We start from the raw sequence: 118,015 nt of genomic DNA on the forward strand, positions 1-118,015 counted from the left end.
CAGACACAAACACACACCTGCAATTTTTGTTGAAGTTCATAAGTTTTTTATTTTGAAAAATGTTCTTTTGCTTGATTAGTAAATTTTTTGTTATTTTTTATGAATTATTGTCAGTTTGATCTTTAAAATACAAAAGTTAAAATATGAAATGATTGATTTGATCAGTTATTCAGTACTCCAGTAGACTTTTTACTACTGTTTTACTCTTACTTCAGTAATTTCTTGGATGGCTACTTTTTACTTCTACTTGAGTAAAAATATGTTGAAGTAGTGCTACTCTTACTTGAGTATAGTTTTCTGCTTAGAAGCGGCTTTAATCGTGAGAGTATTTATTGTGAATGGACGGCGCGCGTTCCCGCTGTGGAACAATCATGTGACTGCGCGCCCCCGCGGCGGCAGCGGGCGGAGCCTTCATGAGGCAACATTGTCTCGGTAAAAAGCACTTATACAGCGTGGCACTATTTTCTTCTGTTCGCAAAAACTAACCAAAAACCTCCGTTTTCAGCAGAGAAGAGTTTGATCTTTTTGGACTAAGCAACCCCAGAAGGAACTCTTATGTGATCTACCCGAGGATTTGCGGGGTAACTTCAGTAAAAAAGTGACATTTTGGTTGATTTCTCGACGCGAGCGGGTCCAGCTTGACGCTGATAAGAGAGGCTCGACTCCAGCCCAACCGTCCTGACATGGACACAGCGATCATACCTGAAAAGAAAAGGTAATGTCTCGGCTAGCTGATGCTGCCTTCTTTGGTTAGTCTGGTTTTTAGGGCACTTTGAGAGCTTTAGAGTTTTGTTTTGATTTCGTTTTATTGCCAGGCGTGACATTACGGCCTTAATTTCAAGGTTAAGAGCTAGTTTCCTCTCTTCATTCGTCTCGGTGCTCTGCTAGCGCGACTAGCATTTTAGCATGCGGCTAACAGCGGCTTTTCACAATTAAAAACTATATTTTAAACAAGTTACCATTAACAAATATTAATTTCAGATTCTTAATTGCTTATTCAGTTTATCCCGTTTACCTATGTGTCTGATTTAAGGCTTTAGTCACCTTTTTCTGCTTTCTGCGTATTATTGCGCTAGCCTTGATGCAACAAGAGCTTTATTTACATTTGTTTGACGGTATTCAGCCAAGAACTCATCTGTGCAGATGTTTGAATTAATGTGGCGGCTTTGACAGCGTTCACTGAACAGCTGTGTTTAGTTTCTGCTGAAATATTAACAGTTTTAAGTTTAGGTGTGATCAAAAAAGTAGTTTAAAAGCGGATTTTTGTTTGTTTTAGCCACTGAAAATAGCCAGAAGTTAATTCTGTTAGTAGGATTACATCTGCTCACCAGTAAAAGGTAGAAACAACTTATTTACGGCTGCTGACGTTGTGCCAAAGGCCAAGATGTTGACCACAGGTGCTTAGCGGATGAAGCTTCCCGAAATAGGTGAATGAGTTTCAGCTTAATACAGCAGTTTAAGGCCAGATTCAGACAAGGGGTTTTTCACATCAAATCCCCAAGAGGTTAACTACTAGTAACTGCTTATAAACGAGTTTTAGACTGAACTTAACGCATTTGTCTATGCATTCAACATTTCTATGTAGCTTATGTATAGAGACATTTCTTTAAGGTGTAAATTTAAAGAAACCAATCAATTAGCTAGAGATTCAACACAAAAACATACATTTTTTCTGTGCATATTAATTAAATGCATCCAAAGTAATCCATTTTAATGCACCAATCCCCAGCATGTAATTTAAAATACTTTTTTTGAGTTTAGTTCAGGTAAAAGGTTTATTTATTATTATTATTATTATTATTATTATTATTATTATTATTATGTTGTTCATAAATGGGTGACAATCCTTATCTATTAAGGAACCCTTATAATTTGATGATAAAGTACGTATTTTAAATCAACATTACCATGAAAATCCTGGTTGTTGCATTTCTGATTTAAAAAAAAAAAGTGTGAGATATTAGGAAAAAGCACAAAAGATCAAGGTTTCCCCCAGAACACTAAACTAAGCCCGGTGGTTGGGGCGTTTTGCAATCATTCATCCAGCAACCCACTGTTATAATTATGTGCTATTGGCAGATTGAACACCAACTATAAAGTCTTAAAAATGCAAACATTAAAAAAAAAACTTAAATAATCAATGCTAAGCTAAGCCTGGTGGGTAAACAATAAAAGCCTGGTGGCCTGCCAGGCTTATAAAACACTGGAGAAACCTTGAAAGATGTATTTGTCGATACAAATTTGTCACAAATTACAATAATCATTTCAAAAAGGAGAAAAGAACCCCAGATCTTATATTTACTGATCACAAACCAGCTAAGCTTTCTTACGCTTTAAATACTGGTTGTTGTTGCATTAATTATAGTTTTAGGTGGACACTGACTAACAAAATCCTTTGGCTTTGCATTTGCTTGACTTTTGTTGTTGATTTGAATATTCAAACTATTTGGACATTTTGCTGGGACATGATTCCAAGGCAACACTGAAAAACAAAGTTCGTAAATCAGAAAAATCTTTGACAGTTTTGTTTGAATTGATTCGTCTCACTTGACAGAATCCGGCCATCTTTAATACAATGCTGGAAACATAAATGGTCCAATCCCAACTCTAAAGACGGGTAGTTGTTTCCTCAAAATATTAGCCAGGCCTGGCTGCCTGCATCAGATGTAACTTGAGCTGAGCTGTGTTGGTTTTATACATTTTTTTCAATGAATATTGACTGTAGAATGGGGAAACCTGTTTATTCATGCTGAAACTATAAAGTCATGGGAGAGGTGTTAAGTTTAACATACTGTTTTCAAATCTGTATCCTGCTACATATTCTCAGTTCTAGCTTGTTTGTACAGTAATCATGGGAGGATGTTTGGGTTAAATGTGTGGACAAAAACAGAAGAAACTTCCTTTAATTGGATTTTCAGAGAGCCATCAGTAAAAGAAGCAAACCGAGGGCCACAATAATATTTTTGCACCTTTAGTTGTAACCAATTAAGTTGTAAAAATGTGCACAATAATTCAATTTAGTCCAATTAAAAACATCATCTTGAGAGAAAAAGTCATTTAAATTTAATCACACAAACATTTCAGATAGTTATGAAACAGTGAGTCAGGGTCAGTCGATTCAAATTAGTTTCAAAAGTTTTCTAAGGGAACCCATAAGATTGACTTGCAGCATTTATTGCACAATCTAACATTTTTAATATAAATTTGCTTAATGGAAACATGCCAATTTTGAAAAAACAAATTTTTTGATAAAAATTCTTGGTGTTTAGTCTTTTCTGGCTGTATTTTGCAAAACTACGATGGAAACACTTTTTTTTTTTACATTACACAAGTCGCATGAATCAACAACAGGATGTTTCCACTGATTGAAACCACGAAGATGAAGAAGACAGGAAGTGGTTGGAGGAGGATTGGTGCATCTTTAATGACTTACTGTGTGAACAAACTTTGTCACGTTTGATTTCTAATTGTCTTTCTTAATTAATGGAAGCAACACAATTGCAAAAAAATTTTTTTCCATCATTAGCGAACTCTTGACAAAGTTTTGCGCACATTTGTAAAGGAAACACAGCTACTGGAAAGGAAGATCTTCCATTTAACAGGAAGAAACCTCCAGCAGAACCAGAACCAGGCGACCTGGCACAAAAGAGAAGCAGTAGAACAGATCCTTTCTATGTTTCTATGTTGGTTAAAAGTACAAATTTTAAAACAGAAGAGTGAGAACGTTAAGTTGTTGGCAGGATTAGTCGATAGTAAATTTAGCTAGGCGTTAAATTAGCCAAAAAATGGCGATAAACGATAATATTGCTGCTTTGAGGCTATTTAAAAATATTGATTATGCAAATTGACCCGTCAAAGAGCAAAATATTTTAATTTTGTAGAGAACGTTGAACATTGGAACTGGAAGATGTATATATTCTTTTCTTTTCTTAAACTATATTTAATTTTAAAGAAAATAAATCATTTCAATTAAATCCAAAATAATCTACATTTCTGTAAACAGAATTACCTTTAAAAAATGAATAATGAGACTGGTAATTATTAAGTTAATTTTAATTTATCATGTGATTAATTGCTTATTGCAACAGGCTTGAGCATTATTAATGCCGGACCATTAGAGAACTGAGAGAAAACAAAGTGCAATGAAAGCAAATATCTCAAATTGGAGAGCAGTAAAAGAAGAAAGTCTGAAAACTAAAAGATAAGAACAGATGGAGAGGAAACCAGTTAAAAAGATTCCCACATAGAGAAAAAGTTACAGATTGGCCTGCAGATCATTTCCTTTCCATCCCAAGCTGTTGCCTGATGGGTTTTTATTTTGTCAACTTGCCGCTCTCTGAACCTGAAACGCGATCGTCTGTTTGGGTCAACGTCCACTTTGATTACAATTAATACGTGTTGGGTTTTGGGCCGCTGCTGCAGGCTGGTTTGCTGCAGTTTCAGCTGGTTTCTGAGAGGTGTCTTGGTAAGACTCATCTCATCCCTTAATCACAGGGACTTGACGTCAATAGGAGTGGCCAAGTGTGTGGTGGCTCAATGGCTGGCAATTAGCAGCTTGCTCAGAGGCTTTCAGGCAGCAGGCGGGTTACGACACGATCAAGAAACCCGGTTCTTGTGGGCGCAGAGCAGATGTGTTTTGGTTTGTGGCTGATTTGATGAATGTGTGCACATGACCTACTTTTGTTCAACACGTTAGAGCTAAGTATGGGACGCGTTAATGAGATTTTAGAGAATATAAACATACATTTTGATGAAAAACAAATAACCAATTTGGGCGTCTTCAGTTCCCATTTCAGTAACAGACATTAAAGTAGAAAGCTGCTAGTTTTGCACCTTGTTGATCTGTGATAAATTTAGCTCAGAGTGTCTCAAACAATGCTAGGAAGGATGCATGGTGAAACGATGTTTGACGTCCAGTAGGGATGATATTAAATGTAACTCCGTCTTTCCTTCCTCACATTGATGACTTTAGAGTCTGTTGAACAAAATCTATGCACACATTAATCTATTTTTCCAGTTCAAGCGTCACTTCTGTTATGCATTGCATCTCTTATCTGTGCCTAACTCTTTAGTGACTGTACAGATTGATCTATTTATTAATGAACAGCAGAGTTGACTAAATGTCTAAGAAGTTGCTACGATATGTAACTGATTTTGCTGGCTGATAAATTGTCTCAGAAGTTATTGCGATAAATAATATTATTGTTTTGAGACCATTTTCAACTAATATAATGGTTCAATTCAACTCTGGAACTGGAAGGTATTTTAAATATCCAGAATAAATAACCAAAACGACAAATAACATTAATTATGATGTATCTGTAAACAAATTATCCTTCAAAAGAAAAGCTAGTCGAGACCAGACTGAAGACTTTTGTTATCTAGTTTTTGGTACAAAGAGAGAGAATAAATCAAGCAAATGGAAATTATTGTGCTTATTTTAATTTATTGTGCGATTAATAGATTTATTACTAATTTCCAGATTATAGTGAAACTTCATTTGTTCCCTCAGTCGAGTTTTAATTTGGTTAAAAATGAAAGTTTTTTTTTTTTCGATGGTAACACTTTGGGAACTGAAAGGATTTCTGTTTGTACATTACGACGGTTTAACTGAAAGCTTGTGATCTCGACTTGCTGAGTGATTCATAATTCAGATTACTGTTGGCGTTTGTCAGTTGGATTAAGCTGTCCTTAAATCCCAGCTTGTGGTTTTTTGGATGTAGCAGCAGCAGCTGTATTGTTCAGAAGGATAAACAGATGCTTAATTTTAAGTCTGGATGTTTTACATCAGGAAGGATTCGACTCCTTAATCACACACAAGTAGATATTTTACACCAATATGTGTCAGAAATTATCATGAATGGTAATTTTTACTGCATTTTCTATGTGCACGGCCATATAGGACACAAAAACCAACCATAAAAATAGCAGAATTGTTTTCACTATGATTTTGAAGACTTTTTTTAGAAATAGTTTTTAATTTTCTTGCTGCATCTATGGCATGTTTCTGAGTTTAGAGGCAACATGATGCAAGGAAAGAGAAGCTGGTACATTTTCAAAAAAGCAGAACTAAAAACTAGTTTGAAATTGAAGTCAAGTGCTACTCGTATCAACATTTGACATTTTTGAACATAAAAAACCCATTAATTACTATCTTTAAAGTAACTTTTACTCGTTTTGCAAATTGCAGCGATGAGGTTTATGGCAGATTTGATCTCGTTTTGATCTGTAAGAGAGAAGAACATCAACCTATTTTATTTGTTCTTTCTTTTAGCTTCCCTTTTGGGGGTGGTCATTAATTATTTATATTAGGAAGAGAGGTGATGTCGCACAGTGTGTGTAGGAAAGCAGTCGGCGTGAAGCTTTCACTGTTGGGTAAATATTTTAATTGTAAACAACCTTAGCCACTGTGAATCTTTAGCAAAGTTAAATATGGACCTTACCTTTAAGATCTTCAAAAATCTGCCAGCATTTCCAAACATTTGGTTTGAAAAACTAAAACTAGAGAAACTGCAGCCTTCCTGTTGTCTAGTGAAAGTCCTGCTCTCTCTCCTAGCTTGACACGTCTAAATACCTTGTGGTAAAAACACTTCTTGTAAGCCATTTTATTCTAAATCCAGTTAAAAATACTCTTTTAGATGCAAATGTTACATGTCCCTTCTAATAGACTTAGACTTATAGTTTTTGATAAATATCCGAAATTACAACATTCCTTTTTTAAGGTTTTTGAATAAAGTTAAACATTTTCAGAAAGAGGATGGATACATTTTCTACATAATGGTGGTGAATTATTAAAAAAAAAAAAAGTGGATTTGAAAACGTTTTACTGGTGCTTTTTGTATAATAATGTTGAAGTGGAAATTCAACATTATTATTGAAAAACTGCTAAAACCCACATATCTATTTTTTTTTAAAATGTATTGGTTCTTTATTCTTTTATTAACGGACTAAATAAAATAACTGACATTATTAAAAGTCATTGTGAGAGCTCCAAAGTGCTGCAAATCAATTCTGCTGAATTAATATACCAAACGACTTACTGGCTGCGTTTCCATTACAAATCTGCGTAGAACTTTGTTGTTACTCCGCTACAGTTCAAAAAACACAGTTTTGCAATTGTGTTGTTTCCATTAAATTAGAAACTCAATTAAACTCACTTGTGAATAAGTTTAAGTAATAAGTCATTAAAAAACATGCAGGGTCATCTTCTTTATATTTACTGCCGTCTTTGTCTTTTCCCGCAGTAGCAACATCTGGTTTGATCACATGACTCATGATGCGAAAGAAGTGTTTTCATTACAGTTTTGCGAAATACATCAATTTCAAAACGATAAAAAACCCACTTCATCCTATCACCAAAACTTTATATAAAAAACAAGAGTTTTTTTTCGAAATTGCCTTGTTTCTATAAGGCGAATTTATGTTTGAAATGTCAAATTGTGCAATTTTAAGGCTAATGCAAATGGAGCTACTGATAGAGAAAGTAGAGAGCTTTCACTGTTCTTCCCTCAGCAAAGCCATCCACACTGAAGAGTGTTGTTCCCTCAGCCAGGCAGTTCTTTGTTATCAAGGTTTCCCCCCAGAAAACTTACTAAGCCTGGTGGTTGGGCCGTCATTCATCCAACAGCCCACCGTGTTTTTGAGTTTAAAAATGTTTAAAGTTGACAGGAAGTTTGGAAATATTACTTGATAATTATGTGTTATTGGAAGACCAACTATAACGTCTAAAAACTGCAAACATTTTTTAAAAACTTAAAAAAAGAAGCAATGCTTAGCCTGGTTGGGGGCTCAAGTAAAGCCTGATTGCCCGCCAGGCTGGGGGAAACCCTGCAGTTATGCTCTGTTGGTTTCAGATTTATTATTTGAGTATAATAAATCTGATACGAGTATTTTTCAAATTTTGAATTAAATCTCAACCAAACTCTTATAATTTCTATAAGTTTGTTTGGCGTAAATGGCAACCATGTTTCCTGGAAAAGCTAATCTGATCTACCTGATAGTTACACCACAGAAAAACCCATTGTCTGTGTCCTTGTCTGCTCCCTTGTGGGTGCAACAGTGTTTCTACACTTTGGGTTATATAATGGGACGACTCTTATCACTGTAAGCAGGATGGAGCGATAGGGAGAGCAGTTCTCCTCTGAAGCAGGTCAGCACAGAGTAACTGAATACACAAACACTGGAAACAACAGTCAAGGTGATTCTCATGGGGGGGGGTGTGTATTTTTTATTTATTTTCCCCCTCCCGCAGCTTTTGATCCACTTGGTCACATCTGCGAGTTCAAACTTTGTTTACATTTCAACCCTCCTTGATAAATAAAGTATTTGCTGACGCAGGTTGGATTGCAAACCAAAAAATGTGAAGTGGAGAGCCGCTGGCTGAGGTCGACTGGATTATTACTGTTGTGTAACAACGGGCTTCTACGCTGGCTTTCAGAAATAGCTTCTTGTCTTTACTGCATCCGACTGCTATCTTATTAAAAGCGTTACGTTTGAAAGTCTGCAAGGTGGAAAAACCTGATCTGGAGTCCTTTTGGTGCTTTGACCTCACAGGAATCAAGTCACCTGGTGTTGCTATAAGTAGATTTATAGGTTAGTGGAATGTTTCAGGTTATTTAATAACGTCTCTGTCTCTGAAATATTTTAATTTGAACCCCTGCCAGCAGTTATCAGCTGTTATTGTGAGGCCAAAGTTCTTGAGGATGTTTAGAGGTCGACTATTAGGCTGAGACAGCAGCTTCACAAAATGGCCTCCCGGGTCTGCCACCAGCTCACAGTGTAATCTGAGGTTGCAGTGGAATATGAATGTGTTTTTATGAGAGTGCAGGTTGGAGGTGAGGGGGAAAAATACAGGGCTTAAGTAGGGATGGAACGATTGACCTGATTAATCATGATGAATTGGTTATTGATTATATATTACCTGGACAATTATAAACAAAACAATGTTTTTACAAAATAAAGAAGTCTGATTTCTGTAGGAAAGGAAGCTGCAAATCATTGTAGCTCTGAAATACAATCTGCAATAGGGCTGAAACGATTAATCGGATTAACTGTGATTAATCGATTATTGAAATAATTGTCAACTAATTTTGTAATTGATTAATCATTAACTGGAGCACACAGACTCAAAAAAAAGACAGCTTGCTAAAAGATAAACGGTATATAAACATAAATATATATATTCCATGTAGGATACGAGTCTTGGTCTGTAAATATGTTTTAGCATCTTGAATGCAAAATATATTTTTTCTTCATATAGTTTTGACTTAATTACTGCTCTGAGTGTTGTTCTGTCAGCAATTGGCCTTTTTTTCAGTCTGTATACTCCAGTTAACTAATCGATTACTAAATTAGTTGATGATTATTTCAATAATCGATTAAGCACAATTAATCTGATTAATTGTTTTAGCCCTACTGCAGATTTAACTTTTTTTACATTCTTCCTGGAAATATGTTGCACCCAGAACTCCTCAAGTAGCATAGTTTCAGCTTGATTTACATTTTTTAAAAGTACCTTTTGCTACCCAATTATTAATAATCACCAGATTAGCTATACACTGTATTGATGTTCAGTCAAACGTAATGAATATTTATTAGCTGCAGATGCTACAAATGTCTTAGCATACGCAAAAAGAATGCTGTCATTGCATTTTCTTCAATAAAATGTTCATTTTATTGTATAAAAATGAATGGAATAATTTGTTTACTTGGATATTTTAATGTATTTCTACTATTGTATAAAAAGGCTAAAGTGCCTAACTGAATTTCTATTTAATTAATCACCAGAACAGTCGATTAATCGACAGTCTAATCGATTATTCGATCACTAAAATAATAGTTGCAGCCCTAGTTTTAAATGATTGTTGACAGTCGAAGCTGTGAAAGTGCGTTCTCGTTGTGTAGCATCTGCCAGATGTTTGGCAGCAGCTGATCTGCGACTTCCTGAGAAGCAAAGCCGCAGACCTGAAAATCTTTTAATCTCAGCAGACCAATTATCTGCAGAGCAGTTAGAACATCACACGTGTGTAATGGAAAGTTTCACTTTTAAACCTGAAGTCTCCTGTTGCTCTGCTAATTTTAATCAGCTGCTCCAGTTTCAGAATAACAATAACGCCCTTGGTCAGAGCTGCTGGTGCACACCGGATCGATTATAATTGGATGTGCGTTTGGTTGCAGAGAGCTTTTTAAACTGTTGTACTTCTGGTTTTGGTGCAGCTCCAGTGTCGTCTAAATGGGGTTTCCGAAGTGCTGTAAAATCTCAGGATCAAAAGGAAAGAATCAAAGCTTTTCAGAATCAAAAGAAAAGAATCAAAGCTTTTCGTCTTGAGCTGCAAAGTTTTTATCTGGAGATCTTGTTTTTTGGGGTCATTGATGCTGCAGAATGTGATTAATCTGTCAGAACTTTGCAGGTTTCTGTCTTCTCCGTTTCTTCCTGGAAATGTTACAACGATTGGTGTTGCGCTTCTCCTTTTGGTAAATCACATCTGTGGGTTGATGATGTTTCTGAAGATGCTGTTGTAGCTGTTTGCTAGAGATGCAAATTTGGATTCCAATTTTTTTATTTAGGGTCACTATTTGATTCAGAAACCAATTTTTCAATTAAATCGGTCTAAAGATTGTTTAAATTATGTGACTAATGAGGAAAATACATTCAAGACAATTCTACAAGGTTCCACACATACTATAATTGTCCCAGAAGTTATTGTGGTAAACGATAATATTGTAATTTTGAGACATTTTAACTAATATAATGGTAACGGCATAATAATGCAAGAACACATTCTCAAAGAATAAACTTTAAACTCTAATGAACATTTTAACACTGGAACTGGAAGACATTTTAAATATCTAAAATATATAAAACAGAACAAATAAATAAATAATAAAGTGCCTGTAAACAAAATTCATTAAAAAAAGATTAGTAGAGATCAAAGCACCAGATTGTCAGTAAAGTTTATTTATAAAACGCTTTTCACAGACATAAAATCATAAAGCTCTGTACAATAAAGATCAACCTTAAAGTATTTGAAGCATAAAAAACATAAAAACAATAAAATCCTGACATAACAGCCTGGAAAGTAACTGTTTTCATTTACTGAAGACTTTTATCATCCAGTTTTTGGTAGAAAGAGAGAAAAATAATACATTATGCAAATGGAAATTATTGAGCTCATTTTAATTGATTTATTTTCCATTCTGCATCTAATTCTGTCAATTTATATTTAAACAAAATAGGTTTGTGTATTAGGTTAGCTTAGCTGCCTGGCTTTTTCTTGAATAGCAAAATATCAAATAATTATCTGAGATATGAACAGCAGGTGAGTGGATGCATAATGCCATCTTCAATATACTAAACATTTTCTGAAATTGTTCTTTGAGCATTTTGAATCGAGTAGGAAATGCGATTCTCTGTAGAGTCGATTATTTTCTGCGTCTTTCCAAACTCGTTGAGGAACCCAGAACGTGTTTTTGTGACTGATCCACGGCCTTTTTCCACGCAGGGTGAGTTCGGAGCGCAGGAAGGAGAAATCGAGGGACGCGGCGCGATGCCGTCGCGGGAAGGAGTCGGAGGTTTTCTACGAGTTGTCCAAGCAGCTGCCCATCCCCCACAGCACCAGCTCCAACCTGGACAAGGCCTCCGTCATGAGGCTGACCATCAGCTACCTGCGCATGCAGAAGCTGCTCTGCATCGGTCAGTAGCCGCTGGCGAAGCGCCAACGCATCAGAGCGAAACATTCGGCTCAGCGGCTGTGATTACAAACACAGAATCTGCATTTCTTTTCTTACTCATCCATATTAACCTGTAGAGCAGATGGTAGCAGACTCCATGGTTCAGTCAACAGCTGGGGTCAAAGGTGATGTGGCTGATGTCGCCATGTCATGATGGAGTTAAACGTATTTTTTTATGATAAAACGATTTTCTATGACTGAATGTTGCTGCTGTCAAAGGTCCAGAAATAATCTTCTTCTTGGCACCAAAGACATGAAGAAATGTGATTATTTTTGACTAAACTGGACACAGTAAATCCACTTAATCATATTTTTTACTTTTATTCATAGTTTTTGTGCTCTCATAAAGAGAAAATATTTTTAAAAATCAGTTTTTAGGTCAGAAAATTAAATGAGAAAGCAAATAAATTGTTTTGATGCATGCTAGATAATTAAGATTTTTTTAATTTTTATTAATATTCTAATCAGAATTTGTTTAGCTGTTATGGTTTCTAACCACAAAGCTGCAGAAGCAGAGCGGATGTTTTCCATATTTTTCCTGATGGTTTTCTCAAGATAAAAGTTTTTCTCAAAATTAACTCAATTTGGAGATTCTTTAGAGCCCAAAACAAAAATTTATAAATAAATTCAGTTAACTGCAAAGTAATCTCAGTATAAGCCCTGATCACATAGAGCAGGGGTGTCCAAAGTGCGGCCCGTGGGCCGTTTGTGGCCGTTGAAATGATTCTGATCGGCCCTCCGACCACAAAGTAAAAATCTGTCCAACAACTCAAGACCATAAAAATTTTAAAATTGTTTTTTCTTTTAATAAGAAAGATCTTCCAGTCCAAGATCTTTTTTTATGGTTTTGATCTTTAAGGATTTATAGATTTAATTAAAATTTTGTGTATAATCAAGAAGGTAAAACTAGAAAAAGAAAAATCACAGTAAACTAATTCAAGTTGGCCAACATTGACACACTAATTACACGTTTAAATGTAAATAACCAAGAAAATCAACTCAAATATCTTCATTCTGCAGATAAATCAGTCTGTTATTTCTGCGCCGTGTGAGTAAATGTTTCAGTTTCTGGTTACGGTTGCATAATCTAATTTTTTTTAATTTTGCCTCCTTATCTCTTCCAGATGAGCCAGTGGCAGAGGAGACAACAGAGCTGGACATCCAGCTAAACGGCTCCTACCTGAAGGCCTTAGACGGCTTCCTGGTGGTTCTGTCTGAAGACGGAGACATGATCTACATCTCAGAAAACGTCAACAAGTGCCTCGGCCTGGCACAGGTCGGTCCGTTTCACGTGACTTTATGTTGAAATCTGGTAAATAAATGGAGACCAAATGATTTATGTTTTCCAACCGAACACTTCAAGGTCATAAACACTGCAAAAACACAAAATCCTACCAAGTATTTTTGGTCTAGTTTCTAGTGCAAGTATCTTAGGAAGCATGAAATAAGACCTAACCTGCTTATACATAACTTTTCAGCAAGACATTGAAGCTTTATTTTAATAAAATAATTCCTTTTATATTGATTAAATAAAGTCCTAGTTCCACTGGCAGATTATTTTGCATATAACATGGGTAAAATATCTTGTAATAAGTGAAACAATGGAACCAGCACTTTTTCATTAATATTAAGGAATTATTCATTTGAAACAAGCCAGTATTTCTGGCTTACATACTTCAAGTGTACTGAGATATTTGCACTACAAACTAGACCAAAGTTACTTGGTAAGACTTTGCGTTTTCGCAGTGCAAGACCTCATTATCTATTTTTACTTAGCAATTACTAAAATCCTAACAGTAATTTGACTTTTACTACATGTAGTAAGGATGCATATTCTTAAAACAAACTCTGAAAAGTTGCTTGTAGGTCAGTTTTGTCTTATTTCAGGTGCACTAAAAATTAGACCAAATATTTGGTAAGATTTTGTGTTTTTGCAGTGCAGGTGAAATAACTCGTTCATGTCTGCCTGAAATGTTGCAGTTCGACCTGATTGGACACAGCGTGTTTGACTTCACGCATCCCTGCGACCAGGAGGAGCTGAGAGAGATGCTGGTCTACAGAAGCGGTGAGCAAGTCTCTCTTCAAAAAACGGAGCTGGATTGACTTGAAACCTGTTTTATTTTTAAATGTAATGAATTACACCTTTATTTGGTAACTCTGCACCAGTACAGCTCAATTAAATGCACCAATAACCTCAAAAAAATCTATTTTACTTTGTTCAGTCAGTGGAATTAGTTGTATAAAAGCCATTTTAAAGTAAATAAACTGAAACTGACAAAACAAAACGTAAAAATAAACCAACAAACATTATTTCAAATGGTTAAAAAAAGTGAAATTAGAAATAATGAATCAGAGCATGAAACATAGAACTAGACTGAATAGATCTCCCCTTAGGGATCAAACTTATAGATTTTAGATCTGTGCATCTCTAGTTTCACGTCTCATTTAAATCTGACTGAGTTGTAGCTGCAACTCCACTTCCTTTTTCTGTTTTTTTTTTCTTTTTTTAGTCTCGCCACAGAGCAAAACCTTTAAACTTTTATGTCTTCTCTTTATGCAAACGAGATCAGCAGGTTGCAGTTGTAAAGAAAACCCATAAAACCGTTGGTAGTTGGAGATAAAAACCCTCGTTGCTCTTTTACGACTCTTAACCGACTCCATTTCTTTTCTTTTTTTGTGCCACAGGCTCCAAGAAAGTCAAGGAACCGAGTACAGAGCGCAGCTTCTTTCTGCGGATGAAATGCACGCTGACGAGCCGGGGGCGCACCGTCAACGTGAAGTCCGCCACGTGGAAGGTAAAGGGAAATATCTGCAGAGAAGCATTAAAGATTTAAGCAGTCTGTCTCCTGCTGCAGGTTGATTAGATTTTGAAAAGGAGGATTTTAATAAAGCTTCAGGTTGAAGTGGTAACTCGGTTATGCTCTCAAAAATCACATTAAGCTTTCAGAAAGTGCTTTGAAGCTTTTCTGTTTCACTGCAGCTGTCATGGCTGCAAAACTGGAGCTGCATAACAACCAGAGGTGGGTAGAGTTCCCAAAAATTACCCAAGAAAGAGAAAATACTTCAAAATATCTTTACTAAAGTAAAAGCAAAAAGTAGCTGTTCAAGAAATTACTTAAAAATAAAAAGTATTCTGTAAAAAGTCTACTCAAGTACTGAGTAACTGATCAAATTATCAATCATTTCATGTTTAAAAATTACCCAAATATAAAGTTTGGTGGAAATTTTGGTATTTTAAATATCAAAATGACAATAATTTATATAAATAACAAAAAATCAGGCTAGAGAAAGTTTTTCCAAATCAGATTCTTTTAATTAAAAACTGCAGGTGTGTGTCTGGGTCTGGTGGGTTTTTGGTTAAAACATGTTTGTTCTTCATTCAGTGGGTAGAAAATCCAGAAATTTTACTAAAGTAAAAAGTACAATGGAGTAAAAGTAATTGTTTTCCAAAACATTCAAGTAGTTGTAACTAAATGTAGTTAATTCCTACACAAAACCTGATGATATGAAACTGTTTCAGTTTGGTGAATATGAATTATGTTTTATAAAACTTCCTGCAGATCGAGCTGCTCCTCTGGGTGTTTGTAGGATTAAACTGTTTTTTTTTTAAATTGGAAATCAAAAGATGATTAGTGAGATATTTTTGAGCCAAACGAAGCTAAAATTATGTCAAGTTTTGGGTGGAACATGTTTACATTTTTTTGTCTTAAGTAAAAAAAATCTTTTATACAGTTTTGACTTACTGACTTCTCTGGGTGTGATGTTGTTTCAGCAAATTACAGTTTTACTAGTCTGCATGCTGCAGTTTAGCAATTAATCGATTACTAAATTAGTCATTTCAATAATTGATTAATCAGATTAATCGTTTCAGTCCTAATCGAAACTTTTTCAAAAATATCTTTAAGTTCTTCCAGACTTTTGACCACTTTGAAAGTCGTCCTAGCCCGGCTCATTTATCCTCCATGTTAGTTTTGAAGCTGTTTGAGGAGAAATCTGACTTTCCTGTGGTTTTCTGCAGGTGCTGCATTGTTCGGGTCACGTGCGCGTTCACAGCAGCGAGCAGAGCGCCGACGGCCACAAGGAGCCGCCGGTGCCATACCTGGTTCTGATCTGCGACCCGATCCCTCACCCCTCCAACATCGAGGTTCCTCTGGACACCAAGACCTTCCTCAGCCGCCACACGATGGACATGAAGTTCACATACTGCGACGAGAGGTCAGGACTGTTTTTGTCATGGTCCAGTAGCGACATCTGTTGCCCAGCGGCGGTACTGCAACACATGGTTTGTTTCCAGGATCACTGAGCTGATGGGTTACGATCCAGAGGACCTGCTGAACCGTTCTGTGTACGAGTACTACCACGCTCTGGACTCAGACTATCTCACCAAGACTCACCATCACTGTAAGCTCAACAAAAACATCCACTTCTTATCAGCTCTTTAATTTATTGTTATTTATTTGATTTTTACTATTAGAGCCATACTCAGAGAAAATTAAAAAATACAGGAATAATGATTATGACCTTGTTTGTGCCCCAGGATTTGATGTTTATGATAATTTATAATCTGAATCTTGTTTTCTGTTGTTAGTGTTTGCGAAGGGCCAGGTCACCACAGGTCAGTACCGGATGCTGGCGAAAAGAGGCGGCTTTGTGTGGGTCGAAACTCAGGCCACTGTCATCTACAACAACAAGAACTCGCAGCCTCAGTGCGTCGTCTGCGTCAACTTTGTGCTCAGGTACCTGAAACGCTTCAAAACTGGCAGATTTTAATTTGAAAAACGCAACTAGAGATGAAGCTCAGTTTGGTTTGATCGTTCTGTCCTGCAGCGGGATCCAGGAGGAGAAACTGATCCTGTCTCTGGAGCAGACACAGGAGATGAAGCCGGTGAAGAAAGAGGAGGAGGAGCAGCAGCAGCAGGATGAAGTCCAGGCTGAAGTGAAGAAGAGCGAGGCTGTCCAAGCGGACGATGAGGAAGAGGAGGAGGAGACCCCGGAGCAGAAGCTGCACCTAAACTTCCAGGATCTGGTGATTAAGCAGCAGGAGCAGGATTGTCTGTACAACCTGCTGAAGGGGCATCCAGACGCCCTGATGCTGCTGGCGCCGGCAGCCGGGGACACCATCATCTCCCTGGACTTCAGCCGCCCCGGTGCGTAGTCACATTTACTGCTCAAACGATTAATTGCTATTAATTGGTTATTGGAAAAAAAATAAATAAATCAACTACTTTAGCAGTCAATCGTTAACTGGAGCATACAGACTAAAAAAAACAGGTAATCTGCTGAAAAAACAAAGTAATTGTCTGAAATTGAGTGCATCTATTAATGTATTTCTAACACTGTATAAAAAGACTTAAGTGGTTAAATGAAAATCTGCAGAATTTATCCAATTAATCGCCTTAATAATCAATTACTAAAGTAATCGTTTTTCGCATTTTAGCACATCTGACTGTTTACAATCCGGTTAGTTAAAACGATCTGATTGTTTTCAGGCACAGAGTCAGAGACTCACCTGCTGAAGGACGTCCCTCTCTACAACGACGTGATGCTGCCCTCTTCAGGTGGTAAGCTGCCACTGCCTCTGTCTCCTCTGGCGCCCACCGAGCCGCTGGAGCCCGCCAGCAGCTCCGCTGAGGAGGAGGCAAAACCTAACAGCTTTGCTCCAGCGCTGCCCTCTAAACCCCCCAACAAACCCTCAGAAGTACGACTGACTTCTTAAAGTTCTTCCTGAGCCTCATGTTGAACAGGAACTGACCTGCAGCCGTTTCTGTTTAGGTTGACAATCCTCTGGGCTTCTCTTTCCCCATGGACACAGAAATGAACTCAGACTTTAAACTGGACCTGGTGGAGAAGCTGTTTGCCATCGACCCAGAACCCAAAACTCCCTTCAACACGGAGGTAAAGATCAGGAGATTCTGTGGTTTTCTGTTCCTTATCTCAGGTGGAAATGAGAAATTATAAACAATATGTGTAGGCTGAAACGATTAATCGTGATTAATCGATTACTGAAATAATTGTCAACTAATTTAGTAATCAACTGCAGTATACAGACTAAAACTATTGAGAAATAACCTGGTTACTGCAGTAATTAGGCCAAAATTAGAATAAATAAATAAAATTTTGATTTAAGATTTAAAAAAAACAATGATCAAGGAATGCTATGTTGTTGCATTTTAGGCAATAAATGACAATTTTATTATTTAAAAAGGAATTTGTTTTTTGTGTATTTTTATGTATACTATATAAATGAAAAATGTACAGAATACCAATTTATTTATCCGATTAATCATCAGAATAATCGATAGATCAATCCATGGGGGCTGAAAGTGTGGCAAGTGGGCCATTTGTGGCCCTTGAAATTACTTTGATCAGGTCCCAACCAAAATGAAAATGTTGTTCATTATTGGACATCTAAAACTAAAAAACGGGGGGAAAATCTAAGCTGCTGCATTTTTTATTTAGTGAATTTTGTAGTTTTAATTTGCCGGTTTTGGCTGCAGGAGCAAAACGTTCCTGGATTAATCGATAATAAAAATAACCTTTAGCTGCATGAACATGAATTTCCTCCCCCTCCAGGCGATGGAGGACTCTGAGCTGGAGATGTTCGCTCCGTACATCTCCATGGACGACGACTTCCAGCTGCCCTGCCTCGGCCCTGACGAGCCTCTGTCTTGTGGACCAGTCAAAGCCCTGGAGAGCTGCCCGGTCCTCGTCACGCCGGAGCTCCACAGCCATCCCAGCTCTCCGTTCAGCGCGCCAGAGAGTCGCACGGCTTCTCCGGCTCCACCAGAACCCGTCGGCACGCCCCCTCCTGCCACTGTGGCGGCAATCAGGTTACTACTTTTCTTTTCTAGATGAACTTTTAGGGCGGTTGATTCCCATCCAGTCTGGAAAAGCTTCACTTTCTGGTGGGTCTTTATTTCTAAATTGTGTTCCCAGTTCCCAGTCTGTTCAGAAATAGACATCTATAAATTCATATATTTATTGATTAATCTATTTTTAATGTCGATTAATTGACTAACGATTAATCAAATTTTTATTTTTTGAAAATTTAATTATTAGGTTTCCATAGTTCAGAGTGATGTCGCCCAAGGCGGCCATCTTGTTTTACAACTTCTGTCTATTTGAACTTTCAATTCCGGTCAATTTTACGACTAATTTTAATGGTCAAACTTAAAGTCATAATATTACAATACAGACACAGTAATACGAGAATAGTCACATGACCGTACAGTTGAAATAATACAAGAATAAAAGTCTTAGTAGTCCCAGAATAAAGTCATGATATTAGGAGAATAGTAGTAATTTTAAGAGGACTTCAATTCTGGGAAACGTAGTCTTAAAACCAGAGCTCTGAGACGGCAGTCAGTCACCATGGTAACGGCTGATGTTGTTGAACTTCAGGGTGGCACAGCCGGAGAAAGAGGTTCCTCTCAGAAATCTGGCTGCTCTGAACGTCCAGCGGAAAAGAAAGCTGAGTGAACTGAAGGAGATCATGGAACAGGTTGGTCAGGGAGTCGATTTAACGAGCTTCATTTTTACAGGATGGTGTTTAAACTTTTAACGTTTGTCGTCTTCAGGGATCTTTGACCCAAGAGCAACCTGAGAAGGGCAAAAAGCTGAAGGCGACAGAGCTGGGAGCAACCAGGACCATTCTTCTACTGCCTTCAGGTGAACAACATGGAAACCGTAGGGCTGAAACGATTAATCGTAATGAATCGACGACTGAAATGATTGTCAAATGATTTAATAATCGATTAATCGTTAACTGGAGTATAAAGACTCAAAAAGGCCATTTGATGAATGAACAAAACGTCAGTAGCAGTAATTAAACCAAAACATTTACACATTTTGCATTTAAGACGTTTGTCTGAAAATGTTTCACCAAACACTCGTTTTAATTTCACCTGATCCGATTTCACTCACCTGTTGCATTTAAGCCCTAAAATGTATATATTTTTTTTTTAAATGAATTGAATTATTTATTTGTCTTTTAATTTGCGATGCACCGATCCGATATAAATGTCCGTATTGGTCATGATATTGCAGAAAATTCTAGATCAGGTATAAGTGACAATGTTCTCGATGCATAAAGGGAGATCTACTCAGTCTATTTCTATGTGGTGCTCTAAACAATGTTATACTTTATCACTTATTTCAAATTATAATTCCTAGCTATATTTTCTGAACCATTTGGAAGAAAGTTTGTTGCAGTTTAGTTTTACATTTGCCCAGTCGATTGTTTTTGTCAGTTTATCATTTATTTATTTTATATTAGCTGTTAATCTCCCAATTGCACCGACTGAACAAATTAAAGCTGTTTTTATGTCTTTGACCAAACTTGAGAAGCTATTGGTGTATTTAACTGTACTGGTGCAGAGTTGTCAAATAAGTTTGTAATTCAGTACATTTATGTCTGACTAAAAATAAAACAAGTAAATTCAGCAAAGTTTTTAGGTAGCCGCTGATGCTAAACCTCAGATATCGGTATCGGAAGTGAAAAAAGTGGATTGGTGCATCTCTACTTTCAACAATTTTAAAATATTTTGTAAAAAGGCTTAAGTGATGAAAGAAAAATTTGTGGAATGTGCCAATTTTTTAACCCAATTAAACGTCAGATTAATAGATCACCAGAATAGTCGATTGTCAAAAGTGTAGATTAATTGTCAATTTAGTCAATTAATTGTCAGAACAGTTTATTAATAGTGAGAACAGTCAAACATCAAATGAATCGTCAGAGTAGTCGATTAATCGTCAAAGTAGTTGATTAATCGTCAGAGTAATCGATTAATCGTCAGAGTAGTTGTTAGCTGTTGCTAACGGGACTCTCTACGGTCCAGATCTGGCCAGCCGGCTGCTGGGCACCACCTCGGACGGCGGCGGCTCCCTCCTCTCGCTGCCGCAGCTCACCAGCTACGACTGCGAGGTGAACGCCCCCTTGCAGGGCCGCCAGTACCTGCTGCAGGGGGAGGAGCTTCTACGCGCTCTGGACCACGTCATCTGAGTCAGGACTTCACTTCTGGACTAGACTGGACACTACAATTATGCCCTCACATTGTGACTCTTCTTTTTGCCCTTTGACCCCCACTGCCATTTATTTATGCATCTGTTGGAGTTTGACGTTAGTCCGGCTGCTGTTTGTGCACCTTATGTGATATTTGCAGCATTCCACGGCGACAGCAGCGTCTTGGTTTCAGTTCGAGGGATTGTCAGATGTCAACTCGTTCTCATTTCTTCCTCCTCTCCTCTTCCTCCTCCTCCTCCGGGGAGTCTCTCCACACATGGCGCCTTCACCGATGACCCCTCTCCAGCGGGTCACCACAGAGCCTGGCGTTACTGCCAGCAGTGTATTGTAAGCTTCAGTCGCACAACTTATATTTTCTTAAAGAAAAAAATATTACCAGCAATATATATTAAGCCTTTTTAAAGTAGATGTAGATCTAATGGACATGTTTTTTTTCTTCCCATACTTGTTGTAGTACCAAACTGACGTCTTTAGTCCTAAAGTCTGCACTGCAAAAACACAAAATCAAAGTATTTTTCTTCTCATTTTCAGTGTAAACATCTTAATATCGTCTTATTTCAAGTGTACTGACTTGCGAGTAAATGTTCAGCAAGATATAGGAAATTGTTTTAATTTAATCCCTTTATATTGATAAAAATGACTGGTTTCATTGGTAGATTTTCACTTATTACAAGACATTTTCTCCATGTTATAATATTATGTAGTAGACTTAAAACAAGCTTTCATCTTGCTGAAAAGTTACTTGTAAGTTAGTTTTCTTAATTTAAGCATACTAAGATATTTGCAGAAAATACTTATAGTTTTTGCAGTGTGATCGTATCTTTCTGAACCTTAACTGGTTTGAATGTTCTCTCCATTTTAATAGCCGTCTGTGAGCTAATTACATTTAACTGTGTAGCAGTCCAGTACATGTCACTTTATTACTTTACTGTAAGCGTGTGTGTGTGTGTTGCTGTACATATGACAGGGAAACTTCAATTTTACTCACTTTTTTCACTTATTTCCCTCATGCAGGATTGGGATTATTTTTCTCTTCTACATGAACAGACTTCATGTTTTATTGCCGAGTCTGAGGAACTCAAAGCAGTTCGAATAGGTGCGATTTTTCCTATTTTTCTTTCCTTGTGTAATCGTTGTCGTCATAGCAACAGTTGTGACCAGACGGGCTTATTTGCTCTGTTAAATGGTAGTTTAAATACCATTCTTCCTTGCCATAGTGTTGAGTCTCTCATGCTTTGTTTTTGCTGTTTAACAATAAATGGCTTTAATAAAAAAAAACTAATTGTTTTCAGTCTTTTATTTTAAAAACTGCTCATGATTTCCTGCGCAGTTTGCTTGTTGTACAAATATTGAAATCAGCAGGAAAACCCAGAAATATTTGACATCCGTTTGGGAAATTAACAGTAAAGCTGCAAATATGTCCACACGTCAACTTTCATTCTATCTGAATAAAGATGTTCACATTACTGCATAAAGTTTCACAGTTTTCTCCATGGCAACGTTTGGCCACCAGCGTGCGTCAGCCATCGTCACTCGATGTATTCGGGTGTCACTTGGAGTTTATAGAGCTCGCTTCCTCTCTGCACCACCATGTTGATGGTGTCGCTGCTCCTGACGGCCCTGTAGATCTCCTCAGAGGTGTTCACCAGGACCCCGTTGATCTCCAACACAACGTCTCCTGGCAGCATCCCAGCTCTGAAATAATGCAGCAGAAACACCTTTATTTATTACACACTTACAACTTTATCTTGGTTTCATTATGTAGAAAACATGTTGGAGATTTTCCTCATCATCTGAGGAAGAAGTAAAGCATATTTTGAGTTCTGGTTTGATTTATTCAAACTCTTTGTATTGCTTTACAGATTTATGATCTCGGATGCTCAGAAAATAAAATTATGAATGACTTTATTCTGGTATTATGGCTTATTTTTTCTTCGTATGGCCCCAATAATCTGTATTGGTCACACTTTTTATTCTAATTTAAAAATTAATCTGAATAAATACCAATTCATGTTAAATCAGAACATAAACAAAAATGTTAACATTTTACGCACAAAATTATTAGATAATGAGATTTTTTTTCTGCTCAGCTCAGCCTATTTTGAGCTGTTTTAGGGTTTCTGTCACTTTAAATCCAAATAAGCTGCTGCTGGCCACACCCCCAACTCAACGTTTACACTCCCATGTGAAAATGGCTGCCAACAGATGCGCAGTTAGACAACCGTACATCTTCGACCCTGAATCAGACCCACAGCAGAAGGAGTGGAGCCTCCTGCCCAGCTAACAGAAACGCAGCTAGTACTTTCTAAATTATAAGTCAACAAAACTGACTAGTTGCGCTCTGAACCCTCAGAAAAACGAAGTCCTCATAGACAAAATATTTACTCGTGTAGTAGAGACATAGTAGGGGAGTATTTTCTTCTTGAAAAATATTAAAGCATTCTTGGCTGTTGAACTTCAATAAAATTGTTTATTCTTTGAAGTTATGTTGCTCAAATTTCAAAAGGTTTGATTTTCTGTAAATTTTTAGTTTTTGTCCGTTTCAATTATATTTAGTGACTACTGTGAGTTTTTTGGTAGCTAACAGAAGTGTACCGTCAATTGAACAGCTACCCATCCATTCTAAAGGCTGTGATTTTAAATAACTTATGGGCATTGGCATGTTTTAGAAAGTCAAAATTAAAACCAAAAGTACCATAAATATAAGGGACGGTTGGGGGAACTAGCTGCATTACAATCAAGGATAGCAAAAAAGCTAGCTGGCTGGCTAGCAAGGGTACATTAGCAGCTAATTAGCATAGCATCACCTACCTTATGAAGATATGTGTGCTACTCAAACTTTGCCTGACATAATAGTCCAGCCACAACAAAATGAAGACCTGTGATTAACGTATCTAAGGTCAACTTATCTTTTAAGGCCTTAATTTTAGATACACAAATTTAAGACTTAAAGGACACACTGCTGTAAAATATACAGCCTTAATATAGCAATCTTATGCGATGATATTCAACCCCAGTCAGAGAGGAGGTTTACCTGCTGGCTGGTGAGCTGGGGATGACTTTGTGGATCAGAATGCCATGGTTGACGTTAGGAAAAGACGAGTCTCTCATCTTCAGCTCCGCTATAATTCTGGAAACAGAAAATAAGCTTTAGACAAGTTTAGGTCTCCATCACTGCAGGATGTTAATGATGCTTTTACCTTGGTGTTAGCGTTAGCATCATGACACCGATGTACCGAGGTTTCACACTCAAGTCACCAACGTTAGAGGCTGAAATACGAGGAAGGGAGTCAGTAAACAGCTGGATGTTGTTGTACTGTTTTTACAGAAACATTGTTTTAGTATCGTATTCTTACTTTTTCTTTTTGCTGCTTGACTCAGAAAAAGTTTCACCCGATCAGACGGGATGGCGAATGAGATTCCGGCAGTGACCTTCATGGTGTTTATGCCGATTACTTCCCCATCCTGAAGAAAATGCACAAAGATTAGAAAATCTTAGTCTGACCCTTATATTTTGTTGTAGAGTTGACCTGAATTAAAAGTCCAAATAAATAGAAGCTGAAACCTGCTGGAGATTCTCTACTGACTTCATAAAACTGCATATATTTATTATTTATCTGTTAGTATTTTGTTGTTCCGTTGCACAGATGGGTGGATGTTAATGGAGATTAGATGTGGTTTCCTCATAACTGAGAAACCAGCTGAGTGTGACAAATACTTAAACAGAAACTGTGACTCACCAGATTAATCAGAGGTCCTCCAGAATTTCCAAACTAAAATAAACACAAACAAAAGAAATGGGTCAGATGTGACATGAAGAATCCACCGAACAGAAAAAACCCAAATCAAATCAGAAACTATTAACATGTGGAAGATGAATAATACAAAACAGTTTTAAACTTCTGCTTATTAAAGCTGGTACAAACATAGAAAAAGCTGCCATTTCCTACGAGTTCAACAACATCAAAGGAACAAAATGGTGAAGCAGTGAAATACGACGGTGTATTAGGGCAAGGTAATTGGAAAAAAAAATCTAAAAAAATGGAAAATATGCTAGAAAAAAACTGCTTTGAAATTTACTTCAGAAAATTTCTACATAAAAGAAGAACGTCTTTTATGTCAGATTTATTTGTTAGAAATACATCTCAGAAAATTGGGGGGGAAATCCAGAATTTATTTTCTTTTTGAAACTAAATTCTCTTGTTTTTCTAGAAATTTTCTGAGATTAATCTCAAAATGTAGTTTTTTTTAGTGAATTTTCAACTTTTTAATCTCAGAAATGTTCTTGTTTTTTTCCAAGAAAATTTCTTAGATTATTCTAAAAATGTCATGTTTTTTCTAGAAAATTTTCTACTTTTCCAACTCAGAAATTTCCTTGTCTTTTCTAGAAAATTTGTAAGATTAATCTCAGAATTTCTTAATTTTTTTGAGAAAATTTTTCAATATTTTTTAATAAAATTTTCAGCTTTTCTAGCTCAGAAATGTCTTTGTATTTTTTTAAAGAAAATTTCTAAACTTAATCTCAGAATGTCTGAATTTTTTCTAGAACTTTTCAAGCTCATAAATCTTGTTTGTTCCATAAAAATTCTAAGATTAATCTCAAGATTTCTGAGTTTTTCCTACAAAATGTCAGTTTTTTGGTGGAAATTTACCCTCCCTTTTCTTACTTTTTCTATCTACGGCCCTGACGCGGCGCTGCAGCAAAATGGCTGATCAAACATCTAAATGAAGAGCATAAATACTGAAACCACTCACGTCGATGGTTGCGTCCGTCTGTATGTAATCCATGTTGGAGTTGGACAGGCCCAGCTCCTTGCTTCCTCTCTGCGCCGAGCTGACGATCCCCGACGTGATCGTGTTCCTGAGAGAAAACGGACTCCCCATGGCAACCACGAACTCTCCTTGACGAACCTCCGATGACTGACCCAGTTTGAGCGTGGGGAAAGGTTTCTGCTCACAAGAGTGGAAAAAAATACACAAAAGAGGCGAAGAAAAGCTTTAGTAACGTTTCTCTACCATTGACTTTAATTATTTCTCTTTAGAAAGTAAAAGAACTCCAATATTTTGTTGATAATCTCTCTGATTAGATAAATATTATATTTTAATTATCTGTTAGTGACATGACCAGGATTCTTATTCAGGATTAGTGATCATCTTATGGCTTATTGCTGCCAATAAATAAAAATGTAATAAGTATATAATAAGAATTTTAATTTCTAATCCAGATTATCATATAACAATCTGCTAATCTGATATTACCAGATTAATCTGGCAATAATCTTATCCTGACCCCCTCCTGTGTTTAAAACTTACAAATATACAAAATACCATGTTGAGATAACAGAGTTAAATTTAAGTGTTCAATATTATTTTCTTTGGAACTGAAATGATTAAATCAATTAATCGTGATTAATCAATCATTGAAATAATTGTAAAATAAATTAGTAATCAATCATTAACTAAAGTATACAGACTGTAAAAAAATATATTTTCGCTATCCTGCTACAAATGAACGCTATTTAATGAATTTATAGTTTTTGATTTACAAAAAGTAATTCAAAAATACTTTATTGATCCCAAAGGGGAATTCAATTAAATTAAATCGAATTATTTGCATCTTTTAATATATTTACTAAATACCGTGTAAACAGAAGGCTTCAGTGGTTTGATTATTTTTTTTTAAATCTGATTAATCATTATTAAATAATCATTAATGGAAGTTTGCAAGAGAAAAATCAAAGCTAAATGACTGTTGTTAGCGCTGCACTGCACCTATTTTCACTCCTTCCTTACAGTTGAAGTGATTTTAATGGTGGCGATGTCTGCGCCGGGATCGACGTCCTGCACCGTGGCGTTGTACGTGTCGCCGTTGGTTAGCTTCACTCTGACGCCTCTCTTGTTGGCCACGACGTGAGCGTTGGTGACGATCAGACCGTCACTGCTGATGATGAAACCCGAGCCGTTCGACACCGGGACTTCTCTTCCTGAAAACGGATGTCTGAAAAAAAAAAAACAAAACACAGAAGCTGCTTTCAGCTCATATTGAAAGAAAATGATTTGGAAACATTTTGTTTTGCCTGATTTTATTTTTTTTCTCACTTATATTAATTATTGTCATTCTGGTCTTTTAAAATACAAAAACCTAGACATAAATTCACATTTTGTTCCAATTTATTATGTAATTTTTAGATATTAGATGATTTATAATTTTATCAGTTACTCAGTCCCAATACTTTTGCCAAAGTATTGGTACCAAAAGTCTACCAAAGTTTTTAACTTTTACCAAAGTATTTGGTAAAAAGTCTTGGTCGACTTTTTACCTTTTACTCTTACTTGAGTAATTTCTTGGATGGCAACTTTTTACTTTTAATTGAGTAAAATATGTTGAAGTAGTGCTACTCTTACTTGAGTACAGTTTTTGGGTACTCTGCCCACCTCTGTAAATATATGTTTGAATATATTGTGTCTTTTCCTCTTGTCAGTCACATAATTTAATTAGAATCACTGGGCAGTTGAATAGGAAGAATCGTATCTAAATCGAATCGCGACCCTTAAAATCGGATTATTCAGGCCCACTCACCTGCCCACGATCTCGATGTACACCACAGCTGGAGTGGATTTTTCCACCACATCAGCTATGAAGTTGTATCTGAAGCGGGGGCTGTCGGGTCTAAACGGGGAGGCGCACTGAACAGAGGGCAGAAAAAGTCTTAAAAAGCTGCTGGATCCTGGAGATCCCTCTGAATCCACCTGATCCTCCGTTAAGCGGTCCAGGAGCGCCGCTCCGCAAAGCCCCAGCCCCACAGAGAGAGACCTGAGCCGGGCAGAGCTGCCTGACCGACCGCCTCCTTCCTTCCAGGCTGGATCTCTGTGGTCCAGGCTGCTGCGTCCATCCGATCCTCGGCTTTTAAACCGTGGGGTTGTCTCTGGTTCTTTTCCGATCAGCACAGATGGAAGACAAGATAGTGTCCTCTGTCCCACAGTGTCCAGTCCACGGCCGTGGATCCTAATAACAGCTGACAGAAACCTGCCAGTTGCTGCCATGTTGCATCACTCGGTCACAGCTCAGCACTTTCTACAACTAAGCACACTTTCTGTCCTAAAACAAAAAGTTATTCAGGACAAATGAAAAGATCCGCGTCACCAGTGGTGACAGGAATAACTTAAAAAAATACTTTTCCTTGAAATCCGCCCCAACTCTGAATGACTCTCAGCGACTCACGACTAGGATACCTTACCCCGGATATGAAAGGCTTTTCTTCGTGTTGTCGAATAAATGTGGCTGCGCGTTTTACTGCCCTCTGCAGGAATAAACAAACAACTGCATTTTATCTCTATTTTACAAACTTTATTCAGAATAATTATGTTTGAACTAAGTACACTAAAAACACATTTCTTGTAAACATCTTTTCTAAATTAAATCTGAATTAAATTATATAGTCTTTCATTTAAGAAAAAAGTATGAGTATGGGGTAGAGACGTTTTGTTGTAATGCTGCGTTCATCTTACGTCGGAATTCGTGAAGAAGTCGGAATTTTAAGATTGCTACACATTTTGCAGTACCTCTTACAAACGTATTCTTAAGCGTTACTTTCATGGGTAAACACCAATTTTAGTTTGTTGAGTTTAGAGTTGGAGGCGCTACCTGTAACATTGGTTTTAGATGGACTTTTACATGTGTGCCTTGTAAAATAGACAGAATCTCTGTGGTCCAGGGTGCTGCGTCCATCCGATCCTCGGCTTTTAAGCCGTGGGCTTGGATAGACCACTTGGATGGACTACGGTTGATGCTACTAAAGCGTGAAATCGGTCTTATAAGTTGTAACTGGTTGCACGAATCGCTCCCAGTTTCCCAAATGGCGCTACAATTGATTTTTCCATCTCGAAAAATCGGAATTTCCCAGTTCCGAGTAGAACAGGAACGCAGCATTACAATGCGTCACCGGAACTTTGTCAAAGGGGGTGGGGCTAATGTTTTTTGAAAATTGCGGATAGCGGGCTAACTGTAAGTTAATGTATCTGATTTTGTACAATAATCTAATAGATTAATCCCACAGGATTATGGCGTCGTGTCATGTATTGCAACGCAAAGATCCCTGCTTTCAGTCTCCCGCGAAGATTTTTGCGAAGCTGAAATCTAAAGTTCAGAAAGAGGCGGAGGGCGACAAGGAGCTGATGCGGAAGGTTAGAGAGCAATATGGACATGGAGTCAAAGCAGCAGGTGTCAGCAGGGCCGATGGACCGGGATTTAATCGGGACTCCGCGGGGTTCTGCTGGTCCGAAAAGATGAAGGAGAACAACAGGTTTGCGTCCTGTCAAATTCCAGCGCAGGCGGTAACCCTGTCGCCGATCTCCAGCCCGGAGGAAACCGTCGACTATCCGATTAGCCGCGTCCCTCTGCACCAAGTATCCCCACTTAAAGACAGATTTCGTGGGTTCACACGGAGGAACAGAGTCCTAATGGAGTCCACATCTGTGTCCCAACTCCCGTCTGGGGTCTTCAGCGATCAGAGCCCAGATGGTTTCAGTAGAATCCAACCCGCAGAGATTTGCGGGAGGAGCGCGTTCAGTAAGGAAGCTCTTTCTCTCAATCCCAAATCTCCATGCTGCGTCTTTTCCCCCATAAAGAACAGGCTGAGGAAGAGGAAATTGGATCTGAATGACACCCAGAATCCCTCCAGAACCACCGAGGACTCAGGTCCACCGCAAGCCAGGAGAAGACCTGCTGCCTTTGGGGACAGCGTTGAGAGCAACCCCCGAAGACCGGTTTGGGGTAATCTTAAAAGATTCCCAGAACCAAAAGAATCAGGATCCAATGGACTCAAACGTGAGTTATTCCCCACGCCTGTCACAGTAACACATTTTGCTCGACAATAAATTGTCCCAGAAGTTATTGGAATAAACGATAATGTTGTTGTATTGGTACTACTACCAAACTATAACTATATAACTATAACTTAATGATAAAGGCATAAAAATGCAAGAACACATTCTCAAAGATCAATAAACTTTAATTTTTAACGCACATTTAACACTGGAACTGTAATACTGTAATTTAAATAACCAAAATATATAAACAAAACAACTAATAAAATTAATTATGAAGTCTCTATAAACAATATAGTCTTTCAACAAAAGGAGTTAGTTGAGATTGAAGCACCACACTGAAGACTTTTATAGTCCAGTTTTTGATAGAGAGAAAAATGATAAATTATGCAAATGGAAATTATTGAGCTTGTTTTATCATGTGATTAATTGATTTATTGCTTATTGGGACCAGCCTATTAATCGCATCATAAATTAAAATATGCTCACTAATTTCCATTCTGATAATTAATGTTTTTTGAAGAGCAGTTCTGTTTACAGAGACTTCATAATCCATTTTATTTATTGTTTTGGTGGTGTGTGGTTTTTATTTTCGTTTTATTATTGGATACAGGCCCCACAATGTCTCTCGCCAAGTTATTTGCTCTGATGAAGGAAAGGGAAAAGTTTGTTTGTTGTGTTTTATTTAAAATATCTTCCAGTTTTAAGTGTTACTTAAACAGAAGTACACCTTTTTGGTTTTTGCAGAGTGAACTTGCATTCTTATGCTATATTATTACTAATATATTACTTGAAAATGGTCTTAAATATCAAAAATAAATTTAAAAAACAACTAATAAAATCAATTATGAAGTCCCTGTAAACAAAAGAGGCCAAGTTCAGGCCAGAGTGAAGACGTTTATCATCCAGACTTTGGTAGAAAGAGAGAAAAGAACAAAAGCTTGAGATTATTTTAATTTGTCATTTGACTAATTGACTTATTGCATAATAACACTATATTTTCTGCTTGTTATTATTTCTTGGATGAAAACAAATAATGTTGTTGTTCTTTGTTTTGAACAGGGCCAGCTGTTATTCTGGATACAGGCCCCACAATGTCTCCCGCCAAGTTATTTGCTCTGATGAAGGAAAGGGAAAGTAAACGGGAACATCAGCAGATTGAAACCTGCAGCAGAAGGGAGCTCTTTGCAGGGAACCAGAGTACGTACGAGTCCTGAGGCACAGCCATAACCTACCACAGACTATCAATGAAACTTAATTTATATCAATAATTTAATTTAAAAATTATTTATAGGTTCAACTAATTATTATTTTTCAAATTTATTATTCTGATGGTTAATCGGATAGGAAATTGGCACTTTTTACAGATTTTTCATTAACCACTTCAGTCTATTTTATCCAATCATAGAAATACATTAAAATATGTAAATAAACAATTAATTCCCTTTTTAAAATAAGAAATTAACATTGCCTAAAATGCAATAATATAGCATTCCATTTGTAAATCTGAACCAGGTGAACCAAAAACTATATCACTTGAGGAGTTTTTGGTAAAACATATTTACACAGTATTTATAGTTTTTGTACAGTTTGTGCTTAATTACTGCTCTCAGTGTGTTTATCTTTAAGTCTGTATGCTCCAGTTAATGATTAATCTATTACAAAATTAGTTAATCATTAGATAATCGACTGATCACAATTAATCCAATTATTCGTTTCTGCTCTGGTTTTAATTAACATTCTTGTTTTCTGCATAAACCATAATCATCAAAATTACACTTAAAATGCAGCAATCTGTGTGGAGTGAATCCATACAATATGTAAAATTCACTTTGAGTTATTGAAAATAAATAAAAGATTATTTTCCCCTTATGACATTTTCTTCTGTTAGGAAACTTGCAGGAGTTTAGCGACTCTGACGTCTCATCAACTCATCACATGGAGCACGTGCAGGACGTTCCCTCAGTGAATACTGCTGTGAACCAGAACCGAGCGGAGACACCAGAGAGTCGGTCAGAAACCTCGCAGGACACTCCGATCCCTGCTTCGCCCTCCCCTACCGTTTTACTGGAGGACCCGCTGGTGCTCAACACGCCACAGATCTCCATACCGAAGAAAGACGAGGCGGTGTTCAGACGCAACGTTTGGCCCAAGCAGAAGAAATTCCCATTCGTAAGTAGAAGCAGAAGACAAACTAATGTTCAATAACTGAAGGAGAGGATGTCATAGAAAAACAGATTCCTCCGTCAGAGGCTCCTGTAAAAACGCTGTAATACAGACTGCTACAGGAGCTCCTTCTTGCCATCAGCATCCTCAACAAGTCTTTGAAGAAGCTTGAATTAATGAGTTACAACTAGGCCTGTAACAATAAGCAATAAATCAATTAATCGCATGAAACTCAGTAACTTTCATTTCTTGATTTATCGATTTTCTCTTTTCTCTCTCGTTCTACGATAACTTATCATCAGTTTGGTGCTTTGGTCTCAACTATCCCTTTTTTTAAGACAGTTTTGTTTACAGAAACTTCACCATTTATTTTATTTGTTGCTTGTGTTGTTTTATTTATTTTGAACATTTCAAATGACCTCCAGCTCTAGTGTTAAATGTTCATTAGAATTTAAAGTTCATTGATCTTTGAGAATGTGTTATTGCAATCTTATGCCATTATTACTATTATACCACTTGAAAATGTTCTCAGAACAACATTATTATCATTTATTTCAATAAGTTCTGTGACAATTTATCGTCCAGCAAAATATGTTATTGTGACCTGGTTACAACAACATTTGGTTTCCCTTTGGGATCAATGACGCATTGTTTAATAAAAATTTAATAAAATGGGAACTAAAAGTGGCAAAAACTCAAAGGCTCATAAAAGGGTGAGAAATTTTAAAAAGAAACTAGACAAAGTAATTTGACAACATCAAGGAAATAAAAAGAAGAGAAACTAGTAAAACAAAACAAATAGCAATTGCAGTAAAGTAGAGTAAAAAACAAAACCTTGGCAAATAAAAACATGAAGGAAATAAAAAGAAGGACAAGTAACTTTGGGGAAAAAAGTAAAGCATGAATTGAAAGTAGAAAAACAGAAGAAATTAAAAGAAAAACTGTAGAAAAAAGGAAAAACTTGACCTAGAAACGAAAACTTAATAATTTGTTACTCAGACTTATTTCATTTTTATTCATGCTACAAAACTTTGTCATCATTTGGGTTTAAGGAAAACATGGCAACACAGCATCACAGTTACTGCAGATACACACGTTCAATGCTCTATTCTTCCAAATATTATATCAAATCAGTTCTTTGTGATTCGGTTCATCACGTAGCTCCTGTCATCATCAGATGTGTATTTTATTTTTCTTTACAGGAGAGCGTGATTCACCTCAGGAAGTGGTTCCTGAGAAGGAATCGTCAGGGTTTGTTTGTGGACGGGATTCACGTGTAAGTGTCCGTCGCTCACAATAGGGCTGGGCGATACGGCTTAAAAATAAAATCTCCTATTTTTTTCTGACAAAATATTTTGAAAAAATTGATTTTATTTCACTCATCCCTTCTGTGAGGTGTACAATGGCGTGTTAAGGCCAGGCTACGAGGATTTTTGTTTAATTATGAGAATAACTTCATAATATTGGGAAAATAAAGATGCAATTTTGCCATTAAAAAGCTTGGACAGAGTGAGCAGCTCAGTTTGTGTTCTTATTCTTCATAATAGATATGTTTATTTGCACCATCATTTTAAGATCCTGCTGCTGGTGATATTTTGATGCTGATGTGTTAAAAGATTTAGTATTTTCTTATCTGTTAAACTTGCAAAACCCACAAGATCCTCAGCATTCCTCATTTTTATCTTTTGCTATTTTTTGTGTTGAAGTATTTGTAAAATTATGACTTTATTCTGGTAAAATTATGACTTTATTCTGGTAAAATTATGACTTTATTCTGGTAAAATTATGACTTTATTCTGGTAAAATTATGACTTTATTCTGGTAAAATTATGACTTTATTCTCATACCATTTCAATTCTTTTGTCATATGACTTTATTCTTGTAATATTGTGATTTTAATCTCAGAGTAAAAAAATAAAATCGTATTTCCCTTGTATTTCGTTGTAGCGTTGACCTCAATTCAAAGTCTAAATAAATAGAAGCTGTAAAACAAGATGGCCGCCCTGTGCGTGCTGACATTACGCTGTACTATGGAAACCCAATGAGTGCATTGATGGGGGAAAAAAATTGGGATTTTCTCAAAGTTTAACCTTCAAAACCAAAAATTAGATAAATCGATAAAGTTGCTTCATCGCCCAGCCTTGTTTCGTACCTTAGCGGTGAGATTTTAGAGTGAACGCTTCCATTTTGTTTCTCTTTTCCTCCCAGAGAGGAGAACATTCAGTGGAACAGCAACGTCATCACCGAGCGGATCTCCAGATCGGTGCTGAAGACCGTCTCCGGCAGGGTGTACATCCTGATGGGACCGATGAACATCAAACTCGCCTCTGGTAGGAATTAACACCAAATCGTAATGGCCGCTTTAATTGTCTTTTAGAAAAGAAAGTGAGTTTCTCTTGATTCTCTCTCTTCGTTCCCTCAGATTTTCCAAAGAAGTTCTTGAAGAAGTTTGTGAATGGCTTCCCTTCAAACTGGAAGGCAATTTATGAGACGTTTCTGTCGGAGTCGAAAGAGTAAGAGGCTTGACAATATGGCTAAAAAAAGTATCACAGCATAAAAGTTTCATATCAGTCGATATTTATAGTTATTGATTCGTTTTTTTGGTTTAGATATCTGATATACTGCCAAACTGGTGGTGTGACCTTTCCAGTTTTTCCATTTTAAGTGAAATTCTGGGTTTTTGAAGATTTAATTTTTGAAACATCTGGATTTTTTTCCCACCAATGGGTTTCCATAGAGTGATGTCAGCATGGCTGGGCGACCATCTTGTTTGACAAGCTGTTTTACTGCTTCTATTTATTTGAACTTTGAATTCAAGACCACTGTACAACAAAATAAGCTACGATCTTGTGAAGTTATAATTTGGTTTCGATTATAGAGATAATACTTGTAATTTATTTTTTTATTTTTTCTGCTGATATTATAACTTTATTCTTGTATTTAAATAAAAATAAATAAATAAAATTTCTTTTATCCTGGCCCTGATACTTTAGACATCTCACAGAAGGGATGGTTGAAACAAAAGTCACTTCTTGGAAATATTTACTGTTAATTATCTTTTAGAAAAGAAAGTGAGCAAAAACAAAATTGATTAAATTTGGATCTGGTATGAAAAAATCAGATTTTATTTTTGAGCCATATCGCTCAGCCCTGACCCGTCAATCACGTTTTAGAGGAAAAACATCTCCTGACATTTATACCCATGCAGCATTTTCATATCAATTTCCTTATTTTTATGAGTAAATATTATCTTGTTTCTGCAGGCAGGCAGAGAAGAAGAACAAGGATGCCGCCATTTTGGCTAAGAATGAATCCCAGCTCCCTTCCAGGCCTGTGAGGCAGCAGAAAATAAAATCTGTAAAAACACGTAAGAACAACATGAACAGATGGGCTGCTGGGCGTTAACTTAGATCTGTTTCTGAGTTTTTATTTTCCAATTCCAGCCGAGTCGCTTCCTTCTGCCTCCTCCCTCAACGTGTCGCGAAGCGGCCGGGTCATCAAGCCGCCTCTGGAGTACTGGAAAGGAGGGAGAGTAATCCTGGACGCTCAGATGAACGTTACCATCCACGAGGGTTACGAGGCAACCAGCCCTGTAAGCACACATCACAATGACCAATCACTGATAATCAATCAATCGTTCAGTCTGTTTTTTGTTATTTCTACGTCCTGAAGGATCTGAAAGGCCTGATAAAGGGTTAAAATATACGGAGAACCAATGCTGATATCCAGCGACTAAATGATTTATCGGATTATCGTAATTATTCAATTATTGAAATAATCATCAACTAATTTAATAATTGATTAATCTTTATCAAGAGTATACAAACTGAAAAAAGGCAATTTGCTTAAAAAGTAACACTCAGAGCAGTAATTAAGCCAAAACATTACAAAAAATATATACATTTTGCATTTAAACTAATAAAATACAAATTATGCCCTACTCAAAACTCGTCAAGTGGCAGTTTTAGCTTCACCCAATTCAAATTCTGTTAAAAATGATTATATTTGGCACCATTTGATCAATTATTAATCGTTAATCCAAAAAATAATTGACAGATCAGCCCTACTAATGTTAAGTTGAGCAGAAAGGGCTGAACTTTTCACAAGCTGCAGATGCATCCTTTGCTACAAATCATACTAAAGGAAAGGTAAATTATTGAATTTTAAACAATAAAATGTTAATTTTCTTTTTTAAATAATTTTTTTGTTTATTTTAATCTTTTAATGCATTTCTGAGGTATAAAAATGGCTTAAGTGGCTAAACAAAAAATCTTTAGTATGTGCCAATTTGGTAACACTTTATTTGAAGTGGGGTGAATAAGACTGTCATGACACTGTCATAAACATGACATAACACCTGTCATGAACATGAATAAGCCTTCATGAATATTTATGACTGTTGATTTGGTAAATTATGACCCTTTTAATACAAAGTTGACATTATTCAAAATGTCTTTGTTATGACAACTTGACATTAACCAAGAAATCATTACTGTTCAAACTTTACCTTTAATAACATAAAGTTACCTCATTTTTAAAGTGCAATCAGTAATACTTTTATAAAAAATATTATATCAGTAATGACTTCTTGGTTAATGTCAAGTTGTCATAACAAAGACATTTTGAATAATGTCAACTTTGTATTAAAAGTGTCATAATTTACCGAATGACGCTTTATGACAACAGTCATAAATATTCATGAAGGCTTATTCATGTTCATGACAGGTGTTATGACATGTTTATGACAGTGTCATGACAGTCTTATTCACCCCCCTTCAAATAAAGTGTTACCGCCAATTTATTTGCTGAATTAATTGCCAGAATAATATATTACTAATTGTTAGTTGCAGCCCTAAAAAATGTAAACTCTAACATGTCTGAATTAAAGCAATTTTGGAAAGAAGAGTTGGCCATTATTTCCTTACATAATAACATAACATAGGAGATGTTAAAGCTCCCCTATATGGCTTTTTTTTTAAAATCTGATTAATCAAAAACTAAAATAATTGCTAGTTGCATTCCTGTCCAGTTTCTAAGTTGTTAATATTCTTGTTCTCACAGGATATTTTAACGAGCAAGCCCAAGAAGCCGGTGCAAGTCCTCTTCCCCTGCAGTGACGGTACATCGGTCAGCGGAGGAAAACATTTGGCGCTGAATTGTGCAAAGACTCATCACAAATGTCTCCTTTGCTTCCAGGTTTGAAGCGACATAAATCGAGCCAAGACGAGAGCTGCTCTGTACCAGCGAGACGGTTAAAGGCGGACATGAAGCTGCACAGAGCTGAGACTAACCGGGACCAGACCGCTGATTCATCTAACGAGATGATTAGCAATCCAAAAGCCGTTTCTGGCAGAACGAGGTGCAACCGGCAGCGTCCAGGTGCAGAGAAAAGGTCGTGTTCGGATGCCGGTCCACAGAAACGACGTGGACCTGAGAGGTCATCAAAGAGACAGACACAGAACGCCACCAGGCCGCCAACGAGAACATCAGAAACCGTCACAGATCCTCATGAGTCTCCTCCAGTTCGCAATAAGGCATCAAATCGACTGTCGTGCGATTACGAGTTGCCGAGCACCAGAAGGAGACGAGGGCGCGGTGCGAAAGCTTTGACGAGTTCTGGTAAATCAGAGCCGGATGATGAGGTTTCATCCAGCCAGTCCCCAGAAGCTCCAAAGGAGAAAAAGAAAAGCAGAGCAGGGGGAAAGAGGAAAGAGGTGCAGGAGAAGAAGAAAGAGAGCAGGAGTAGGAAGGCGCAGCCACCAGCGACGGCGACGAAGCCCGGCAGGAAACGGCAACAAAGCAAAGGCAGCGCCGTTGTTCCGCACGAGAAAGACGGAGACGAGTGGACGGAGGACGAGATCCTGAAACTGCAGGAGTACGTAGAATATTCCCAAAACACGCAAAGAATGAGATGAAGCTCTGAGGGAAAAAGGAAATCACTTTTTCCCTCACCAGATATTGATCCCTGAAATACGGCTGCAACTAACATTTATTTTAGTTATCGATTATTCTATTGATTATTTTGACGATAAATCAATAGGACCAAAAAAAGGAACATTCTGAGGATTTTTTAATAACCTCTTATCAGAAATTAATTAAAAGATGAAAGTAAATAAAAAATGAAATTCATTTTTTGAATAAAAAAATAAACATATTCCTGCCTAAAATTCAATAATATAGCATTCCTTTAGAGTTTGCTTAATCATTTGTAGCAAAGGATAAATCTGCAACAACAACAAAAAAATACTTCCATCATCAACATGTGAAAAGTTCAGCCTTTTCTGTTTGACTTAACATTAATACACCGAAGAATTGATTTAGTAATTGGATTCAAAAGGTGATTAATATGAGAATTTAAATTTTTTTAACAGGAATCGAACCAGTGAAGCTAAAACTGTCACTTGAGGATTTCTGGGTCGAAATATTTGCAAAAAAAATTATTTTTCATCTTAAATATAAAGTTTATAGATATTTTTTTGTCAGTTTTGGCTTAATTACTGCTCAGAATATAAAGTTTTTTCAGCAAATGGCCTTTTTAAGAGTTTAAAAAATCAATCGGTCAATCAAAGAAGCTAAATAATTAGCAGTGATTGCTTAAGATTTGTTCATAGATGCTACTGTGTTCAGTTTCTGCTTGTAGGTCTGTGTGATAATCGATGTTTGTGTTTTTTTCCAGGGCGGTGACCTGCTATCCCAGACACGTAGTGGGTTACTGGGCGAAGGTAGCGAGGATGGTGGGGACACGTTCAGCTGAAGAGTGCTACAAGCAGCACACCTCCCAAGGAAACACCCAGAGTCCCAAGAAAAGCACCAAGAACTGCAAAAAGGTGAAGGAAGTGGCGGCAAAACCTGCAGGTAAATATGGATGCTTTGCAGTAGGAACGACCGCTATGAATTTGACTAACAATCTGGAATAACTAATAACTAGATCTGCACAATATATAATTCTGTACAATATTACAATGATTAAGGACTGCATGGGGGTCATGTTTTATACATATATACCAATAACTAATTGGATTAATCACAATTAATCAATTATTCAAATAATTCTCAGCTAATTTAGTAATTGATTGTTAGCTGGAGTAAAGAGTCAGGAAAAAAAAAATTTTTTGCTTTAGAAAAATAAACATATTCGGAGCAGTAATTAAGCCAAAACTGTACAAAATATGTAAATACATGTTGTACTTAAGATAAAAACACCATTGTCTGTAAATATGTTCCACCCAGAACTAATTAAGTGGTGCAGTTGTAGCTTCACCCAGTTGAAATTCACTATAAGAATATTACGATGTTGCATTTTAGGCAATAAAATGTTTTTTTTAATATATATATATTTATATTTGCATCTTTTAATGAATTTCTAATATTTGTATTAATAGGCCATAAGTGGTTAAATAAAAAAATCTGCAAAATATCAGCTTAATCATCAGAATAATCGACTAAATAATCGTTAGTTGCAGCACACGGCTGCCTGGATGCTATATTTGTAAGGGTCACTGAAGAAGGTCAAGAGTCGGGAAAATGTAGGTTTTTGAGTGTGATGAAGGTGTCTGAATTTCTGAGGTATTCCTGTGGTGTTTCAGCGGGCTGTGAATCTGTGTCCTCTTCCAGAGATTCCTGTGATATCTGCCCGAGTCGGAACGCTTAAAAGGATGAAGCAGGTGCGGCAGTTCTTGGAGAATCTGCCCAGAGACGACGTGGACGATGCTTTCAGCTCGGCATACATGCAGAATAAACGCATGGAGGTGCGTTTTCATCGCTTAATCGGCTGATTCGGGCGATTTTATCTCCATCCATCCATTATCTTATGGTCGGGAGGGGTGCTGGTGCCTATCGTAACGGGGGAGAGCCGCGGTACACTCTAGTTCGCCGGTCCATCGCAGAAATCTTACATTCGTGTCTCTAAAATTAAGCCGTTGAAATGTCCTAAATTTAAATACATTACTTACAGTTCTTAAATTTTGCCGTGGCGGAACTATTTAATCTAGTAAAGTTTATGTTTTTATTTTCCTTACGAAATCGTCAGGCAACAGTTTAAGCCGCACACTAACGTCTTCATTACGTTCTTTTTTTAAAACTACGAACTTTATTAACAACAATGCCAGTGACAATTTCAGAGAATACAAAACAAAATCAGCATAAGCACAATCATACCTCCTTATACTTGCAATATTTTACATATGTCGGACAAAAGAACGAGATTATTGTGTTCTGTGACCGCTAACTAGCTGCTAATATACCCTTGCTAGCTAGCCAGCTAGCTAGCTTGAAGACGTTTGTCTTCGCCACTGAATCATTTCTCTTTTAAAATTCTTAAATTTGAGTTGGTGCAACCTGCAGAAACCCTGCACGAAGCATTGTGAGCGGACTTGTCCTCCTTTCTCTGTGTCGATGCTCAGATCCCCTCCTTGTGTTCGAGTGAAGATCACGATTTTGCGATATCAGACCTGGAGCCTCAGACGCCAATGTCGTCGTGTTTCCCTGAGGCGAAGACGCCTCAGTGTTTGCACATAACTCCTGGCATGCTCGGCTCTCCAAACACGTAAGGCCTCTGCATCTGCTTTCTAACATGAAACGCATGGAAAGTACACACAAACGAGCATCTCACGTTTTATTTTTTCACTTCTAAAGGAAAAATGATGACAAGTACGTCTTCCAGCTACAGAAGAGGATGAAGAAGAATCAGTTTAATGTCCGCAAAACCTCGTCTTCTAAAACGGTACAGACTTCTAGTGAATTAAAGGTTTTCTTTCAGAGATTTACGGGATATAAAAATCACACCTTTACCTCCTATTTTTATCTTTCAGAGGTTCTCGCCCACACCTTCCGCTAAGCGAACTGTACAAAGATGCGCTAACACAGGTAGGCGTACCTCGCTTAAACCTGTAGAAACTAATTTAAAAAAATGCTTTTATAAGTAATTTCCATACATTTTTCACCTTTACTGCCTCATATGCCTCAAGCAAAGCAGCAATAAACTAACAATTATTTTAGATATTGATTATTCTAATAATTTATTTTGTAACTAAGAAAATGAAAATTTTCTTGCCTAAAATGCAACAACATTGCATTTCTGTAGTGATTTTGAACCAGGTGAGGCTGAAACTATGCCACATGAGGAGTTTTGGCTAAAACATATTTACAGGCAAAATATTTTTTATCTTAAAAACAAAAGTTTCTATATTTTAAACAGCTTTGGTTTAATCATTGCTCTAAATATGTTGGGGATTTTTTAGCAACTGACTGTTTTTGAGTCTGTATTTTCCATTTAACAATTAATCAATGACTAAATTAGTTGGCAATTACTTAAATATTTGATTAGTCAGATTAATCGTTTCTGCCCACGTACATATATAGGTAAATGGCACGTTTTAGATGTTCCCCTGATTTCAGTTCAGTGTATTAATAAAGAAACATTTTAACACAAGTCATACAGCTTAAAGGCAAGGCCACAAAATACTGAGGAAATGTATGTACACTTATATGATATCAATAAATACATTTCTTTCTCTTATTCTTCTGGCATTTAGCAAATAGAAATTATTTTAGTAATTCTAACTGACCTGAAATAAGAAAATATTTGTCTGATAACTTTATGTGGTACACATAGACGTCTGTAAACATTAAAGGTGGAAAAAGGTTTGGACATTATTTATAATCGGTTCATTTTTTTTAACCTCAAACATCTGGCTTTATTTTGTTTTATTTTACATGAAACAAACTCCAGTTTATTTGCCTTAAATCTGTGATGTCTCTGTCCAGGAAAGGACACGTTTTTTGTGTTTGAGATGTTCCCCGAAGACGATGGCGAAATTTCCGAAAGCGATGATGAGGAAGACTTTTACTTCTCAGACAAGTGATCTGGACTCATGGAATAAATGTACAAATATCTCAGGATTTTTAGTTGAAATTCTTTTCAGGAAACTCAGAAAATCACAGTGAAGGAGTAATGTTTAACCTTCTGAGATTTTTCTTAGGAAATGCAGGAAGTTGGACATTTAAACACACTTCTGTTGCTGGTTATGATCTGAAAAGTGATCCTCTGGGCTTCCTGTGGACTTCTGTAAATATGTTATTTCTTTAAAATCCTTCAAATAACCAGTTGTAATTATCTTTTTGAATAAACATTTTTCTATTCTTTCAGTTTTTGTTGATTTGTAATTAAATAAACTTGAAGGCAAAATACATCAATATGCTAAATTGTGTATTTTGGACTAAAATCTTTGAAATAAACTAAATATTTATGAGTAAAAAAAACTCAAATGATCAGATGATACAAATATTCTTGTTTAGGTATTTTTGTGAAGCTGCATCTGTCAGTATAAAGATCTTGGTTGATGATTTTTACTTGCATTTAATCTGAAATTAATCTAAGTTGACTATTGGTTTCTAAAATATAGCCCCTATTTATAATAATGTGTGAAATCCAGTTTTAAAATCTTTAAGCAAAGCACTGAACTAAAGCAAATTTATCATATTAAGTTTCTTCCTGTTTTTATCTAACGTAAAACACTTTTTCTTACCTTCATTGTGTAACAAAAATGCTGTATACATAAAGACTGGCTCATCTAACTTACAACCACTGAGTTAGGTCAGGGATCTATAACCTTAATAGCCTAATTCAACTAAAAGAAACCCCATAAAACTCATTTAGAGCCACAAATAAATATATCTGGTATAAATATTTATGTTTAGAAAATGTATCTTAAAATAAAGCTTAAAATTTTCACATTTTAAGCCACAAGATAAAATTATGTTATTTATGGAAAATTTTGTAAAAAAAAAAAAAAAGAAGAAAAAAAATATATCAGCAAATGCTAATTCATGAAAAAAAATTGTTTAAAATATAATTAATTGATATTTTATTACATAGCAACTTTCAAATGTAAAATAAAATCGTTTTATGTTATCTTTCATCGGGAATGCAAACGATAGGAAAAAAAAAATATTTCGGTGTTTAGAAAGAAAAAACGTCAGCAGTCACGTGAAACCGCGTCACATGACACTCCTCTGTATAGCCGCTCATTAAAGAGGACACAAGCTGACTTTAAACAGCAGGAGCAGTCAAGGACACCATGAACACAATGTAAGTGCTCGAAACTTCTGACTTTTTAAAAATACATTTCATAATTTAACTACAGTCGGAGGGATTCGGTGAAACTGAGGCGCGATTGTTTGTTTTTATTTTTGTAACGTGACCCAGATTGAACGCTGCCGCCGCAGGTCAGAGCTGAAATGTGTCTCTAGTAGAAGATGAAATGTTTATAATCAGAGTTTCTATAAATTAAAAATTCCTGTTAGAAACAGATATTAAAGGACAGCAGCAGATATAAAAGACTGTCTGACAAACACAAGCTGCTTTCAGCATGTTCAAACTTCCGGGTGTAATTATAATGAAAAGCTCCATTTAATTTTGTTTTTCTCCAACAGATTACTCTTCTTCGTGCCTCTGTTGTTCAGCTCGTTGGTCTCCAGCGGGTTCCTCGAATATGACCAAAATGTCATGTAAGGAAACTGTTATCCCATCACTTTCTAGTTTTATTACTTAAAACTGTAATAATAATGATTTTAGGTCAGCTAGGGTTTATTTGTATTTGAAGAATATGGAAGAAATGTAGTCTAAGAGCCAGACTTTTTTAAATGGGTTACATTTGTAATACTGAATATTGACACTTTGCAGTTGTACAACTTTATTTATTAATATTATTTTTTACTTTAAATTCGCCAGCAAAACTTTCACCTGCATAATTTGGTCGACCAGGCCAAAGCAATCGACACTAGATTGAGTGGCGCTGTGGCTTTTAGCCAATCAAATCACGCTCCTTTGATCACATGACAAGCAGTTGGAAGGTTTCGACAGATGATTACCACATTTGTTTCTGATGCAAAGGAGAAAAAACTAAAATATTCAATGTCTAAAAAAATCTGATTTTACTGAAACTATATTTCTTCCATGAAAGGAATTCTCTACATTTGCAATTGCTTTCTTTTTAATTAAAAATTACATCTTGGTAACAATATCTTTGAAAAGAAGTCTGTTCTCATGTATTGTTTCATTTCCTATAGTCTTTAAAATGTATTTCTGTGTCTATTAAAGCAGGGTTAGCAGGTCTGCTGTTTTTATTAAAGTTTTATCCTCTCAGCTCATTAATGTGGCATTTTTTTGGGAATAAACAATTTTATAGTGATCGTAAAACTCCAGAAACTGGATTTAATGCTTACCGTTCAAGAACAAGTGTTGAATTTTTTACTATTTTTGACATTTTTAAAACGTTACCATATCCTTTATAGATCCAGCTGGTTGCATTGGTGCTAAAATCTCACTTTCAGGAAAAAACTTGTTGAGCTAAGCACTTAAAGTTTCAGCACAACATATACTGATAATGTTTTTATTCTATTGGCAGGTTTTCTTTTTCACTTATAACAAGACATTTTTCCCACGGTTTAAGTGAAATAATCTGCCAGTGGAACAACAAATTATTGACTTAAAACAAGTTCTTATATCTTGTTGAAAAGTTGCTTGTTAGTTTTTTTCCTTATTTGAAGGGAACTAAGATATTTGCGCTAGAAACTAGACAAGATTTTGTGTTTTTGCAGTGTAGTTTCTTCTGTGACTCTGTTTTTTGTGTTTTTATGATGTAAAGCACTTTCAACTCCCTTGTTGCTGAAATGTGCTATAAAAATAAACTTGATTTAAATTACCATTCAGGAAAATCAAAATATGGTTCTGTCTTGTCAAAATGCATTTCTATACCTGGAATAGTCAGCAAACGCTGATTATATGTTAAAATGGCTTGCCATAAATGGCCAAAGCAAAGATATCAACATATTTATTAATGTCAGATAGTAAATCCTAATTTTAATTATTTTTTTAGACTCCCACAGGAGTGGTCCCAAGCAGGTCGGGTGGATCCTTCAGAGCAGCTGGAGTTGACCTTTGCCCTGAAGCAGCAGAACGTCGACCTGCTGGAGGAAACTCTCAGACGGGTGTCGGACCCTGACTCGCCTCATTACGGTAGGCAGTGAGGTTTTTAAACAAACGTAGGATCTGATTCTGTCACTAAGTGAGAGAGAAATGATCTGTCCTCTGCAGGAAAACACCTGAGTCTGCAGGAAGTTTCCTCTCTGGTTCGTCCGTCTGCGCTGACCCAGAAGCTGGTGCACCGCTGGCTGCAGACTCACGGGATTTCAAACTGTCGGACGGTTCACACTCAGGACTTTTTACAGTGCATCACGACTGCAGAGTAAGCACATCTGCTCTCAGCTGCTTTACTTTACTTTATTCACTCACTTGGGAGGCGACACAGATACCGTATTTTCCGCACTATAAGGCGCACCGGATTATAAGGCGCACCTTCAATGAATGGCCTATTTTAGGACTTTTTTCATACATTAGACGCACCGCATTATAAGGCGCATAGAATAGACGCTTCATACTCTATTATTACACATCCACATTAATAAAGAAATGGTCCCCGAGTACTTTATATAGTAGGCTGGCCCAGCCGTTGTTTCACTCACGGTGTTGGTGTTGCGATATTATGCCCAACTGCTTTCTGGGTAACACAGACCAACCGACACGCTGCCGCTGCAGTCTCTGTCTCTCTTCCCCTGCCCCTCCCCCCCTTTAAATGTATTATCAAACTTTATTAACAAACCAGTGTTCTGACAACTATCCCAGCATGCACCGCGCACTACTTCTTCTACGGGGGAAAAAGAAGTAGGCGGCTGCTTACCGTAGTGGACCAACTACGTAAGCAGCTTACTGCATGTCTGTGTAAACATGACGTCTTTCATTTCGATCTGAGTTAATTAGCGTAGCATTTCTGCCGGATTTTCACAACATATCAGCCACGACAATGGACAGGGGAACCAACAAGTTCATGTCATCTTTTTTGGACGACATCAAGGTGTTTGAGCCACTGGATGCCTCCAACATTGTGCGCGTCACAGCTAAAAGCTACCGATAGATGAGGAAAACAGCAGATCCTCACACCCTCAGCATAAATATAGCTGTGGACAAGATCACTGATGCCTATTGTTCTTGCAAGGCTGGGTAAGTCGGCATTCATGGTTTTGATGGTCCACAATGTACATTAGCATATGTTTACTACTGTAGCTTGTGTTTGTGAGACGGTCACGCACGTGGTAGCTGCACTGTGACCTAAAATGGGCATTAGCCAATGAAACGCGGCCCCTGTGGTAAGGTCCGTTGCTAGACCTGTTGTGGCTCAATATTGGTCCATATATAAGGCGCACCGGATTATAAGGCGTACTGTCGGCTTTTGAGGAAATTGAAGGTTTTTAGGTGCGTCTTATAGTGCGGAAAATACGGTACTCTTGCTGGGGTTTTGCAACTTCTGTGAAAAGGTTCTGCTTTCACCATGTGAGGAAGTTCCTGTTTTTGCAGTGAAAATGGTGAAACTGTGAGCTGCAATCTGCAGAGATTAGAGCTGTTTGAGTCTATTAAAATGGCAGCTTTTCACAAAACACTAAAAACACAAAATCTTTTTGTGGTCTAGATTCCAGTGCAAATATTTTGGCACGAGACAAATCTAACTTAAAAGTAACTTTTAGCAAGACAATTTTTGCACAGTTTTGACATAATTACTGCTCTGAATATGTTGTTCTTTCACCAAATGGCCCTTTACGGCAATTAATCAGTTTCTAAATTAGTTAATGATTATTTCAATAATCAATCGTTTCACCCCTGGTTTGGTTGATTCAATTATTTAAAACTACTCTTTGTATTTATTCAGGGTATCTTTTTATTGTTTTAAACCTGGTTTCTTAATCTGAAACTCTAGAGTGTCAAAAAATAAAGAATATTTTCTTTGCTGCACACCTGTTCATTTTGATTACGGCAGTGAGTTCAACAGGATTTCTTTTTTCTATTAAGGGTTGCAGAGGCTCTTCTTCCAGGAAGTAGATTTCACCGTTACGTCAGAAACGGTCACTCCATTGTGAGATCTTCCAGTCCGTATTCAGTCCACAATGAGGTTCACCAACATCTGGATTTTGGTGAGATTTTGCTCGTTTCTAAACTGATCAGCTGTCATGTTTTCAGGTCCGGATCGGTTCTAATATCTTGTTTTGCTCTTTTGTAGTCGGAGGCCTTCATCGTGTCCCACCTAGAGAAAAAGACGCCAACAGAAAGGGGCCGCGTTCCAAGGCGGGGGCTCACCTCGGCGTGACGCCAGCCGTCCTGAGAACTCGCTACAACCTGACGGCGACTGACGTGGGATCAGCTGAGAACAACAGCCAGGCCGTCGCTCAGGTCAGGATTTATTTATTAAGCCTTTCTCACTTTCTTTCTATTTTACTTCATTTTTCTTCTTTTCCTCATTGGTGGAAACGGACACAATCAACATCCTTTAGCCACAACAGATAAATCCACAGAAGAAAATTGGAAAAGCAAAAAGATCAACAACTGTTTCATGTTGTCTCATCTTGTGTTTTTCAATTTTTAAAATTTTTTTTTAAATGTACATAATTTTCTAGTAAATAATCAGAAATAACATGTAACAATGTTTAACCCAGCACCTGGATTTTCTACTGAATGAAAAACAAACATTTAAACCAAAGACTCACCAGACTTACCCCTGCAGTTTCTGTGAAAGTTTCATTGTTTTTATTGAAAGAAACTGATTTGGAAAAATGTTATTTTGCCTGTTTTGTTTTTGTTTTTGTTTGTTTTTGTTACTTATATGAATTATTGTCATTTTGGTCCTTTAAATTTTTAAATATTGAATGAATGATAAATTGATTGGTTACTGGAGTAGACTTTTTACCTAATACTTTTTTACTCTTTGAGTAATTTCTTGGCTACTTTTTCCTTTTATTTGAATAAAAATAATAGGAAAAAGCCAGTAGACATTACAGCTGTCTTTCTCAAACTGTTGTCCCCTGGCGCCCCCTGTTGGTCCGCAAGGTACTGCATGTAAACGACCGTTTATTTGCCGTGACGTCAGCTCAAAGTGCGAAGCTACAGCTAGCTTTCGAAGGATTGTGGTTAAAAATAATAATGGATAAGAGGCTTAAAACCGGGTCATTAAAAAGAAAAACTAATGTTTTTCTGTCCTCCTCTTCAGTTTCTGGAGCAGTACTACCACCCAGCTGACCTGGCCGAGTTCATGCAGATGTTCGGTGGGACCTTCCAGCATCGCTCCGAGGTGGATCGGGTCGTCGGCACCCAGGGAGGAGGGAAAGCCGGCCTAGAGGCCAGCCTGGACGTGGAGTACATCATGAGCACCGGGGCAAACATCTCCACATGGGTCTTCACCAATCCAGGTCTGCTAGGACACAAAAAGAAATTAAAATCTGCTCAGATTATTCATTTAAAATGCCTCCATTTTGTTTTACAAAGCTGTAATAAAACAGTCTCTGTATTTTACAGTAAATGCAAAAGTATTGTCAGCTTCTGGAGAACAATAAATGATATTTTGAAGGGAATTTAACTCTTGTGACTAAAAATGAAGATACAAAAATACAAAAGAACATAAATTAATATATGCAGTTTAAAATGAATCGAAATTCATCCCAAACTGCTCAACCTGGCCAAATTTGATACAAATTGCTTCAAAACAATTCAGATTATGCAAAAATCAGAATCAAAAGATAAATTAAAAAAATGTTGGGAGAATCAATTTGTTGTTCAACAATACTTGAATATTTTTTTTGAAAATGGTATATTCTGTTTATTCATCAATCAATGTATAAATAATCCTTTGTTAATTTTACATATAAAAATTAGCCGAAATATGAAACAACTAAAACTACCGCTATACCTGATAAAAATTAAGCAAAACAATATTTGACTAATAAAAACTAGCACTCTAAAACTAAATTGGACAAAGAGCAACAAAATAAAACTAAACTACTATCACCCTGATATAAACCCAGACATTTGTAGCTTAAATGAAACATTTTTAAAAACTGAAAACATGGCAGTTAAAAGCAAATTCAGCTTTACAAGTGAAACCAATCGAGAAACAAACGTCTCTGCATCTGGGTTCGAGTATTACTGCCTCCCCCCAAAGCCTCTATTTAGATTAAGACACAGCGTAGGGTTAGAAGTAGGAGTAATTTCTGATGATTCTTAAAAGTTTTAATTTCTATATTTTTATTAAAATGCTGTATGTCTTTTTCCCCTGCTAAAGCTTGCTAATAAAATACTAAAGTCTAATTTGAAGTTGTGGACAGTTAAATTAATTGAGTCATCTAGATTTAATTTCTCTGGTCAATGTAAAATTAATGCTTATGGTCCAAGTAACTTATGGTGGCTTCGTACGTTCTTTAGTTCAGATAAATAATGCCCCTGGGACTTATTCCTAGTCACTAAAATTATCCAAGTCGGTTACCAAGTGCACGTTAATAATTAGGAGATGAGCTACCGTGAACAGGTGTGGTTCATGAGTTCGGACATCGGCGGGGCTACTCCGATGTCTGGGCTATGAACTGAAGCGGGGCATAACGTCTGGATGAAGGTAGTTAGAACTTGGACGAATCATCTCCGCTCCCAGCTTAAATAAAAGTTCTCTAAATTCTTATCTGCGGTAATACCCGAGAATTGGAGTCTTTTCGGACCCGTGAGACGGAGAGCTGGTCAGTAGTCAGTCTGCTGGAGTGGGGAGGAGTTAAGGGCGTGGCTGAGTACTGAGAATTAACACATCCAAACTCTAAGTTTGTTCTGTAATTATGTCCGCTCCCGCTTCCTGTCCAGGTCGACATGAGACCCAGGAACCTTTCCTCCAGTGGATGGTCCTGCTCAGCAACATGTCTGACCTTCCCTGGGTTCACACCATCAGCTACGGCGATGACGAGGACAGCCTGTCTGCCGCCTACATGACGCGCATCAACACGGAGTTCATGAAGGCCGGGGTCAGAGGTCTTTCTCTGCTCTTCGCCTCGGGTCAGTCGATGCTTACAGATGTTCAACAATGCTCGCAAAACTGTAAAAACACAAAATATTACCAAGATACTTCTAATGCAAATAACTTGGTACACTTGAATTAGATCAAACTAATTTACAAATATCTTTTCAGCAAAATAGTTTCTTAATATTGATGAAAAAGTTCTAGTTCCTCTGGTTATTTCCCTAATAACATGGGGAAATGTGAAATAATCTGCCAATGGAACAAGAACTTTTCCATAGTTATGAACGGTATATCGGCACTAACATCGGTATTGGACAATATTTGTCACTTTGTAACACATCGGTATCGATCCGATGAATAAAACCGGGCCGATATGAACAACTGATATTTATTTTTAACTTGTTGCAGTCTGTTTCTGGTCTTTTTTTTCTCCAAAGGTGTCAAAACGGTAGTGAAATGCATAAAATATCAGTTATTGGCCATAACAGCAACATCTGATATTAATATCGGCCCAAAGTTTCATATCGGTTCATCCCTTCTTTTCATCAATATTAAGAAATTATTAACTTTAAACAAGCGCATATTTCTTGCTACAAAGTTTTTCGTCAGTTTTGTTTTAAATTAGAATATTGGTTATTGGCCGATACTTAATGTGAAGCTGATATTATCTACTTCAGCGAAGGTCTAAAAATCATCCACTATCCTTTTCTGCTCTGCTGTCAGAGAAGCTTGACTGACGGACCGGCCCACCAGATCATCTCTGCACATTTCCAATTACCAATAATCACCTCAGTGTTGCCAACTCAGCCACTTTCTTGCTATGTTTAGTGACATTTCAGATAAAAAATAGTGTTATAGGTCAACATTGGAATCGGCAGGTCAGGCTTTTTAAAGATTGATAATTGGCAATCGGACAGAAATCTGAAATCAGTGCATCCCTAGTACTAAAAGATATTTTCTCTAGAAACTAAACCAAAAATATTTGGTAATATTTTGTGTTTTTACAGTGAAAAAGTTGACCCGCACCATCAGCACAGCATGACCTTTGGTCAGCTTTGGGTTGTAATAAGGTCGACAATCATGTGAGGACTGATGCGTGTGACCTTTAGTTGTGAAATTACCACAACTTCCTGTTAAAAATTATTCAGAAAACCTCAGTGAGGAACAAAAACTTCCATTCATCAGGATCACAGAGAGACTTTGGATGAGTTCAGCTTGTTTTGTCTCCTTATCTGAACCTGGTGTTGTGTTCAGGCGACAGCGGCGCTGGATGCAGACATCTAGGGAAGGAAAACACATTCAGGCCCAGTTTTCCTGCCTCCAGGTAGGACTCCCAGTCCTCACATCAAACCTTTATGCTGAAGCATTCAAATATCTGTTCATTTATTTATTCATGCTACAACCAGAAATATTTTACTATCTGATGAACTAACAGAAGATAAGAGTTTATTTATGAAATAAAAATAAACTAATATGTCCAATTTATAACAGAGTGGACGTTTGAAAACAAATACTCAAACTTTGAATATGTCACAGAGGAAACCTAGTGATTAATCAATTTATTGAAATAATCATCAAGTGGTTTAATAATTGTCTAACTGGAGTATACAGGGTCAACACAGGCTAATTGCTGAGAGAACAACATTCTCAGAGGAGCAAATGTCCAAAACACGTCTATATTTTCCATTTCAGATTAAAAAGAAACATATTTCGCTTTAATATGTTCTTTAATTAATTGGATAAAATATTTTTTGGCACTTTGCAGATTTTTAATTTAAGCACTTAATCCTTTTTTACATATTAAAAAATGCAAATAAACAAATTATTCAATTAATTTTTTAAAGTAAGAAAATAATTTTTTCCCCCCTAAAATATAACAACATACCATTTCATTTGGACACACTTGATCATGTGTTGCAAAGGATGCATTTGAAGCCTCAGAAAAAGCTCCAAATGCATGGGGAAAAATACTTAAAGGTTTCATTTGATCCTAAATGTATATATTTTTGTACAATTTTAATTAAAGCTCTGGATATTTTGTTCCTTCAGAAATTGTCGTCTTTTGAGTCTATTTTCTCCAGTTGACAATAAATCGATGACTAAATTATTTGATGTTTTTTTTTTAAATAATCGAATCATCACAATAAATCTGATTAATCGTTTTGGCCTTGCAGTAAATATAGTCAGAGCTACAATGGAGAGGTTTAAACCAAATTATAGTCCATGGTTCAAATGGCCCAGTCAAAGTCAGCGCCTCATTCTAATTAAAGCTATTCAAGAAAAAAATAAATGAAACGCATCCAGATGTTTAAACCTGGAACTGCCTTTTAGATTTCTGTTTCTACAAAAAAATAAAACCATCTATAACTTTTCTTTCACTTCACAATTGTGACATAAATTCCCAATAAGTGTCAAAGCATTAAAACCTTCAGGGACTCTGAGTGTTTATGTAAGGAGGGTAATTAAATGTTTATTAATTGCTGTGACGGTTTCTAAGTGGTTCTGTATTTCTCAGCCCCTATGTGACCACAGTCGGAGGAACTTCCTTTAAAAACCCGTTCAAAGTAACTTATGAAGTCACAGATTACATCAGTGGAGGAGGATTCAGCAACGTCTTCAAGATGCCCGAGTACCAGGTCCAGAAATGCTTTGTGTTACCTGACCAATTATTTTTAAAAGTGTAACTAATAGCTTCTGTTTTTCGTTGTGTTTAGGTGAGCGCGGTGGAGGGTTACCTGAAGAGCGTGAAGGCGACTCTTCCTCCTCAGTCGTACTTCAACACGAGCGGCAGGGCCTACCCGGACATGGCCGCCCTGTCTGATAACTACTGGGTGGTCAGCAACAGAGTACCCATCCCCTGGGTGTCCGGAACCTCGGTAACCAAAACCACCCATTAATAAAGTGCCACATTAAAATTACTCCCAGTCCACTAACAGAAAAACATGATAGAAAAATATATAAACATGGGAATTAAGTGTTTCAAATATTTTTATTTTCTGCAACCTAAGAGGTTGGCCCTACAGCCCTAATGTTTTATTATACCTTATAAATATATTTAAATAAAATCTTCTGATTATTCAGTCAGTATTTAATACAGCTCACAAAATTATAAGACATAATTTTATAAATTATGTCTTAGAATTTAATTATTTCATAATTGTATTTAATTTTAAAATATTCTATAATTTATAATACAATTTTATTTCAAAATATTCTAAATATATTTTATTTATAAAATGTTCTATAATATTTTAGAAAAATATAATACAATATGTTAAAATTTATATTTGGTATATAAAATGTATTATGTCAAATATAATGTATATTATATATACTGTTTAATAAAATATATTTATAGTAATGTGTAAAAATATTTTATTATAAGTAAAATATTATTTGATGCTTCTTTTTTTTTAAATCAACATTTTCCCTGAAAAATGTTGTTCATCTTTTCATGTTGATCATCATGAAAAGATAATCAACCGCTGTGATACAAGAGAAAATGGCCGCTTATCAGTTAATCATTAATCAATTGATGAGATCAACAACTTTAGATTAATTTATTAATCTAAACCAAACATTATCAAAGTTTCTGCTAAACAAAGATTCATAGAAAGTTTTGAAGTTTAGAACTTTTTCATATCCAGCTCACAGTTTTAGCATTTTTAAAGTGTTTGCAGCTTCACTTGTCTCTCGGTTATTCTGAGCTTTTGCTCCTGTCAGGCATCGACTCCTGTGGTCGGAGGCATGCTGTCCCTCATCAACGGCCAGCGTCTGTCCAGGGGCCTGCCTGCGCTCGGCTTCCTCAACCCGCGCCTCTACAAGCTGAAAGGACCCGGCCTGTTTGACGTGAGTGAAGCCCGTCAGTCACAACAAATCCAGTTCCAAGATTCTAACTCCCTCCATTTATTCTTGTTTCAAGTTTCCAGGTCATCATAATATTAGACTATCTTGTCTTAAATCACACATTAGTAGTAATTAGTAATTAACTACATTTTTGGAAGAATAGATTCAATTTAATTTGAAAAACACATGCCTGATCTGAAAATAATTTTCAATAGTACCTGTCTGACAACATGAAGGAGGCTAAAATATGGTGGTGAAAACTGTGGACCGTTGAGAACCTTCCTAGAAACTAACTTGATTTCAAGAGTTCATCCAAAATAAAATCTAAGTCAGGGGAAGTTCAAACGTTTTGACACACGGGACTAAAATAAATTAAATCATAATAAGAGAGAGAGGGCCAGGCAAAAAACTCCCCACAGAATACTGACTGTTTTAGTCTACTCAATCATAAACTAAGTTGCAATACTTTAATTACATGATTTTTGTTGATGTTTGAAAGATTATTGTAGATCCAAAATGGTTTTACTGGTGTACCTCACTATTAGTGAATTTTTAAAGGTCTTGACTGACTTGGTTGACCACGTGTGAAATGACCAGTTATTAGGTTACGGGGCATTTACTTGTTTTTTATTCGTTTTTCCTCCTTAATGATAGAAATTATGACTTTAAAACAGTTTTTTGTATTTACACAGGTTATATTTTATATTAAAATTGTTTTATCTTTAAGGAGCCACGTTGTTTTTCTCAGTATTATACACCAAAGTAGGTAGGCAAACAGTTGATCAACTTATAATTGTCAATTAATAGTTTTTTAACGTAAAAGTTGTTCCAATTATTAACTAATGTCGGCTTCGACCTAAGTTTAGTGTTGTAGTTTGGCCGCCGTCCAGCAGAGGGCGCCGCTGGTCATCCTTAAGCTGAGCCGCTGATGTAGGAACAAAGATGGCGGCCATAATAGAACGGTAAAGAGGAACGGTCCAAACTGAGTCCGATGCACTTTATGCGATTCTGTTTTTAAATGTAGTTTAACTTTATTAGCGCTGCGTCAGTTTCTCATTCTGAATGGCTGCTAAGGTAAGGATAAAATGGCAGAAAAGCGGAAAAAATTGAACATGATTGAAAAAACATGACTGATTTTAACGGCTGTCGTCGTGAGTTACTGCGCTTCATTTAGCGGAGTTTTAACCGCAGGCAGCACTGCTGTGTGATTCTCTGTTGATGAGGGAGTAAGTGTTTCACATATTTTAATCTTTTATTTTTCTACTCAGCAACATACAGGTTCATGTTTTGTTATATTTTATAAATGTCTAGGTTTAATAATGGGAGAAAACTACATTTTTCTGTTTGTCAGTATTTAATACAGCTGACACAAAATAATGTTAAAATTTAATGTTTTTCCTTTTTAATCTAGCATATTATGACAAATATAGCAGTCTTGATGCAAGAAAAAACTCAAGTTTTTAAGAAAATGTCCATTTATCTGTTAACTTTAGTCTGTTCTAATCAGTAACTTTCATCTCCAGGCTAAAGTGAATGTCATGTTTCTCTGCAGGTGACTGAAGGGTGTCACCTGGGCTGCCTGGACGAGAAGGTTCAGGGGCAGGGCTTCTGCGCCGCCCCGTCGTGGGACCCTGTCACTGGCTGGGGCACGCCAAACTACCCCGCACTGCTGGCTGCCCTGCTGTCCCAGTGAACAGAACCAACCGGCCAGAGCTGGGAAAGGAACTGCTACACCCGGATCAACCCGACAGTCAGGTTCTTGGTGCCAAAGGCGGGACAGTAGAGAGGCCATACTTTGGATTATTGCTGCTGATTTTTCCATTTTTAATGAATCATCATTCAAATTTCCTATCAATCTGGGTTAAAATCACTTTCTTCCATTTAGTGTTGGATCCGCCAGGGAATCATTTATAAAGCTTTACCACTGTTGCTTTTTATTTGCAATTAATGCATTTTTACTAGACAGTATTTTCTCAAATTTGGGGCAAACATGCAGCTTTTATTTTCAGGGATCTTTTACATTTTGTGCAGAAATATAGTTTATTTCTAGATAAACTCATAAGGGTCAGAAAAATGCACTGGACAAATATATCGGATCAAAGTGGGGTACTTATTTTAACTTCCTTTGATTCTAACAAATGCATGCAGTTTGTCCTTCATATCACTGAGATAAAACAGGAACACTACTTGTGGCTTAACAGGTTATTCAATTTGATTCTGCTGTCTACGAGATCTTAAAAATGCACAGTCATGTGTGGGTTTGACAATGACTTAGCAGTTTTACCCACAATGCACTCTTTGCAAAATCACAAATCAAATATGTGGAGTTTTATTTCCTATAAATTAAAATAAAAATGTGGAGGATTTTTGAGTTGTATTGTGTAGGAAAAACATCCAGAAGAGAAAATTAAAGATTTTGATACTTTAATCAGAAATGTTTGTCGTTTTTGAAATGTATGTTGTAGTTTTGATGTTTAACTGTCCAAAAAGACTAGCAAACTTGCAAAATGAAATTATCAGCAATAAAAAACATTTTTTTAAAAAGGGGAAAATATGAATGCACCTCAATAAATATTAACTGAATTTCGGTAATTCAATTCAAAAAGTTAATCTCGTAAATTGCAATGAATTATAATGTAGAAAAGAAAGTTAAAATGAGCTCAATTTCCATTCAGATTTTTTTGTTTAGAGAGTTTATAATCCATTTTATTTACAATTTTGTGCAGATTTTGTTTTTGTCATAGTTTTAGTTGCTTGGGTTTTATTGATTTTTTTATTTTGGATTTTTAAAATATCTTCCAGTGTAAAGTGTCTTTTACAATATTAAAGGTTTTATCTTTTAGGGCAAACTTGTATTATACCATTATCAATATATAACTTGAAAATTCTTAAAATATTCTTGAAATAATTTATTGAACAATTAATCATCCAGTAAATGTTAAAATTCTCATTTTCTGAGGAAAATCCGCTTTGCAATATTAGCTTTAAGTCACAATCTTTTAAATGAAACTTTAAATCTTTGGGGTTTTTTTTGTTTTTTTTTGCATATTTTAATCTGTAGATTTGAAACAACTCAGCTGTGATGAAACTTGATTTCTTGTGCAAATTCTCTCAACCCATTCGGTATCGAGTTGCTCTCAGCGTCTCGTTTCTCCAAACAAAACAAACCACAATTATTCGCAGCAGCGCCATGATGTCATGATGTAGTTAAATATCCCTGTTTAAACACTAACCTGCCCTTTTAAAGAACCCTTTCAGCCAATGATTGATTTTTAACGTTGTTCATTAATGTCATGCATGGATATGAAGCGTTTTTGAATCGCTGTTAACTTCCTGGACGTTTTTTCAACCCGACTGGTTTAATTATTCACCAGCTCAGTGAGAATTTGACCTCTGACAGCACAAATCACACGCTCTGTATCAGTGATGCAATTGGGAGAAACAATTTAATCAATGATATCTACTGAAAAAAAGAATAAAATAAAATCACATGGTTATCTACATGTGTTGTAGAAAACGAAAAGCTACAAACCTCCTGAGAAATGGAGCCGTGAAGGAGAACAAAGGGAAACGAACTTTGAAACCTTGCAGGAAGGTCTATAGGACCGTCTTAAATACATACAGACCACAAAGCTTACATCAAACAGTGTACAATATGCACACTTAGGGGGGAGGTACAAAACTGAGAAGCTGGTGAAGATTAATGCAAATTTCACAACTATTTGTGTAAAGGTATAAATAACAGTTTTCCAGGTGCAGATCCATGAATTAACATCTTCATGAGAAGAAACTCTAAAATATTCCATCCGGGTAGAGGCCAGCTTTGTTGGACCTCCGTTTATTATCAAAAGTTTCACAAAAAAGGGCTTTTTTTTTTTTCTTTTGTTTGTTTTTTTCTATCTGCAGTACAAAGAGAGTCGTCTCACAGAAAAAGCAGTCCAAGCAACATTAGGTCAGTTCACTCAGAAGCAGACGGCGGTCCTCCGGTTCTCCTGCCGCTTCTGGTCGTTCAAGGTTGATGTCTTACTGGTTGTTTTTGGCTTTGGCGTGTGTGAGGATGTGAGACTTCAGGTTGGTTGACTGGGCAAATTTTTTGTTGCAGCCGTCGAAGGGGCAGACGTACGGGCGGTCTCCAGTGTGAATCCGCACATGAGTGCGGAGGTTAAAGTCCAGAGAGAAGCGCTTGCCGCATCCCTCAAACGTGCACTGCAAGGAGAAGAGTGTAAACGTTTCTATTCACGTGTTCCCAAAACATGTTTTATTTAAAGTTTAGAAAGTAAAGGAACTTACTTGGAAAGGTTTCTCTCCTGTGTGGACCAACTGATGTCTCTTCAGTTTTGAACTCTCCACAAACGCCTTGCCACATTCTGCGCAGACGTGCACGCGAGGCCCGTGGGTGTGCAAATGCTTCCTCATCGCCGAGTTGTCCCTGAACATCTTGGTGCATCCCTAAAACAAAAACGAGGAGGATAATTCCCAAAAAAACAAGACGCAGAACTCCAGGGACTGCTGCTTGTGAATCCAACCTGAGAAACTTGGACTACACTGCAAAAACACAAAAGGATTCAGACTAATTTCTAGTGCAAGTATCTTAGTTTTCTTTATGTGCAGGTAACTTTTTGAAAAAATAGCTCGTTTTAAGTCAATAACTCCTTAATATTGATTTAAAAATTCTAGATCCACTGGCAGGTTTTCACTTTTAAAATGGGGAAAATATGTTGTTGAAATAATCTGCCAGTGGAACTAGTTTTGTTTTCATTAACATTAAATAATTATTCACTTAAAATCTACTTTATCTTGTTGGAAAGTTAGTTTGTCTTGCATATTATCTGATGCAAAATAAAACTTTTGCATCAGACACTTAACAAAAATATCTTGTTTTTGCAGTTTACTGAATTTAAAATCTGACTCACTTTATGCGGACAGGCTATTGTCCTGGGTGCATCGTCTTCTTTTACTTTTCTTGGTTTCATTCTGCAACACGAAAAAGGTCACAATTAGAGTAGAACTGATCCCCAAGGGGAAATGTATTTGTTAATAAGGGTGTTAAATACAAACATAGCCATAAGCAATGTAAAACTTATACAGAATATACACATAAGTGTGATATTTTAAGTAGTTAAAATATGACTAAATCTAAGGGAAATAATAATGCACATAGAAATAAAAAGCAAAACCGCAGAGGGCTGAAGGCGTTGCTTTCACCATGTGTGCCTCGCATCACTTTTTTGTGAGTTTTCCACCAACATTTTGTTGATTTACTTTTTTTTTTTTTTTTTGGATGGGTTCTTACCTTGCAAACTCTGCCAGCTGCTTGGGGTCTGACAGGTCGATGCCCGGGATGCCTCCTGGGGGGAGCTTCTTCCCCGTCATATATTCAGAATAATCCGGAGGAGAGTTCTCCCCTGCGATCTGCTCCTCGTGAACAATGTCCTTCTTGTCATCTGAGCAAGAACGGGACAGAAAGAAACTGAAAATCAATCATCTGTTGCTTCTTAAGTAGGCACTGAGTAAATACTGCAGAGGTTACAAAATTCAAATTCAACTTTAGCCATTTGTATTCAAATTGTAAAGTTATTTAAATACAACATACAGCTATTTCTTTTTGCAAAGAAAGATTAGTTTCCACTTTTGATCACAAAACAAGCTTTTGTTTGTGATTAAAAGGCCAGATTCATGTCATATTGGTGCACAAATACATTTTAAATCCTGCAAGGATGATTATTAGGGAACTTTGCAATGTGGAAGTTGAGTAAAACTCCATTGCACAACTTTTTTAGCAACAAGAAATACCTCAACCGTTTTAGCTGTAACTTGTAGCATTAATGTCAAATATAGATTTTAATATTCTAAATGAATTATATATATATATATATTTTAAAATACTGATTTTTATCTGCATTACTTAGGTTATTTCCATATCTGCACCACCTTGTTTGTCGTTATATTTAAATTTATTATAGACGTGAAAAGTTGACCCTAAAAACATGACACTTTCCCACAAAGGTCAAAGATTACGCTAATCACGTTGTTTTATCCATTGTAAACGCGTATTTTAATGTTTTTGGCTATTAGATGCCGAAATTTATCCGTTTTTGTTTAAATGTATTTTTTCGTTTGATATTGAACCTTTAAATTTGAGATAAAAGCCTCAGAACTGTAAAGTCCGAGGCGTCCCTGAAGGCATCTCCGGCTGCCGCTAACTGAACTGCGCCACAGCGGCCCAGCGGAGCTAGCAGCTACCGCTCCCCCTGTCGCCGCCATCTTCGTCGGCCAAATAAACGCCATTTTTTCGGGCCGCCATACTTTCTGGACCGGGGAAATATGGCGGCGCCCATTGACACATAAAACATGGCTTCCCATAAAAACAAACACTTTTCAGAGGAATTTTAACTCGCTTTGAACCGTCGAAAAGAGTAAGACTTTAGCGAAGCACAAGGCCCCAGCTGGGCCCACTCACACAGAGAACAAAGCGACATCAGCAGCTTGCAGGAACTCACCTGAAGCCCACATAGTAACAGAAAACTCCCCCTCCAAAGTCTTTATCTGGACCTGCTTCTGCTCCCACTTTCGGCCCATCTCTCCACCGCTCATGTAGCTCTTTTTGCCCGCTTTCTTCCCGCTTCCACTCTTCTTAACCCGGCCTCCGGACGTGCTTCTCCCGGCTACAGTAACGAGAGTGTGCTCGATGTAGTCCTCCTCAACAGCGGGCACTGGGATCAGGATCTGGTCCTCGTACCCGTCCTCCGTGTGCAGTTCCGAGTCCTCCTCTCCGACCACCTCCTCTCGGGTTTGCACCAGGATCACCTCCTGGTGCGAGTGGAGGTGGTGCGGATCATCCAGCGGCTGTAAGGCGATCATCGGCTGCTGTTCGCCGTCCTCCCCGACAACTGTCGTCTCGATGGTTTCCACCTCGATTTCATGCAGTTCTACTATTTCTGCTGGCATCTCCGACCCGTCCGTTTCGATGTACAGGGTGTCCCCTGACGCCATGATAATCCTGATTCCTTCTGCGTGTTTATCTGTAAATAATATTATTTCGATCACCTCCCCCCCTGTGCTCGCAGCTCTCTTCCTCCCACTCCAACAACTCTCTCCACTACTGTAATCTCGTCGCCACAGTGCTCTAGTTTTGAAGTCTCGCGTGATTTGGATCAATAGCGGATTCTCTATGGAGTGCATTTTAGAATGGATTTTAATAACTTTTAAGACCATTCTGCGTATTTATTGATTGGATAAAACAGAAACCTAATTTTCGTTTTAATATGCAAAACGTATTTTGCATATTAAAATATAAATTAAATGCTGTATTCCAGAGGTAATAAAAGTGAGAAGTAACTATGCAAGAAGTTCCTCAAGTAAAATTTTTTGGTCTTTTAAAGACTAAATTTATAGAAATATTACAAAATTAAATTTTATTTAGTTTAAGTACAGCTACTCTTACTTTAGTACAACTTCCACCTCAACTTATTTCACTGAATAAAAAACAAGGATGTTTTAAACAAAATTGTACCAGATACAAACATTTCTCATCTATATTTAAGTGGAGATACATTAAAAGTATATATTATCACTTGAATTTATACTCGGATTTATACTGAATTATTTATTTATTTATTTTATTTTATTACAAATTAACTTGAACAATTACTCAGTACTTGATGAGTAATTTGACTAAATACATTTTAGTGTACCTCCAGTAATATGGAGAGCCACTTCAGCCAAAATAAATAATTGGCTTCTTTACTGTTATTTTTATTTATTTATTATTAATATTTGGGCAATCTCATTTTACTTTCTCTTAAGTAAAATGACATTTTTTTCTACCAACCTCTGGTAAAACTGTGACTCAAACCGGGGCCTTTACATTTGAGACATTATCTTCTGACTGTAGGGGGCGCTGTTTCTCCTGTAGACCTGAATTGCGCCGTTGAAACATCCATATTTAGTAAATGTTTAATCAAATACTGAGCTACTGACTGTAATGTCTAGTTTAATATTTAAGATTATGTCTTTTGAAAACCGAACAGATAAAGTTATGTGCAAAAAAATGTAAAAGTAATGGGTTCATTCAGTGAAGTTACTAAAAAAAAAAAAGTAAAACTACTCTCAAAAGTATTTTTTTTCCCAAAAAGGTACCCATCTCTGGCCACGTATAAGCTTGAACAAATTAGTTAATTTGTTTGTTAATTTATAAAGTCAGGTTATCCAGTCAGGTTATTAAACAGCGTTAATGAAATAAAATATTAAAACTTATGAAAAGATCACTGAACACTAACTGTATTCCTCAAAGTATAAACTTTTTAAAATAACACACACACACACATCTATATAATTGAATCAGTAATATTTTTTTTATTTTTACCGCAAACATTTCTGATATATTAAATCAATGTTCTCTATTTATTTTTGATCAGTCCTGGACTTCTCATTTTACCTCTTGGAGCTGATTATCTCCTCCCGCCGCCGGTTGGGAGGAGATAATCAGCTCCTCGTTCATCCGCGCTGTACCGTTTATTACCGAGTGGAAAACACCCACAGGAAGGTTACACTCAATGTGAGCAGGTGCACAGGTAAGTGTGTTTCTTCCACGCCCTCTACCGGAGTGCGGAAGGGAGGCGGTTGAGATCACACCTTAACTTCAGAACGGGTCAGCTCCTTTTTATACCACCGGAGTGCCAAACGGCTACAGGTGTTGAAAAGTGGAGTGGAGGCGGTGGAAAATGTGTCTAAGAAACAGTGAGTAATCCTTTGTTTCTTGTCAGACTATCAGTCGATCTTTAAGATGCAACCAAAGAATAAATAATTTGAGTTACTACAAAAAAATGAATGAAAATATTTTGAAATGACCTTGAAATTAATTAGATTTAAAATGAATGTACACTGCAAAAACAATCTTACCAAGAATTTTTGTATAGCTTAAGTGCAAATATTACACTAACTTACTTACAAGTTACTTTTCAGCAAGATATATAGGAACTTCTTTTGAAGTCAATAATTTCTTGATGTTGATTAAAAAAAATTCTAGATTCACTGGCAGATTATTTTGTTTATAAAAAGGAGAAATGTCTTTTTGCCAGTGAAACTATTACTGTCTCATCAATAATAAGGAATAAATTACTTAAAATAATGTTATTTAGCTTGCTGAAGAGTTAGTTTGGAGCTACAAGATTTTTGCACAAAAATACTTGTTAAAATTGTGTGTTTTTCATTAGAGATGGCATTTTACACTGCAAAAAGTTTTTTTGTTTATCTATTAAACTAATTAGTTTTTTCTTTTATTTCATAGATGTGAACTTTCCTCCGTTTAATAAATGAATGAAAGACAAAAATGAAGAAAAATTGATAAAAACTTCTCAATCCATAAAGGCGCCAAAGGCATATTTCTATAGATTTTGACCGTTGGTTAGATGTACAAAAACAAACACAAAACTTTTTAACTCGCAGTAAAATGTATTGATAATAAACATCAGAAATGAGCTTCTATTTACTCTTTACAAGTGTGCCACCTCCTCCCGTCGCGCCGGCGTCCTAATGAGGCGGAGCCCTTCGCAACCTGCTCTTGTGGGTGTGCCCCGATACTGGCAGAGTTTTGATGACACACTGAACTCAGCAACGCCAGATTCCTCACACCGGGAGAGGAGAGCGACCAGAGCCATGGGGAAGACAGGTGGCAGAGACGACTTTGAGTGGGTCTACACCGACCAGCCGCACACCGCCCGCAGGAAGGAAATCCTGGGTGAGATCACAAACTTTTCACTCATTTTCATTCCTTAGCTGACTCCTGGGTTCATATTGTATTAAAGTTTACCCTGCTTATAAAAACACATCCGGTTAAACCTGTTTACTAGCTGTTGCTTAACGGACCAGTTACCCTCAACGGATGCGTAAAAATGATGTAACCACACAGATTAAATATTTTGAGTAAAAAAAATGATTTAAATGTGTTTGAATTACTTTGAATTTGATTAGTTTTACCTTGTAGTTAGTGTTTTATGTATTTATTTACGAAATTGAGTAAAATTGTTGTGCTTTCTTTATAAAAGTAACTTTCCTGCTCTTAAATATTCAATTTGGAACAAAAATAAAATAAAATAAAGGGTAAAAACTCCCCAGCCTATAAGCCCTTTATGGCACAAGGCTTATTTGTAGGCTTGGTCTGCGGTTAGATGTACAAATACAAACACACACAAAGTTTACAGCTAGCAGTAAAATAAGAATTCAGGAACTAATGAAATGTATTAATCATAATAAAAAAAAGTAGAAACGACCAGTTTATGCTCTGTAGCTTCACCTTTTAAAGGTTTCTGAGAAACAATTTCACATGAGATGCTGCTCCACATTTTTGATCCGCCGCAAAAAATAAATATAATATGCCACAGGGGCGCCACAATATGGCAGAATAATTATTTCTAGTCGGCATTTTCTGTGTTTAATAGCTTTTTGCATGTTGAAATCCCTGGTGGAGAACCTATAATATTTAAATATTATAATATTTAAATATTTAATTGAAGAAGAAAAAACGGTAAACAAAAAGACTCTCCACTCCATACACCATCTACAACTGAAGGCTTATTTGTAGGCTTGGCCTGTGGTTAGAGATACAAAGAAAAACTTTATAACTATCAGTAAAATGAGAATTCAGGAACAATCACAAGAACTCATAAGATTTATTACTGCAGTAGAATAACCAGTTTATTCTCTGCTGGCTCATGTGCTTCACTATTTAAACGGGTTTTTTCTGTTGTTCACATGAAATGCTAATTCAGATGTTGAATATGGTGCATTAAGAGGGCGCTGTGCTAGAGGGGGCGCCAAAATATGATGGAATAATTATTTTTAGTTGCCATTTTTTAAATTTAACAGCTCCGTGCAAAAAGTCTGTCTCCATTATATGTGATGCATAGGGGCGCCATGCTAGTAGGGGCGCCAAAATATGGCGGAGTAATTATGTCTAATTGGCTGTTTGTGCATTGAGAGCCTGTAATATGTTAAATTATTGTGTACAAATAGAAACACAAGCACACAAAACCTTTGTAGCTATCAGAATTCAGGAACAATCACAAGAACTAATAAAATGTATTAATGCTGTAGAAATAGCCAGTTTATGCTCCGTAGACTCATGTGTTTACAGAATTGTCTTTAGTTTCACATGAAGCTGCAAATGTTTAATCTGGAGCAAAAAGTGGGTATGCATTATATGGGTGCCGCGCTCGAGGGGGCGCCAATATAAGGTGGAATAATTGATTTTAGTTGACATTTTTTATATTTAGCAGCTGTTTGTGCATTGAAAACCTCCCCAGTGAGCTCATATAACGTGTCTGTACTACATAAAGTACTAAATTCTCTTAAATGAACAACTTTAAGTTAAACCGTCTCCTGGTTTTCTCTTGCTGCAGCATTTCCAGCTGTTCATGTTTTAAATTCAGCCTCTGCTCACTTTCCTCTCCAACTGAAAGTTGGAAGTGTTGCTACTCAGTAATGAAAGGAATGGTGTAATTCAGGCTTTGGCACTTTTTGTTTTTCAGGGGTTTTTTTTTTCTGTCTTGTAAATTTTCTGCCCTTTGCTGATGCTGCGTGCGGGTTGCGGCGCCCGGGGCTTCTTGGCACATTATCGTCTCATGATGACGCAGCGTGAGGCTTTTAGTGGGAGTGGAGGGAGTAAATCCTTACACTCCTATTCCTACACGATTTAGACGCCATTTATTTATCTTTACAAACGGATCTAAAATATGATATTTAGCGCCGCGTTTGATTCGCGTATCAATAATTAAAAGCGCAGGTTAACAACCTGTTGACGTATATTTGATCCTGGTTTTGTTCAGCTGTTGCTTGGTCGCTCTGCTGTGAAATTAGCACCTCCAAGGTGTTTACTTGTCTCTTTGCCATGAATTATTAAAGATGTTTAGTTGTAATTATGACATCTAATCCCCAACCGCGTGTGGCGAGGAGTTTTCTCATTCTTCCTTTTGCGTGGAAGATAATGTGCCGCACATGAACAGAGCTCCCATTTATCTCAACTCACACGGAAACCTTTTTATCTTCATGCTCGCTCAAAGGACATCTGACTATCCAATGAGGTCACAAAATAAGTTACTGTCACTCTGTTTACTAAATGTCGTCAGAAAATGACGCTTTTCACAGTTTTCCAGTTTAAAGCTTGAAGCTTTAAAGAATCATCTTAAATATTAAAGTACATTATTTTTCTCTGATATGGTGAAGTAGAAATCCGATAATAACCTCACTGTGTGTGTGTGTGTGTGCGTGTGTGTGTGTGTGTGTGTGTGTGTGTGTGTATGTGTATGTGTGTGTGTGTGTGGTGTGTGTGTGTGTGTGCGCGCAAAGCCATTAGGCCGTTTAAACAGCCTTTTATGGCGGCTGGTTATTCATTTATCTTTATTCCTCGCTGATGTCAACACTTTTAAAAATGACTCTAAACTGAATCTAAATGTCACATGTCTGATAAAAACTCCCGTCATGCAACAGATTGTGTTCATTTATCGTTTTCTATGAATCATCCGGGAGTTTTTACTTGGACTCCAACTAAGGATTACTTAATCTGTCGATTATTTTGACGATTAACTGATTAATCAGATTCTTAAAAAAATGGCACAGTCTGCAGATTTTTCATTTAAAGCTTTTTATACAATATTAGAACTACATTAAAACAAATTTATTTCGTTTTTGAATAAGAAAATAAACATGTTTTAGTTAAAAATTTAACAATATAGCGTCTGCTTGATCATTTATAGCAAAGGACGCATCTGCAGCTAAAAACATCAAAATATGAAACGCTCAATCCTTTCTGCTTGACTTAAAATCAATAGAGTGACTAATAAATACAACACAACAAAAGGTGCTAAATAGATTTCTTTCTAATAATTTGAACCAAGGGAAGCTAAAACTATCCCACTCGAGTTTTGAGTAAAACATATTTACAAACTTTTTCTTAAATTCATCTTAACTGTTTATATTTTCTGTATGATTTTTGCATAATTATTGCTCTGAATGTGTTGCTCACAGTAAAAATGCCAGTGTTGAATTAACACCCAAAAGTGTCTGTGTCCAAGTCAGCAAGTGTTAAAGTAACACTTTTGAAAGTGTTAAAAGATTGACACCCATTTTTTTGCTAAATTAACATTGGTCTATAATACTGAAATGGGTTTAAGAAAAGTTAAACTTTCCATTTCTGTGTATTGCTTTGAATATTTTCCACTGGATTTGATTGATATTGGCACCTTGTGGGTCAATTATTTACTTTTTTAACACCATATTATGTTTTATGATCAACACTACACTGGTGTTACTTTTAATATATTTTAACACCAGCACCGTTGTAATGTTAATGTGACACTCTGTATTGTTGAATTTAACACCAGCTGTCTTGGACACATGTAGACACTTTTGGGTGTTAATTCAACACTGGCATTTTTACTGTGTTCTTTCAGCAAATGGCCTTTTTTGATTCAGTACATTCTGCTTAATCGATTACTAAATTCATTGACTACTATTTCAGTAATCGATTAATCATGATTTATCCAATTAATCACGATTAATCGTTTCAGCCCTACCTTTTATGTATTTAATATTAACTGAAAACAGAGGGTTTGGTCCACAGCAGTAGGAGAATGTAGAGAAAGAATTGAAAACAAACCCTTTATTTACCAGTTTAACCTGCTTAGAGTCGTCAAACTGGGAAACGATAAACAAATCAGGAGCCTTAATTTGCATGGCGGCCCCCGTCATGTGAAGGCTTTCCCTGACTCCACTGCGCCACACTTCTGACTGTTGTTGTAGTTCCGTCAGGGTGTGGTCAGTCAGTACAACAGATCCAAACTTGTTTGCCCCAACGAGCGGATTATATTCCATGAAGCAATCCCATTTATTCCTTTTGTCAGTGGATTTTCCTAACGGCTACAGTTTAACTATGTTATGTCCTTCAGCAAAACAACACCTCTGCCAATTAAGCAGAGTTTTGTCAGCAGGATTTTCCCAGGAGAAGGCTGGGCACCTTGCAATATGGGCTGCTTTTGAAATTGACTTAATTAATCCCAGAGCTGCAGCGATGACCAACAAATTATTTTCTTTGCATCAGGAATTTATACCTTTTGGATTTCTTCTGTTTTTCTGTAAATGCTTATCCACATCACTATTTCAGCTGTTTATCAGTGAGATATTTTCACATAATTTGAACCGAGTGAAGCTAAAACTATGCCACTTGAGTTTTGTACATATTGTACATATTTTTGTACAGCTTTGGCTTAATTATTGCTCTGAATATGTTGTTGTTTCAGCAAATCGCCTTGCTTTGGGTCTATGTCCTCCAGTTAATGATTAATCAATTACTAAATTAGTTGACAATTATTTCAAAAATTGATTAATTGCGATGGATCGGATTAATCATGATGGAATCAATTATTTCATCAGCTAAATTGATTAACTCATTAATATTTAGACATCAAGAGGTGCTGAACAACAGATAATTTGAAACAAATGAAGCTACTTATACGCTTCAGTTTTGGATAGAACATATTTACAGAAAAAGATTTTTATTTAACATTAAATGAGAAATGTATATATTTCTGTAAAGTTTTAACTTAATTACTGCTCTCAATATGTTGTTCTTTCAAACAAATTGCCTTTTTTTTGAGTTTTCAACGATTATAATCCATTAATTAATGTTCAGTTAAAGCTTATTTGAACAATTGATTAATCATGATTAATTCGATTAATCATTTGAGCGGTAGTCCTTACTCTTCCTTTCTGTGTTTCTCTTCTCAGCCAAATATCCAGAAATCAAGACCCTGATGGGTCCGGACCCCCAGCTGAAGTGGGTTGTGTCCGGCTTGGTTCTGATCCAACTCGTCGCCTGCTACCTGGTCCACGACCTCTCCTGGAAGTGGGTCTTCTTCTGGGCCTACGGCTTCGGCGGCTGCATCAACCACTCGCTGACTCTGGCCATTCATGACATTTCTCACAACGTGGCTTTCGGGAACAAGCTTGCGAAGTGGAACCGCTGGTTCGCCATGTGGGCCAACCTGCCCATCGGGCTTCCCTACTCCGCCTCCTTCAAGAAGTACCACATCGACCACCACCGGTACCTGGGCGGCGACCAGCTGGATGTGGACATCCCAACAGACTGGGAGGGATGGTTCTTCTGCACGCCGGCTAGGAAGGTCCTCTGGCTCTTTCTGCAGCCGTTTTTCTACGCCTTGAGGCCGCTGGTGGTCAACCCCAAACCGGTGGGTCCGATGGAGATCCAGAACACGGTGGTGCAGCTCCTAGTAGACGCCATCATCTTCTACTTCTGGGGGCTAAAGCCGATTGTTTACCTCATTGCTGGATCCATTTTGTGCCTGGGGATCCATCCGTTCTCTGGACACTTCATAGCGGAGCATTACATGTTTCTGAAGGGACATGAGACGTATTCGTACTACGGGCCGCTGAACTTCCTCACCTTCAATGTTGGATACCACATGGAGCACCATGACTTCCCCAGCATACCTGGCAGTAAACTACCTCAGGTGAGTCTTTGGCTAATCATCCTTAATACCACAGCAGCTGAACTTTGGACTCCACTCATATTTTCCAACGCAGATATTAACTGACTTGTAGCGAGGGAGCACAATGTGACGTTTTATGAGTCGCAAATATTGTCTTAACTTTTCTCTGCAACTTCTACACTGCAAAAACACAAAATCTCACCAAGTATTTTTGGTCTAGATTTTGGTGCAAATATCTCAGTACACTTCAAATAATTAAAACTGACCTACAGTAACTTTTAAGTAAGATACAGGAGCCTGTTTTAAGTAAATAACTCCTCAATATGAACAGTACTAAATCCACTTACAACAACACATTTCCCTTGTGTTATAAGTGAAATAATCAGCCAGTGGAACTAGAACTGGGTTGCTAGGCGACCGGCTGGGCTTGGCTGTGGTTGCTAGGTAACGGCACAGCCCTTCACTTTGAAACAAGTGTAATATTCTACCAGTGGAACCAGGATTAATATAGACTTTTTCATCAATATTAAGGAATAATTTACTTAAAATAAGCTTCTATATCTTGTTACTTATAAGTTATGTTTGTCTTATTTCAAGTGTACTAAGATATTTGCACTAAAAAGTAAATTAAAAAGTACTGGGCAATACTTTATTCAAAATGTTTTCCTCTTCCAGTGTTAAATGTTGGACAGAAATTATATTTTATTTGTCTTTGAGAGGTTTGACTTGCATTATTATTCCTTTGCAATTATATTACTTGAAAATGTTAAAACTATATTATTGTTTATCACAATAACGTCTGGGGTAATTTCTCATCAACTTCAGTGTTTCAGATACTTTGATTAGGACATTCTGAAACCTTATTTTTTGGATCATTGTTCTGCTGGAGAATCAAACTTAACTGGATGAAAGAGATTCAGCTTCTGGGTTTACAGGTCCTTAAAATCCTTGAAGATTTCTGTACAATGTCCTTGAAAGTATTTGATTTTCAAACTGCACAGTTTTGTAATAAAAATAAATCTAATGTTTGATTAAAAGCTTAAATTTGGAAAATTCTATTTACAATTTTACATATTTAAAAATAAATATTTTTGTTACATTTTGAAGTTAATCAGACTAAAATTTATTTTTTTAGGTCAGTTAGAATAACCAAAACTATTTCTATTTGTTAAAGGCCAGGAAACTTAGCATTATTATTATTATTAACAGTAAAAAAATGAGAAGATAAAGTCATGAACTGAGACTGTCTTAAGTTTATGTTATTTTTTATCTCCAAAGTGTTAGAAAACTTATCTTGAAAATGCTTGAATTTTAAAGCGGGAAAAGTGAACAAACCCTGAATTTGAAATGGTCAAATGTGAACTTTTCCCCCTTTTAAGACGTAAATCATCATGTGAAAACATTGTTTCATTTGCTCAGGTTCTCTAAAATTAATCTGATGTTCAGAAGCATCAGCTTTAACTAACACCTACAGTTAAAATGTTGGAGTTTTGATGTTTTTCTAAGCTGTTCTCCTTGTTTTTGCAGGTGAAAAAGATCGCAGCGGAGTATTACGACTCGCTGCCGCAGCACACCTCCTGGTTCCAGGTGCTGTGGGACTTTGTGTTCGACGAAAACATCGGCCCTTACGCCAGAATCAAACGGGAGTACAAGCTAAGCAAGCTGGAATAGATTACTAGTGATATTTATACAGAAAAGTTAAATAAAACTGTTAAACTGCTACTTACACTGCAAAAACACAAAATCCTACAGCACATTTTAGTCCAGTTTCTAATGCAAATGTCTCAGTTCACTTGAAATAAGATAAAACTAACTTACAAGTAAATGTTCAGCAAGAACATTTAAGTTAATTATTTCTTAATATTGATGAATCCACTGGCAGATTCTTTTACTTATAAGATGAGAAAATGTCTCATCAGTTAAATAATCTGCCAGTGAAACGTATTCATCAGAATTAAGGAATTATTCACATCCTGCTAAAAAGCTACCAAAATACTTGGTAGTATTTTGTGTTTTTGCAGTGTAGTTGAACTTTTTGATGCAGTCGCTGAAAGAGAAACGTTTTTACTCCTGCTGTTTTGTAAAAGTTGATTTGTTTATAGTCGTCGTGTCTCAGATGAAGGTCACACACATTGTCAGAGTTTCTCCTGAACGATCAGATTATTGATCCCTCAACATTGGAGCAGATTATTGCTGTTGGGCAGAACGGAGCTGAAGAGGAACGCAGCGTTGATACTTTGAGTAAGAGGAGCTTTTCTTCAGTGACGCTTTGTTTTGCTATAAATCATAAAAATCTGACTGGAGCCACAAAACCAAACATGAAAAAACATTAATCCATCAGGATTACAGTTTTGTGGTTGTATTTTTATTTTTCATAAAGTATTCCATCTGTTTTTTATCCAAGAGTCTAGATATTGTTTTATTAATATTAATTAATGTGTTTGTGATGCTGTGTTATTGTTTTTTGACTGATTTGTGAAACGATGAATCTCGTTTCTGTCATCTGAAATCTCAACATGTAAAAATGTAGATCAGGAAATGCCGTGAAAAGTAAATTGATATTTTGGAATAAAAGTTTTGTCCCTCATTTTAATGTTTCTGTTCCTGTCCACTCACAGAGCGAAGCTTCGTTTTTATTTTCTAATTCATGGTTTTATTCTTCAGGATCGAGTTTCTTTGACTCATATCGAGCGAGTTTTCACGTTTCTGATCATCTTTTTATTGATTTTTTATATTGAATTCTGATTACAGCTTTTAAAACCGAGGTCTGCAGTTCTACACTGCAAAAACACAAAACCTTAGAAAGTATTTTTGTCTTGTTTCCAGTGAAAATATCTCAGTTCACAAAACTAACTTTGAAGAAACTTTTCAGGAAAATACAGCAGCTAAAAACATTTTAATCTTCCAATGTAACAAGAACTTTTTCATCAATATTAAGGAATTATTTACTTAAGATCATTGTAACTTACTTTTATTTCAAATGTAAGATATTTGGAACACAAAAACATTTGGTATGATTTTGTGTTTTTGCAGTGCATAATTGAAATCCACTCATTGTGGCTAAATAATAAAATATATAGTAATAATGCACTGCAAAAACAATCTAACCAAGTCTAGTTTCTAGTGCAAATAATGTATTGCACTGAGAACAAGGCAAAACTAATTTACAAGTAACTTTTCAGCAAGATGTATCGCTGTTTTTAAAGTCATAATTACTTGATAATGATTAAAAAAGTTTTTTCACTTACAACATGGGAAAAATGTCTAAGTTAAATATAAGAAGAAATTTTGAAAGTGGAACTTAAAAAAAACATAAAGGACAAATTTCTTGCTGAAAAGTAAATTAGTTTTGTCTTAAAGTGTACTGATAGTTACAGAAGAAATAGATTTTTTTTCAGTGTACTTATGTGTAATTATTTACATATATATGTGTGTGTGTGTGTGAAAGTGTATTGAAAATACACAAACTGACTGAGATTTAGTTTGAATTGGAATAAATTTACTTCCAGCTTTTAAATTCGAGCGCGGACAGAAACGTTAAACCTCCGTTTCACTCGGCTGCAGATAAAAACGCTTCGTTTTCACCCACATCATCACAGTCAACATCTGATCTACAGCAAAACGGGGAACCTTTGCAGAAACAAACGTACCACCATTTATATAGATTTTAATTAAGTTTGGAACCAAATAGAAAACAAATATAGACGGAGGGAGGTTCATGCATACTGGGAGGTTCACAAAGCGAAGGATGACCAGTAGAGAAAACCCCGTTCCACACGGAGGAGGAGAAACACGACGGCACATTTACACCATCAGGCTGCTTCGTTTCCTCAGCCGTACTGGAGCCGCCCACTGCAAAACATCAACCTTACCAAGGATTTTTATACTGCAAATACATTACACTTTAAGAGAAGTGACTTTATACTGGTAGATTATTTGAAAAAATGTTTTGTTATAAGTGAAATTATCTGCCAGTGGAACCAGAACTTTTTCATCAATATTAAGGAATTCATTAGTTAAAACAAGCTGCTATATCTTCATGAAAAGTTACTTGTAAGTTATTTTAATTATATTTTAAGCTTACTAAGATATTTGCACTAGAAACTAGACAAAAATACTTGGTAAGATTTTGTGTTTTTGCAGTGTAAGCAGGCTGCACTTCTAAATGTTCTGAGATTAGAGGTAATTTTCATCTATGGAGAGAAAAGATTAGACGTACGACAGCAGTATGAGCAAAGTTATAAAAACACTTTTTGTTTTATATACGCCGTTTAAGGGCGAGCGTGTCTGCATCTGCAGCTTCGCCCGTTTTGTGCTTGTTCTCATGAAATGTTCAGGGAGAAAAACGAACCGAAAGGGACCATAGAAAATATAAAAGCAGACAGAAATGGTGTGCAAGATTCCTTTGTCCTTCTCTAATACCAAGTAATACTCATTGTCATCGACAGCATCATCATTATCACCAGTTTTAAATAATAAAACAGTAAAAACTTAGAAAACAAAAATATTTTCTTCATAAGACTCAACAGAGACAAAAAAGCTGCAACACTGGGCTGACTGAGTCTAGGTGCACAGAGAGGACCACAACACCGAACTCAGTACAAACGTCTCTTCTAGTCCAAGTTTCCTCCTTTCCTTAAATTAATCACAACATTTCCGTCTTCCCCGTTTCCTTTTTGCTGTCCAGCAGACTTAAATGTTGCCGCAACGTCTCTGCAACAGAAACATTGAGAGAACATTCCCCGGTCCTCGTGTCTGTGCATCTGCGCGTCCGTCCTCCGTCTGCCGCGTCTTCGTCCGCCTGGCGGGACGGGATTAGGATGTACTGATTCTGCCGATTTCATGTCTGATGGCTGCAAGAAACCAAGCGGAGAGAAACTGAAGCAGCTGCTCTGACTGTCAGGTTGGACGAGTTAGAGAGAAATCAAGCTGCAGCGTTGGAGACGGTACACTGCAAAAACAGAAAGTCTTACCAGGTAATTTTAGTCTAGTTTCTAATGCAACTAGCCTAGTGTACTTGAAATAGGACAAAACTACCCAAAAATGCAGAAATTTTTAGATTTATTTAAGAAATTTCCTAGAAAAAAAAAACTCAGAAATTTTGAGATTAATTCTTGAAATTTTCAAAAAACAAATTTTAATTTCTGAGTTTGAAAAGTTGAAAATTTGCTAGAAAAAACCCTTCACATTTGACATTAGTACCAGAAATTTTCTACAAAAAAACATGAACATTTCTGAGTTTTAAAAACTGAAAATGGTAAAAAAAAAAAAAAATCCCTTAAATGTTTAAGTTAATATCACAAATTTTCACTAAATAAATTCGGAAATATCAGTTTGAAAAGTTTAAAATTTTCTATAAAAATATCCCTATAAAAAAATCTTCACCTTTCTTGGTGAAAATTTACTCCTTTTTTCTATTTATAATGGCCCTAACACACTGCCTTACAAAACTAACTTTAAAGTAACTTTTCATGAAGATACAGAAGCTTGCTGTAAGTAAATACTTTCTTAATATTGATAAAAACGTACCAGTTGAGCTGATTATTTTACTTATGGCAAAACATTTTTCATAAGTGAAATAATCTGCTGGTGTAACTTGTTCTTTTTAAAATTATTTTTACCAATATTAAGGATTTTTTCTTTTTTTAAAACAAGCTCCTATGTCTTGAAAAGTTACTTTAAAGTTAGTTTCGTCTTAGTTCAAGTGTAGTAAGATAATTGGACTAAAATCGTAGATCCTTGGTAAGAGTTTGTGTTTTTGCAGTGTAAAGATTTTCGCGGTCTGTGCAGAAGACGGCGTTGCTTACCGGTAATGATTTCATCTTTCACCTTGTGTAGCTCGCGCACAACTTCATCCAAAATTTCCTACAAACAAACAAAAAATCCACGTGTGAGCTTATTTTCCACATCCCCCAGTAAACCCAGTTGGTTCTGATCGGATCACCTGTTTCATCCTGTCGAATTCTGTGTCCGCTTCACTGGTGCTGCCAATGGGTCTCACTCTGAAACACAAACCGACACCAGGCAGAATTTACTCTCCGCCGCTCGTTAGCTGGTTTCATTTTCAGGATTAATTTGCTCACCTGGACACCAGCGAGGATTTCTCTGCAGAGTTGGACCGCTCCCACGGCTTCTTCAGAGCATCTGTGGAAATACGCAAAAACTAAGTTAGCATCGGAACAATTACTGACTGTAAAATATATATACTTTGTTTTTAAAAGGTTTAAAACTGCATGGAGAACAGTAATATGGTGAGGACATAAAAAACAACTTTATTTCAAAGCTAATATTCTCTCTTCTTTATTATTAGTTCTAAACATTCAAGAAATTATTTATTATAAGCATATATATTACACTTTAAGGGTAAAAACAGTTTTATGTTTGTATGCAGGTGTGTGCACTGCAAAAACAGAAAATCTTATCAAGTGTTTTTGGTTAATTTTAATGTAAATATTTTAGTTCACTTTAAACATGATAAAACTTTTTAGCAAGAAATAGGAGATCATTTAAAGTAAATAATTCCTTAATATTGATGAAAAATAACTAGATTATTTTCACTTGTAGCAAGGCATTTTCCCCACATTGTAAGTGAAATAATCTGCCAGAGGAACCAGTTCTTTTCCATCAACATTAAGGAATTATTGACTCAAAACAAGCTAGATATTTAGATAGCTAGTTATTTGCACTATATAAATCAGAAATACTTGGGATACATTTGTGTTTTTGCAGTGCGTGTATATGAAAACTCACACAGAAGTGCACAGTTGGTGAAAGCATGTAAATAATAATCAGGGATGAAGGCATTCCCCGCTGAGGTCGGTTCTGAACGACTCGGCTCTGGTTTTGTTGGCTGTGCCATGAAAGCAGAGGAAACCAGTGCATGCTGGGAAAGAACACAACCAACCATGGTACCAGTCCATTTAATCTGGTTCCAGTTACCGTTTTTTATTATTTCACATTATCCACTTCAGGCTTCATAGAAAACACTAATCAAGCCTGGCTAAGCTAACGTGAGCGACACTTACTTTTAATTTTATGACCAATTTGATGTAATCAGAACCTTTCTAATCATGTTTCTTGTTAAATCCACCAGTTTGTTTATTTGAGATTAAATCATCTGAGGAATTAATCCAACATCTGGAAAATGTTTTCTTTGTAATCTTGAGCTCAAAATACAGAAGGCATTGGATATTCATAACCCAGTTAGGCTGGATGCTGAGCGTTATCCGTACCTGTGGAGTTCTGCTGACCCGGCCCTCGACCACCTGAATCATCCTGTAAAAAATAAATATGTGATTCTAATAAAATATTGTTTTTCTAAGAAGAAGATGACAGCAGTTCTGATATTTTGATCTCTTAGTTCACCAAATAATTGAATATTTCATCTAAATTGTTCACATGCAGAAACAAGAGTCTGACATGGCACAGAAACAACTTTTAGCCACTGGAAAATTAAAGATGGTGACTGTTTTTCAAGATGGCCACCATGATCGTCATACTGGTATTGACAATACTTATTACAAATGAATACTTTTGTTGTCAAATCATACATAACTGGACCCATAGTAATCATATTTACTGATATTTTTTTATTTTTCAAAATGGCCACCATGATTTTCACTGAAAATTATTCCTTGAAGTAAAATTGCCAATTAGGTGAATGTTTGGTGTCAAATTATAACCTGCATATTTTGAACCGTAGAAATCATATGTATTTTCTTGATATTGTTTGCTTTTTCAAGATGGCCGACATGGAGAATATGTTTGCACCAAAAATGTGGCTAGCTTTGGCTAACCAAACTGAGTTTCGCTCAGAGTCTAATGCCAAGTCGCTAACCACATTAAAAATATCATAGTTAACACTAAACTGCTAAAAATATATAAAAAAAACCCACCAGAAATTAATGTTAAACCGTTACACAAAATACACAGAAGCTAACGCTAAACTGTTAAACACATTAAAAAACTAATCAGAAAATAATGCTATAAAAAATCACCATAAACTAGCGCTAAACTGCTAATGTGAACTGGTAAACACATAAAAATATACCAGAAGCTAACGCTACATCACTACACACATAAAAATATGAATGGAAGCTAACGCTAACCATGAAGACCGTTGTCTTCAGCTACTTCCAGTTTGTGAAACTTATAAAAGTCATGACTATATCACTATATAACTGGTTACTTTAGTTGTCTGAATAGGATGACCAAGTAGAAAACTTGTAAAATAAAGTTAAAGTTATGAAAACGGAGAACATTTTACGGCAATAACTGGTTTAAAAGGCTCAAAAACAGCAACCATTTTGTAAAATGACCGGAACTTGAATGGCTAAATATGACAAACATACGACCTGAGGAGTGAGCATGGTAACATGTACCATCTGAGCTCTTAACTATAAAGAAACTATAGATTTTTGTTAAAATGTGCAACTTACTTCATCGGGTTTCTCTGAAGCTTTTCGTCTAAAAGAGAACGAGGGAAGAGCGATTTGAACTTCAGAAATAAACACAACCGTTTTCTAAAAGCAGACTGTACTTCCTGTTTTACCTGCGAGCTAGTAAGGCATTCATCTCCTGCATAAGCCCCTCTCCGCCGCCGCCGCTGCCCCCACTCGACCGGTTGGAGTCACATTTACCCCCAGAGCCGGGTGGGCTGCTCTCATCCTGGAGGAAATGTTCAAACAACATGGAGGTCACCAGAGCCACTTAGTGGAGGGAAAATGTCCCAGAACATGGGAAAATGTTGCTCCTGTGGTCTAATTAAGCAGATTTAGAAATGAAATGAATGTTTTGCATTTCTGTGGAGGAATTTCAGCCCACTCTTCTCAGTGGGGAACAGCTTAAACTCAGATTAGAGGGTTTTAGAGCATGAATGGCCTGTTTAAGGTCATCCCACACCATCTTAATTTGGATTTTTTTTTTTTAAATCCTGTTGTACTGAACAATACTTGATATTAAATGTGACTTAATATGCTTCCTTGAACAAGTTAGGATGGATTCACAACATGTACATGACATTTTTTGCATGTCATGTACATGCAAAAAATGTACATGACATGCATGTACATAACATCTACATGCATGTCATGTACATTAGAAAATGGGATTTTAGTCAGTTAAGTCAGTTTGTTCAGCTCAGCCTGTTTTAGCAAAAATAGAACTCTATGTCTTTGAAAAGCATTAGTTGATGCTCCTGCACAAGCAATAAGAATGCAGCAAGTGGTTGATCGACAAAAAAATGCCAGATCAATGTACATATTTAAGAGAACGGTAAAACTTTGTTTGTCATAACTTTTGCTAGTTATGAAATAGCATAACCCATACGAATTGTTTAGTTTTTTTTTTGTAAATCCCCATTGTTCGATTTTATTCTTGATATAAAAGGAGCAGATAAAACATTTTTTTCTTCTTTATGCTGCCTTTCATTTTATTGATTTATATATTTTCCTCTATTATATACAACCATTTAGTTTTTAATTAAACAAAACGTTTGTCTTTTCCAGCAGCCATGGTGAAGCGCATACAAAGGTAAAACCAGAAGGAATTCGGCTTTCGTTGCTAGGAGACCGGCTGGGCTTATGGGGTTGCTAGGCAACAGCGCAGTACCTCTCGAATGTGACTTAACAATCTGGAGGTTTTGGAAAAGGCTAATTTTTTTAGACACCAAAAAACTTTAGCTTATTGCCCAAAAACAGCTGGTTGTTTTTATAAGCAGTAGAAACAAATGGAAAAACAAAAACACGTAAAAAGTGAAATCTGGATAAAATGTCGACCATAAAATCACTAAAGTTTGTTAAAATATGTGTTGGTAAACAGGAGCACTCACCCTGTGCACTTTCCGTAGTTTGGCTCCAGCCAGAGCTGCAGCCAGTCCTGAAGGCTGGACCCCAGGCGGGCCCCCAGGAGGGCCCCCACCGGTGGGCAGAGGAGGGGGCATGGGCGGAGGCACCGCCATGGGGGGCGGCGGGCCCGGCGGCGGCGGCGGGGCCGGCGGCCCGGCCATGGGGGCCGGGGCCGCGGCTGGAGGCGGGGCCACAGAAAGCATCGCAGGGTGACCTGCAGAGACGGGGCCACCTGGACGGGGTAAAGTTACAGCTTTAGTAACGATGGACTCCCAACTGTTACCTCAAGAAATTTAGTAGGATACATCTAACGTATTGTGAATGTTTCAAAGTGTATTTTATTGACGTGACCTGTCCAGGAACTACAGATGGACGGCAGCGCTAAGCTAAATCTGATGTAAAGCATCTCTTCTTTTAGTAAAAGTCAATGTGTTTACACACGGTCCCTGCAAAGATAACTAATAAAAACAAAGCAAAACACAGCGGCAGGCTTAAAAAGCGCATGGTTGGTTGGTTCCATCTCTATGTAGTCAGAAACGTCTCCATTTTGTGTAATATTAGCTCGAGGAGCAGAACAGTCAGCCAATCAGAAAGGTGAGTGTTGTAAATAATATTCAATAAATTATTTCAAATTATTTTTTATAACAATGATTAAAAAAAGATATATTTTTATGATTTTTTCCCCCTCATCCAACATTTTGAAGCCCCCCATAGAAAACCATGGACAATTTAACAAATTCAATGTTTGTCTCTAAATAAATATTAATGACATTTTTTAATAATAACTTTTACACATTATATTCTAATAAAAATATATCAAATTAACTCTACTGCATCAGTATGAGTTTATTCTGTCCTTTAAATCTGTTTGTAACTTAAAGTTGCAGCACAGGAATTTTTGCTTTTATAAATATTTATGAATCTTATTAGTTACAAATTTACCTTAATTATTAAGAAAAATGGTCTTTCCCAATAAAATATGTTTTCTTTGCAAAAAGAAAAAAAAATTGCAGCAGAAAATATAAGTAAAATATCGTAGAGTATTGGATTTCTGTTCATCTCTGCAGTTGTGGTTTTTATTGTCACTAATTGCAAATTAGTGACAATTCATGTCTATTTAATGTTTTAATAGACATGAACATTTTGTAATTTTTTAATTAACCAACTCAGTTACACATTTATCTGAAGTGAACAATGTTTTTGTTAAAATTCTGCCTTAAAGTGAAGTATGTTTTATTATTTATTCTGTTTTTAGACATTGCATATTTCTACCTTTTTGTGAATTTTCTTGTTTAATTTCCTGTCACTTTTCTGCTGCTGTGCATAAATTTCCCACTTGTAGAACAATGAAGCACATTTCTATTCCTATTCTATTATAACAGACTTACAAAGTTTATGTTTATAAAATCTTAGTATGAAATTAAATTCAGTAATTTTAAATTGATAAAGTAGCATAAAAAGCTTTTTCCTCCCAACAGATTTCTTCTATGTTTGCCTGCAGACACTCAGACCTTAGAAACTTGGAGTGAGTTTAGAACTTAGAAACATATATAAGACGGGAATTTCTTAAGTTGCTGCACAGAAAAATAAAATATGAAAAGATATGTGAAACACTTAATTTCCATGCAGTTTTGTCTGTTCTTGCTCTGTAAGCAATGTTAAAACGTTGCCACCCGACACGCATTAACTCACTGCAGCCCTTAAAATCAGCTTTGTTTTTTCATAATGTTACAGTTTTTCTGTGTGGATCCATTAAACTCTCATAAAGCTGAACAGAAGTCAGTTTTTAAAAATTCACAATAGAAAAAGGTCATAATATTTTGAAAATAAAATAATAATTTTGCTAGAATAAAGTTCTACGTGATCGAAGTCGTTAGAATAAAGTCGGAATATTACGAGAATAAAGTCCTAGTATTGCGTGAATAGTCATTTTCTGTTCGTAATACTATTATTCTCGTAATTTTTTATTTTCATTTTCTTAGCGTGGGCCTAATTCTCTGACATCATCGCCTTTGTAGCCAGTCTGTGGTTTTCAGTAGAGAAGTTGACGCTGGACGAAGCATTAAGGGGAAAGTTTGTTTACATTTTAAAACAGAACTGCATAAAGAGCGTTTTGCATCTTAAACTGGACTCTGTTTGGTCTGTTTCTCTTTCCTGTTCTGGTATGGCTCCGCCATCTTTGTTTCTGCATCAACTGGCTCTGCTCTAAGGATGACCAGTGGCACCCTCTGCTGGATGGCGGCCAAACTACAACACTAAAGGAAGGTCTATGAGGACGTTATTAGTTAATCGATTGGGAATCATTTTATTCTAATAAACTGTTAATCGACAATTAATCAGCCGATTAACTGTTTGCATCCCTAATCCACACACACTCCTGTTCATCCAACACACACACACACGCAGAGTGAAAACTCCTGTCACTTCCCTGCTGAGCCACTTCCTGCTCCTCTCCTCCATACTTACTGCTGCTGGCCGCGGGGGCCGGCTGGGGGACAGGGGAGGGGGTCTTCTTGGGAGAGCCCCCGTCTGACATGGCAGTGTAAGAGGGGGGCGAGGAGGATGAGGAAGATGAGGTGATGGTGGTGGGGGTCTGGGCCTGCTGGTGGTGCTGCTGCTGGTGTTGTTGGTGCAGATGCTGCTGAGAGTGGAAGGTTAACTGGTTCTGGGGGTGATGGTTGGGGCCTGACTGACCAATCAGAGGAGGGAGGGGGATTGCCTCGCAGTACTGCGGTGTGAGCGGGAGATGCTGGGAAAGAGGAGAGTAGGAATCGTCTGGCTGGCCGTTGGAGTGAGGGTGTGGCGGCTGACTGAGGCCCCCAACGGCGGGAGGTTCAAGGGGAGGGGGCTTCATCCTAGTGCTGACTGGTGGAAGTGGGTGAGCTACTGGGAGGACTGGCTGCGGGGGTAACCCCTGCTTCACTGGCATCATTACCGGAGGGGACGAGGAGGGTTGGGGGTACATCTGCTGCAAGTGGGAGGCAGACCAGGTGCCATGTTTGGGGGGGAGGAGGATGTCCTGCTGCTGCTGTTGTTGCTGAAGGTGGCGGGCCGCCGTGGGAGGGGATAAGGGGATCTGACGGACCTGTCGGCCCTGGGTGTTCACTCCTGTCTGGACTGGGGAAAAGGCGGAGGCGAGCGAGGTGGAGAGCTGGGAGGACAGCTGGGCCTTGTCCCTAATGGCCCCCAACTCCTTCTCCTGAGACGGAGGAGAGGAGGAGGACGCCACACGGACGTAGGAGGGCGGCAGTGTGCTAGCTCTGAACTGTCTGTACTCGGGAGGAGTGTCTGGGTGGGTGGGAGGGGTGGACACTTTATACTGGAGGGTGGAAACGACTGCGGCGGGCAAAAGGTGGGAGAGACAGAGAGAGAGAGAGAGAGAGGAGATGCAGACGAAGGAGGGCAACAAACAAAGGAGAACAGAAAAGAGAAAAACGTGAGAATAATGAAAAGCAACTGAACAGTCAAGCAAGTAAGATGAGAAAAAATCAGGAGCAGTCAAAAAACAGAAGCAAACAGCAAATAAGAAAGAAGCAAAATATTGTAAAAAAGAACAAGCAGCAGAATGCAACATGACTGAGCCATGATCGGAGAGCATGTGGCATTTCCCCCCAACGGCAGCTGGAAGAAAGATGGCGGTAGAGCAGGGGGAAGGGGGAGCACTGGTTTTACCATCCACATCAGGGACACAGGAGGATGTTCAAGGGTGCATTCACACCAGCCATGTTTAGTCCGCTTTAATCGAACTCTAGTTAGAATAGGAAGTCCGGTTCGTTTGGGGAGGTGTGAATGTGTAATCGAACCCTGAAGTGGACCATTCAAGCGAACAGCCTGGCCTAAAAAAACTGGGTTTCGGTTCGATTAAAGTGAGCTCTGGTGCGGTTCGAATGCATAAGTGAATGCCAAGCGGACTGGAGAACGCTCCAAAAGCAGGAAGTGGACTGCAGCGCATGGCATTCTGGGTAAATAGAACCAAAACAAACATGTCAGTCTGGCACTAGCTGGAGAATTGACTCATGATCATTTGCCAAAGACAAAAGAGAAATCCGAGAAGCTCTAAAATCTGACACCACTTCATCTTTGTTTACATTTTGTGAATAAGGAAGCTGCGCTCATGTATTTTTGTGTCATTTCCTGTAGTGCTTCTTGGTGCAGCGCCACCACAGGCAAGGAGGGGAACAGTTTTTCAATGGGTTTTGTTTATTTGATTGAGGTGAAAATGTAACAAATGTTGCAATTTTGGTCCCCAATCGAACCGAGTCTATCGGACTCTCAGGTGTGAAAACATCCCAAGTCTGTAGGTGTGGCTAAAAAGCAGACATGAACATTTATATGTATGCATGGATTAAAATAAAAAGCAGAAAGGCTTTGGGAGAAAACTACAACAGAGCACAGCGGGAAGCCTAATTAACTCTAGGAACCTGTTTTATCCAGGAATTTCAGGTATTCCCTACAGGTGAAGTCATCTGTTTGCTTTGGAAACACAAAGAGAGCCTGACCTACTAGAGGGAAAATCAAACATGGGTGGGTAAATATTAATTAGCTCTTGTCCGAACCGTTTATTGGCAGATGGAGGGCGCTAGAAGAGTGTTTTGTTTGGATGTTTGTGCAGCGAGGATCATATGACGTGTTCGATCTCGGTGTGTGTGTTTGTTTTCACAGGGGGGTGTGGGCGCGTTTGCCGGAGCCTCACCTGATCCTGATGTCCGCCGCTCCCTCTCTTTGTGCGCCTGCATCTGATGTTGCTCCATCATCCTATCAAGTGCAAGGATGTCACTGCTCTGAAGAGCTGCGTTTGCTTTCAGTAAATTAAGCTTAATGATTCATTTGACCGTCTGCCGCCAAACGAGGTTAAACAATGACTCACAAGCTGATTACAAAACCTGAAAAAGATAAGGCCTCAAGCATTTTATTTCAACTTAATCAACTTTTTCCTGTAATAAGCCCCAAACCCTTTTTCTCATCATTTTGATTCCTTCAGTTATAACCTCCACTATCTGTTTCCATTACAAAGGTGTATAAAACTTTATTGATATTCTGCTAATGTCGAAAAAACACAATGTTGCATTTGCAGTGATCCCAATGTCAATAAGTTTGTCCATGTGATTAGTCATTAAAACATGTCACGCCATGATCCTCCTACCACTTCCTGTCATCGTCTTCTTCATCGTTTCCGCCAGTAGTAACATCCAGTAATTGATTATATGACCCGTGTGATGCAAAAAAAGTGTTTCCATTTGCAAATTAGAGTAATTTTGATTCGGCTGAAGAACCACCTCATCCTAGTCCAAAAACCTTTTATTGAAAAACATGAGTTTTTTTCTAAATTGGCATGTTTATAATGAAGCAAATTTATTTCCATAATTCTGATTTGCACAGCTGATGATGCACTACAAAAACACAAAGTCTTACCAAGTAATTTGTCTAGTTTGTAGTACACTTGAAAAGAGACTAAAGTAACCTGTAACTTTTCAGCAAGTTATAGGAGCTTATTTAAAGTCAATATTTCCTTAAAACGTAAAGTTCCAGTTCCACTGGCAGATTATTTCACTCAGTAAAAAATGTCTTTTTACTGGTTATTTGCCAGTATAATTAAGGAACTATTTACTTAAAACAAACTTATATTTCTTGCTGAATGTACTTGTAAGTTGTTTTTTTTTAAACTAAGATATTTGCACTAGGAAATGGACAAAAATACTTGGTAAGATTTTGTGTTTTTGCAGTGCGACCACAGTATATTACCAGACCAGAGAGTCTCTGGTACATTATTTGACTGGTTTTAGTTTAAATTTAAGGACAGGGACTTGTTTCTGCCAAACTGTAACTTTACATCGTCGGGTACCCCAAGGTTTCATCTTAGGCCCCCTCAGATTTAAGCTGTTATGGGAAAAATGTTAACTGGTGATTTAAATTAAACCAAACCACTCCGTTAAATCCTGAGTGGAAAAACATGGAGTAAGTTAAAAAAAAAATCTCAAAAAGCAACACAAAACAAGCGTCTGTTCTTGGAAAAAAAATTCAAGAACAGTCTGGAAAGGTGAGAACTATGGCACTAAAGAAAAAATGCTTCAGTTTGATTTTTTAAAGTAAACACTCCTCTAATGTAATAATAAGCCAAGAAAAATGTATTGAAATGACGCATTATTCCCTTTATTTATTGTTGATGTTTTTCTACATGGCCTAATTTGAATCATACCTCCTCTGAGCTTCACTTTCTTCTGAGGACGGACCATTTTGGCGCTGAACTACAGGACCTGAAAGACAGAAAAATATGTTTAAACTAAAAACAACCTGACTAACAACAAATAACATACAGTTGGCTTAGACTGTCTGGAAATATTTTTCCCAGATGAAAAACCTTGTTGTAAAATATCCAATAACAGGATCTGTAAACTTTTCCAGCAGTAAAATTCAAGCACTTTTCAAGGTAAGTTTTCAAACTTTTCCAGCAACATAGATAGAAACTACACAGTTGTCATTCATAATTATATGATGCCATATGTTAGTGGTATTTATAATGTATTATAGAAATATTGTGCATTCTACAGCATGGAGTAAATAAACTAAAATATTTGAAATGTCTGACTGGCCTGAGAACAAAACACTAATTGAACAAAAGAATCCACCAATTTCAATAACTTTGTTTACTGTATAAAATATAAAAAAACAAAACTCTTTTAAGAAAACAAAAAAAAAGTAATGTTTATGGTTTGTTACTTACCACTACATTGGTATAAATCCTTAGATTAGATCATGTGTACATGTACATGTGTACATGTGTACATATACAAAATGTACAAAATGTACAAAATGTACAAAATGTAATTTCTCTCCTTGCTTTTTGGACATTTCTGTCCACTCTGGACACTCTTGCCTACAGTCTTGAGTTATTTGTCTATTATCCCATCACTTGAAAAAGTGAATTTCTTGTCAATGAAATTCTTAATTTCATTGAGAAATTAAGAATATTAAACATTCATTAGATTGAAAAAACCCAAACAAATTGAGTCAAGATAAATGACATTCCTGCTCAAATAAAAGGATTAAACACAAAGACAAAGTTACAAAAAAAAAAGAAAAGTCTGTTTTCGCATTTAGAAAGCAGAAATAATTTTTTGGGTAAATCTAACTGACCTAAAACAAGAACAAATAGTTTGATTTAACTTCAGTCAATGAGAAACAAAATGTGTAATTTTATTTGGTGTATTAAAATACCTAGTGTCAATTGTAAATAGTGTTTTTTAAATGCTTAAGCACAAAGTACAAAGAAAAATAATCCATAAAAAAATTTTCTAATTAAGTTTTCTAGTATTAAGACAATAGAAATAATTGTGGTAATTCTAACTGACCTAAAACAAGAAAAGTTTGGTCTGATTTAACTTTAGACAGTGAGGAAAAATAGTTTTGTCTGCATGAAAATATCTGGTTTCAAACATAATTAATTTAGGCTTTTAATCAAATGTTTGCACTTTATTACAAAAAATGATTAGTTTGAATATAAAGCACTTTCAAGGACTTTATACAGGAATCAAGCATTTTCCAAAACTCGTTTAAGTTAAAGTATTTTTAAGGATTTCAAGAACTACAATCAGGTGTAAAACAGGCAGACAGCAGCAGGCACCATGTGACTTTATCTAAGCAGTTTCTGTACCGCAGGAATTTCAGCCTCAAACCACAGCAGAGAATAAACCCAACAAACACTGGGACAAACAGAGGTCCTGGAAACAATAAAAGAAAATTTACCCAAATTAAAATAAAAGAAACAGAGCTGGTGTTGAACGTTTTAGTCGCTCAGGTCAGCACACGCCGACTCTGAAGTGGCGATCAGCAGGGGCGACGGGGGCCGCTTATCACGTATCACCAGAATACCAGTCATTAGACTCCAGCGCCCAGTGTGCCATCAGGATCCCCGCAGGGTGATATTTCCGTTCGGAGCGTCTGCAGAGTTGGCAGATACTGAGATCTTCTGTATTTAGCTGCATGTTTTCAACTCAGTGTGTCTCAGAAGTTTCAATTAACACCTTCTGCAATTTCATCTTCAAATACTGGACGACCAAGAAAAAAAAGATGGCAGTTTCTGGTCAGGCAGTTAATATTCTCCTCATTTAGCTAAGAAATAAAGAGACGGGTGCCCATAACATGATGCTGCCTCATGCTTCACATTGGGAATGATGTGTTCACGTTGCAAAAAAACAAAATCTTACCAAGGGTTTTGGTTTTGAGTAGGGCTGAACGATATGGCTGCAAAATGTATCACAATACAAGTGTTTAATATCAGTTGATATCCATAATTACTGATGAGTTATTTTGTTTTAAATCTCTGCCAAACTGGCGTGACCTTTCCTCTTTTATTCAGTTTTCATTCCACACCGTCGCTTATTTTTAAGTAGTTGTGATGCCCAATGATGAAACTTGAAACTGCTGCTGCGCAAGTTACTCAACAGGTTGTTGCCAAGTAACCAAAGAGGTAGCGAGTTGCTAGGTAACCAAAGAGGTAGCGAGTTGCTAGGTACGAGTTGCTAGGTAACCAAAGAGTGAGCGTGTTGCTAGGTAACCAAAGAGTGAGCGTGTTGCTAGGTAACCAAAGAGTGAGTGAGTTAGTTGATTCCACCTGCTTTCCTAGCCGTGAGCGGTTTCCTCTTACCTCTGCCTACATCTCCCAGAATGCTGTGCGGTTCAGTATTATCTATTGATGTTGATCACGTGTCTATCATAATATATATTTTTATTGATTTATTGTCCAGCCTTATTTCTAGTGCAAATATCTTGAAATAAAATGAAACTAATTTGCAAGTAACTTTTCAGCAAGAAATAGGAGCTGTATAAGAAACTGACAATCAAAAAAGTTTTGTTTTCACTAGACTTCTTGGAGAGTCCTTCAAATTAAGAAGAAACTTCATAAACAACAAACATAAAAAATATTGTTTGCTACTCAGATTCTCTGCTTCTGTTTTATTCCTGGCATCCAACAAGCTGCAGTTTGAGAGCTGATATTAAATGCTTCACAGCTTTTCCCACAAATCCAAACATAAGAACCGTCCAACACAACAGAGCATTGTCCACCCACTCACTAATAAAATCAGGCATCTTAGTAAAAATTCAAGCTACTTCTGTCATCACATCTTTAATAACTATTGAGAGCTAAGATTGAATCCAAAATGGCTTCAACTAAGTTTTAGCTTCATTGTATGCTGCTGATTTTTGCAACTTTTTCATTTTTCCATTTTCTTGTTGCTTTTTAAGTTAGGTCTACTTTTATGTTAACCCTAATTCTTACACAAAATCATTGTGGAACATTATTTGGGTAGAGGTGTGTTTGTTTTTTAGCTGAATTGTAGCTATATGTGTAAAAACCGGGAGGAAAATTCACAGAAACATCCCCTTTTACCAACGTGAACATTTCTGAGATTCAATATGGTAAAAACAAAAAGTTAATGTCTTTAATTTTATCTAAGAAATAAAATTAAAGATCATTTCTGGTGACTCAGTAGAATAAACCCCAAAATCTGCTGGACCCTCTACTCTGTTACTATAATGCTGGATGAGTTTGGATGAGTTAACTAAAATGTGAGAAAATAGTAAACATATTTATTTTTTATCTGCAGATCAAACCAGACATTTACATACACATATTACCTTGTTTTGAATCACTACCTCAAACCAAATCTTTTCCCTGCTTTATATCAGATATTATTGATTTTAAGTTATTTTTGAAATTCCTTTCTGATAAGTTCTTTTAAAAATGTATTAAAATGGATGGATATATTTATTAGTGCCTTTATTCAAGCTGTGGAGAGTCAAATGAAGCACAAAAACGTGATTTTTTTTCGTCACTTCATAACTGATTTGGTGCTAAGGTCATTCAGGTGACTAAGAACACCTTAGTGAACGACAGTAGCTTATCTCAGAGCCAGTTTCCTTGCTAAGCTTTATAATGGCTGGACATTCCCATACTGTTTATATATCCACATGATTATTTAAACAGATGAATGGGGAACGTTCCAGTACCTGGAAATTGTACCGAAGGGTGAATCAAACGTGAGGCGGTCTACAACTTTCTCCTAATATGTTGACTTTAGATTTTTTTCTTACAAGTCACAGGAGGAAGCAGCATGTTTGAGTTGCTCCATATTTTGTATTTTTGCACTGGACGTCTTTGTCTGGGTTTTCCCAAATTATTTAATCTTAGTTGATTAAAACTTCAGGTAATGCTTACACACTAAGCAGAAATTAGTATAATTTAAAGTCAAACAGCGAGGAAAATAAAAAACCTGCATGATCCGTGTGAAACGCTCTCATCCAGATTGTGGAAAAGAAACACGTTCAGTGTTTTAATGTTTTCTCTTTAGCAGATCGCTACCTGGAAACAAGTTCAATGCTTTTCCAGGCTGCTCAGCTGCAAATAAATCTATAAACATGTGTGGAAAATACTGCTTTACTCGTAAAACTCCTCTGTTTAAGAGGATGCGGCTTTTTACTGTAGCACCTGGTCCAAAGGGTGAAGAGATAAATGCGGTCACCCCAACGATCTGCTGCAATCTCTTTTGGTATTTAATATAAAAAAGTTACTTTCTTCTTGCAGAAGAAGAGTCGAAAGCAATGTTAAATAATCAGTATGTCTCTATTAGAAGCTGCTGCAGTAGCATGGAAAACATGCCGGATTGTCATGCAGGTTCCTCCTCAACCCAACATGACACTTACTGAGGACGATGACGGCTGAAGAAACCAGTCTGAGGTCACTGGTTGAAATCTCAGGAATCAGCATGCCGGCCAAACGTCGCTAACTCCACAAGCTGCTAACAACCAGCCGCTGCTGCCACTGCAGCAGCTTTCAACAGCAAACAGCTGGAGACGCATGACAGCGTTTCCCATGGATGGACACGAGACGAATGACGACGACAAAAAAAAAAAAAAAAAAAAAGGTACGACATTTAGGCTCCACGAGAGATATTTTAGCTTCATCGGGAGGGTCACAAGGATGGGATGGAATGACAGTGCAGTAAAACACACACGCACACACACACACACCCACCCACACACACACACGCACACACACTGAGTATATAAGTGGCCTGTAACCAGAGATGGTCTGAAGCTATCTGGTAAACTAAGAGTATGAGTAAGTTTAGCCGTAAATACACTTTAGGGTTTTAATGTTTTGTTTTGTTCACTGCACATGTGTAATAACTCTAAATCTGGGAATCTGGGAAAAAATTGCTTTACACGAGTTAAAATATATGTAAAAATATTTACACAACTTTAAGTTTAAAAATATCCACAAGTTAGAAAACACACTAAAAAAAATACAAATAAAATGCAACAACTCTCCTCCTTATGTCGTTTGTTGGCGCTGGGATTACAGCTGCAGTACCTGATATCAACCAGCAGGGAGCAGTAAAGATCAGTTTAGCAGGTAATTTTTTTTTACACTTCACTGAATTTACTGAATGTGAAAAATCCGACTAAATATTAAATAATCCACCTGAGTAGCATTATTCAGAAAAAGGCCGTTAAGACCTTATCAAAGATCAAAAAAGTTATCAGACTTAGGAGATATAAGGGTATAAATCATTTTTTGCTAAAAGTTTGTGCAGAAAATGTGAATAAAACTGCAAGAAAATAAAAACAATCTAATTCTGACCAACAGCATTGTTACTGCGTCATAGTGATTTACTATTGAGCAGAGCAATGCAGGTGTAATTAATTCAGTTAATTATACTTTCTAGCACAGCAGCATCAGTGATTCCCATGATTCCTTGCTGTTACACAAAAAAATCCCAAATCTGCAACTTCTGGGCTGACTTACTGCGCAGATGGTTCAAACTATAGCAAGTGAATTACCAACTATTTAAGATTTCTCTCTTTGTTTGGCCTTTTTTCCAATTTAAAATGTGCTGATTACAGCATTATTATGAGTATAATTCTCATTAAAGTCTACACTGGGGCACAGCTCGTTTAAAAACAGAAAAGCTGCTGATATGAAGATAAAACTGATATCAGAGTCACCACTTCCTGGTGGAAACTAGGGCTGTGTAACAATATCGATTTTGCAATATATATCAATATTTTGCACACAAACCCACTCTTTCACTATTCTCTTTACTTCACTAGGAAGCTGCCAGAAAGCAGGTGTTCATGCAACTTTTGACAGGAACCTTTTCTGTTCCTGTGGACAAACTCCACCCACACTGAGTGGACACTCAGCAGAAGTGGGGGGGGGGACATAAATACTCTCTGCAAGGGAGTCCTAAACGCATTACACACTGAAGGTACATGTAATATCGTCACTGTTGGAGATCAGGAAATGAGCAGCAGGAAATAAAAAGATGACAACCATGGAAGCTCTGGAACTTCTTGTTGATCATGCCAGGATGGCAGAAACTCACATCACAAACATCAAGTCAGTCTGAGCTACTCGTGTCTAGTGCAATACAGAAAATCATTGTTGAAATGACAAGTCTAAAAGGAAGGCGAGTTTTTGGAGAGAACTGGAAGGAGCTGGACCAGATGCATTTACATGCATATTTGAGGGGGGTCCTCATTCTGACCAGAGTTTTCAAGTCAAAGGATGAATCAACAGCCAGTCTAAGGGATGCAGAGACAGGCAGGGTAATATTATGGGCCATAATGTTTCTGGAGACTTTTCTCCAGAGTAATCTGATTTGACAATCGACAGACAAGACAAACTAGCAGCTAATAGATCAGTGTGGAACATGTGGGTTGTAACTTCTCCTGTCCTATAAAACAGGCCCCAATGTCACAGTAGATGGAAGATTTGTGGCATTCATAAAGATCACCACTGGCATTCAGAGGTCGCTGCTCATTTACACTATATATGCCTTCCACACCAGCTAAATATGACATAAAAATCTGGGCAGCATGTGATGAAAAACCCAGTTATGTTTTGGACATGCAGGTTTAAACTGGAAATCCACCTGGAGGATCATCTTCAGGACTCATTTGTCTTGATTTTAGTCAGCGGGTCAATTTGACCCAGGGCAGAATAGTGTCTCAAGTTCAATTATAAAGATGACCCCTTCAAAAAAAAATCTAAATGTAATATAAAAAAATTTACAAAAAGTCACTTTCAAAGATAATTAGTGTTATTTTGTGTTTAGGTTTTTCAGTGGCCATAAAAAATATGTAAATCACATTTTTTTATGTCCGAATGAGTAAATTGTTGTCATTGATCCTTTATTTGTGAGGAATAAAAAACATAATTGCACAAATATTGATTGAAATGGTTAGTATAGGAGTTAATAATCAGACACAAAAAAGATTTGGAGGATTTTTTTGGTTTCTGACACTATAGAACACTATAGAACTCCCCGGGTCAAATTGACCCGCGAACATTATTGCTGTACCTCAAAAGTGAACATAACAGGAGGGTTAATGAAATATGTTATAATATATCAGATGGAGGTCAGACGACGCCTCACCTCCGCTGTCGGGGGAGCTGAGGACATTGAGGGCGAACAGCATGGCGTTGGAGAAGGTGGTGGCCTCCTCCTTACTGGCAAAGTTCAGCCCGTAGACCTGCCGAGCGTCCCGCCACTGATGGAAGGTCGGGGTGGCCTGGTTGTACTTCAGACCCTTCACTATGGAGTAGTTGATAACCACCTAAAGGAAAGAGAAAGAAGCATGGTGGATTCACATCAGCTCTGTTCAGTCCGCATAAATCCAACTCCAGTCCGTTTGTCTAGAAAGTCCGGTTCATATGGTGAGGTGTGAATATGCAATCGAACTCTGATGTAGACCAAAAAGCTGACAAAAGCTCAGCCTCGGTTCGGTTGAAGTGAACTCTGGTTTGGGTCGAATCTATATGCGACTGGAGAACGCTCCAAAAGCAGGAAGCGGACTGCAGCACAGGGCATTCTGGGTAAATGCAACCAAAACAAACACAAGAGTCTAGCGCTAGTGGGAGAAATGTCTCCTGGTCTTTGACCACAGACAATAAACAACTCTTACAACCACAAAAACACAAAATCCTGACAAGTAGTTTGGTCTAATTAGTTCAAATATCTTCACACTTGAAATAAGATAAAACTAATGTATAAGTAATGTTTCATCAAGATACAGGAGGTTGTTTTAAGTTAATAATTCCTTAATATTGATGAAAAAGTTCAAGTCCACTGGCAGATAATGTCACTTAAAACATGGGAAAAATGTCTTGTTAGAAACTGAAATAATGTGAACTGGTACTTCTTGTAAATATTAGGGAATTATTAGCTTAAAATAATCTTATGTATCTTGTCAAAAGGTTACTTGTGAGTTAGTCTGAACAAGAAACTACTAGGTAAGATTTTGTGTTTTTACGGTGCAGCCATTTTTGTTTACATTTGTGAAGAAGGAAGTTGCGCTCATGTCTTCTTCAGAGGTTTTCATGTCATTTCTGTCAGTGGCTTTTGGTGCAGCGCCCCCACAGGCGAAGAAGTGAACAGGTTTATCAATTACTTTGGTTCGTTTGACACAGTGCAGTGTGAAAGCAGCTGAAAATGTAACAAATGTATCTGAAGCTAAAAAGAAGGGTATGTGAAACCATGTAAGCAATGAATAGGATAAGCTCAAGAACTGAACTTTGTGCTACACCATAAGCCAAATCATCATTACAATTCAGCCAGCTGTTTGTTTTTAAACACTTTACTTTTGTAACTGGCTGCTGTGTTTTGTGTCTTTAGTAAAGCCGGTTGGATGTGACGTCCAGGTGACCCCTCACCTGCTGGTCCTGCAGTTTGACCCCCACCACTCTGAAGGTGTTGTTGGCAGTGTTGTGGTAGATGTTGATGCGGCTGAAGCCCTGCTGCCCCGGCTTGATGGGCACCCACTTCTTACTGGCGTCATCGTAGACCATCACAGAGGCCCGCGCCTGGCAGATGCTCTGCTCACTGGAGGAGGAGGAGGAGGAGAGGAAGGTCCATGTTAATGTGTGGAATACAGAATATCTCGTTTATTATCTCAGTAAAGAGCTGAGACGTTACACTGATCCACTGGGGGCTTTTTCCTGTTTCAGGCACCAATAAAAGTCAATTATTAAAAAATTTCATGCCAATCCGAGGTTTCCCATGGGTCGCACAACTTTCTTGTTTTTAACCACCTCAGAAAAAAATATCCAGGCTCAGCAGGAATCTGCCAGCTTGTGATTACAGGGCAAAGGCTGGGGATGCTTACAAAAACAGCAAAGCAGACCTAAAACTGAACCCGGAGGATTTCTGCTTCTGTAGTGGCGCTGGTTGTGGTGTTAAGAAGTTCGAGCAAAGAAGGGTGTGCGTGTGTGCGTGTGTGCGTGTGCGTGTGCGTGTGTGTGTGTGTGTGTGTGTTGAGGATAATGATAGAGGGTGTTAAGAACTGAAGTGTTTGATCCATATGCACATCACCAGAGTGAGAATTTTTTATTTTACCAGCAAACAAAATTAAGCCACATTAAACAGAAATTTATGATTGGTTAAAATCAACAGACATGACTCAACTAGGGATGCAAGTTATTGATTAAAGCTGATTGATATTGTCCCATTGACTAACGATTAAATGACTAACATTTGATGAAGATTTGATAGAAAAAAACTCAGAAATTTAAAAAGTCCTTTGGCAGAAATTGCTCCTTTTTACTCTGATATGCCGTTGCAAATGTGCACACCACACTTTTCAGATTTGTATTAGTGAATAAAACTGAAAACTCAGTGAAATAAATAGAAGTTGCAGTTTCAGCATGATGAAACATGGAAAGTTGAAAGAGTTTGAGTTTCTGTCCAAAATGTACTGCAGCAGTTTGAGGTGAAAAACTTTGAAGACGTCATAACTGAAATATCAAAGCACCATGAGTCGCTGCTCTGCTGCAACAGCTCCGTCTCAGATCTTTTTCCCACTGTTCAGCTGCCACATCGTCTCCACTTTCCTCTCAGCTTCAAACAATTCAGCAGTGATGATAAAGTTCTTCTTCAGCCTTTATCCGCTCTCTAAACAACTGGATGAATCGACTCCAGACGAAATCCCAAAGCAATATAACCAGTTTGACTCACACCGACTGAAAACAGATAATTATTTCTATTAAATGTTAAGAACGCCGGTGCACAAACTGAACTGTTCTTCAAGAGGACGACTTCTGACATTAAGAAGCTCCTCTAATAAACATCAGATGCAAAATCAAACTTATTCCAGTTATCCAGGATGTTTCCAAGAATTTCCCTAAAGAGTTGATTTATTTCAGTTCTTCCTTTAAAAGAGACAAAGTCATAAAGATTAATTACACACAAGTGGAGGCATTTCAAGGCATTTTACCTATTTTGATTATTTTGAGCAATAACTCAGGAAAACCAATACATCTGAGACATTTAATAGAAAATTTTTAAGTTGTGGCTGCTGACTTGAATGTTGTCCAGCAAACCTTTTGTGGGTCACAAAAACTCACAGCTAAAGAAATGGTTGATGTGGAAAGTTCAGTGGAAGGAAAAAGTGTGGGAAAAAAACAGGAATAAAACATCTTTGAGGTTATTGTGAAACTCGTTTAGGACAAACAATGCAGACAGGCTGAAAGATAATTAAAACAAGCTGAGACTCTAATAAATAAGAGTATTGACGCAAAATAAACCCTATATAAGTCCTTTAAGTACCTATACTATACAGTGCATGGATTTCCCCCCACATTTCTATATTAAAAAAACAATTTTATCAGTTTAAGTCAAAATTATGAACAATTACAGACATAGATGGTTGTAATATATCAATCTGTGTGATAAATGTATTTGATTTTTTAATTGAATAGCTGAAATAAATTAACTTTGTGATAATATTCTAATTTATTTAAGTGCACCAGTATCATTCTTATTTATCAGATTTTAGGAGGAAATTTACTCCAAAACTATAATTTTAAGTGGAAAATAATGAGCAATCACTGGCAAGCCCTTGAATTTAATTTCTCTAAATGTTAAACAATGTGGGATTTCTGCAGATTTTGTGCTTCCTGCACGTCTGAATGTGAGTAGCAGAGCCTCTAATCACATAACAAACACGTCTCTCCACTTCAGAGGCTCCGCAGACCACCAGAGTCAATCTGGGAGCGCGAAGGGAGGGGCGCGAAGGGAGGCGGCCGACTCTCTCCTTACGAAAACAGCTCCTATTTCTGGAGCAGTTTAAACCGCCGGGCTGGAAGATGATGCAGAAACTCAAACTGAATGTTTTTGTCTTGTTCTGCTTTGTGTGTTGCTCCATCATGAGTAGGAAAGCATAAAAAGAGGAACAGAAACGTGTAAGAGGCAGCACATTTTAAAAAAGAAAAGATTTCACAGCTTCTTCTTATAAATCCTTCTGTGTGTGACCTTGGTACTGGCATTAGATTGGATCAGATTACTCAGATTATTTTGATTAAAATTAAAATCTAATCTAATCTTGAACAATGAATACTAGAGGCTAATTCCCAGTCGACTTTGGGCTACATGGCAAAGAGAAGACGAGTTGCAGAAAAAGTTTATTTAGAAAAACTTTAACCTTAAAGGGCTATGAAGCCCAGTGCGTCTGTCCTTAATGAAGGAGAAACTGCCTAAAAAACTGCAAAAATATTAAATATTTTTCCCAAGAATTGAGGTGGAAATACATTTTTTCTATTTTTAACACCTTGAAGCTCATAATGTTTACAAAACTCCACTGTTTTTAAAAAATAAAAATAAGTAAACACTGAAATAAGTTCCAGAAAATACATTTACATTTTACTATAATCCTTAAAAACAGTTGTTAGTCCTCAGGTTTGTCAATCAGCAACATTTATTTTGATAAATTATGAATTTTTTCTGCAGCATGAAATAAATTTTAAAAGGATCTAAGAACCTTAAATCTAAAAAAAGTCAGCTTAATAAAGATGTTGTAAACATGTCATGTTTATTTTTTTCCCACTTTAAACAAGATTTTTTAAAATAAGAACAGGATATTTTTAGTATTTTAAATTAATTAATTACCTTAATTTTAAATGTCACTATGTTTACATTGTGCCATTATTTTAGCAGTAAAAAGAGAAAAATATTAAAACAATCTCCATAAAATTCATTTACAGGAGCACTCAATTACTCCTGTTATTATTATCAGGCCCTGATTTAGATCAATTATTTGCAGTAATATTGACTTTTATGGTTTATTATACTGGCTGATTAAAAAAATCTTCACTCTTCTTGCACAAAACTGAACAGAAAAACTAAAAACTGATAGTAGTCTAAGATAAAAATGGTATTCTCAGTGGTTTTTCATATACATATTCAGTTGTTTTACATTAATTTAAGAGACTGAGCCAAACTGGATTAAGAATAGAAAAAATAGAGTGACACAAAAAACCCAAGTATTTCTTAATATTTAATTTAATTTAATTTAATTTAATGACCATGTTGGGCTGAAAAGGTCAACTCTAGCTGAAAATCCTGATCAGTGACATTAAACTAACTTGATGAATCAAACTGGGTTTCTGAGCAGCAGAGAGAATAACACTGAAGGTCAAAGGTCAACCAGCTGTTCCTAAGAGTTTAAACTGAAGAACTGCATCTGTAGATACTAAGATTTTTATATGTAAACTGTTTTCTTTAGTTGCACAACAGGATCTTTTCAGATTACTCTGTTGTGACAATAAAATAAGACTTAAAAACATTTCCAACTTGGAAGTTATAAAAAAAATACAGAAATGAAAAATTTGTGATTTATCTGCATTTCTGACAACTTGTGACTTTTTACTAAGCACCGTTTTTAACTATTGTAATCAGATTTTTATCAAGGCACTGAGAGATTTATCACTAACGGGATCTGATTTTTAATTTTGTGCAAACAGTCTCAGCTTAGAGCAAATCCACAGAGTTTACACACAAACAAAAGCTTCAACGGATAAAAAACGCTCTAAATAAAGAAATACAGCTCTGTAAAAAACTAACAGACCTCTGCAGTGAAAACCTCCTGGTTATTCCACCAAATATTGATTCCTGAACTCTTCCTGAGTTAAAACATTAGTATTGTTGTCTCTAAATCAATATGAACTTGTTTTCTTTGCATTATTTGAAGCACTGCATATTTTTCGGGTTTTTGACTATTTCTCATTTTCTGCAAATAAGTACTATATATCTGCTTTGAATTTCAGAGACATGCTGTCAGTAGTTCATAGAATAAAAGAACAATGTTCATTTTACTCAAACATAAACCTATATAGTTTCTCATCAAAGAAACTGATGATTTTAAGTGGGCTCTTCATTTTTTCCATACTCCAATCAAAGCAGTAAATAATTGAAATGTAATGAGAATGGGGGCTAAGAACACCTCATGATGCACAGCTGCACATTTCTGGATGAAATGAGAATAAAAAGGAAAGGAATTGGATTAAATCAAAAGCCTCCAACTCATCTGTTAAACATGGTGGTGGAGGTATTATGGTGTGGGAAAGACTGGGCATTACAGAGACTACAACACAGTAGTACATGTTCATGTTAAAGGAAAAACTCCTTCCTGCAGCGAGAATATGATGCAAAACTCACTAATAAAGCAACATGGGAGTCTCTTAAAGCCAGAAAAAAGCCAATAAAATTCCTAAATCAGCCAAATCCAGTCAGCTGGTTTAAATCCAACTGGGCGTGGATCCACACGCTGCTGACGGAGAAACTCATCGGAACAATCTGCTGGAACAACCAGGGGCTAAAAGTGGCTGAGCTTCAACCGAGAAGATCCCCAGCACCTGCTGAGGTCCAGGAAATGCAGACTTTAAGCGTCATTAAGCGCAGGAGGAGACAGACCAACATGATGGATTTACTGGGCCCAAAAAACCAGAACCAGAACCATTCTTCTTTATCAGGCTGTTGAGCGTCTTTAGGTCTCTGATGCTGCTGCCCCAACAGATGAGGCTCTCAACAACAGACTGATGGAAGACCTGCAGCATTTTGCTGCAAACCTTGGAGGATCTTATCTTCCTCCAGCCGCTCTGTCTCTTCTTATGGACGCTTCCCTGCTGCGTCTCCAGTCCCGTCTGCTGTCCAGATGAATACCGAGGTATTTATATTCCTCAACCACCTCCACTTTTTCTCCCATGATGTAAAAAAGGTTTGATCTAAACCAGTTCCTCCTTAAATCAACAATCATCTCTTTTGTTTTGTTTACGTTTAAGATGAGAGGATTGTTCCCACACCATGACAGAAAGCAGTCCACCAGCTCTCTGTGCTCAGCCTCTGGTCCACAAGAAGCTGCGTTCTACACCTCCAAAATGTAACATCACAAATCGGCAGGCACTGCGCCTCACCTAGCAATGCCAGCGGAGCCCAGCCCGTTACCTAGCAACCTTAGAGCTCAATTAGTCACCTAGCAACCCAATCGGAACTCCAGCACTTTTGGTTAGCTAGTTTTACTGTTGTACAACGGCTGCTGGAAAAGATAACAGTTTTGAAACCACTTGCTGCATTGTTGGTTGTGCAGGAGGCTGCACTAATGTTTTTCAAAGACGTACGGTTATGTAATAGTACATCTGTTTGCAGCCATTTTCATGTGCGTGTAAACATTGAGTTGGAGGTTCGTGGCCAGCAGCAGCTTATCTGGATTTACAGTGAGAGAGATCCTTGTGAAAAAATGTAATTAGCACCTATCCAAACCTGTTCAAGGAATCATAACAGCTCATCTTTAACATGTCACAAACAGAACGGAGGGTAGTGTCTAAACACAGAAAACAAAAGAATAACAGGATCACGTTTCATTTCTACAGAAATTATTTCGTAATATTAAAATCTATGGTTTAGTGTTGGTTTAAAGTGGTAAAGACGCCCCAAGGTAATGTGAAAATCATTTCAGGGCACAGAGTTTTCACTGGGAGGAGCAGATTTCTGAATGGAAGCTAAATATTATTAAAGGCAGTGGAGAGAGGATATGAACAGGACTTCTGCCACTCTGAGCACTTCCTCATGTCAAATACGCCTCAAAGGCGCGTGGCGAAAAGGAGGCCACATTCCCAGCCTTTTGAATTAAGTAAAGCACTTCCCTGCACACATGGTTGGACATATGTGCCTTCTTCATCCCAACCTCCTCCACCCAAATCCTTTCCCATATATACGTGCTTCCTCTCTCCCAGAACAGATCGGTCCATTAGCAGGAAGCTCGGCGCTGGGGAAAAACGCCCGAAGCCGAGCATCCCCAGAAAACATGAAGTGGATTTAATAGAAATGTTATGCTCAGTTTTATGCTTTTGCTGAGTGAACTGTATCTAGGCTGAGGAAGTGTTCCCTTAGGAAGGAGGGCACTAGCATGAGGCGTCCTCTCTGGAAACCGCCCAAGGACAGGACTTCTGTTATCGCGACAGTAAGCTTTTAATGCCAGGGTTAATTGTTTCATCCTGCCGGTTCGCAGTGGAAGGCGCCCAAACGAACCCGAACAAACGATGAGTCACTGGAGGCTGGCGCGCGCGGCAGGCGTCTGAACGGATTTATTATTGGACCTTTGTCTCTGCGATGCAAACTAAACCTCGCACAAGAGCAAACAGAAGCATCATGGAAGTAGGTCATCAGAAAATAAATCTTTAGGATGAATAATAAATAAAAAAGAGATGACAAGAATATTGCAGTCTGCAGAAATAACCTTTTTTTTGCTTTGTACTCAAATCAGAGTTTTCACTTTTAACTTTGTCAAACTATTTTGTACTTTTACCTTTAAAGGGAAAATAACATTTTGTATCTCTTTAAATTTCCATTTGAGTTTCTAATGCTTCTAAAAGCAGTCCAAGCATTTAACATTTTTTTGACAATCTGGAAAATGAGCCGCTTCAAAATCCTCCCGATTGCTAAATCACAATTAACAGAACAGCTAGTTCGCCATTACCTAGCAACCTGAGCCCAGCCTGTAGCCTAGCAACCCAATTAGAGCACCAGCATGTTTGGTCAGCTGGTTTTACAAACATTTGTTTGCATTGTACGCTTTTTGGATGTAGGTAACACGACAATGTCTGCAGGTTATCCAAAGTCCATCTCTGATTGGCTGAGCAGACAGTTGTGACGGCTCCTTCACAGGAAGTTTCCGGCTCCCAATGCAGCTGTGTTCCAGTACTCAGAACCAGATAACCCATCAAGAAACTTCAGGACAGATCACACTTTTCAGATTCAGATTAGAGAAATGTTTTGTTTTGTTGCTACATTTTAGCATAATTCTTTTAAAGTCCACCTCTGATTGGCTGACCATGCTCCTTCTAAGGATGCTCGTGTGTAAAATTCCTGTAAAGTATAAGTTTTGTTTTCTTTCTGCACACAGACTTTCTTTGAGCTAAAAATAGTCAAGCCTCAGTTATAATTCAATTTAAATGGATGTTATTTTCTGAAGACGTTTTATTTAACCCTATTACATTATCTGTGGCTCAGATCACTGCTTAGGCCTGCTGACACTTATTAAAAACGGCTATGATCCCAAACCAAAATTATTTCTACTCTTAATACTTATTTCCTTTTCCTTAGGAGCTTTTTGAAAATGTTTAAATTACTGGAGGAAAATGTGATTCTAATCCAGTAGTCATCAATGCTAAACACTTGAAATATATGAATGAAACTGATATTTTCTCTTTTTATCATCAAATTTAAATATACTGAGATAATTTTCTATCGAGTATGACAGGAATAAAAGATGCTCATTACATAATCGCATCTTAAACACCTCCTCTGCGCCACTTTCAGATTCCTCTGAATATAACTGGGCCAACCAGGAGGTGTCCTGCAAAGTGACAACTTTATTCCTCTAAATAATCCGTTTTGGTTCATGCTCATTAACCAGCTCAAAGCTCCTGAATGACAAAAGCACAGAGAGAGGCTGCCATGTGCAGCAGCAGCAGGAATAATTACATGGTCTAATGCATCGCTGGTCGGAGCTGCTGCTTATGGAGTCATGAAGTCGGCATCAGAGGAGTAAATAAACAGCAGAATGAGGAAGAATGCAATAAGCTTCTGTGTTTCTCCAACTTAAGCATTGAATCTATCAGGGCTGGAATGATTAATCGGATTAAATGATTATTAAAATATGAATCGATTAATTGTTAACTGGAGTTTACATGCTAAAAAAAGGCAATTTTCTAAAGGAGGAACATATTCAGAGCAGTAATTAAGGCAAAACTGTACAAAACTATAAGCATTTTGAACTTAACATAATAAAAAACAGTCTGTAAAGACGTTCTACCCAAAACCCCTCAAGTGTCAGTTTTAGCTTTACCTGCTTCAAATTATGCAAATTACAACAATAATTATTTGAAAAAGTCCTTGTGTTATCCAATCATTTTCACATTTTGATGTTAGAAGTATTTTTTTAGGTACAAATGGTCAATCATTCACTAAAGGAATGCAATGTCATCGTTTTTATGCAATAAAATGTTTATTTTCTTTTTCAACAAAAGAATTGAAATATTTTTTATAATATTGTATAAAAAGAGTTTAGTTGTTAAATGAAAAATATGCAAAATGTGCCAATTTATTTCAAGTACGCAATTAATCGTAAGAATAATCGAGAGATTAATCGATTAATCGTTAGTTGAGGCCAAGAGTAGCAGATAGAAATGACTCAGAGATGCAAATTGCTGCTCAGACTGAACCAACCCGCCCTACGATTGTGACATGATGCTCTGCCTTCTTCCCCAAACAGGAATAGAAACAGATAATTATCCACCAGCATGCCATACATCATGGTACCATACTGTACGTAAACCCAAAATAAAACAGACGGATATTTTTAGCTCAGGCACGGCTTAGGACAACAGAAAGCAGGAAAAAACTCCTTCATACTCTCAGTTTGTTTCCAGTGCATAGATTTTATTTTATGTATGTAATTACGATAGTCTCCAGAGTTGACCGGGATCCTTCGGGCGACGCTGGCGCTTTGGGTGGAGGTGTGCAAATTTATTTACAGCGCCAGCGTTTGGGTGGGTGTGGGGTTCAGTTGACTGACAGGTTGGATTAGAGACCGAGCCAAGTCGGGCGGATCATTACCTCACAGCAGTTTTAAATCTAAATTAACCACGACTTAACTCCAGCGCAAGACCTCTAATCTGTTCCACGGGGGAAAGTACTGCTCACGGGGAGAGAAACAGGCACCGGGAACTAAAAACAGAACAGGCAGCGAGAAGCCGGGTCAGATTCTGTTCGCTTGTTAAAAACAAACTGATGGAGATGATTCAATGTGAGCTGGGTTTTAGTATCACTGCTGGCTCCAAAGTCAGCAAGAGTCACATTGATGCGGTTCAGACCATTTCATTTTAAATTTAGACAACATAAATACTTAGAAATCCTGCACACAGAGAAAACCAACTGCATCAAAGAACAGATACGACTTCTAAAAGGAGGGCTGCAACTAACGATTATTTGAGTTAGTTGATTGTTTTAGCGATTAATCGACAGCATTCCTTTAGTGAATGCCAGATCATTTGTAGCAAAGGATTCATCTGCATCAAAATGTGAAACACTCAGCCTTTTTTGCTTGATTAAAAATTAATCAAGCAGAAATATAATTAGAAATTTAATCTACTGACTCTTTTTTGATTAACAAATTAATAATTAGATGATTAAGAGAAGTTTTTTCACAGAATTTGAAACAGGTGAACCTTTGAAACAGGAGTTTTGGGTAGAACATACAATTTCTTTCTTATTTCATGTTAAATGTAAAATATATAGTATATATTTACACAGTTTTGGCATAATTACTGCTCTGAGTGTGTTGTTCTTTCAGCAAAAGGCCCTTTTGGGTCTGCATCCTCCATTTAACAATTAATCAATTGTTAAATTATTTGATGATTGTTTCCGTGATCAATTAATCGCAATTAATGGTTTCAGCGCTAGTAAAGTTTCCCCCTTTTTTTTAAAAAAACGTGCCAATATAAGACAGAATGCAGAGCATGACAACCTGTTGCTGAAAACAGAAATCGAACTGCTTTCTCCAGTTTTCTCCAGTTTGTGTGCTAAAACTTAATGGCAACAAAAAAAAAAAAAAAAGAGTGAGCGTTCCTACTTTGACCAAAGATCTTCTATGCTGGAGAGATGAGTAAAAGTGATTGGATCAATTCAAGGATAATTGAATTAAAATTAAAATGTCACAGAGAAACTTGGCTTCAGTGGAAGGAATCCCAATCAAATCGACAAAATGCAGATGACAGTCAGCAGCCAGATAACCAAGCATAAACTTTCTCAGGACAATAGATGCTTTTGCTTACTGTAATTTTTAATGTTTTTGAGTAGCACCGATAAATCTGCCTTAATTTTGAACTACGACAAGCACTGAACAAATGTGGCACCATTTAGGAAGGAGTAAACAGGCTTTCCAACGGTTGGAGATTTATTGCCAAGAAACGTTGCTATAGGAAAGAAAACCTTAAGCCAAATACAAATGGTTTAACTTTTTGTGCTGGGTTTATAATCCATATCCAAAGCCTAAACATGCCAATCCCAGATGTTGTCCTGAGTGCACCCACTTCCACAGTCTGTGTATTTATCTAATCTCCACCCCTGTCCCATCTGGTCCACACAAGTAAACACTAAAACTGCACAATCGAGAATGGTTATGCTCCAAATGAACGAAACTCGAAGTCCTAAAGGCATTAATGCAAACCACATAAATATAGCTGTGGGCTTAGCTCTCTATGCCACAGTCACTGTGGAAAAAACATAAATCTAGTCCCGTGATGATTTAGTTGGTGGGTTAAAAACCTTAAAGGTGACCTATTATGCTTCTTTGAACAGGTTAGGATTGGTCTGTGGTCTATACACAACATGTTCATAACATTTTTACACAAAATAATTCTGATATGATGAGATTTTAGTCTCAGAATGAGCTGTTTTAGGCGTCTTGTCACTAAATGAGCTGTTGCTGTCCATGCCCCCAACTCAACGTTTACACTCACACATGAAAATGGCTGCAAACAGACAGAGCAATTACACAACCAGGCATCTTAGAAAAGTAGAAGTGGAGCCTCCTGCACACGCAACAAGAATGCAGCAAGTGGTTTATGGAAGGTAAGTCAACAACAAAACAGTTGTCTTTTCCAGCAGCCATTGTACAGCACATGCACCAATAAAATTAGCTGACCAAAAGTTCTGGAAGTCTGCTGGGGTTGCTAGGTAACGGACTGGGCTTCGATAGGGTTGCTAGGTAACTGGCAGTGCCTGCTGACTTGTAACGTTACACTCAAAAGGTTTTTAAATTTACCCAAAATATATTAAAAACACTTCCCTAAGAGCTTGGGTTGTTTTTAGGAGCAGTAGAAACCCAGATGGAAGAACAAAAACACGCACAATGTAAATTTTGCATAATAAATTCCCTTTATGTTTTATGCACAAATATAAAAGCACCAGAAAATAACATGTAATCTAGAGATTATATTCCCTTGCTTCTGATTCTTTAATTATGTACGTTATAGTTGGCTCAGCATGCAGCTGCCCCTGTATGTACAACACCAACAAAATACAACTGTCAAAAGCTAAATGTGGATTTTTATAGCTTAAAACTCCAAAACAAGACTTTTTACCCCAAAAGTCAAGACAATTTTAAGCAGAAGGAACACAGAAAGGTCCAATTGTTCAAAATGTTCCTTTTAAAGATGAACAAGGCCACCAACAGAGCTGTGGGGACAACCGCAGCGACCCTGTTAGCATCATCCCCGCAGAGTCCACCGGCCTGAAAGACTGCTGCCTCAGCCAGAAGCCGAACTGTGTTTAATGCATGAATTAAAAATGCATGGAGGCCTTAAAGAGCTCTGCTGTTCAGAGATGCTCTGTGCAAAGCTGCAGAGTGTTCAGAATAACGACGAGGCTCGTTGCATCTCTGACTTTCACTGAGAAGATGCAACAAGACAGGATTTACAAACCGGTAGATCAGCTTCACTGTTTTACAGGAAAAACATAACAGTTAACTCAACCCAGTCATGTACACAGCAACTAATCCCAAATATACTCAATTCTGTTTCCATACAGCAGATTAAGATTACAGATTAGTATTTTAGCTCTGATTAAAATACAAAAAGGGAAGATTTGTCCATCTGTGCTGCACAAATGTTGAGAAGCTTTCTTCCTTTTTCACACTCACTCTGTCCAACTCATTTAAAATTCCTCATAAAGTGTTTTTTATTATTTAATTTCAGTCATAACATTTCACTCTTCTCTAATATTTATATTGAGAGGAAATGCTCATCCACAGAATACAGGTGCAACTAACAATTACTTTACAAATTAATTAATTGATTAATTGGTTAATCTGAGTTTTAAAAATGCCACATTCTGCATGTTTTTCATTTAACTTCTCAAGATTTTTTATACAATAAAAAAACAAATAATGAAATTATTTTTTTAAATGAGGAATAAATATTTTACTGCCTAAAATGCAACAACAATTTGAACATAGTCAAGTTAAAACTATGCAACTCCAGGGGTTTTGGGTAAAACATATTTACAGACAAATGTGTTTTTATCTTAAATGCAAAATGTTTATACAATTTGTACAGTTTAATTACCGCTCTCAATATTTTATGCAAATTGCCTTTTTTAAAAGTCTGCATACCCCAGTTAACAATTAATCGATTATTCTGATGATAAATTGATTAATCTGACTTAAAACCTGCCACATTCTGCATATTTACATTTAACTTCTTAACATTTTTATACAATAAAAAAAACAAATAATTGAAGTTTTTAAATAAGTAACATTTTATTGCCTAAAAAGCAACAACATAGCATTCATTTAGTGAATTTGAACCAGGTGAGACTAAAATTATGGAACTTGAGGAGTTTCTCTAAAACACATTTACAGAAAAAGGTTTTTATCTTAACTGCAAATACAATTTGTATATTTTTAGCTTAATTACAGCTCTGAATATGTTGTTCTTTCAGAAAATAGATTTTCTTTTCAGTCTTTATACTCTAATAATTGATTAAAAATTAATCAATTATTAAATTACTAGACGATTATTTCAACAATCAGTTCATCATGATTAATGTGATTAATCGTTTCACAGACAAAGAAAGTGTTAGCACAAACCTGGCAGCAATATGGCTGTAAAACAACCCCGAGTCACTGACGCTCTGAGGGAGGCAGTAACGCACCGCTTGGACCCGATGAATGTCCATTTTGGTCAAAAGGGAAACAGAAGCAGGAGAGCAGCTTTTACCGTCACGTTCGACCAGAATTAAAAAGAAGTGATGGGAAAGAAAACATCCTTTTGGTAAAAGAGATGAGAAGCATCCAGTGGTTCTGAGTTCATGCACTGCTGCATCCACAGTGGGACCAATAATCCATCCTTCCAGCAACAAAGAGATGACTGACAGACGGGCAGAGATGAAGTCATTGACCTGCCAGCTGTGTGTATGAGCCTCTGTGCTATTGTCATAATGCTAACCCAGGGGAGATTACCTCATATCCTAAGCCCCACCCCCTTCCATGATACACAGCTTTTTCAGTCTGCTGTTGGGGTTCCTGCTGTACCGCTCACCCCTCCTCTCCACCAGCCAGTGATGAGCAGAGCCTAAATTAACAACCAGCGGTCTATACTGCGGTGATTAATATTGATCGGGGTGGCCTCGGCCTCAGAGGGCGGCTGCGGCTCGTGAATACATGAATACGACTCATTAGCTGCAGAGGGGTTCATGCTAAATGTCCATCAACACCCACAAAGAGACCAACCCTGTTTTCTCAGCCTCTGCTCAGGGAAAACCGACACATAAAGCTGCATGCAAACCTCTACACTGCAAAAACACAAAATCTTACCAAGTAGTTTTGGTTTACTTTCTAGGACAAATATCTTAGTTCACTTGAAATATGATAAAACTAACTTATTAGTAACTTTTCAGCACGATGGAGTTTTTTTTTTGCTTATTGATAAAAGAAAATGCTAGTTTCATTGGTAGATTAATTCGCTCATAAGAAGTAAATTTTCCCATAATTTAATTTACCTGCCAACATAACAAGTACCATTTCATTAATATTAAGGAATTATGTACTTAAAACAAGCTCCTATATCTGTAAGAAATGGCTTGTGGACTTTTGCCAAACATAAAGCAGAAATCCTACAAATGTTAAAATCTGACGCTACTCCTTTTTTCTTTACATTTTGTGAAGAAGGACGTTGCGCTCTTCAGAGGTTTTCATGTTGTTTTGTTCAGTGGGTTTTGGTGCAGCGCCCCCACAGGCGAGGAGGGGAACAGATTTATCGATTAGTTTGGATAGTTTGACACAAAGCAGTGTGAAAGAAAACTGCAGCAACAGTTTTTTTTTGGCCCCCAGTTGAACCAAGTCTACTGGATTATCAGGTGTGAAAACAACATTTTTAGATTGTAAAGGTTGTAGAACCCTGGTTTAGGTGGGCAGACATGTCTGAGTGTTGGAACCTAACCTTACTTTAAACGTCTCCACAATATGACTGGCTAATACAAATGCAAAATACATCTATGTTTAATATGAGTCTCACCTTTTTGAAGTGGATAACTGAATTAAATTCACTATTTGGTCATATTTAAATGCATTGAGAATATCATATCTAGTGAAAAGCATAAAACCAGCACACTGATCGCCCCAGATTACATCAATTATTTAATTCAAATGTCCTTAGATGCCGATCAGGCCTCAGGCTAATCGACATGGATACATAGTGCACAACACAAACCCCCAACCTACTGACAGCGTCACTCGCCCTCATCGCTAAAGGGAATTAGCACTTTGCAAAAACTCTTTTCTGTTTTGTATTTTTTGTCTAGTTTCTTGTGCAAATATCTTAGTACACCTTAATAAGAGTACTAGCTCCACTGGCAGGTTATTTCACTTACTGGGAAAGTGTCTTGTTACAATGAATTAGTATTTATTTTCATCAATATTAAGAATTATTTACTTAAAAGATCCAATATTGTGAACTGAGTTTTGTCTTATTTTAAGTGTACTAAGATATTTGCACAACAATCTAGACCAAAAATACTTGGTAAGATTTGGTGTTTTTACAGTGCACTTTCGTTTACAGGCAAACATGAACCTGACAGTCGTATTGATAAGAAATGTATGTTTAGCATTCTATTGATTACTCAGACGATCAATTGATTATTTGGATACAAATTCTGTAGATTTTTTCCATCTAACCACAAAAGCTTATTTCATACAATAATACAAATGCATTTAAAAAAACCGCAACTGAACAAATAACCATTTTACTTTTTAAATAAAATAAACATTTAAGTGAATAAAATGCAATAACTAAGCATGACTTTTGTGGAAGTTTTATCTTTTTAAAATGATTTTTTTTTGTACAGTTTTGGCTTAAATACAGCTCTGAATAAGTTTTTCTTCCAGGCAATTGCATATTTTCAAGTCTGCATACTCCAGTTAACGATTAACCGATTATTAATGGTTAATCGATTAATCATGGTTAATCCGATTAATCGTTTCATTACTGTGTGTTTGTAAGATGAAATGACAGTCTGAGCCACTTTCCCTCCATGCTCTGACATGCAGACAAGTTTCCCATGTGATCTGGTTGCAATAGATCACTGGAGTTCAAGCGGTCAAATCCAAACCATCGATATTATCTCTCCTGACCCACATCTGTGGGCTAGCTGCAACAAATCAGCATTGAGCAGCTGTAATCTGTCATATTATGCACAAACCTCTTTGTCTGAAAGTCATCTGGCTCTTGCTACTCCAGCTCATCAAGCAATCCTAGATTAACGTTCTCTATCCTTTTCTTCCTGTCTCTCCTACTTTAGGTGATGCATTGAGTCAGATCACTGCTGCGAATTGGCAGCATTGAGGCAGAAACTCATTCCTGCTGTCTGAAAAAAATGGGAACTAAGCTAATCAAAATCAATTCTCTCCAAGCAAAGAAAACACAGACGGGAGGGTGTAAGAGAAACTGGCATCTTTCCTCACATTTTTCTCATTTTCTCTGCCACACCAGAGAAGTTCACGGCACGAAGAGCAGCTTAGACGCAGAAGCAAAAGCAGAAAAATTCCCTGTTTTCTTTCAGACGAGCAATCCTGCGAGCGTTCTTTCGAGAAGGAAGCAGATTATGTGGCCTGAAAGCTGAGCCAAGCTTTAAAAAGAAACACTCAGGAGCGAAGAATCATTCCCACACATTCCAGAAGCAATCCGACGGCGACTCGCACAACTCCACAAACACAGAACGAGAGGCGGCGAGGAAGAGTCACGCTGCCTTACCCGAAGTCATCCAGGGAGTACATGTCGGAGAGGACGCTATCCTCGAGGATGAGAGGAGATACAAAAAAAGGTGAAGATTACGGAGGAGAGGGGGAAGTGTCGGTCTGAGAGGACGGAGAGCCACACATGCTGCAGCACACTCAGTCTTTCCCCTCTTCACATCCTCAAAAGCTGTTTTTTAAGAAACCACCACACCAGCAAAGCATGAGGCACAGAGAGAGAGAGAGTAGGAGGGAGATGAAGAGGAAAGGGAACGAAGGAGAGAGAGAGCGAGAGCATGTGATCGCTGCAGACCGGCCCCCAAGGAATGACTTCCACAGGATGGAAATTACATGTTACACTGCAAAAACACAAACCAAGTATTCCTGGTCATCATCTGACTACACTTAAAATAAGACAAAATTATAAGTAACTTTTCAGCAACATATAGTCGCTTATTTTAGGTAAATATTTCCTTAATATTGATGAAAAAGTCCCACTATCAGATTATTCCACACATAACATGGGAAAAATGTCTTATTATAAATAAAATAATCTGCCAGTGGAACTAGCACTTTTTCATCAGTAGTAAGGAAATATTTATTTAAAACATGCTCCCATATCTTGTTGAAAAGGTATTTGCAATTGGCAGATTATTCCACTTATAATAAGAAGTTTTTCCCATGTTATAAGTTAATTTATCTGTCAATGGAACTAGAACTTTTTCCATCAATGTTAAGGAATTATTTACTTAAACCAAGCCTTTATACATCTTGCCGAAAAGTTATATTTAAGTTAGTTTTGTCTTATTTCAAGTGTCATAAAATATTTGCACTAGAAACTAAACCAAAATTACTTTTGTGTTTTTACAGTGTAGCCCTAGTTTACCCTTTGTTTACCTTTATTCCATTAAATTATTCCAGTTCAGACAAACTGAGCAGCAATTATGTGTAATATAATTCCCTGAAGTTCATAAGTGGGTTTAGTTTGTCCGCACGCAGGTCCATCTGGCCGAAGCAATGCAGACATTAAGCTTCTTTACGGCAAGCTGAGGTGCAGGAAGCAAACAAAGAGCAATCTTAAAGATTAGAGGGCTTTGTGCGCCTTAAAATGGCAGGAAATATGCAGCCTGGAGCTCATAAGGTCACAGAAATACAACAGGAATTTTTTAAAAATCCACAAGCGCACAAGCGATTACTTCACCACTAAAGTTCCCAAGTTTTTGATCAACAGTAACAAGATGTTTTATATTTACTAGGACATGATTTTTAAAAAAAAAAAAGTATTTCCTTGTTTGTGATTTAAATGTTTTGGGCGTTTCCACACCTGACGGTCCAGTTCGATTGGGGACCAAAGTTGCAATATTCGATTAATTTTCAGCTTTTAGACTTCACTGTGTCAAACGATCCAAACTAAACGGAAAAAAGTTCCCCTCCTTACCTGTGGAGGCGCTACACCAAGAACCACTAAAGGAAACTACAAAAACCTCTAAAGGAAACACTGAGCCCAACTTCCTTCTTCACAGAAATGGAGAGGCGTCAGATTTTACTGCTTGTAGGATTTCTCTGTAAGCTGTGATATAAATCCATTATTCTCTCCAACAGTGGTTTTGAGGCTATAATTATGTTTTTTATATTGTCAGATTTAAAAGAAATCCCAGTCAAGGTCCTAGGGACAAAAAAATGTAAACTCCCTAAAATTAACCATTTTAAAACCAAGATACTAACATTAGAGCATTTTTTAAAGATAAATAACTAAAATTAATTGTTAATATTGTTATTAAAGAGACAGACACAGTTATGCAGCAACAATTGCAGTACAAAACTTATTTCTTGGAGAAATTCACAAAAAGTGTGAAACTTGGCTGCAAGTTTTAAACGGGGAGAAAGAAAGTATTGCCATCTGCTGGACAAGCAAAAAACGTTTAGTCTGTTTTAGGACACATTTAAGGACTACGACGGGTTTATTCTCTTTATGAACAAATGTGTTGTTTTGGAGATAATTTAAGAAAAAAAATAATTTTAAGACAAAAATTTGAGCTATACACACAGCCAAAATGGGTTGGAAAATAACATGAATTGCAGAAAGCATGGGTGTCCAAGGTGTGGTCCATGGGGCATTTGTGGCCCTTGGACTGATTTTGTGCAACCTCCAACTGCAAATAAAATATAATAAAAATTTAGTCCACAGATGCAGACAGAGACTTTTAATTTGTAATCAGGGTCAAGATTAGAGCTGTGCTGATCGATCATAATCGGCCAATTTCCGTGAAAAGTATATGATCAGTGATCGCAGATCACTGTCTCTTGCTGCCGATCACTAAAACCGATCATCTGTATGTCACTTCTCAGCTGCATGTGCAGCTGATCTTCTCTTTCCCTCACACTGCGCAAGCGCGCAGCAACAAATCCTGTCGTGTGGAACTTTAACGCGCTGAGAGTGAATGGGGACGTTTGCGTGTTGTGGCGGAAAATTACCTCGGGGCTGAAGCACGTCAAAACACATCAACACAACGAATCATATAAGACATTTTAAAAAGAAGCACTTGATGGAGTTTGGCTATATCAATGCAGGAAAAAAAGGACATCCAGAGCGGCTAGACAGCAGGTAAAGCATCAGATAGCTACCAACACTCACCTGGATTAGCATCATCGGAGCATCAAGATCGTTACCAATATAATTTTCTTACACAGGAAAAACTAAAGTACAGCACAATGTATCTGTGCTTTTATAACCATGTTTTAACAAAAAGAGACTTTTACTAAAAAGCCAAAAAGTTGGCTTTTTAATAAAAGTCAGCTTTTTGAAGGAATCAGGTTTTATTTTTTATTAAATTTGGCTAAACAAAGCAAGCATTTTGAAAGAAAGTCACCCAAATAACGTTCTTATTATGAAAATAAATTCATTCAATCAAGTCCAAAATAAACTGAAAATTAGATGTCTTTCTTTTAATACAACAAACGTGCAAAATCTGTACTATGGCCATTGTGGACAAAAATAAATAAGTAAATTTCTGCAAAGAAACAAAATAAAAACTTTTCTAAATAAAACAAGGAAATTTGCTAGAAAAAATATTAGAAAAATATTATAAATTTTCTCCAAAAATAAACATGTAAACATGAAAATGTCTCAATTTCAAATCTCAAATTTTCTACAACATTTTTGAGATTAATCACAACATTTCTGAGCTTTTGGTGGAAATGTACTCCTTTTTCTCTATTTACAAAGGCCCAAATAGATTGCCGTAAAAATCCCTTTGAAGTTTTTGCTCTACAAAACTTGAAGGCTTGATTTTGGATTTTTTTTAGCCTGCGGCTACTTTGCAATCATGGCAAACGTTTTTCCATGTGGGACAAAATGAAAATAAATACGTTTAAGAGCTTTTCTGACCTCTTCTGACCCCTCGGATAGAAACTGCACAATCATTAACAGTTAAAAGACATTTTTTTTCTCCCCTTGAAGGTTGAATTTTCTCCCTGACATTCCAGGGTTTATTGTGAGTCTCTGTCTGCCAGTTTAAAGCTTGGAGACGGATGACTGTGACTCACGTGGACGCTAGCAGCAGCAGCCTGCAGTGCAGCTCAGCATTTTACCTCCCAGTGTGTCTTCCATCATTTTACCTCTCCAACAATGAGTCACCAGCACAAGCGCTTCAGAAATCATCCTGCAGTGACGGTGCAGGACAAAAGCCCAACTGTTTTAAAGTTTCCTCCTCATCCAGCAGCAAGAACTTCATCAGACCTGACAGCATAAAGCAATGCACAGCCAAAGGACTAAAAATGCACTCATGTATACGCTTCAATGCACCAACATTATGCAACAAAGCCCAGAATGAGGTTACATTTTTATGAAAATCTTCCTCCGTAGTGATGCAAACAACCAACTTACAGCTAATTGTTGATTAATGGTTTATCAGATTAAAATTAGCCCCAATTGATTAACTCATAAGTTCTGCTTAGGGCTTAGACCTTCTTTCTGTGTTGTTGTTTGGCTGCCATCCAGCAGAGGGCGCCGCTGGTCATCCTTAAGCAGAGCAACTGGCACAGAAACAAAGATGGCGGCGAGAACAAGAAAGAGAAACATTCCAAACAGAGTTCAGAGTCTTCACTTTATATTCGAAAACGGAAATACATAAACACTCACAAAGTTCCTTAAGTCAAGTTTTACCTTAATAACGTTCATGTAGCGGAAGAAGGGTCAACTTCTCATTACAAAATTACTGATGTGTTACAAAAGTGAGAATAATATGCAAGAAAAGCAAAGGGCATAACGGAGAAAAATTATAACATGATGGAAAAAACCCCATAATGCTGATGATTATGGTTGATTTTGAGGGATGTAGTGAGTTAATTCACTTCATGGAGAGAAGTCTTAACATTCTTTCAAGATCAAAAACAACATCATGTTATGGAATGATACAAGAGAAAACTCAGGTTGGAAAGAAAATGGCCACTTATTAATTAATTGTTAGTCAATCAACTTTAGATGAGCTCATTAGTCAATAATTTGCACCTCTTCCATACACTGTAAAAGACGCAAGTGGTTTCTCTGTGGAGATTTAAGACTTCCCTTCTGGGCTTAAGTCAAAGAGCAGACCTGCCTCTGGCAAAAATAAACACACAGGACGCAAGGAGCCGAGCTCCACAGAAAGGGAGGAAACTGCGTTTGTCCAGCTGGAAGGAGCCACATGATTCCTACATGTTTGCTGTCTGAGAGGAAAGAAGTTCAGCTGCTGGTTCTGACCCAGCAAAGCGACAGGATGGAGCTGGAGCTGCCTGGCAGCAGCCAAGCAGATCGCCAGAACATCACGATCAGCAGGGAGGCAGCGTTGTCCTGTCTGAGGTGTACGTCACAGCCGTTAAAGGGGCAGTATTAGATGTTTTTCAGCCATTTTATAATAAAATCAAGAAACTATGTTAACTTCACTTGTTTAAAATGCTACATAATATTACTTAAAATAAATGATACTCTGTAATTTAAAGCCTTAAAATTGGGCCTGTGTCTCTTTAAACAAAATGGCTCCTCTATTAACCCTTTAACAAAGTTTTTTTTTTTTTTTTTACCAGTGATGCCTTGAGAAGTAGCTTGTATAATGATACACAGTTCCACCAAGTGTTTGCTAATTGTTGCTGGCTAGTCTGAAGGAGCTGAGGAGTTACTCTGTAATGCAGAAACTTGGACTGCAGCTTTGAGGAGGAGCTTTGCCCTTGGAGGCGGGGCTAGGTCCAACCCGGCGTTTTGCACAGTTCAATGGCTGCCATGGCGTTAGAAAGACTTCTCAGACATGCATGAAAGAATCAAGGCAACCCTCCGGGTATGTTCTTAATGAGGGAATAATATCATAATGTGATGTAAATTTTACATAATGCTGTTTAGGGCTGTCACAATAAATCAATTAATCGCATGATAAATTAAAACAAGCTGAATAATGTCTACTTGCATGATTTATTGTTTTTTTTCCTCTCTTTCTACTAAAAATTAGATGACAAAAATATTTCGTCTGGACTAGCCTATATTTTGAAGGACACATTTATAATTCATTTTATTAGTTGTTTCTGTTGTTTTGTTTATGTATTTTGGATATTTAAAATGTCTTCCAGTTCAAAACAACATTTTTGTTCATTGCAATAACTTCTGGGACGATTTATAGTCCAGCAACATTTTTTATTGTGGCAGGTCTGGTACTTCATTGTTTAAATACAGAAAAAGTAAAATAACTTTTCAGCAAGAAGACGTAGGAAATTAACTTAAGTATTTAATTCCTTAGCATTGATTTTTTAAAACTGGCAAAATTTTAACTTATAACAAGACATTTGATGTGATAAGTAAAATAACCTACCGGTGGAACTAACTCTTTTTATATAAAAATTAAAGAACTATTAAGTTAAAATAAGCTCCTCCTGTCTAAAAAAGTTACTTGTAAGTTAGTTTTGTTTTATTTCTATTTCTAGTCAGCATAAAGAATTAAATTGAAAAAATTAAATTTGTACGTCCCTGTCTTTGGCGCCCCCTTTATGGCGGCGCCCGCTATGAATCGCCTATAGTATGCAACCATTTTTTCTCTCTCTCTTTTTAGTGCCAGTGAGTATCAGACAATTTGAGTAGAGCTCGAATATAGCATATATTTTTAAATGAGCAAATATGGCTTGGATCCATGCTGTTGGTGTGTGTTTGTGTGTGTGTGTGTGTGTGTGTGTAGTGGGTGGGGGGTGGGCTAATAACCTGCCTGGCAACCACTAGAATAAACACCCCCCCCTCCTTCTCCTGCTGCTGCCATAAGCACCCCCACTTATCCCCTGCAGCGGCTCACATATGGCGGTCACATACACCGAAACGGGGCCTTTTCTTTCCCCGTACATCACCGATTAGGAGAGATACACGATGCTGTCGTTTCCATGACAACGCGATTCACGAACCGGGGCCTGAATCCGGCTTTTTAGCTCACAAGGGCGGGTCCGGTGTAGGTGACAATGGAGAGAAGTGGGTAAAAAAAAAAAAAAAAAAGTAAAAAAAAAAAAACATAAAATAGGAAGGGGGAGGTGTCCGAACCGAGCTGATGAATGAGCCAAAGCTGCTGCAGTGATTTTCAGACATATGCGAGAGGGGAGGAAGAGGGCAGAGCATCTGTCATGACGCGTCAAACGGAGCGCATGGAGCCGCAGCAGCGGTAGCAGCTTACCTCATTTTCCTCCTCCTCCTCCTCCTTCTTCTTCGTCTTCTTTTCCTTTATCCAGCCGTTAGTGGTGCACTGATGAGCGTCAGATCCGTCTTGATAGGTGTGAAGAAAAATAAAATAAAAACAGCCCTCCAGCGTCCAAGCAGCGTCAGTAATAAAAAAAAAAAAAAAAAAAAAAAAAAAAAAAAAAAAAACCGTTGAAATGAACCGCAGACGCTAAACCAGAGCGCGCGCCTCCATGCGCTTTGTGTTGCGCTGTCTCAGCGGAGCTCCGGCGGTTCGCTGGCGGCTCCTCAGGCCCATTTTCGGCTCAGAGACGCTCGGTCAACAGCGCCGGTGCGGCTCGGTCTCCTTCGTGGAGCATTTCCTCCCCATCCGGAGTGTTTTGGTCCTGGTGGTGGTGCGCCGGGGAAGCAGATTTCGTGGATTGCTAACACGGTGGGCGAAGAAGGAGAAGGAACAGGAGCGACTCAAGACTGCCCCCCAGCGGCCAAGGCGAGCATTGAACCAAGCCCCCTCCTCCTCCCAGTGGTTCCCAAAAGGTGGGAGCGGGACTCCACTGGGTGCCGCCAATTAACAGGCGTCTGGCCTTTGTCTTAAAAAGCAACATGATTGTAAAATATAAAATAAAAGAATACACATCAACAGTTTAAGTGTCTTATGAAGTATTTTTGGTCTAGTTTCTAGTGCAAATACACAAAACTAACTTACAATCAAGATATGAGAGCTTAATTTAAATAATGAATCCCTTAATACTGATGGAAAAAGTAAGCGTTTTACTTGCAGATTATTTTACTTATAACATGGGAAAAATGTCTTTTTATAAGTTAAATATAACAAGACATTTTGCCAGTGGAACTAGTATTTTTACATCAATATTAAGGAATTAATAATTGAAATTAAGCTCCTAATTATTGATGAAAAGCCATTTGCTAGTTGTCTTATTTCAAATGTAATAGGATATTTGCCAAAAACAAATGGTAATATTTTGCTATTTTGCAGTGTATTAGTGAAAACCCTTAAATAAATTAAACATTTAAATTACATTTACACACATTATTACCGTGGGTTTGACTAAATTATACAAACAGAAAAAATATAATGTAATTTGGTCTAGTTTATAATTACTATACTAATTATTTACAAGTAACATTTAAGACAAATCTGAGTTAAAATCAATTATTTAATACTGATTAAAAATTATTTGTTCCACATGCAGATTGTTTTCTTATATTATGGGGAAAATTTACTGTTATAAGTTAAATAATCTGCCAATGACTTTTTATATAAATATTAAAGAAGTATTGACTTAAACAAGGTCCCATATCTTGCTGAAAAGTTACTTATTAGTTAGTGTTATCATATTTCAAGTGTAGTAAGATATTTGCAGTAGAAATAG

At 37.1% G+C, this 118,015-nt stretch overlaps 7 protein-coding genes across 7 annotated transcripts; 4 read left to right on the forward strand and 3 right to left on the reverse strand.

Annotated features, from left to right (window-relative positions):
• The first annotated feature begins 411 nt into the window (after positions 1-411).
• On the forward strand, positions 412-22,030 carry hif1aa (hypoxia inducible factor 1 subunit alpha a). Its single transcript, XM_014987877.2, has 15 exons — positions 412-715; positions 11,502-11,692; positions 12,855-13,006; positions 13,711-13,795; positions 14,416-14,525; positions 15,749-15,945; positions 16,025-16,131; positions 16,319-16,466; positions 16,558-16,877; positions 17,220-17,428; positions 17,503-17,625; positions 18,304-18,560; positions 19,132-19,231; positions 19,308-19,398; positions 20,568-22,030. Exons 1-15 carry the CDS (start codon positions 684-686, stop codon positions 20,729-20,731), a joined length of 2,286 nt encoding a protein of 761 aa, XP_014843363.2. The 5' UTR covers positions 412-683; the 3' UTR covers positions 20,732-22,030.
• Positions 22,031-22,034: 4 nt separating this feature from the next.
• On the reverse strand, positions 22,035-28,014 carry LOC106918274 (serine protease HTRA2, mitochondrial-like). Its single transcript, XM_014987878.2, has 8 exons — positions 27,333-28,014; positions 26,546-26,750; positions 25,508-25,702; positions 24,493-24,525; positions 24,109-24,217; positions 23,953-24,022; positions 23,787-23,882; positions 22,035-22,447 (listed from the first exon to the last, which is right to left on the reverse strand). The coding sequence occupies exons 1-8, from the start codon at positions 27,794-27,796 to the stop codon at positions 22,282-22,284; spliced, it is 1,338 nt and encodes a 445-aa protein (XP_014843364.1). The 5' UTR covers positions 27,797-28,014; the 3' UTR covers positions 22,035-22,281.
• A 684-nt stretch (positions 28,015-28,698) lies between these two features.
• Positions 28,699-41,890, forward strand: mis18bp1 (MIS18 binding protein 1). Its single transcript, XM_014987876.2, has 16 exons — positions 28,699-29,579; positions 30,641-30,778; positions 31,470-31,750; positions 32,947-33,020; positions 33,953-34,074; positions 34,167-34,257; positions 35,008-35,111; positions 35,188-35,336; positions 36,806-36,863; positions 36,941-37,619; positions 38,421-38,599; positions 39,359-39,492; positions 40,147-40,289; positions 40,379-40,466; positions 40,555-40,609; positions 41,510-41,890. Exons 1-16 carry the CDS (start codon positions 28,814-28,816, stop codon positions 41,605-41,607), a joined length of 3,159 nt encoding a protein of 1,052 aa, XP_014843362.2. The 5' UTR covers positions 28,699-28,813; the 3' UTR covers positions 41,608-41,890.
• An 821-nt stretch (positions 41,891-42,711) lies between these two features.
• tpp1 (tripeptidyl peptidase I) lies at positions 42,712-55,904 on the forward strand. The gene is made up of 13 exons (XM_014987875.2): positions 42,712-42,833; positions 43,178-43,252; positions 44,623-44,762; positions 44,841-44,991; positions 46,647-46,768; positions 46,855-47,024; positions 47,839-48,037; positions 49,470-49,658; positions 50,878-50,947; positions 52,139-52,259; positions 52,338-52,499; positions 53,347-53,472; positions 55,022-55,904. Exons 1-13 carry the CDS (start codon positions 42,823-42,825, stop codon positions 55,160-55,162), a joined length of 1,677 nt encoding a protein of 558 aa, XP_014843361.2. The 5' UTR covers positions 42,712-42,822; the 3' UTR covers positions 55,163-55,904.
• A 992-nt stretch (positions 55,905-56,896) lies between these two features.
• On the reverse strand, positions 56,897-60,570 carry yy1a (YY1 transcription factor a). Its single transcript, XM_014987873.2, has 5 exons — positions 59,970-60,570; positions 58,763-58,913; positions 58,383-58,443; positions 57,760-57,918; positions 56,897-57,675 (listed from the first exon to the last, which is right to left on the reverse strand). Exons 1-5 carry the CDS (start codon positions 60,460-60,462, stop codon positions 57,493-57,495), a joined length of 1,047 nt encoding a protein of 348 aa, XP_014843359.1. The 5' UTR covers positions 60,463-60,570; the 3' UTR covers positions 56,897-57,492.
• Positions 60,571-63,058: 2,488 nt separating this feature from the next.
• Positions 63,059-71,559, forward strand: degs2 (delta(4)-desaturase, sphingolipid 2). Its single transcript, XM_014987874.2, has 3 exons — positions 63,059-63,208; positions 68,251-68,993; positions 70,500-71,559. The coding sequence occupies exons 1-3, from the start codon at positions 63,127-63,129 to the stop codon at positions 70,641-70,643; spliced, it is 969 nt and encodes a 322-aa protein (XP_014843360.2). The 5' UTR covers positions 63,059-63,126; the 3' UTR covers positions 70,644-71,559.
• Positions 71,560-72,449: 890 nt separating this feature from the next.
• Positions 72,450-110,203, reverse strand: evla (Enah/Vasp-like a). The gene is made up of 14 exons (XM_014987871.2): positions 109,962-110,203; positions 93,534-93,702; positions 92,257-92,437; positions 85,014-85,071; positions 83,511-83,572; positions 81,284-82,153; positions 78,802-79,049; positions 77,524-77,639; positions 77,411-77,438; positions 76,205-76,247; positions 75,056-75,116; positions 74,917-74,974; positions 74,780-74,837; positions 72,450-73,825 (listed from the first exon to the last, which is right to left on the reverse strand). Exons 1-14 carry the CDS (start codon positions 109,982-109,984, stop codon positions 73,788-73,790), a joined length of 2,013 nt encoding a protein of 670 aa, XP_014843357.1. The 5' UTR covers positions 109,985-110,203; the 3' UTR covers positions 72,450-73,787.
• Between the last annotated feature and the right edge of the window lie 7,812 nt (positions 110,204-118,015).

Source organism: Poecilia mexicana, unplaced genomic scaffold, assembly GCF_051168715.1.
Source record: "Poecilia mexicana isolate PSO_F unplaced genomic scaffold, ASM5116871v1 scaffold_22, whole genome shotgun sequence".
In the NCBI taxonomy this organism is placed as follows: domain Eukaryota; kingdom Metazoa; phylum Chordata; class Actinopteri; order Cyprinodontiformes; family Poeciliidae; genus Poecilia; species Poecilia mexicana.

Excerpts from the sequence above, each read along its gene's own strand:
- hif1aa (XM_014987877.2), top strand. The coding sequence starts at position 684 with ATGGACACAGCGATCATACCTGAAAAGAAAAG. Across the intron at positions 16,878-17,219 it reads CCTGGACTTCAGCCGCCCCG|GCACAGAGTCAGAGACTCAC; the intron begins GTGCGTAGTCAC and ends GATTGTTTTCAG. Across the intron at positions 19,232-19,307 it reads TGAAGGAGATCATGGAACAG|GGATCTTTGACCCAAGAGCA; the intron begins GTTGGTCAGGGA and ends TGTCGTCTTCAG.
- LOC106918274 (XM_014987878.2), bottom strand. The coding sequence starts at position 27,796 with ATGGCAGCAACTGGCAGGTTTCTGTCAGCTGTTATTAGGATCCACGGC. Across the intron at positions 24,526-25,507 it reads AGACGGACGCAACCATCGAC|TTTGGAAATTCTGGAGGACC; the intron begins GTGAGTGGTTTC and ends TGTTTATTTTAG. Across the intron at positions 23,883-23,952 it reads ATGCTAACGCTAACACCAAG|AATTATAGCGGAGCTGAAGA; the intron begins GTAAAAGCATCA and ends TTCTGTTTCCAG.
- mis18bp1 (XM_014987876.2), top strand. The coding sequence starts at position 28,814 with ATGGCGTCGTGTCATGTATTGCAACGCAAAGATCCCTGCTTTCAGTCT. Across the intron at positions 37,620-38,420 it reads GAGATCCTGAAACTGCAGGA|GGCGGTGACCTGCTATCCCA; the intron begins GTACGTAGAATA and ends GTTTTTTTCCAG. Across the intron at positions 38,600-39,358 it reads AGTGGCGGCAAAACCTGCAG|AGATTCCTGTGATATCTGCC; the intron begins GTAAATATGGAT and ends GTCCTCTTCCAG.
- tpp1 (XM_014987875.2), top strand. Across the intron at positions 44,992-46,646 it reads CAGTGCATCACGACTGCAGA|GGTTGCAGAGGCTCTTCTTC; the intron begins GTAAGCACATCT and ends TTTTCTATTAAG. Across the intron at positions 47,025-47,838 it reads ACAGCCAGGCCGTCGCTCAG|TTTCTGGAGCAGTACTACCA; the intron begins GTCAGGATTTAT and ends CCTCCTCTTCAG.
- yy1a (XM_014987873.2), bottom strand. The coding sequence starts at position 60,462 with ATGGCGTCAGGGGACACCCTGTACATCGAAACGGACGGGTCGGAGATG. Across the intron at positions 58,444-58,762 it reads CAGCTGGCAGAGTTTGCAAG|AATGAAACCAAGAAAAGTAA; the intron begins GTAAGAACCCAT and ends TTCGTGTTGCAG. Across the intron at positions 57,919-58,382 it reads CAATAGCCTGTCCGCATAAA|GGATGCACCAAGATGTTCAG; the intron begins GTGAGTCAGATT and ends TTTTTGTTTTAG.
- degs2 (XM_014987874.2), top strand. The coding sequence starts at position 63,127 with ATGGGGAAGACAGGTGGCAGAGACGACTTTGAGTGGGTCTACACCGAC. Across the intron at positions 63,209-68,250 it reads CCGCAGGAAGGAAATCCTGG|CCAAATATCCAGAAATCAAG; the intron begins GTGAGATCACAA and ends TTCTCTTCTCAG. Across the intron at positions 68,994-70,499 it reads CTGGCAGTAAACTACCTCAG|GTGAAAAAGATCGCAGCGGA; the intron begins GTGAGTCTTTGG and ends TTGTTTTTGCAG.
- evla (XM_014987871.2), bottom strand. The coding sequence starts at position 109,984 with ATGTACTCCCTGGATGACTTCGG. Across the intron at positions 92,438-93,533 it reads TCAAACTGCAGGACCAGCAG|GTGGTTATCAACTACTCCAT; the intron begins GTGAGGGGTCAC and ends TCTTTCCTTTAG. Across the intron at positions 73,826-74,779 it reads GAAAGATGAAATCATTACCG|CCATCAGACATGAAATCGGC; the intron begins GTAAGCAACGCC and ends GGTTTCTTGCAG.